The sequence below is a fragment of the Dysidea avara genome, chromosome 9 (assembly GCF_963678975.1).
Source record: "Dysidea avara chromosome 9, odDysAvar1.4, whole genome shotgun sequence".
NCBI lineage: Eukaryota > Metazoa > Porifera > Demospongiae > Dictyoceratida > Dysideidae > Dysidea > Dysidea avara.
In genome coordinates this window covers 6,819,193-6,960,106 of record NC_089280.1, presented here as the reverse complement: position 1 = coordinate 6,960,106, position 140,914 = coordinate 6,819,193, and the positions used below count along the sequence as shown (strand labels likewise).

At 37.9% G+C, this 140,914-nt stretch overlaps 10 protein-coding genes and 3 long non-coding RNA genes across 20 annotated transcripts; 8 read left to right on the top strand and 5 right to left on the bottom strand.

Moving 5' to 3' along the window:
* Positions 1–7,675: 7,675 nt before the first annotated feature.
* Positions 7,676–16,239, top strand: LOC136265682 (uncharacterized). Of its 3 annotated transcripts, XR_010705679.1 has the most exons (8): positions 7,676–7,891; positions 8,210–8,285; positions 10,412–10,482; positions 10,552–10,661; positions 11,111–11,240; positions 11,806–11,912; positions 15,823–15,870; positions 15,914–16,239. It is a non-coding gene; the product is annotated as an uncharacterized lncRNA (long non-coding RNA). The 3 variants fall into 3 exon arrangements; XR_010705681.1 differs by having other exon boundaries at positions 11,868–11,912; positions 15,823–16,239; XR_010705678.1 differs by having other exon boundaries at positions 15,823–16,239.
* A 3,085-nt stretch (positions 16,240–19,324) lies between these two features.
* Positions 19,325–22,839, bottom strand: LOC136265668 (papilin-like). The gene is made up of 14 exons (XM_066060565.1): positions 22,729–22,839; positions 22,571–22,644; positions 22,450–22,501; positions 21,956–22,153; positions 21,786–21,897; positions 21,652–21,726; positions 21,410–21,543; positions 21,219–21,360; positions 21,035–21,170; positions 20,619–20,826; positions 20,397–20,567; positions 20,122–20,301; positions 19,831–20,061; positions 19,325–19,783 (listed from the first exon to the last, which is right to left on the bottom strand). Exons 1-14 carry the CDS (start codon positions 22,783–22,785, stop codon positions 19,466–19,468), a joined length of 2,088 nt encoding a protein of 695 aa, XP_065916637.1. The 5' UTR covers positions 22,786–22,839; the 3' UTR covers positions 19,325–19,465.
* A 21,715-nt stretch (positions 22,840–44,554) lies between these two features.
* Positions 44,555–48,895, bottom strand: LOC136265670 (papilin-like). Of its 2 annotated transcripts, none has more exons than XM_066060568.1 (14): positions 48,532–48,895; positions 48,403–48,476; positions 48,281–48,335; positions 47,782–47,982; positions 47,610–47,721; positions 47,484–47,558; positions 47,265–47,398; positions 47,065–47,209; positions 46,876–47,017; positions 46,540–46,747; positions 46,318–46,488; positions 45,278–45,457; positions 45,038–45,223; positions 44,555–44,978 (listed from the first exon to the last, which is right to left on the bottom strand). In XM_066060568.1, the coding sequence occupies exons 1-14, from the start codon at positions 48,577–48,579 to the stop codon at positions 44,676–44,678; spliced, it is 2,034 nt and encodes a 677-aa protein (XP_065916640.1). In that variant the 5' UTR covers positions 48,580–48,895; the 3' UTR covers positions 44,555–44,675. The 2 variants fall into 2 exon arrangements, with proteins under 2 accessions (XP_065916640.1, XP_065916641.1); XM_066060569.1 differs by having other exon boundaries at positions 48,281–48,354; positions 48,532–48,565.
* A 1,544-nt stretch (positions 48,896–50,439) lies between these two features.
* Positions 50,440–64,597, top strand: LOC136265665 (uncharacterized). 2 transcript variants are annotated; one of them, XM_066060561.1, is made up of 18 exons: positions 50,440–50,599; positions 50,647–50,706; positions 53,487–53,569; positions 53,615–53,713; positions 53,827–53,929; positions 53,993–54,169; positions 54,229–54,332; positions 54,403–54,494; positions 55,914–55,985; positions 56,048–56,174; positions 56,229–56,375; positions 60,378–60,471; positions 61,057–61,107; positions 61,155–61,245; positions 61,292–61,403; positions 61,459–61,596; positions 61,642–61,711; positions 64,156–64,597. In XM_066060561.1, the coding sequence occupies exons 1-18, from the start codon at positions 50,449–50,451 to the stop codon at positions 64,530–64,532; spliced, it is 2,148 nt and encodes a 715-aa protein (XP_065916633.1). In that variant the 5' UTR covers positions 50,440–50,448; the 3' UTR covers positions 64,533–64,597. The 2 variants fall into 2 exon arrangements, with proteins under 2 accessions (XP_065916633.1, XP_065916634.1); XM_066060562.1 differs by lacking the exon at positions 50,647–50,706.
* On the top strand, positions 57,461–59,891 carry LOC136265683 (uncharacterized). The gene is made up of 2 exons (XR_010705682.1): positions 57,461–59,331; positions 59,379–59,891. It is a non-coding gene; the product is annotated as an uncharacterized lncRNA (long non-coding RNA).
* A 69-nt stretch (positions 64,598–64,666) lies between the features above and the next one.
* LOC136265678 (ribosomal RNA-processing protein 7 homolog A-like) lies at positions 64,667–65,630 on the top strand. The gene is made up of 2 exons (XM_066060578.1): positions 64,667–64,834; positions 64,883–65,630. The coding sequence occupies exons 1-2, from the start codon at positions 64,822–64,824 to the stop codon at positions 65,614–65,616; spliced, it is 747 nt and encodes a 248-aa protein (XP_065916650.1). The 5' UTR covers positions 64,667–64,821; the 3' UTR covers positions 65,617–65,630.
* On the top strand, positions 65,631–69,633 carry LOC136265673 (adenylate kinase 8-like). The gene is made up of 17 exons (XM_066060574.1): positions 65,631–65,771; positions 65,831–65,915; positions 65,967–66,016; positions 66,063–66,149; positions 66,198–66,224; positions 66,282–66,350; positions 66,404–66,442; positions 66,493–66,535; positions 66,585–66,656; positions 66,709–66,823; positions 67,272–67,357; positions 67,406–67,537; positions 68,234–68,323; positions 68,722–68,863; positions 68,978–69,058; positions 69,113–69,170; positions 69,387–69,633. Exons 1-17 carry the CDS (start codon positions 65,688–65,690, stop codon positions 69,576–69,578), a joined length of 1,452 nt encoding a protein of 483 aa, XP_065916646.1. The 5' UTR covers positions 65,631–65,687; the 3' UTR covers positions 69,579–69,633.
* On the top strand, positions 69,538–81,847 carry LOC136265664 (uncharacterized). Of its 2 annotated transcripts, none has more exons than XM_066060560.1 (8): positions 69,538–70,356; positions 74,946–74,982; positions 75,036–75,148; positions 76,168–76,243; positions 76,903–77,828; positions 78,682–80,382; positions 80,433–80,469; positions 81,603–81,847. In XM_066060560.1, the coding sequence occupies exons 1-8, from the start codon at positions 69,668–69,670 to the stop codon at positions 81,717–81,719; spliced, it is 3,696 nt and encodes a 1,231-aa protein (XP_065916632.1). In that variant the 5' UTR covers positions 69,538–69,667; the 3' UTR covers positions 81,720–81,847. The 2 variants fall into 2 exon arrangements, with proteins under 2 accessions (XP_065916632.1, XP_065916631.1); XM_066060559.1 differs by having other exon boundaries at positions 78,679–80,382.
* LOC136265676 (EEIG family member 2-like) lies at positions 81,731–88,145 on the bottom strand. The gene is made up of 12 exons (XM_066060576.1): positions 87,907–88,145; positions 87,727–87,847; positions 87,049–87,078; positions 86,344–86,460; positions 85,462–85,508; positions 84,510–85,010; positions 84,294–84,328; positions 83,171–83,223; positions 83,042–83,121; positions 82,489–82,514; positions 82,364–82,436; positions 81,731–82,018 (listed from the first exon to the last, which is right to left on the bottom strand). The coding sequence occupies exons 1-12, from the start codon at positions 88,047–88,049 to the stop codon at positions 81,982–81,984; spliced, it is 1,263 nt and encodes a 420-aa protein (XP_065916648.1). The 5' UTR covers positions 88,050–88,145; the 3' UTR covers positions 81,731–81,981.
* A 130-nt stretch (positions 88,146–88,275) lies between these two features.
* On the bottom strand, positions 88,276–88,767 carry LOC136267439 (protein PBDC1-like). The gene has a single exon (XM_066062602.1). It carries the CDS (start codon positions 88,765–88,767, stop codon positions 88,276–88,278), a length of 492 nt encoding a protein of 163 aa, XP_065918674.1.
* Positions 88,768–100,241: 11,474 nt separating this feature from the next.
* On the bottom strand, positions 100,242–109,029 carry LOC136265672 (uncharacterized). The gene is made up of 8 exons (XM_066060573.1): positions 108,833–109,029; positions 108,081–108,531; positions 107,826–108,032; positions 105,700–105,855; positions 104,462–104,704; positions 102,871–103,097; positions 100,630–100,756; positions 100,242–100,540 (listed from the first exon to the last, which is right to left on the bottom strand). The coding sequence occupies exons 1-7, from the start codon at positions 108,926–108,928 to the stop codon at positions 100,667–100,669; spliced, it is 1,470 nt and encodes a 489-aa protein (XP_065916645.1). The 5' UTR covers positions 108,929–109,029; the 3' UTR covers positions 100,242–100,540; positions 100,630–100,666.
* Positions 104,385–116,391, top strand: LOC136265671 (uncharacterized). Of its 3 annotated transcripts, none has more exons than XM_066060571.1 (8): positions 104,387–110,059; positions 110,170–110,375; positions 110,428–110,714; positions 110,761–111,002; positions 111,056–111,144; positions 111,909–112,043; positions 112,829–113,019; positions 113,837–113,931. In XM_066060571.1, the coding sequence occupies exons 1-8, from the start codon at positions 109,401–109,403 to the stop codon at positions 113,849–113,851; spliced, it is 1,824 nt and encodes a 607-aa protein (XP_065916643.1). In that variant the 5' UTR covers positions 104,387–109,400; the 3' UTR covers positions 113,852–113,931. The 3 variants fall into 3 exon arrangements, with proteins under 3 accessions (XP_065916644.1, XP_065916643.1, XP_065916642.1); XM_066060570.1 differs by lacking the exon at positions 113,837–113,931 and adding an exon at positions 115,812–116,389 and having other exon boundaries at positions 104,388–110,059; XM_066060572.1 differs by lacking the exons at positions 111,909–112,043; positions 113,837–113,931 and adding an exon at positions 115,812–116,391 and having other exon boundaries at positions 104,385–110,059.
* A 3,810-nt stretch (positions 116,392–120,201) lies between these two features.
* On the top strand, positions 120,202–122,857 carry LOC136265680 (uncharacterized). The gene is made up of 3 exons (XR_010705676.1): positions 120,202–120,222; positions 120,584–122,478; positions 122,533–122,857. It is a non-coding gene; the product is annotated as an uncharacterized lncRNA (long non-coding RNA).
* The last annotated feature ends 18,057 nt before the right edge of the window (positions 122,858–140,914 follow it).

Here is a 140,914-nt window from a genome sequence, read left to right as displayed (position 1 = left end):
AATGCAAGTAACGGAGAGAGTATCCAGCTTCCAATATGTGACAAAATTACAGCGTTTAGCTCAGTCAAATTTGCCTTAGATCAAATTAATACCTATTCTGGTGATAGGGAATTATTAATGTTGATCGGTGCTTATTATTGTTGATATGGTCAAGGCTTTATTCTGTGAACAGGGTGGTACTTGACTCAGTGATTTTCCTGGAAAAATTTTGATGGTGAGATTCACAGTATTTCATCATGTGTGCAACCACTAACATTGCTGTTGCTAGATAAATATTTTTTAAATCCCTTCTGTGTGTGTGTGTGTGTGTGTGTGTGTGTGTGTGTGTGTGTGTGTGTGTGTGTGTGTGTGTGTGTGTGTGTGTGTGTGTGTGTGTGTGTGTGTGTGTGTGTGTGTGTGTGTGTGCATGCATGTGTGTGTGTGTGTGCATGTGCTTGCCCCCACTCACATGCATGCATGCATGGGTGTAGCATGAGGCAGCCAATATAGCTAAGTGGCTAGAGTACCTGCCTGGTAATTGAAAGATTCCACCCGGTTATGCCATACAGCTGCTACAATTTTTTGTTGTTTCCTTGAACAAGAAACTTTACTTACAGTACTCCAGTCTATACTCAGCTGCTTATGATGACCTGAAGAAGCAACCCACCCAATGGGCACCAGGCATTAACTAGGGAAGCAAATGCCAACTGTCCATGTCTTACACAACGTGAGAAGATCCAGGTGGGACTTTCGGTACTCACACCTTCATGTTTAAGACATGGTACAGTCTCCTGTATGTTACTAGTCCTGTGGCATGGTCTTGCCTATACCCAGTAAACCAGGACTATGACACCTGTGGACTACTTAAGTGCTATGAGTCAGTGCTGGCAAATTCTCCTAGAATGGTATACCTGAAGGCTTTGCTTTTACGTGTGTGTGTGTGTGTGTGTGTGTGTGTGTGTGTGTGTGTGTGTGTGTGTGTGTGTGTGTGTGTGTGTGTGTGTGTGTTGCCCGGTTAAACAATATCTCTGTATCTTGCACAGCAGCTATGTATGAGGATTTTCCTGTTCATGTGGTGAAGCTCAAGTAATAATTATAGCTTAGGCCACACAAACTCAGTGTTAATTGTTAGTTTCTAATCCCTGCCAGCATTGCAGTTTTCCTTACCTCATCAAGGTTTTGTTGCATTACTGGTAAGTAAGGAAGGCCAATTAGCACCTTTTATAGTTTGTACCTTGCTAGAGTAGTCTAAGAAAATTACATTTTGAGTCATTTTAGCTAGCTAATTCAGCTATCTAGTTAGTAAAAAATAAAATAGAAATCCACCCTCCCGCACTGCTATTTTGAGTACAGGAGGATGAGAGACTAATAATTAAGCCTTATGTAGTACAGGCCCAGGTGTGTGTTCTACATGTACCTTGGAATGAAGTAACTAGTATATACAAGATGTTTGAGGCCAGACACATAAATACAATATATGAAGAAAAATGTTTATTCACCTAGTTATCCATATGGATATATGTGTATGGGTTCATTATACTGTTATACTAAATTCATTGGTCTGTTTGACAACATCCCACTAAGCTTGTATGCTTATAACTTTGTTAACCTTATAATCCTTTTAGTGACCAGTCAGTAGCTATACTGTAATCAAACTAGAATATTCATTACTTACTAGAGAAATTCATGGTTACTTCTTTTATAGAAATTAGTAGCCAGTATAATAAATTTATGATTGTGATGCTGAATGACCATTTGCTATTACGATTTTTCCATTTGAGAGGCCAGTGTGTAGAGGTGCTTTGGTGATAAAGCTACCATGCCAGGTCTTATATCAGAGAAAGTAAATGATTATGAGTTGTGCTCATCAAACCATGACAACGTAAGTAGCATTTTCATGTTCGTGATGTCTATGTCTCACACAGTGTGTATACTGCTTAATGGGTTGTTGTAAGAAGTCACAAGAGATTTTGCAACCAATATTGTAAACATGTGTTTTAAAGCCAATCTAGGATTTAGACCTTGTGGTACTGACATACTGAGCTACGTACATGAGACCTAGAATAGGGGACAAAAACTCCATATTAAAACTGATATTGTTCATTGTCTGCCAGCGGACCAATAACTTTCACAATTTAATCTATGTGAGGTTAAAAAGGGATACTGAATTGCTTGCTGTAAGTGTGTGTGTGTGTGTGTGCGTGTGTGTGTGCGTGCGTGCGTGCGTGTGTGCGTGCATGCGTGCATGCGTGTGTGCAATACACTGTACCCTATGAGCTTGATGGCTATCAATTGCCATCACTGATTTTATATATGCGTATATCAGTGTCTACTTATTGTGCAAAAGACAAACCTACCAACTCCTAAGCTAATTTGTATCAAGTGAACATCCTGATTGTGCTGTTTCTGAAGTACACATAAGTTCATGCGGTGTACACACCCTGGTAAAATCATTGGTGTATGTTTACACAACTGTAAACTCAATGGAGCGCTATTTCCTTGGATCATAAGAGGCACTACAATTTTTATACATGGGATTATGTAAGAATTGGTAATTACGTAGGTGTGTTATTAACATTGTCAATATTGTGTGTATAATTTGTAGCATTCAAAATGTTGTCTAGCAATGTTGCTACTTAATATTAACTTTTTAAACCATAGTTCAATTAGCCATGACCAGACCAAAGCCATTTGTGAGCCTTATTCAATCTGGTTTGGGTTTGGTCAATTGATTGCGAGCATTTAAATCTTTTTTTGTCATGCAGTATATTGTAATTGAATTACGTACATCATAGCCTGGAAGCCAAAATTTTATTTAGCTGCTGAAACTCACTTTAGTTAGCATGTCTTCAATTATTAAACATTAATTGGTGCAGATTTTGTGCTTAATTCAGCAATAACTGCTTGACTAAAACCTGCATACTTAATTTGAATGTCCCAATCTCATATCTGTACTGGATTGTGGTTATAAAAATTGTTATTAAGATGAAATGCTATGACTGTCTTATACAATCAAACAGCTTGTTTGACACAACTATTTATATTTGGGGTAATTCTCACAAAAAGCATAGCTCTCTTCAGTGTCTTTGTTAAAGTTTGCATTCCCTTAAAAAGATATTACTGACTGTGAACCTTGGCACACTATACAGATACTGGGTATAAACATACGTATAGTAAGTATGCATTTAATTGGCATTACTTGCAGGTTGATTCAGCCACACCTATCTCTTACTATCTTTGAACTTTTTCACTGGTTATACTACCCATCCAAGACAAGCAATTGTTACTGAACACTATGTTGGATATCACACGCTACAACAATGGCAGCATGTTGTCTGGTTTGATTTTATAGAATGAACTAGAGAGTTGTGTCCACTGCTTCGGCCACAGCTCATCCACTTCACCCATCACCCAACTAGTGTGTGTGTGCTTCAGTATAGTCGCTGCTCGTTTGCTTTAGTTTCAATATGTCATACAATATGTTGTAATTGGTATCTTCTCCTGAGGGTAGTGTAGTATTAATTGTGTTGGAGCACATGTTGTGCATGTGATATTCTAGTTATGATACCCCCAGGGTAGTGTTCTATCATGTAGTATCAGTTACAAGTGTGAAACCTCATCAATAAAAATACCTTCGTTAGTTAGGTAGCCTAATCAGTCACTTTATCCTATCCTTTATCCTCGTTACAACTGGATAATTAAACTAAACTTGTTTGAATGACACAGTGTAACCCGTAATACTCTTGTCATAACAGTATTATGTCTGCTGTGGTGTTTCTGCTATGCTACGTTTACACCTGTGATCAAGTTTACCGTCCTCGGAATGCATGCGGTTGCTGTGATACTAGGTGGGGGTTGCTGTGATACTAGCTGGCTTCTGCATTTTTCGGTCATATTTTCTGTACTTGTATTGATTTGTTTCTCAGAAATTAAAAACAAGATAGTCTTGTAATGTGAATCAGACTGTGCGGTTGGATGATGCAACATGTTACATTCATGAGCACACGTCAGTTTTGTCAACTTTATTTTTTTCTCTATGTCTGTGATAATATTTTATTATTCAAACTATGTATATACAATAGGGCATAAAATGATTTATTGTGTTTTCGTTGCCTATAGTAACCATTTGAGAGAGTAATTGGTGCAAGCATTATATGTTTAACATTAATAGTGATTCTTATCTATATCGGTCTGTCTGATTTGTGTTCATTTACAATAATAATGTGTAATGCGCTGTTCACAAGTTAACCATACAGCATCCTGTTCAATAAAAATATTTGTAGCATTGGTACACACTGCTGAATGCAATTGCGTAGTCATGGCAGTTGTACGGACTCCTAATTGCTTAATTGTTTACATGTTACAGATTCTTCAACATTTTGTAGTCTGTGATAGCTTCTAGTCACATGACTTCCTATTGCCTAAGGCAATTGCCTAAGGCAATCGCCTTAAGTGATATCATACATACATATGTAAACAAGTACAAACAAGTACACAGTATGTATTTAACAGTACAACAGTACAAAGTTATATTCACATTGTTACATAATATTATAGTTTCTTTGTACACCTTGATAAAATAGGGTCTGTTAATGAGAAATCACTAACTCTGACCAGAAATTTTCCTGTAGTTACAGTAGTAATTCTTAATACTTGATTAAGTACAAACAAAACATGATATGTTTTGATCAGTAACTACATTTGACATACTGTACGTATTGTACTTTGTGGGAGAGGGATTATTGGAGGGAGTTGACATGTGTATAGTATTAAAATACGTATATATAGCACATTATAAACTGAATTCCAATTCACTAAATATACAAAGGTACACAACAAATACACCCACCTTAAAGTATCTTACTGTACAAGTCCTGGTTGAACAAATTTGCTCAGTTGATGATCAAAATCATAATATATCTTTTAAACCTTACTGTTTTATAAACTGTTCAACTATGAGACTTGCTGACTGTAATCACAGCTCAACTATAGGCATTGCCAAGACTGAAGCATACTAGTCCCATGCATATTTGAGAAAACTCTTACATGTGAAGGGGGCACTCTGAATGCTACTTAATATATACAACTGTCTTACTGTTGGCATAAGTTGTGCTATTTATGTCATAAAGTACACCATGTGCTTGGCTCTATCTAAAAGCCTGTTGTATAATAATTTTGTATTCCCATATTTAAAGCTGTCTGCTGTTCTAATAATCCTGAAACTATAATTATGCGTATCCTTGAAATTGTTGTACAACTAGCCTTTGCAATCCAACTGGTGCAGTCCAAAGGTATAAGATACGTACCTACTAATCTTCTTACGTATCTCAAGTGCCAGAGAATGATGAACTTTGACTGTGTGTGCATATTATGTATATATAGAGTTATGCAAGACCATATAGTAACTAATGTGTGTTTTGTATCACCCATATATATATGGACATATTTGTATAGCTAGAGGTCAGCACTACAATGTTTTGTACCTTGTACTGTAGTGACAATAATGATGAGAGCTCATGCTCAGTCACGTAGACACATCCTTTCTTAAATAGCAGTTGGACACACAGAAGTTCATAATACATTGTGTGTCACGTTGTACAGTTGAAATAACAAGGGACTTCCTTCTGAAGTGATGCGATGACAATGGTTATTGATTGTTACAAAGGAAGTGTCTATTGTTGGTAACACAGTGTAGCAAAAGAGTTTGAATATCGTAGTGAGTATTAGTCAGGAATTGAACTATGTATGTGTATTGTCAGTAATTTCAATGTATTTATCTTTTGCCTATTACTTCATCACAGACTTCTTCACAGAACTGACCAAGTGTATGTTGTCTATGTAGTACAGTATGTATGGTATATCCTTTTCAGTGAAAGCTCTGTTTTGATCATCTATGAGTTGTTATCTTGCTTAACAGGTGACTACATTGGGTAGGTTAATGCTTTATATATGATTTGATTTTGGCAAGTGACCATATTATACAGTAAGCTGATTAGAATAGGACACAATGATATAGGTCTGCATTTCACATGTTTGGTTACATTGTTGTGTACGTATATGCAACCGAGCACATGGGACTATGTATTGATGCTACAAAACACATCTGAATTTACCATTCAGGTGTTGTTGGTAATTACACGTTGTACTTTATAATTGCTATGTAATTTGGCCTTTTAATGCCATAGCTACGAGACTTTCAAGGAATACCCAGACAGCTGGTGGAATTATGCAAGAACAGTATCAACTATATTGACATTTTTTCTATAACAGATATCATGTAGTTATTGTCACGTCAGATATAGTTACACTGGCACATTCATTGTTAAACTGTAAAGTCTTGTGTAATCAGACCCTACGTTAATGTTTGTAGGACCTTATTGATGGCATTAATTGTAGACAAGCACCTCAAAAGTAAACAGATGCTTAAGATGTGGTCAGTACACTGTAAAAATTGAAGTGTCCCCAGGACAGTCAAAATGTTCCAATATATGGACACCAATGGTGGTAATGGTGTCCAGATCGGGACATTTTGGTGTCCTGGGGATACTTCAGTTTTTATAGTGTAACTCCCTGTGTGCAAATTGAGTCAGGCTGCACAAGACCTAGGAAAAGATTGTGATCCTGTCTAATTGGCATTCCTAGTTGCAAGGATTTTATAAAGGCCATTCTAGCAATCCTAATGAACTCAGCACTTTCACTCCCAAACTGGTTATGAATTCAATGACATTGCATGATTGCAACTAATTATAAGTTTGTTCACTTCTCTGTGTTTATAATGTGTATACTTGAGTGTATTTGTGGCATTTTTAGTCATAAGATTCATTAGTCAGCTAATTATGCAAACTTCTCTTACAAAAACTTTTGAAAAGCAGAAAAATTGTACCACAGATAGCCAAATGCAAAATACATTTTCGAGGATTCTGTGTTCGCCCAAATTAAATCCCACAAGGTTCGTCTACTTTGCTGTACACTCAAATCAAAATGTCACAATGTCGAGTTTAGTATTAAAGATGATTTGCAATTAGTGAAATGTTAAAAAGCCTTAAAGACACCTATTACATGAAAGTAGTTAAGGACACAATTTTAAGGATAATTATTAGCCACATTATAGTGTAGACACTTTGTGCTTGTGTTTGATGCATCCAGAGATGTGTAATATAATATTTTCCAACTTACTGTACTTCTAGCAAATTTTTAGCGCTGATCTGCTGATTTCTTTTTTTTTTTTTTTTTTAAGGATGTTGCTCTGACAGTTACTTCCAGAGAGCCCATCAATGTTTTAATTTGTGTTTACATGCAACACCTGTTGTTGGCCTGTCGGCTACTAATTTTTGCTTAATGTACTGTCATGCCGCAACTACCATGTAGGAGTACCTTTTTCCATATTTGGGTACGTAGGTAAGGATTATCTGCCTCTGCCTGATGAATTTTTGATAGTGTTACATCAGAAACACTACATACTATTATTTAGACAACTGTTTGTTTATTATTGATAGTATCAGCTAACAGGAGGTACTATACCGCATACCCCATGCTGAGATGTCTAGTTATTGTTTTGTGCATTGTATGTTGATTAATATGGACAGCTTGAGTTTGAATGTACAGTTAGTCTAGATCATTCTCAATTAAATTAAAACATACCTTTTAGGAAAGCACCATTGCCTCTGTAATAGTAATAGTATCAGCAGTACATATCTTATAACTAAAATTGTGATATTATTGGATTTAGTTCATGTACGGTTGTAAACAACAAAGTTCTGAAGATCAGTACCATATTCCCTCAGCAGTGAGATAGATCATACAGTTGTATTATACTTTATATAGCTTGTCTTTTTACAGGAAACAGACTCTTCAACTAACAAAAGATGTCTAGGAAGTGAACATATACACCATGGACTAGATTTCTGGAAGTGTAATATGTAATATGTAGCTACGGCAACAGTCATTGTAATATGTAGTTCTGTACAACATGACTGCACCCTTACATTAGCAATTTGTTGCATGCTTCAAGTTGTACCACTACAATAAACTGTAATTGCCCAATTGTTTGCCTTAATTTAGTGATGTACTGTCTGATTAGGGCTGTAAGCTTAAGGATGTATCAGTAAGATTACACAATATTACATGCACAAGTCACATAATATTATGTATTTGATTATGTTAAGAATGTATCAGTAAGATTATGCTATAACTGCATAACCAGTCACTGTTGCTTGTATTATTTTCCAAGGTATCTGTATCATTTAAATATCTGTCCTTCACAACTTACGGCAAATAGAGCTCAGTAAACTGAAGAAGTGGTCAAGGTTTGTGCTATATTGTGTATTTGAATACTTCTGTGTCTAGGCACTACTATACTTATAATATTATGCCATTCACAGTGCAAGTCTTCTCTGTATGCCTTATTTCTACGTAGATATATGTAGAACCTTCAATTCATTACATTGTGTGATAACCTGTTTAGTTCTATGCACTTTTAAAATGAAACTTGAATTTTGTGCTAAAATGGAACTGGAACTTAAAGGATTTTCCACCTGTAATTACTTTTCTTTAATTTTTGAAACTTATGTTTATCAACTATCTTAATTGGTGTGGACAGGTTTACCAGGTTTGGTTTTCTAGTCAGTCAAATGCCAAGTCCTGAGCTAACTGACGCTTATAGTCAGGACATATAAACTTAATTAAGAAAATCATGTAGTACGTAGTTATCTGAGCTTCACAATCTAGTACTTGTCTAATATTTATGTATACAGGCTCAGCTATGTACGTATAAACATTTAAAGCTCATGATAGGCTAAGTCAAAACATTCCCCACAACATCATTCTCTTCAGTTTCCATTGCCCATGTCCTACATTTTCAGTTTTTTACTGCTCTTTTGTCACTATACCCATTGGACACAGTTTCATGGTACAGTGTAGGATAAAGAACTAAGTATTGCATCTCCATAAGGAGAGATCTCACACTAAGGACAACATCCCATCATACGTAGGAACACAATGTAAAACTTCATTGTGCTCTACATGTTTTTATTGTATAAGGAACGTATTGTATGTAATAGTGCTTTAGAGATCATTGCTTTTGCGTACCATTTCCCTTTAGGATACTTCACTCAAAGATTTTCAATTAGGCTCCTAGGCTAGTGATAAACACCTCGAACAGGCTCTGCCTTCTGTGTTCACCCTCCAGTGCCTAACTGGCTGATGATAAAAAATAAATACCACTTGTCTTTGCATCACCAGGCAAAGACAAGTGGTATGTCACCAACTCAGCACAAGGTTTGGCATCATTTCTATTATGCTGACAGCAGTGATTGTGCATACAAATGATTGTTTTTTCAACCAAGTAAGTACCAGCCAGATATCAGCCTTGTATTTCTTTCATGCATGATGCCTTGGCAGTGTTAATTGGGTACAATCAAGCCCGAACATCCTCCCATAGTATTTCCAGCAAACTTCTTCTATTTTATAAATAACCACTGACTGGAGAACACAGCCCTTCATTTTAAAGGCTATTGCTTCAGTTTTAATTTTTTTTTATTAAGGCTTTAATTACAGCGCAAGTGCTGAAGGCCTGTAGGACATCTTGTCCTACAGCCTGTTTAAAGATGTTATATTAAGTGTGTTTGAAAAGGCACAGAAAGGAGAAAAAATTCATGGCTGGACCTATATAGGCAGCCTCAATTCAATGGGAAAGATAATTACATTTGTTGAACACAATGTGGCAAGTTCTTGCTATAAAATCTCCAGAAGTGTTTGCTGCTCAAATAGTTTTATTAGTGAGTGAAAATCTTACCTATTCATTGGTTAGTCATACTGATTTCGATCCCATTTTGTCTAAAGGTTATTTAATAGCTTTATAGGCTGCACAGTCTAATATCCAGCACTATAAGATTTTGTTTTCTTATTGAAACTTCAGGTTTCCAGAATCTGGAATCTGTCATGGAACAGGACACATTTTAAACTTTTATCCTAGTTAAATAATAGTCTCTCACATGATAGCAACACTTATAGCATTGTTCTGAATTATGATTTTGGTGAAAAGATTGAGATACTCTAATAAAGCAGTCAGGAAATATAAACTATTCTAATATAACAGTCACTTAGCTGTAGTGGAAACTCCTTTTTCAAAATTCCTGCGTACGCCCCTGCCACAACAGTCACTAAACTTGCACATTTATATCTCATTTAGTCATTAACCATTCTTGTGTGCTCAACTAATTCAAGCTGTTACATGAAAGTCATAGCAACTAATTATGTCACAGTGTCCTAACAAATTGTCAAATGTCAATCCTGACATGAAATTAGTAGCAACTCAGTCATTATAATAGTGTAGTCCCTTAGTAGTTATGGTACTGTTGCCATCCCATCAGCAACAATATGGTTGTCTATGCTGCAAATGTTATGGTTTTCACAATGGTGCTTTTTTATAAAGGTGGCTAATGACATCAAGTGAAATGGGATGTACCTCAAAGACCAAATATTCCAGCACCTCATCTCCACACAGTACGTAAATCCACACTTAATCCCACATTGCAAGTATGACACTGTTAAACAGCTTGTATTTTTTATTAGGTGATGGACTATTAAAATAGCCAATCCTGCTCTATATTGTCTCACCAGTTCCTTGACAGAGTACTGCATTGTAAAATCTAATGATAAAGAAATTATGGACAATTATTAAGGTACATACTGTACAATTGTCCTAGTAAATTTAGTACATGGGATTTAGCTGTCAGTTAGGGGACTAGTTCTGTCATGAATGGAATTATGTTGACAATGCTGACTGCTGTAAATCTGTCAGCAATCTCAGCATGCCTGGCATAGACAAGACATTGTGGGGATTATTGTAGCTAGCAGGAAGCTGCTTGCATAATGAAATAATTGGCTGTTATAATTTTAATATATTGTATTATGTTAACACTGTTTACCATATCAAGAGGAATCCCTGTGTCAGACACAGTCAATTGATTTAGGGCCCCTAGCAGAATGTGCGTTATTTGCAATATTAATTATCACAAACTTAGTCGCATGTTTATTATTGTTGATCGTTTGTGCCAAATGTTCACACTGCTTCATTACAAGTGATTTACCTTTGTCATTCCATGTTGATTGCTTTAATGGATGGGTGCAGAGTGCAAAAATGTATCATTGACAAATATAGACCATACGTATAAAGAGGTTGCACAGCTATTGTAGCATATACTGTGACTGATTATTGGATAGTGTCTGAAGATCATTTTTCATCATGTATTATCAAAAAAGTAAGGATTAAGTTTCAGTATGATTAATTCTACATGAATGTTTTATTGCAATCAGTAATGCTGACATGAGTATAATCTATGTATGATAATGTCTTGTTAAAACTTTTGTTTCACTTTATTGCATGTGTTATCTGGATAATTTATAAATGTCATTTGATCATTAGTCAACATGTTAATTAGTTCATTATCTAATAAAAGGAGCCAACAGTTTAGCAATTACATGGGCATAGTAACAGAACACAAACACAGTTGGCGTCATGACTATGCTGGGAGCCAATAACCATAACACTTTCCATTTCATTGAGGTAACATATCAAAAACTGGCCACTCTAACTAATTGCTTTATTTATGCTGCGGTAGTTAGATATTTGTCTGCTTGTCACTTTCTCTTGAATGCATTTCAAGAGGTACTTTTGCATTTCAGTAAGCTGAGTGTAAGACGTACCATGAACTACGTGTCATAAAGTATCTGGACTCTGAAGCAGATAGATTTTAATGTTTTTAATGTGTGTTGTTTGTTTGTTGTACCATACGCTATAGCTCTTGTTTCTTACATCATCTTTAGTCTCTTATGGTCATACAATGTTAACAGATTTGCCCTGAGGATCACACTTACTCTTGTTATAGTTTGCAGAGTGACAACCTTATTAAGCAGGTGGCTGCAATAGACAGGTCAATTTGTACACAAATGACACATTTGGGGATTATTACTGTGGCCAGTGACCTGATTAGATGAGTTCCTTGTAATGTGAAGTACTGTAGATTCGTCTGTTAGCGTTCATTAAAATGCCACCAAATAGCTCTTTATAATGAGTCAGAAGTTCAACTTTCAATGAGGTAAAAAAATGGTTATGCAAAATTAACAACATTCAATTATGTTTATGAAAACTTCATTTGTGATCTATAACAATAGAAGATGATTGACTAATCGTTTGACAATTGTACCGATTTAAATAAAAACGGGGCAGTTGGGATGCCAATACATGGTGACTGCTTTTATAGATACGTATATTTCACCATAGTACTGTCAATAGCTATGCCACACAATCTTAATAGTTATGCCACACGATTTTGTACTTTTATAAATGAAATCTCCTGAGTTCATACATACAATCGTATTGATATGCATCCAAGCACATTAGTGCTGGAAATTTTTTCTTTCAAAAAGGATGCTAACGCGTGTTTGTATGGATATAAGTGTTCCTCACTATGGTCCCCTCTTAATTCCAATGTGATACTGTTATTCAGCTTGTGTTTCATGATGTATATGATTGTCTTCAATGACAAGCTTTCAACTTGAGGACAAGAAATTCTTGTATCTATATAGTAAGTCACTCACCTGTTCATATTATAAAGGAAGCCAAGAAATTTGGATGTTTCTTTTTGGTCACATGCGCCATTTGATGCTGAATTATAAAACCATACAAGTTTTTAAAACTTCTCTTTCCATAGTACTACTACAATAGCAATAAGCAAATTTCCAGGAAAATTAACCATTAATTAACTGTTGCCCCTAACAACCTGAATTTTATTATTTTGTAGGTGTCAATGTCTGAAGTGTGTACCTTCTCCAATTTTTAACTGGATAGCACATATAAGTCATGAGAAATGAGTTACATGACATTTAGATGTTTCCCCATACACTATCTATCTGAGGACAATTTTGAGAGTTAAGCATGCTAGTTGGAAAAAACCGGGTAGACTTGGGTTCTCAGATATCAAATAGCCATCACTATATGTATGAAGTTAGTTGTATATGTACCCTAGCAGATTTTTAAAAATTAATTGATCTGATACTGAATCTGAAAGCATTTTTAAGGTTGCATTTGTAATTCTTAACCTGGGAAAAATCTTCATATTAACCACTCTGAGATTGAATCTGAGAGCATGTTTGGTGTGCTGTTATAAAAACAAGCTTAACCTATAAGTATAGTGTAATAGTCACTCAAAATTTTAGGGGGTAAATCTGAGATTTTAGGGGGGGGAGTTCCCCCCCCTAGAATAAACACTGTGTAGCTACCCTTTTAAAAATTGGAGTATTTACTTTAGACATAGACTCCCACAAATATTGTAAAATTCAGGTTGCTAGGGGCAACAGTTAATTATGCATGACAACACCTTATTAGGATGAGTGTTTATTTAAAATTCTATAGTCATGAACCATGGTGATGGCTTATAATAGAGATTGCCTATGTTCTTTGCCAAAATCCTAATAGGATGCTCACATAAACACCACCTTAGAAAGCTCCCTAACCACAAAGGAAGCCATAGAAGTTAACTTAGAAGAAGTATAGGTCTACTAGTAGATATGAAGTCAACCTGAAAGGAACCAATAAAGATACTTTTAAAACTGAAATATGCTATATATTTTGTTCTAATAATAACAAGTACACAGAAAATTTGGAATTTTCAACTAGAGTAGGGACCATAGCACATCAATAAAAAGTACTGAAACAAGCTGGAGTAGTGCACGATATTAAATCACAGTAAAACAATACGAAGTGTTATATCTGGACAACTAGAGTAGGGACCATAGCACATCGATAAAAAGTACTGAAACAAGCTGGAGTAGTGCACGATATTAAATCACAGTAAAATAATAAGAAGTGTTATATCTTGAGCACAGTAGGGATATAACACTTCGTATTGTTTTACTGTGATTTAATATCGTGCACTACTCCAGCTTGTTTCAGTACTTTTTATTGATGTGCTATGGTCCCTACTCTAGTTGAAAATTCCAAATTTTTCTGTGTACTTGTTTGTAAACTTTTTTTGTACATAATTATTATGACTGGTGAACCCACGCATACTGCAGTCTGAAATGGCACCGTGCACCCCAATTATTGCTTGAAAAGTGATCATGAAGTATCCATTACACTTCGTTGTCAGCTATGCTCAATGCGTTATGTAGCATTTCGAATCAAGAACTGTTCGAAAAGCACCTCTGCTATGCTATCAAAATAGCCACTATGAAAAATACGGATGATTTCCATTACAAAGGGAAGCCATCATGTGCTACCGCCAAATCGACACTTTTTGCTGTAGGAAAGATGAATGGAACACAAAGGAGGACACTGGTAAGTCCATGAAGAATGCACTGTATGTACTGCGGTTTTCCAAAAGGCACCTGTCGAGCCGAAGTGATGTTGAACAGTGAAAAAATCAAGCACATAGCCTTAGCCGTTATCGAGTTACGCTTGTCTGAAGGCATTAGTCAGGTACTCAGTCAGTCAGTAGAAAATTCCGTTAAATAAATTATTTTTAAAATTCCGTAGCAACTTGTTGAAAGCATTTCGGGTCGATCTGAAAACTTGTTTGGGCCTAGTTTCACCTAACCAATACTGCCTCATCATCGTCGGGGAAAACTGAAGCTGGTTTTTGGGTGATGTTATCCCGTGGGCCATGCCTACTCCTTTGTGGTCCCTACTATACAGTACGATAGTAGCTAGCTACTGTATGATTATTTTTTCACTGGTCTACAGGAAAATCTGTTTACTTTTTGGGGAATAAAAATTACATAGCCTTCCTTCCTGTGTTGCTCTGTCCATGACCTGTTTTTAAATGCGTATTGCAATGATGACGTTCATTCTCAAGCAAAGTTGCTTCTTGTAGATTCACTTTGCCATTGATCTGACTTAGTTTCTGCAAGGGAACATAACTATATTATGCCAAAGATATAGTCCTTTTTTGATTGACTCATGCTTTATATACCTTCAGTCTTACTGAGTTTATTAATCAATTTCTTGTAACTTTAGTTGGCTGGTAACTTGGCCTCCTTTTCCCAAGACAATAACTTAAAATGTATCTAGCTATCTATAAGTGTAAAACAGAATGCAGCAAACTAACTGTAGAACTCTATGACACATCACTGTCAAATCTTTGTAAATAGCATACTGTATTAGCATTTATTATTGGCTCAACCACATGTCAATAGTTTCCTGTTGTATTTACTTTTGTAGACAGTAGACACAGTGTTTCGCACAGCCAAGCCAATTTATATCGGGTAGGATTCATATACATACGTATGTGACTGGATTTACAAAAGGGGATCTTCCACACACATCCAGTTTTATGAACTTGGAAGACCATAACTCAGTGTTTAAGAAATGTGTAAATCTAAGGTAGCGTGTAGCAAGTGCACGATCGAGATGCTCTAATAGTACAGTCACCCTAGCTATTAGTAGGCATTCCAGCCTGATTTATAAATTTGGAAAAATGGACTTTTAAACCAGGCATGTGCTCACAGCCAGCCAAAGGCCAGTTTGACACAGTCAATTCCATTATGTAGTGTAGTTGTGATCCATCCACGAATTTGGAGTGTGGGTGGGATAACAAATGTTCAAATACTGAATTCCACATTCAATAGATGATCATGAGTTTAACAAACTCATTCCTCTCTAATGTTTTGCGTGCCTTACTTATATGAATCTATATGTAACAGAACTCCCATGTGTTGAGAGAAGCATCAGCTTATATACATCATTGGTCTTCCTATTTAAATACAAATAACACTAGCATGTGTATATATATAGAATATACAATTATAATCTAGCTAGTGTGTCACTGATGTTTTTCTATGTAGACATTTTGGAGTGTTTTAAAGTGTCTGCTGTGCCATTCTTATCAAAATGTATGATTATTGGTGACCCTGCATATAACATGTGTGCTTGCAGTGTGTGGGTGTAAGTTTGTTCCTATCAAGAACTGTGATGTGTCTGTAGCTGTTGATTCTGGTACACAACTACTAATGCAGTCTTGTAACATGAGTTCTATCACAAAGGAAGAACGGAGTTTGGTGCATGACTTGTATATTGAAATCATGAAGCCAAGAGCAGCCATCTACTAATAAGATTGTGACTTCTTCACTTCAAGCATCAGAAGTGTCTAGTGCTAGGAAACATAAGAGAACACAGTCTGGTGCAAAGAGAATTTGATTTTGATAATATTTTGAAATGTGTGTTTTATTAGAGTATAAAGTTCTTTTATAAGATTTAATTGTAATGCAGATTTATAACTAGCTTTAAATTCAAGGTTGTGGTCTTGCAAATAGATTGGCTGCACGGAAAAAATACAAAGTGCTGTATCCAAGTGGCTGTATGCTGTAGAATATCATAAATGTCTATAAACTGTAAAACAGTCGCATCAGCAGTGTGGCAATCTGCATATTCCACAACTACATGTATACATCTTTCCCATGCATCCATCCTTTAAAATGTCAGCATTACTTATATACGGTTAATTATGCAGATAATTATGCAAGAATGAAAATAAAGAAAGGCAATGGAAATCAGCTGGAGTTCCATAACACAAGGAAAATCCCTAAACCTGCATGCATTACAGGGGTAAATTATTTCTCTAAAGAAGGAAAGAAAAAAATCAAGTTTACAGAAAACTGAATTTCCAGAGGTGAGATGGAAAATTGAAGACATACGGAACAGAAAGTAGCAATGAAAACAAATGATATAACAGGGAACATAAAAGTCAGTCTGAAGTAGCTACATACATATATATGTATATATGTGTGTAATAAAAAATCCCAAACTTTAAATTAAGATGATGGAGACTGTTCTGATGCAGTTAACTAATTTATCATACGGTACAGTAGTACTGTTACCATACTGTTTAATAGGGATAGTCATACACTTACCCAGGAAAATTGACTTGGAACTGCCAATGCTATTCAGTGTTTTTGTATAAAGTATGTAGTATAAGAGTAATGTGATGTGATCATGATATAGAATAACAAAACAAGTCCAATATATAATCATACAAAAAGACATAATATAATTATACAAAGTCATTTCAGAGTAAGGATAAAGGGGAGTCATGTTAGTAAAACATAGTGTCATATCCAATGTACTGATCATTATGTACAACCTGTATCCTGCCCGGGTAAGTCACCTTTACAGCAGGGACTTTCACAAAGATTGTACCAGTGCAGTGGAAGCAATGGCCATTGTTTACAATATTCACAGCATTGTTTTTGGCAAGGTGGTAATTCATCTTTGTGGCAAAACTGTGCTTCGCATATCTCAGAAACTAGACCGACACTTTGGACCACATGTTTGTGCCATACTGGGCTTTGCATTTGAGCACTTTTCATTGGCAAGTGTTACATTTCCCAGTTTGCAGTATAATGTTCTTGTTTGTGTACCACCGCAAGTTTTACTGCACTATAAGAAAGAGCAATATTTCACATTTGCTATGCTGCATGTTTACAGATACTTACGTAGCCCCAGTCTGTTGGGAACCATTCTGGATTACATCCATCAGTCATGTAACATCCTTGTGTATTTGATGGTTCTGTTGCTGGGTTACATTTAATGTGGTCATTCCCTTCAGAAGTCCTTCCGCTGTGTATGCAATGTACATTTCTGTACTGTACTCCTTCTTTGTGACATCCAAGTGCAACACACTGAGATTACAATAAATAAATACATGCATGCTGTATTGCAGCTAAAACACTTACTTCTTTTAGCCAATTTTCAACTGCCCATATTCCATTACAACAAGGTCCTTGGCAAGTTCTTTCTTCTGCTGGCTTTGCAATTGGAATGTTCTCAAGGCAAACACTGTAATCCACAGCTGTCCCATTTTCAGTACAGTTTACTTGCCTGGTCTGGACACCTTCACCACAACTCACAGAGCACTATATAGACAATTAATACAATTAGCTCTATTACTCTGCATTTTTGGTAGGTGCTAGGTTTGAGTCTATTACGTTTGCCAGTATGAGGGAATAGTAGGAAGGAAAAATCATAAATCAAAAATGCTAGCCAGAATTTTGCAGAAATTCCTCTGCAATAAAAGCTATTGACCTCTCTGAATCATTAAGAATACCATTTGAGGTAGGAGAACGGTAAGCAAAGTTCAATTCTGGAGTTTAGTAAATAATGATGGAGCATTTTTAATAGCACTTTACTGTCAGGTAGCTTAAACTACTGCTAGTGAGGTGTAGTGGATTGCCACCATCCAAAATGTTAAAGGCTGGGGAAAGTTTTATGCCTTCATGCTATTTTGATCAAATTTTTTCACAAATGGCTACCAATCTGCTAAAACTGCAAAAAAATTCCCTCCTCTAAAATAACTCACTATACAATATTCTTGTTGCAATTTATGTATACTGTAAATGACGAAAGTTAGTATAGTACTGCTTGACTCACTAAAAACATTTCAAAATCTTTTCATTCAAATGTCTGACACTTTATTTATGACCAATCAATATTTTCTGCGCGTTTCCTGTTATAATTGCATGGCCTGTTACATATACAACTTTCTCAAACTTGAAATGGGCCAAACCACACATGTCTGTTCTTCATACCTAAACTGTTATCACTGAAATGCTATTTCTTTTGAAAAACATCCAGTTTTCTGCTCAGCTCAATGTGTACATACTGTACCATTGTAGAGGTGATTGGTCACTAGGAGCAGTGTGTTGGCATCAAAGCCATTCAATTGTGCATTGTTTCACTGCCAGTAAAATTGTTAATTATATGTACAAGACTCAGGCTTGCACATCAATAGTGAGATACAGTCCAGCATGCTTTTTCAACTGCACAACAGTATATCAGATGATTAAACAGGTGCCTCATGGCTTTCACTGTGTAGCCCTCTAATGCTCAAACCATCCACCTGGTTGTGATACATCCATGGACAGAAGTTGTTGTGTAGCGTTAATTTTATACAGCTGTGTCTTGCAGCAGTAGGAGTGCAAGATTGAAGTTTTTATAAGCTTGACCCACTACTTTGTCATCCATTTAAACAATGTTGCATCATAAACTTAAACATGTTAACAATACCAACGCACTGCCCCTTTAAACCATTCATAATTACACTGTGTACAAGCCCCATCCATGTGTTTTGTATATATAGGTTGATCGGGATGTGATGATATGGAATAATAAGACATAATATGTATCCAAACCAATGTTGGTTAAAGAAGACCAGTTGATAGCAAAACACCGGCGATGGTACTCACAGTTTTTCTCAGAAAATAATCCAAGATTGTTGTTTCAGAAAGAAAACAATTCTGAGTGGTAAACACAACCTATTGCTGCTGTTACGTATGTACTAACATGTTGTCTTGTTTATTTGATAGTTTTATAAATTATTAATAAAGTACAATCATGCAAAAATGTGTTACAAAAATTATTATGGTGTCAGAATTAAGCGGAGTCATGTTAGGCAAACAATAGTGTCATCCAATGTACCATTATGTGGAGTCATCATGTACAGAAGGTGCCGTCATTTGATCCAATTATGAGTTCACCTGTACAGCACTGCTTGTCACACCGATTGTATCGTAGTAGTCCCGTCAATTGTGGAAAAGCTTCTTCACATGAATCGCAGCAATTTTGATGGCATTGTGGTAAATCATCTCTGTAGCAAAACTCTTTGAAACATATATCAGAGACTGTACAATTTGAATTACATGTACGTTTTATACTTGGCTTCTTATTTGGGCATCTTTCATTCATAAGTGTTTCATTTCCCAGTTTACATGTTATGTTTCTCTCTTGTGTACCACGACAAGGTTTACTACACTAAAAAATATGGTTCACATTTGCACTACCATTTAGTTCATACTTACCTGGGTCCAATCTGTTTCAATCCAAGCTGGTTCACATCCTTGAGTCCTGTAGCATCCTTGTGTGTTTAACGGTTCTGTTGCTGGGTTACACTTAATGTGGTCATTCCCTTCAGAAGTCTTTTCATTGTGTATGCAATGTACATTTCTGTACTGTACTCCTCTTTCATGACATTCAATTGCATCACAATTTCTGGATTGTGTACCTTCTTTGTGACATCCAGGTGCAACACACTGTGCAGAAATCAAATACACACACACATATATATGCTTTATTGCAGCTCACACACTTACTTCTGTTAGCCAGTTTGTAACAGTCCATATTCCATTACAACAAGGTCCTTGGCAACTTTTTACTTCTGTTGGCTTGGCATTTGGAATGTTCTCAAGGCAAACACTGTCATCTACAACTGTCCCATTTTCAGTACAGTTTATTTGCCTGGTCTGAACTCCTTCACCACAACTCACAGAGCACTACAACAATTAATATACAAGTGTCATTATATCACAATAACATCCTCCCAAAGAGCAAACACCTGTACAATAGTTTGTAGTGTCCAGTCCCTTACTTTGGTCCAATTAGATTTGATCCACTTGTGGATGCACATGTCTCCAGTACATGATCTCTCTATACGAGGCTTTGCCTGCAAACTGCAATTGTGTCTGCGTATCTTGTTTCCATTGGCATCTCTACATGTGACATTTCTACTTTGAATTCCTTCCCCACAATCAACAGAACACTGAATGTGAAATAATATGTAATATGAAGTAGTGATTGTTTTGTAACTTACTATACTCCAGTCTCCTGCGTGCCAATGGTTGTGACAAGGGTGTTTGTTACATTCATGTAGTGATGCTGGCTTTGTTTCACTGTCACACTTCCCTGGTGTCTGGATTGGTTGCACACCATTTCGGATCACTTGTACACATCTAACATCCCTCATCCTGTCTCCTCCACCACAACTTTGTGAACAGTGTGTCCAATCGGAGTGTGTCCATCTAAAGTGGAAATCATCGCATTTATAGATGTTATATTCTTCAGACGATGGTCATATCCCATTTGAAAAATAATAACCACAAGGAATTATATAATGATAACACTGAAAGTGATAGTGTTTATGAATAATCAACCACACATCCTATTATAGTTTTGTGAACTGCTAAGGTTTCAACTATCATGATTTCATATAGTGGAGAATATACTCACTCAGAGGGACAAGCTGGCTGATCACAAAATATTAAGTTGTATGAAAGTCCTTCCTTTGACTGATCACTGCATTCTATGTCCGGTGCCCTTATTTTAGTGCCTGCTGTTCGGCAATAAATCTCTGGCATTTGGATTCCTGGAAAAACTAAATATGACTAAATTAAATAGTTAGATTCTGTAATACCTCTTCCACAAGTTTGAGAGCAGGGAGTATAATTGTCTCCTACAGCCCATTCATAGTAACTTGAAATTTCAAGCTCATATGGAATATGGACAGACATGTGGTAAACACATTCCATCTTGTGGCTACTTTTCGGACAATGAACCTAACGAAAGTTAGTTACAATAGAACTGAATAATAGTGTAATTACATACCTCAATGGTGACTGGTGATTGAAGTGGTCCTTCTGCAGTCAACTCATTGTTAGAAATTGTAAAAACTGTCCCTGATAGAGATATGACTGATTGGTCTCTGCTAAAGTGTAGAGACTTTGTAGAATTGCTGATGGCTGTAGATTAAGGTATATCGTATTCATTTACTATTTATATGAAGGTTACAATGAATGTAATTAAGTTACAATTATGTAATTTTAGAATACAACTCTATACTATATCACCTTTGAAGCTACAGGAAGATGAACCCAAAGCAATGCTTATGTTGGTTGATTCAGATGGTAGCGTAGTGTGGTAATCTATGCAAATTAAAATTTTGGTAAATAAACGTCCATGCAAACACTATACACTAACATACCATTAGAAGCGATTTCCTTAAATTTGCATGTCAGTTGAACACACAAATCACTGCATGTTCCACACTTGTTTGTTGTTTTCTTTGATCCAAGAACATGATCACAGCCAAAGGGCTACATAATAGACAAGAGTTGATATGAGACAAGTCAGTTATATTTCCACAAAACTTACCACACATTCTCCAGCAACACAAACACCACTCGAGGAACAAGGTGTTCCATCTACAACTAAACCTTTCTGTGCAGGACTCTGTCCTGGTGCACTGCATAGCAGTTTGCAGGGATCACTTTTGTTAATGAATGGCATTGACTCCTCTCCATGTGTCTTACATTGTTGACTCCTGAAGTCAGCATTGCCATCTGGGCACCTCTAAAAAATGAATAAAGACCAAATCAGTACATCTTAAGTGTTTGTGTTAACACCAATAGGCCACATTATTGTGTTTATGTGGTTTGTGTGGGATAGGGAGTCGTGCGTCTGCAAAGTAACCCACAGCATATAAACAATTCCCTTTTTTTTATCATGCCACTCCTCCAAGAATTTGTGGCATGGCTGGGCGGTGAATTTGCAGACACCTGCCACACATGTTGCTGCAACCACAAACACTAGTTTAGATACTATTGATAACAGGCCTTTAGGCTATAACAATACAAATATTTACTTACCTTCACATTGCAAGCCTTAAATTCTTCCCTTGTTCCATCACATTCACCTTTCCTAAGAGTACAAATTTGTTGCAATAATAGAAGGCCTGGCCTATCACTAGTGCATTGCTGTTAAACTTACTGGCAAGGGATGGTCCTCTGCATGATTCCAACACCACAAGTTCTAGAGCAGGGAGTCCATTTACTACCTAAGATCTAAAAGCACATAGTGATTGTTTAATTCAGTAACCATAGTACATATATAGATTGGTGGTTTTCTTTAGCAAGAAACATCCTTACCATATTAGCAACGGAAATCAGAGCAATCAAGATAAACAGCTGTTTGCAACAATCCATATTCTTTGCATAGATCTGAATTCACAAAAGACTGCAGATCAAATGGTGGAACGGCTGAGTATTCACATATTTATACTATCTACAAACAGGAAGTCTGATAAGTGCTGGCCAGTAAGGTTCATGGAAATGCAAGCACTAAAACCACAGTACTTTTATGGTTTCCCACTTAATCTTACAAGTGCCTTACATGTAAATTTGTAGTGAACATTTTATGAATACCTTTAGTGTTTATAAAACATGTCTTCATTTGTGCACACACAAAAATGTATCTTGCATAACCACAACTAACCCACTGTAGTGACAGTTCTAACACATGAAGGAAATGGTTATTGTTTCTGGTTATTATATATATAGTGTAGCTATGATAACAGTATAATCGTGATTGTATGTGGAACCAAAATGATTGGTGTTTACACTGAGTCATAAATTGTGGTTTGTGCCACAGAAAGGTACGTATTATTATGCAGTCTTTGTATACATTTGTAAATTTGTTACTGGCAAATGGTTATGAGTGTATCCATATAACTTGTTCATATGGTGTTACCTACATAGCTACCTCCAAGCTGTTTAGCTACAAGCCAGCTTGTTGTTACCAAATAACTGTACGATGCCAATAGTAGGGAAGTACATTTCACTGTTAGTAAGTATGTCATGTTCACTAAACTAATGCACTGGTGTCTGTCATATGTGACAAAGACAAAATTGATCAAATCAGGAGCCTCTACTTGGAGTGTGTTTTTTGCATTCAATAACTAGGGTTTATCCAGGTACGTAGCTACCAAGCTCCAAGTGGCTGACACCTGGAGTGTATAGTTTACTTATCACAATTAGATTTAAATTGTGGCCTCCAAGCATAACCTGGTGATTTAATCAAATCAACAACAGCTTTAGCCTATCAAAATCTAGCTTCCGCCAACTGTTTAACATCCAATTTGTCTGTCCTCGCCCACGTCAATAGTGGTGTCTGATGGTAATAGTTTTAATTGCCGACATTCATGACGTGTTCTTTATCAACTTAAACACTTTCACTAATGCGATACTACAATATTTTGCGTGCCCACTTAATGTAGTAATTAGCTACATAACTATCTCCTAATGTATTAGTTATTTACAGTGACTGGTTACTTCATTCATTATGCATTAAAATTGAATGTGGTCGGAGGTGTTTGATGTACGTGTACGGAATAGTGTGTCTCATTTTATGGAAATAAATATTCCAAATAGACTGTAACAGCACATGACACATGTACACATTACCCTCAAGCCATCAAATGGCTCTTTGTGTTTGAGCAATTCAACAATCTCAATACATTCTGTTATAATGAGACATCGCTATCAAAATTTGTAATACCAAGAGTTCATAATGCAAGTAACGGAGAGAGTATCCAGCTTCCAATATGTGACAAAATTACAGCGTTTAGCTCAGTCAAATTTGCCTTAGATCAAATTAATACCTATTCTGGTGATAGGGAATTATTAATGTTGATCGGTGCTTATTATTGTTGATATGGTCAAGGCTTTATTCTGTGAACAGGGTGGTACTTGACTCAGTGATTTTCCTGGAAAATATTTGATGGTGAGATTCACAGTATTTCATCATGTGTGCAACCACTAACATTGCTGTTGCTAGATAAATATTTTTAAAATCCCTTCTGCGTGTGTGTGTGTGTGTGCATGCGTGTGTGTGTGTGTGTGTGCATGTGCTTGCCCCCCACTCACGTGCATGCATGCATAGGTGTAGCATGAGGCAGCCAATATAGCTAAGTGGCTAGAGTACCTGCCTGGTAATTGAAAGATTCCACCCGGTTATGCCATACAGCTGCTACAATTTTTTGTTGTTTCCTTGAACAAGAAATTTTACTTACAGTACTCCAGTCTATACTCAGCTGCTTATGATGACCTGAAGAAGCAACCCACCCAATGGGCACCAGGCATTAACTAGGGAAGCAAATGCCAACTGTCCATGTCTCACACAACGTGAGAAGATCCAGGTGGGACTTTCGGTACCCACACCTTCATGTTTAAGACATGGTACAGTCTCCTGTATGTTACTAGTCCTGTGGCATGGTCTTTCCTATGCCCAGTAAACCAGGACTATGACACCTGTGGACTACTTAAGTGCTATGAGTCAGTGCTGGCAAATTCTCATAGAATGGTATACCTGAAGGCTTTGCTTTTACGTGTGTGTGTGTGTGTGTGTGTGTGTGTGTGTGTGTGTGTGTGTGTGTGTGTGTGTGTGTGTGTGTGTGTGTGTGTGTGTGTGTGTGTGTGTGTGTGTGTGTTGCCTGGTTAAACAATATCTCTGCATCTTGCACAGCAGCTATGTATGAGGATTTTCCTGTTCATGTGGTGAAGCTTAAGTGATAATTATAGCTTAGGCCACACAAACTCAGTGTTAATTGTTAGTTTCTAATTCCTGCCAGCATTGCTGTTTTTCTTACCTCATCAGGGTTTTGTTGCATCACTGGTAAGTAAGGAAGGCCAATTAGCACCTTTTATAGTTTGTACCTTGTTAGAGTAGTCTAAGAAAATTACATTTTGAGTCATTTTAGCTAGCTAATTCAGCTATCTAGTTAGTAAAAAATAAAATAGAAATCCACCCTCCCGCACTGCTATTTTGAGTACAGGAGGATGAGAGACTAATAATTAAGCCTTATGTAGTACAGGCCCAGGTGTGTGTTCTACATGTACCTTGGAATGAAGTAACTAGCATATACAAGATGTTTGAGGCCAGACACATAAATACAATATATGAAGAAAAATGTTTATTCACCTAGTTATCCATATGGATATATGTGTATGGGTTCATTATACTGTTATACTAAATTCATTGGTCTGTTTGACAACATCCCACTAAGCTTGTATGCTTATAACTTTGTTAACCTTATAATCCTTTTAGTGACCAGTCAGTAGCTATACTGTAATCAAACTAGAATATTCATTACTTACTAGAGAAATTCATGGTTACTTCTTTTATAGAAATTAGTAGCCAGTATAATAAATTTATGATTGTGACGCTGAATGACCATTTGCTATTAGGATTTTTCCATTCGAGAGGCCAGTGTGTAGAGGTGCTTTGGTGATAAAGCTACCATGCCAGGTCTTATATCAGAGAAAGTAAATGATTATGAGTTGTGCTCATCAAACCATGACAACGTAAGTAGCATTTTTATGTTCGTGATGTCTATGTCCCACACAGTGTGTATACTGCTTAATGGGTTGTTGTAAGAAGTCACAAGAGATTTTGCAACCAATATTGTAAGCATGTGTTTTAAAGCCAATCTAGGATTTAGACCTTGTGGTACTGACATACTGAGCTACGTACATGAGACCTAGAATAGGGGACAAAAACTGTCCATATTAAAACTGATATTATTCATTGTCTGCCAGCGGACCAATAACTTTCACAATTTAATCTATGTGAGGTTAAAAAGGGATACTGAATTGCTTGCTGTAGGTGTGTGTGTGTGCGTGCGTGTGTGCGTGCGTGCGTGCGTGCGTACGTGCATGCGTGCGTGCGTGCGTGTGTGCGTGTGTGCGTGCGTGCGTGCGTGCGTGCGTGCGTGCGTGCGTGCGTGTGTGCAATACACTGTACCCTATGAGCTTGATGGCTATCAATTGCCATCACTGATTTTATATATGCGTATATCAGTGTCTACTTATTGTTCAAAAGACAAACCTACCAACTCCTAAGCTAATTTGTATCAAGTGAACATCCTGATTGTGCTGTTTCTGAAGTACACATAAGTTCATGCGGTGTACACACCCTGGTAAAATCATTGGTGTATGTTTACACAACTGTAAACTCAATGGAGTGCTATTTCCTTGGATCATAAGAGGCACTACAATTTTTATACATGGGATTATGTAAGAATTGGCAATTACGTAGGTGTGTTATTAACATTGTCAATATTGTGTGTATAATTTGTAGCATTCAAGATGTTGTCTAGCAATGTTGCTACTTAATATTAACTTTTTAAACCATAGTTCAATTAGCCATGACCAGACCAAAACCATTTGTGAGTCTTATTCAATCTGGTTTGGGTTTGGTAAATTGATTGCGAGCATTTAAATCTTTTTTTGTCATGCAGTATATTGTAATTGAATTACGTGCATCATAGCCTGGAAGCCAAAATTTTATTTAGCTGCTGAAACTCACTTTAGTTAGCATGTCTTCAATTATTAAACATTAATTGGTGCAGATTTTGTGCTTAATTCAGCAATAACTGCTTGACTAAAACCTGCGTACTTAATTTGAATGTCCCAATCTCATATCTGTACTGGATTGTGGTTATAAAAACTGTTATTAAGATGAAATGCTATGACGGTCTTATACTCAGATCAAACGGCTTGTTTGACACAACTATTTATATTTGGGGTAATTAACACAAAAAGCATAACTCTCTTCAGTGTCTTTGTTAAAGTTTGCATTCCCTTAAAAAGATATTACTGATTGTGAACCTTGGTACACTATACAGATACTGGGTATAAACATACGTATAGTAAGTATGCATTTAATTGGCATTACTTGCAGGTTGATTCAGCCACACCTATCTCTTACTATCTTTGAACTTTTTCACTGGTTATACTACCCATCCAAGACAATTAGCAATTGTTACTGAACACTATGTTGGATATCACATGCTACAACAATGGCAGCATGTCATCTGGTTTGCTTATATAGAATGACCCAGAGAGTTGTGTCCACTGCTTCAGTCACAGCTCATCCACTTCACCCATCACCCAGCCAGTGTGTGTGTGTGCTTCAGTATAGTCGTTGCTCGTTTGCTTTAGTTTCAATATGTCATACAATATGTTGTAATTGGTATCTTCCCCTGAGGGTAGTGTAGTATTAATTGTGTTGGAGCGCATGTTGTGCATGTGATATTCTAGTTATGATACCCCCAGGGTAGTGTTCTATCATGTAGTATCAGTTACAAGTGTGAAACCTCATCAATAAAAATGCCTTCGTTAATTAGGTAGCCTAATCAGTCACTTTATCCTATCCTTTATCCTCGTTACAACTGGATAATTAAACTAAACTTGTTTGAATGACACATTGTAACCCGTAATACTCTTGTCGTAACAGTATTATGTCTGCTGTGGTGTTTCTGCTATGCTACGTTTACACCTGTGATCAAGTTTACCATCCTCGGAATGCATGCGGTTGCTGTGATACTAGGTGGGGGTCGCTGTGATACTAGCTGGCTTCTGCATTTTTCGGTCATATTTTCTGTACTTGTATTGATTTGTTTCTCAGAAATAAAGACAAGATAGTGAATCAGACTGTGCGGTTGGATGATGCAACATGTTACATTCATGAGCACACGTCAGTTTTGTCAACTTTATTTTTTCTCTATGTCTGTGATAATATTTTATTATTCAAACTACGTATATACAACAGGGCATAAAATGATTTATTGTGTTTTCGTCACCTATAGTAACCATTTGAGAGAGTAATTGGTGCAAGCATTATATGTTTAACATTAATAGTGATTCTTATCTATATCGGTCTGTCTGATTTGTGTTCAGTTACAATAATAATGTGTAATGCGCTGTTCAGAAGTTAGCCATACAGCATCCTGTTCAATAAAAATATTTGTAGCGTTGGTACACACTGCTGAATGCAATTGCGTAGTCATGGCAGTTGTATGGACTCCTAATTGCTTAATTGTTTACATGTTACAGATTCTTCAACATTTTGTAGTCTGTGATAGCTTCTAGTCACATGACTTCCTATTGCCTAAGGCAATTGCCTAAGGCAATCGCCTTAAGTGATATCATGCATACATATGTAAACGAGTACAAACAAGTACACAGTATGTATTTAACAGTACAACAGTACAAAGTTATATTCACATTGTTACATAATATTATAGTTTCTTTGTACACCTTGATAAAATAGGGTCTGTCAATGAGAAATCACTAACTCTGACCAGAAATTTTCCTGTAGTTACGGTAGTAATTCTTAATACTTGATTAAGTACAAACAAAACATGATATGTTTTGATCAGTAGCTACATTTGACATACTGTATGTATTGTACTTTGTGGGAGAGGGATTATTGGGGGGAGTTGACATGTGTATAGTATTAAAATACGTATATATAGCACATTATAAACTGAATTCCAATTCACTAAATATACAAAGGTACACAACAAATACACCCACCTTAAAGTATCTTACTGTACAAGTCCTGGTTGAACAAATTTGTTCAGTTGATGATCAAAATCATAATATATATTTTAAACCTTACTGTTTTATAAACTGTTCAACTATGAAACTTGCCGACTGTTTACACAAATAATCACAGCTCAACTATAGGCATTGCCGAGACTGAAGCATACTAGTCCCATGCATATTTGAGAAAACTCTTACATGTGAAGGGGGCACTCTGAATGCTACTTAATATATACGACTGTCTTACTGTTAGCATAAGTTGTGCTATTTATGTCATAAAGTACACCGTGTGTTGTATAATAATTTTGTATTCCCATATTTAAAGCTGTCTGCTGTTCTAATAATCCTGAAACTATAATCATGCGTATCCTTGAAATTGTTGTACAACTAGCCTTTGCAATCCAACTGGTGCAGTCCAAAGGTATAAGATACGTACCTACTAATCTTCATACGTATCTCAAGTGCCAGTGAATGATGAACTTTGACTGTGTGTGCATATTATGTATATATAGAGTTATGCAAACCATGTAGTAACTAATGTGTGTTTTGTATCACCCATATATATATGGACATATGTGTATAGCTAGAGGTCAGCACTACAATGTTTTGTACCTTGTACTGTAGTGACAATAATGATGAGAGCTCATGCTCAGTCACGTAGACACGTCCTTTCTTAAATAGCAGTTGGACACACAGAAGTTCATAATACATTGTGTGTCACGTTGTACAGTTGAAATAACAAGGGACTTCCTTCTGAAGTGATGCGATGACAATGGTTATTGATTGTTACAAAGGAAGTGTCTATTGTTGGTAACAGTGTAGCAAAAGAGTTTGAATATCGTAGTGAGTATTAGTCAGGAATTGAACTATATATATGTATTGTCAGTAATTTCAATGTATTTATCTTTTGCCTGTTACTTCATCACAGACTTCTTCACAGAACTGACCAAGTGTATGTTGTCTATGTAGTACAGTATGTATGGTATATCCTTTTCAGTGAAAGCTCTGTTTTGGTCATCTATGAGTTGTTATCTTGCTTAACAGGTGACTACATTGGGTAGGTTAATGCTTTATATATGATTTGATTTTGGCAAGTGACCATATTATACAGTAAGCTGATTAGAATAGGACACAATGATATAGGTCTACATTTCACATGTTTGGTTACATTGTTGTGTACGTATATGCAACCGAGCACATGGGACTATGTATTGATGCTACAAAACACATCTGAATTTACCATTCAGGTGTTGTTGGTAATTACACGTTGTACTTTACAATTGCTATGTAATTTGGCCTTTTAATGCCATAACTATGAGACTTTCAAGGAATACCCAGACAGCTGGTGGAATTATGCAAGAACAGTATCAACTATATTGACATTTTTTCTATAACAGATATCATGTAGTTATTGTCACGTCAGATATAGTTACACTGGCACATTCATTGTTAAACTGTAAAGTCTTGTGTAATCAGACCCTACGTTAATGTTTGTAGGACCTTATTGATGGCATTAATTGTAGACAAACACCTCAAAAGTATCCAGGTGCTTAAGATGTGGTCAATACACTGTAAAAATTGAAGTACCCCCAGGACAGTCAAAATGTTCCAATATATGGACACCAATGGTGGTAATGGTGTCCAGATCGGGACATTTTGGTGTCCTGGGGATACTTCAGTTTTTATAGTGTAACTCGCTGTGTGCAAATTGAGTCAGGCTGCACAAGACCTAGGAAAAGATTGTGATCCTGTCTAATTGGCATTCCTAGTTGCAAGGATTTTATAAAGGCCATTCTAGCAATCCTAATGAACTCAGCACTTTCACTCCCAAACTGGTTATGAATTTAATGACAGCGCATGATTGCATCTAATTATAAGTTTGTTCACTTCTCTGTGTTTATAATGTGTATACTTGAGTGTATTTGTAGTCATAAGATTCATTAGCCAGCTAATTATGCAAATTTCTCTTACAAAAGCTTTTGAAGAGCAGAAAAATTGTACCACAGATAGCCAAATGCAAAATACATTTTCGAGGATTCTGTGTTCGCCCAAATTAAATCCCACAAGGTTCGTCTACTTTGCTGTACACTCAAATCAAAATGTCACAATGTCGAGTTTAGTATTAAAGATGATTTGCAATTAGTGAAATGTTAAAAAGCCTTAAAGACACCTATTACATGAAAGTAGTAAGGACACAATTTTAGGGATAATTATTAGCCACATTATAGTGTAGACACTTTGTGCTTGTGTTTGATGCATCCAGAGATGTGTAATATAATATTTTCCAACTTACTGTACTTCTAGCAAATTTTTAGCACTGATCTGCTGGGTTTTTTTTTGTTTTTTTTTGTTTTTTGAGGATGTTGCTCTGACAGTTACTTCCAGAGAGCCCATCAATGTTTTAATTTATGTTTACATGCAACACCTGTTGTTGGCCTGTCGGCTACTAATTTTTGCTTAATGTACTGTCACGCCGCAACTACCATGTAGGAGTACCTTTTTCCATATTTGGGTACGTAGGTAAGGATTATCTGCCTCTGCCTGATGAATTTTTGATAGTGTTACATCAGAAACACTACATACTATTATTTAGACAACTGTTTGTTTATTATTGATAGTATCAGCTAACAGGAGGTACTATACCGCATACCCCATGCTGAGATGTCTAGTTATTGTTTTGTGCATTGTATGTTGATTAATATGGACAGCTTGAGTTTGAGTTTGAATGTACAGTTAGTCTAGATCATTCTCAATTAAATTAAAACATACCTTTTTAGTAAAGCACCATTGCCTCTGTAATAGTAATAGTATCAGCAGTACATATCTTATAACTAAAATTGTGATATTATTGGATTTAGTTCATGTACGGTTGTAAACAACAAGGTGCTGAAGATCGGTACCATATTCCCTCAGCAGTGAGATAGATCATACAGTTGTATTATACTTTATATAGCTTGTCTTTTTACAGGAAACAGACTCTTCAACTAACAAAAGATGTCTAGGAAGTGAACATATACACCATGGACTAGATTTCTGGAAGTGTAATATGTAATATGTAGCTACGGCAACAGTCATTGTAATATGTAGTTCTGTACAACATGACTGCACCCTTACATTAGCAATTTGTTGCATGCTTCAAGTTGTATCACTACAATAAACTGTACGTGCCCAATTGTTTGCCTTAATTTAGTGATGTACTGTCTGATTACGGCTGTAAGCTTAAGAATGTATCAGTAAGATTACACAATATTACATGCAAGTCACATAATATTATGTATTTTATTATGTTAAGAATGTATCAATAAGATTATGCCATAACTGTATAACCAGTCACTGTTGCTTGTATTGTTTGCCAAGGTATCCGTATCATTTATATATCTATCCATCACAACTTACGGCAAGTAGAGCTCAATAAACTGAAGAAGTGGTCAAGGTTTGTGTTATATTGTGTACATGCATACTTCTGTGTCTAGGCACTACTATACTTACAATATTATGCCATTCACAGTGCAAGTCTTCTCTGTATGCATTGTTTCTACATAGATATATGTAGAACCTTCAATTCATTACATTGTGTGATAACCTGTTTAGTTCTATGCACTTTTAAAATGAATCTTGAATTTTGTACTAAAATGGAACTGGAACTTAAAGGATTTTCCACCTGTAATAACTTTTCTTTAATTTTTGAGACTTATGTTTATCAACTATCTTAATTGGTGTGGACAGGTTTACCAGGTTTGTTGTTCTAGTCAGTCAAATGGCAAGTCCTGAGCTAACTGACGCTTTTAGTCAGGACACAACATAAACTATAAATGCTAGCATTTAATCTTAATTAAGAAAATCATGTAGTACATAGTTACCTGAGCTTCACAATCTAGTACTTGTCTAATATTTATGTATACAGGTTCAGCTACGTACGTATAAACATTTAAAGCTCATGATAGGCTAAGTCAAAACATTCCCCACAGCATCATTCTCTTCAGTTTCCATTGCCCATGTCCTACATTTTCAGTTTATTACTGCTCTTTTGTCACTATACCCATTGGACACACTTTCATGGTACAGTGTAGGATAAAGAACTAAGTATTGCATCTCCATAAGGAGAGATCTCACACTAAGAACAACATCCCATCATACGTAGGAACACAATATAAAACTTCATTGTGCTCTACATGTTTTTTATTGCATAAGGAACGTATTGTACGTAATAGTGCTTTAGAGAGCATTGCTTTTGCGTACCATTTCACTTTAGGATACTTCACTCAAAGATTTTCACTTAGGCTCCTAGGTTAGTAGTAAACACCTCATACAGGCTCTGCCTTCTGTGTTCACCCTCCAGTGCCTAACTGGTAAAGCTGATAATAAAAAATAAATACCACTTGTCTTTGCATCACCAGGCAAAGACAAGTGGTATGTCACCAACTCAGCACAGGTTTTGGCATCATTTATATTATGCTGATAGCAGTGATTGCACATGCAAATGATTGTGTTTTCAACCAAGTAAGTACCAGCCAGATATCAGCCTTATATTTCTTTCACGCATGATGCCTTGGCAGTATTAATTGGGTACAATCAAGCCCGAACATCCTTTCAAAGCAGCCCATAGCATTTCCAACAATCTTCTTCTATTTTATAAATAACAACTGACTAGAGAACACAGCCCTTCATTTTAAAGGCTATTGCTTCAGTTTTAATTTTTTTTTAATAAGGCTTTAATTACAGCATAAGTGCTGAAGGTCTGTAGGACACCTGGTCCTACTGCCTGTTTAAAGTTGTTACACAAAGTGTGTTTGAAAAGGTACAGAAAGGAGAAAAAATTCATGACTGTACCTATGTATATAGGCAGCCTCAAATCAATGGGCAAAATAATTACATATGTCGACAGAGGTGTTTGCTGTTCAAATAGTTTCATAAGTGAGTGAAAATCATACCTATATATTCATTGGCTAGCCATACTGATTTCAATCCCATTTTGTCTAAAGGTAATAGCTTTAAAGGCTGCACAGTATTCCCTCTCTAACTAAATTGATATCCAGCACTATACGATTTTGTTTTCAACTTTTTATGTTTGAAGGTGTTTTGTAGTATAGCAACGTATTGACAAGGCAACAGTCGCTAAACTTGCACAATTTGTGTGATTCTTGTTATATCTCATTCAGCCATTAGCCATTCTTGTGTGCTCAACTGTTACATAGCAACTAATTATGTCACAGTATCATAACAAACTGTCAAATGTCAATCCTGACATGAAATTAGTAGCAACTCAGTCATTATAATACAAGTCTGTCACCTGTCACGTACAATGCAATCGGATTAAATACTAAGCCAAAATTATGGACGACTATTTATTAAGGTGCTGTACATGTGTCCTCGTAAATTCTGTACATGGTATTTAGCTGTTAGTTAGGGGACTAGTACTGCCATGAATGGAATTATGTTGACAATGCTGACTGCTGTAAATCTGTCAGCAACCTCAGCATGCCTGGCATAGACAAGACATTGTGGGGATTATGATAGGAGGAAGCTGCTTTACTAAAACAGGTAATTATTATCTATTATACTTTTAATGATATTGTATTATGTTAACACTGTCCGCCATATGAAGAGAATCTCTGTGTGGGATACAATCAATTGATTTAGGACCCCTAGCAGAATGTTAGTTATTTGTAACTTAGTTGCATGTTTATTTTATTGATTGTTCATGCTAAATGTTAACGCTACCTCATTACAAGTGATTTACCTTTGTCATCCCTTGTTCATTGTGTTAATTGATGGGTGCTTAGTGCAAAAATGTGCACTTGGTGTGTATATGCACACATGCTGACACTGACAAATGTCAAGCATTGAAAGAGGTTATACAGCTATTGTAACACGTGCTATGACTATTGGATATAGTGTCTGTAGATGATTTCTCTATTATAGGGCTCAAACGAATAGTGGTTTTTACTATTTGAATATTCTTTATTCACAACTACCGAATATTCGAGTATTCTTTTTCAGCATTGGTATGGATGAGATATCAATAATCCTGCGGTTGTACAAGATGTCTCTTTAATGCAATTCAGAATGAACATTATTTGATCACTTATGTCATAGATATGCTTATGTAGGATCAAGAATTTCCATGTACTCTACCATTGATGTTATATATTTCCTTTGAAACGAATATTCGAATAATAGAACTCATATTCGTTTGAGCCCTACTCTATTATCATCAAGTTTCAGTTAACTGTTGATTTTATGTGAATGTTTTGTTGCAATCATCAAGGCTGGCATGAATATAATCTGTCAAATGACTGATAATTTATGAATGGAATTTGATCATTAGTCAACATGTTAATTAGTTCATTATCTAATAAAGGAGCCGATAGTGAAGCAATCACATGGGCATAGTAACAGAGCACAAACACAGTTGGCATCATGACTATGCTGGGAGCCAATTATGTACCATAACAACAGACTAACTCATGTAAGACAGTCTATTTCATTGAGGAAACGCATAAAAAACTAGCCACTCTGACCAATTATTTTATTTATCCTGCGGTAGTTAGATATTTGTCTGCTTGTCACTTTCTCTTGAATGCATTTCAGGAGGTATGTAATTCACAACACTGTGGTCATAAACAGCATGCTGTTTTATAGTAGGGAATTTAGGTGTTACCTACATGGGGAATCATATGGTTGTGTTACAGCGGTACTGTTTCAGCTGTAGCCCACAGTGTATTACATATAATATTGTTACACCAATATACTATTAGTTTTAGTGTTCCACTATGTGTCATGCGACCCTCTTGTCATGTGACCCTACAAATTGATAAGCATTTTATCTTATAAGGATATATTGTGAAGTATACGTATGTCTGATCAAAGTGTCTGAAGTGGATAGATCTGGCTTTGTCCAAATATTTGTAGATAGGTTTTTGTTCATTGTATATACACTAGAATCATTATATGTAGCTCCATTAATTAGTTCCTCACAGTCACACAATGTTGACAGATTTGTGTTGTGAATTACACTTTCTCTTGTTATTTTATAGTAACACTGTACTGTCCACCTTTACTTTCAAAATTTCCAGACCTTATTAAGCTGGTGGCTGTATTTGGCAGGTCAATTTGTATTGTAGATTGGCCTGTGAGCCTTCGTTATGATGTCACTTAATATAAGCAGATCTGCTTAAAGTGGCTCTTAATGAGTCGGAAGTTCAACTTTCAATGTGGTGGAAAGCAGTTACACAAAATTAACAGCATTCAATTATGTGAATGTAAACTTCATTTGGGAGCTATGACAATAGTGAATGGTTGAATAATCGTTTGACAATTGTACCGATTTTACATAAAAACAGGACAATCAGGATGCCAACTAATGGTGACTGCTTTTGTAAATCTATTTTTGTCAATAGATATATATGATCTCTGTAGTTTTATGAATGAAATCTCCTAAACCCATTGCATTTGATACGTATCTGATACCTTTATGTTGGTAATGTTGTGGTTCAACACAAAGGATGCTAACATGTGTTTGTATTAGTGGCTACCTCAACTGGAATGGGATATGAATGTTTCAGCACCTTGTCTCACTATAGATCCACACCTTAATTCCACATTATAAAATGTAATACTATTATTCAGCTTACGTTTTATTATGTAATTGTCCTCAACAACAAGCTTTCAACTTGATATTAGGAACAAACAATAATTATTGTATCCATACTAGACTAGGTCACTCATCTATGTATAGATAGTGCCGAGAATTTTTTGTAACACATACCTTAATTGCAAAATTTAGTGCGGAATTATGAGGCCATACAATTTCAGTTTACAACTTCTCTTACCATGTTACTGCAATCACAATTAGTGTTTTGCTTGTACTGAAAAACCAACTTCTCAATTATTGCTAATACTGTATTACAGTTTTATAAATATTAGTATAAGTTGTACCTGAAACTTTGTCAGATCCTATGTCAAGTTGCCAACTAGCATGGAACTCCTACCACAAACAAAAACTTTGAAAGAATTTGCTGGACGCAATTCACTTCATATAAACAAACTGTAAAATTTTTAAGTAAAATTTGATTTGGAGAATATAATACCATGCACAAAGTCTATTAAACCTGTGGGCACTATACTCAAATTAAATGGAGATTATTTACTTGCTGTGGTTATAGTTTGTAGTTAAGTATAGATTAAACAGTATAGTGGTAAAGCCTAGATGGTAGATGCTTCATAGCATGCATGAATTGATCAAAGCCAACAAAACATTATGTGCCATCAGATCTTGCTGATGTGGGCACACAACTACTTCTCTTGTCTTGAGCTTGGTATGTTCCACTCTGTGTGTGCTTTGTAAAAGTATTTTTAGTAAAATCTGTAGAAACAAAGTATAGTGGGACCTTGATTGCGTAAGCACTTGTGTGATAGTGTTCAATCACAAAACAGTTCATTTGCTTGGATAAATGAAGTTTATGAGGCTCTGTTAAAATTATTCTAATAGAGCAAACACTACCTCAGGCACTGTCATGGGACAATTTACCTTTATCGATCTGAAATGGATATAATCTCATGCAAAATACATATACAGCTAGCTTGGCTGTGCAAACAGTACACATTCACAAAAGTAAGAGTACTTGGCTACCAAAAGAGCTGCTTTTAACAATGAATATCAACATAACTACCGAGCAAAGATTAACATCAGTCCTTATTCATTGACTTTATGTCCTACATTCAGTCTTACTGGGTTTACTCTCTTTCCCCAAGACACTTACTACTGTGGATACATATACATGAAATTGACAAAGATAAAACATCCTGACCGCCTGGCAGACTCCTGTAAGCATTCGAGTGTTAATGGGATGGCTGCAGGTTTGAGGCTGCCAAGGTCCAAGTCATGGATTTTTTCCATCTTTTCAAACACACTTCTTTAAACAGGCTGTAGGATCAGGTGTCCAACAGACCTTCAGCACTTGTGCTGTAAAGCCTTAATTAATAAACACTGGAAATATTAGCCAACGTAAGTTTAAATTAGAGTGCAGCAAAATGGAATGTAGAACGATAACAGGCCAGTGTTATTAATTGTAAATTGTACACAACTGTATTAGCATTCAATATTGGCTCTGCCAGATGTCAGCTCTTTCATATAGTTTGTATGTTACATTTACTTTTGTGGACATGATGTTTTGTATAGCCAAGTAATTTTTAGGATTCATGCATGCAAATACAATAATATTACACAGAATGTTCCATTCACTGTGTTGTTCCATAAACTGTCACAGTTAACTGACAACCTCATGCAGACTTCCATTTAATTGATATAAGCAGTCACATCAGTGGTGTGTTAATCTTTTCCACAACTGGAAATAAATTACTAATAAATAAACTAGTGTCCAATTGGTTCTACTTGGGGTACTTAGAAATAATGAGTTACTCTCTAGAATTCCTATGGATATAATTACATGAAAATACCAAGGAGACAACCTGGTAGACTCCTGTAAGCATTCGAGCGTAAATCGGATGGCTGCAGGTTCGAGGCTACCTAGGTCCAGTCATGGATTTTTTCTCCTTTCTCCAACTTTTCAAACACACCTTAAGTAGCTAAAGCCTAGTAGCTAAAGTCTTTGAACAGGCTGTAGGACCAGGTGTCCTACAGACCTTCAGCACTTGTGCTGTAAAGCATTAATAAATAAAAAATAAATAAATAAATTGCAACAGCCACGTATGTAGCATCATAAACAGTTTCTCCTTATTCATGTCATGTTATACGGAGTCAGAAAGAACAATGGGACATGTTATGATAAATTCCAGTCCTCCCATAGGTTAAGAGTATTTACCCCTGGAATTAAATTCTAGGTCTGCATTTGACAATCAAAAAACTCTTGAGGAATTGCAATTTGTGTAATCCAGTACTTGCATTGGGCTTCAGAAAATTGTTTGTAAATGTTTCAGCTTCTAGAGTTCTATTGCAGTATCTTAATTCATGCATGCAGTGACTGCTCTATTAGAATATCTAACTTTCTTTAGAATACAATGGCTTGGCTAATAAAAGTCATACAATTAATGGGTTACAATTGTTACTGGACTTTGGAAAATCAGTTTTAATGTCACACATGATACTGACCTAAAGCCCATTGATAGCTTGAAATGGCCTATTTTGGTCATGAGTATTTAAGCTATTATTAAATGCGACATTAAAATTGATTTCCAAAATCAGAGTCATGATTTATGTGGGTGTTGTATCTATTGTCCCACTCATATAGTGATCAAATTATGTAATAGACAGTTGAAAGGCAGAAACATAGCTTGAGTGCAGCCGTATTTGCTTTGTGAAAGTTTATAATGCAAGATAAAAGAAAGGACAATGAGAACCAGTTGGAGTACCATAGAACAAGGAAAATCCCTAAACCTGCATGCACTACAGGGGTAAATTTGGCCAAAGAAGGAAAGAAGAAACTCAAGTTTCAATTACAGGAAACTGAAATGACAGAGGTGAGAGAAGACAAACAGAAAGTAGCAAATGAAAACATGATATTTCAGACTATGTCAATGACTATGTGACAGATCCTGCTAAGGAACATAACACTCACCAAATTTTCATAATTCTTATGCCATGGGCACACATTTTAATCCCTTCTCTATTTGACGTTATATTATAATATGCAAGTTACAAAATGCAGGCATTCCTGAACTATGATCTGTTATGTGATAGGGTTTAGTTTGTACCCGCATGACCTGTTTTTTGAAGTTCTGGTCACATATTGTTGTTTCAATTGTGGGGATAAACCAGGCAGCTGCTAAGTAAACAATGTAATGAAAAACGTTTGCAAATATCTCTAGGTTTTGCAAGATAGGAGAAACAATTTTGAACCATTATGTGCACCTTGGCTGCTTCTAAAAGTCAATAGCATGTAAACGTTGCAAGAACTGGAGTTTATATAAACCAGAGAATATTCTTTCATCCATTCTATAATATTCTTCAAGAAATCTAGACATAGTCTCCCTTGTACAATAACTTATCATATTGCAGTGCCAGCTTCTGACAAACGAACCATAGTAAGGATGAAAGAATTGATTTAAATATTGTTATTAATTAATAATTACAAAAGCCAGTGAGCCTCATGTGCTCTCGTCAGCATGGGTCAGATAATTAAAGATCATGACACAGCTATATACAAGTGTTGAAGAAGTATTCAGAGTTGTTGTTTGTTTAATGGTGTTGACAACTAAATCTGTAGTAAGCTGGTATATAGCAGGGGCGGATCTAGGATTTATAAAAGGGGGGGGGGGCTAACTCAAGGTACTAATCTCTTGGGTAGAGGTAGCGAAGCACACTTCCCAGCATGCGAAGCATGCTGGAACTAGGGGGGTCTGGGGGCATGCCCCCCCCCCCCCAGGAAACTTTTGAAAAATAGATGCTAAATCACTGCAATTTGGAGACATTTCCACATAAAATTCATAATGTTTTCTGCCTGTAGATATTTTATATACTGCCTTTAGATTATAGGTATGGCTCTCTGAAGGATTTTGCTAATGGAAAAGTTTGGGTAGGTACAGACAACCAAGTACATGATGCACCCCTCTCACAATTGCACAACACTGAATAGGTGCATGTTAGAATAATAATGTTGAAAGTGGAAAATTTTGAAATTTGAACAATACAAGATTGAATCTGAGAGCATTTTCAATGGAAATTGTGAACCTGCATTAAGTATTGTCATACATATTAACTACACAAGTAGATGAATGAAGCCCTTTAAACAGACCAATTCATTTCATTGCATGTATAGGTGCTGGCAGATTTGGAAAAATTCCATAACAGAACCATGCAACTACATGTTTCCAGTGAATGTCTATTAGAGTAGTTAGCTGACTGCTCTATTAGAGTATCTCGATCTTGTAAACCTCCAATGCTGATTCGGGTCCTTGTTGCATAAATTTTAGTATAAATCTACTGATAATACCTTGGAAAGACGTTTATAAGGTGGTTTTATGAGTATTTGTATTATTAGTGATCATATAATTATGCTAAGACAAAATTTCATTATAATACTCAGCATATTGATCAAGTAAAGCCTAAATATGAAGGGGGGGGGGGGGGCTTCAGCCCCCAAAGCCCCCCCCCCCCCCCCCCCCTGGATCCGCCCCTGTATAGCTGAACACAGTAGAATCATTGGTTGTGTAAGCATGCATGTCTGCTGTATATTAAATGATGAAAGGGTTTCAAAATACCAGAGAAAAGTATACATCAAAGAACATGAAGCACTCTGAGGACTTTATATCATCAATGTATGTCTTAGGTTACATGTATATAAACTAATATATATGCATGTGCAAGCATCATTGTATTACAAAAATGTCAAACAAACACTGCTAACTTACATATAAATGTACTGGCGGAATGCACAATTGTAGCATTAATTTCAACACTAGTAGCTATTGAAGTAGCTACGTACGTATGCTTCAAAAGATCCCAAACTTTTACATGGGTGATGGAGACTGCTTATTAATACAGTACAGTAGCACTGTTACTGTACTGTCTAGTAGGGATCGTTATATGTATACCTACCCAGGAAAACTGGCTTGCATTTGTTGGAACTGCCAATTAGTTATGGGCGGTATTGAGAATTTTTAAGAATCAATACGGTATTAATGAAATAATTGAAGTTATTCAATAATTTTTGCAACTGGCATTTGTGATAATGTACATCTAATGGACATTAAACTGAAGCAAGGAAGTATGTAAAAACTAGGATATCAATATTAACTGAAATATTGTAGTATTTTGAAGTTACAAATCAGTCTAACATTAATAAAATGCTTTTTGTGGAATGGCTCACATTTTATGTTTATGCCAACAGTATATCCTGCAATTACTCTCGGTATTTGCAATATACTACGGTATTTCAATTATCACGATACCAAAAATACCATTTGGTGTGTATTAATCGTATTGAAATATTGATTTATTGCCCAACTCTACTGCCAATGCTATTTAATATTAATTTTGTTTAATATCATTATAGTACGATGTGATCATGATCTATCTATCTATCTATCTATCTATCTATCTATCTATCTATCTATCTATCTATCTATCTATCTATCTATCTATCTATCTATCTATCTATCTATATATATAAAGCTGAAAAGCTGTCTGTCCGTCTGATCATCTGTCCGTCACGCCGCTTACTCACCAGACTTGGCACGAATCAACATAATCTGTGCTGATAATGAAGCACTCATCATCCGCCTACTCTAAGATTGTTATCACGAGTTCACGCGTGCTTCCGTTCGTTCTCTACAGCGCGTAGAAGGCCAAGGTGCAGAGAAAACTTGAGCAACATTCCTTTGAAAACCACAGCACATAGTGTTCAAGTGGTAGAACGCCTGACTAGCGTGTAAGAGGTCGTGGGTTCGAATCCACGTGTTGAAAGGTTTTTTTCTTTCTACTCAGTACCTTTTTGTGAACACCTTTTTAAAACACGACTTTTAGCTCAGGCATGCAAAGCACGTATCGACGCGGGACTTTAGCAAAATTAAACCCCCATCACCTGGCAACTTGAGTGTTGTTGTAGGCACTGGTGTAGGGAAGGATCACTGAAAAGTTGAGCTACATTCCTGTCAAAACCACAGATAAACAACTGTGGCGATTTGTGCACCTCCCTTAACCTCAAGTTATTATAACCAACCTGGGTTCAATCCCCGCCTAGGCATAACTTTTTTTTTCACTTTTGGGACCTTTTTGATGCACCTTTTTGTTCTATCTGTTCCATGCAAGTCTTCATCTACAAACTCTTATGCTCAGTTTTTCAGCACTGGCACTTTAATGCCTCACATCACAGGGACTCTTATAGCGATTTTTGGATAGGGCAGGCAAATTGCCAACATATTTGTCCATCTGTGTGTTGGTCCAGTGTGTTGTATTAGAGTAGGTAAAAGCTTCTTTCACCAGTATCCAGAATATCTACACCTGCATATAGGTGTGCACTGGCATGCAAAACTGTTTGTTCAGACTTACCTCATTACTGCTGTAGTAAATAGGCAGCTTGCATGATTGGACAGATACTACTGTGCATCTGAAAAATGATAGTACTGGAACCATGCAGATCCATAGTTTACACCGAGGGACTGCATCTGACCTGGCACAACTGTTTCACTATAATCCTGCTTACATGCTTTCACTCTATAGATTCGTACATTGCCTTAATGGTCAATTACACTGCAGGTGTTTCAAAACTGGGTTTTTGTATGGCAAGAGGTGAATGTGTCACTGCAACATCAGAACTGAAAGTGCATAGCATAGGACAAATTCTGAACCTTTGCTTGTCATGCAGTAACTATAATTGCAAATTGTGTTGGCTTTAAATTATGCCCAAGTTCATTTCTCTTTGTGACAGTCAGCAAGGTAAACATCATAATGTAGAAACTGAAACTGTACCATGTGTACACAACCTGTATGTAATGCAGGGTATACTGTATACAATTGCCTTAGCTCACATGCAGTTTAACTAATTAGCCTTACATGCTCATTATTTCACTATAAATTATTATGTACTGCCATGACAACTAATGCAACAATAATTAATATATTGGGAACCAAGCATAAATATTAGCGCTGTGTAGCATGCATGTTGATATTGCTTTAAAGTACATGATCCTTATTAAAGCAGCAAAGGTTTCGTTTGTTCTATACAGCATGTTGAAGTCACCGGTAGGGAAATAATTGAACTGTCAAAACCGCAAACAATAAACTTTAGTGTTTTGCATCATTAATTTCAGCAGGATATATGGCATAAGGAAACCTCATGCTCTTTAAAAATGTGACATCACCATGTACCCTACATAGCTACATTAGCAGTGCTGGTGTTTAATGCTTGGTCCCTCTTCCTGGCATTAAAATGTTTAATGTGGAGATGGTCCTGTACGTAGGGCAGCTACCAAAGTGCATAGCATAGGACAAGTTCTGAACCTTTGCCTGCCATGCAGTAACTATATAATTGCAAATTGTTAAATTATGCCCAAGTTTGTTTCTCTTTGTGACAGTCGGTAAGGTAAACATCATGTAGAAACCGAACTATACCATGTGTACACCTCCGGTATACTGTATATACAATTGCCTTAGCTTGCATGCAGTTTAACTAATTAGCTTACATGCTCATTATTTCACTATATGTACTGCATAAAGATCATGTACTTTAAAGCACTATCAACATGCATGCTATACAGCAAATATAGGACACTAATATTTATGCTTCATTCCCAATACATTAATTATTATTGCATCAGTTGTCCTACATGTAAAGCAACAAAGGTTTTGTTTGTTCTTTACACCATGTTGAAGTCACTGGTAGGGAAGACACACTGAATAATTGAACTACATTCCTGTAAAAACCACAAACAATAAACTTTAGTGTTTTGCATCATTAATGACATAAGGAAGCCTCATGACATGTACTTAGCTACATTAGCAGTGCTGGTGTTTAATGCTTGGTCCCTCTTCCTGGCATTAAAATGTTTAATGTGGAGATGGTCCTGCACGTAGGGCAGGTACCAATGCTAGTATAGAATAATGACAAGTCCAATATAATATATATATATATATAGTCAATAGTCATTAGTCATACAAAAAGATGTAATACAATTATAAAAAGTCATTTCAGCGTAAGGATAAAGGGGAGTCATGTTAGTAAAACATAGTGTCATATCCAATGTACTGATCATTAGTTACAACCTGTATCCTGCCCGGGTAAGTTACCTTTACAGCAGGGTCTTTCACAAAAATTGTACCGGAGCAGTGGTAGCAACTGCCATTGTTTACAATATTCACAGCATTGTTTTTGGCAAGGTGGTAATTCATCTTTGTGGCAAAACTGCGCTTCGCATATCTCAGAAACTAGACACTTTGGACCACATGTTTGTACCATACTGGGCTTTGCATATGAGCACTTTTCATCAGCAAGTGTTACATTTCCCAGTTTGCAGTATAATGTTCTTGTTTGTGTACCACTGCAAGTTTTACTGCACTATTATAAGAAAGAGTAATACTTCACATTTGCTATACTGCATGTTTACAGATACTCACGTAGCCCCAGTCTGTTGGGAACCATTCTGGATTACATCCATCAGTCATGTAACATCCTTGTGTATTTGACGGTTCTGTTGCTGGGTTACATTTAATGTGGTCATTCCCTTCAGAAGTCCTTCCATTGTGTATGCAATGTACATTTCTGTACTGTACTCCTTCTTTGTGACATCCAAGTGCAACACACTGAGATTACAATAAATAAATACATGCATGCTGTATTGCAGCTAAAACACTTACTTCTTTTAGCCAATTTTCAACTGCCCATATTCCATTACAACAAGGTCCTTGGCAAGTTCTTTCTTTTGCTGGCTTTGCAATTGGAATGTTCTCAAGGCAAACACTGTCATCCACAGCTGTCCCATTTTTAGTACAGTTTACTTGCCTGGTCTGGACACCTTCACCACAACTCACAGAGCACTATATAGACAATTAATACAATTAGCTCTATTACTCTGCATTTTTGGTAGGTGCTAGGTTTGAGTCTATTACGTTTGCCAGTATGAGGGAATAGTAGGAAGGCAAAATCATAAATCAAAAATGCTAGCCAGAATTTTGCAGAAATTCCTCTGCAATAAAAGCTATTGACCTCTCTGAATCATTAAGAATACCGTTTGAGGTAGGAGAACGGTAAGCAAAGTTCAATTCTGGAGTTTAGTAAAATAATGATGGAGCATTTTTAATAGCACTTTACTGTCAGATAGCTTAAACTACTGCTAGTGAGGTGTATAGTTGTGGATTGCCACCATCCTAAATGTTAAGGCTGGGGAAAGTTTTATGCCTTCATGCTATTTTGATCAAGTTATGAATTTCAAGGGGGGAAATTTTCACAAATGGCTACCAATCTGCTCAAACTACAAAAGAATTCCCTCTTCTAAAATAACTCACTATACGATATTCTTGTAGCAATTTTTGTATGTACTGTACATGACAATAGTTAGTGGTGTGACTTAAGTTTGGTGAATCAGCATGCAAAAAAGGTTAGCAGATAAAAGATCGGCAAATTTGCCAAACAGCCATCATTAAACAACATAAAATATGTAGCTAATAGACGAATATAGTTTATCAAATTTCCTTTGACCTGCCAGATTTGCCAAAGTTTAGTCACGCCACATTTTTGTGGCAGTTTTTTCATAGATTGAGCATAATGTGAAATGGAAGATAAGATGGTAATTTTGCTGACAATTCTACAATCTGCAATGAGCATGATAAGCTCAAGCCTACTATCCCATTGAGCTAACAGTGTACAATAATTTGCCTAGTTCTCATCAGTAACGTACATTGGTCCAATTAGATTTGATCCACTTGTGGATGCACATATCTCCAGTACACAATTTCTTTTTATAAGGCTTTGCCTGCAAACTGCAATTGTGGTTGTGTATCTTGTTTCCATTGGCATCCCTACATGTGACATTTCTACCTTGAATTCCTTCCCCACAATCAACGGAACACTGAATGTGAGATAATATGTAATATGAAGTAGTGATTGTTTTATAACTTACCATACTCCAGTCTCCTGTGTGCCAATGGTTGTGACAAGGGTGTTTGTTACATTCATGTAGTGATGCTGGCTTTGTTTCACTGTCACACTTCCCTGGTGTCTGGATTGGTTGCACACCATCTCGGATCACTTGTATGCAAGAAACATCCCTCATCCTGTCTCCTCCTCCACAACTCTTTGAGCAGTGCGTCCAATCGGAGTGTGTCCATCTAAATTGGAAATGATCACATTAACAATGTCCATATTATAGTGTATATGCTATGAAGATTACAAAACTGTTAAAGTTTTAATAACTACATTATTATGGATGACATCATATAACGCAAATCACACTCACTCAGAAGGACAAGCTGGCTGATCACAGAATTGAGTTGCAGGGAAAAGCCCATTCTTTGAAAGATCATTGTTTGTGCATTCAAAATCTGGAACTCTTTCGTGGGTATTATAAGTTCGACAATATATCTCTTGTGTTTGGATTCCTAGAGAAATTCAGGTATCACTGCTTTCACAAAATGACTTTGTATACCTCTTCCACAAGTCTGAGAACAAGGAGTGAAGCTCTCTCCTACTGCCCATTCATAAAAATTTGCTATTTCAACCTCATCATATGGAATATAAACTGACATGTGGTAGTTGCATTGTATCTTGTGGCTACTTTTCAGACAATGAACCTAACAAAAGTTTCAATTACAATAGAATAATTGTGTAATTAATCACTTTGCATACCTCAATGGTGACTGGTGATTGAAGTGGTCCTTCTGTAGTCAACTCATTGTTAGAAATCGTAAAAACTGTCCCTGATAGAGATATGACTGATTGGTCACTGCTAAAGTGTAGAGACTTTGTAGAATCATTGATATCTACATATTGAAGAAAACAGTATGCAGTTGGATATTATAATACAAAAGTTACAATTTACGTAGAAGGTAGCTATGATTTTGTTACCTTTGAAGCTACAGGAAGATGAACCCAAAGCAATGCTAATGTTGGTTGATTCAGATGGTAATGTAGTGTAGTAATCTGTCAATTGGATAAATGTACTTCCATACAAACACCATAGATCTCACATACCATTAGAAGAGGAATTCTTAAATTTGCATGTCAGTTGAACACACAAATCACTGCATGTTCCACACTTGTTTATTGTTCTCTTTGATCCAAGAACACGATCACAGCCAAAGGGCTACATAATAGACAAGAGTTGATATGAGACAAGTTAGTTTTATTTTTCCACAAAACTTACCACACATTCTCCAACAACACACACACCACTGGAGGAACTGCAACGTGTCCCATCTACAACTAAACCTTTCTGTGCAGGACTCTGTCCTGGTGCACTGCATAGCAGTTTGCAGGGATCACTTTTGTTAATGAATGGCATTAACTCCTCTCCATATGTCTTACATTGTTGACTCCTGAAGTCAGCATTGCCATCTGGGCACCTCTAAAAGATTTGTTATGGATAAACAATATATTATATCAGCAAAGGACTGATGCTACAGTATGCACTTGTATAACTGTATAAGTTAGGAACTGGGATTAGCAGTCATGAAAACCAACAGCATAATTATAAACAATTCCTTTTCTTAATCACACCTCTCCTTTTCAGTCAAGAATATTTGTGGAATTGTGGAATGGCCGGTTGGCAAAGTTGTACACAAATTGTCACATTTACTACAACCACAAACACCACTTGAGATATTGCTTTAGGCTATATATCCTGTATATAAATATTCATATACCTTCACATTGCAAGCCCGGAATTCTTTCCTTGTTTCATTACACTCATCATTTATTCTAAGAGTACAAAATATCACTAAAGCAACTATAATCTGTAAAACTATTCTACTGCTGTTTAACTTACTGGCAGGGGATGGTCCTCTGCATGATTCCTACACCACAAGTTCTAGAACAACTACTCCATTCACCACCTAATACCTAAGAAAACACATATAGATTATTTAAATAACCATAGCACATATACCCTTCTTACCATATTGGCAAAAGAAACCAAGATTAGTAGTTTTATGCAACAATCCATTTGACTCCCTGAGGATAGAACTCAAAATGGTGGAATAGCTGGTCATTTGCCTTTTTATACTCTCACAATAGGAAGTCTTGTAAGTGCATGTCAATCAAGATTTTTGTACATGTGAGCACTAGGATAATCTTACAAGTGACTTACATGACAATTTGTAGTATATGTTTTATGAATACTTTTGTGCTTGTAAAGTATGTCTTTAGGTGTATACTTGCTGTACCTGTATAGCCAACTAGTTTCATTGACAATAGCTAGTTATTACTACAATATGGCAGCTGTCCTTTAATGTATGTATTATACTATTGCTAGTTACTAAATACTTGATACCAGGGGCTGATCCAGGAGTTGGTAAGGGGAGGGGCACAAACAGGCTAAGTTGTAAGTGGTTGGGAGAGCCAGATTCTCTAGTTCAGTGCTGCATTTTTGAAGCAGCAAATAATCACCTCTTAGTAGTGTATCACTGTTGATTTTTGCCATTTTGGCCTTAGAGACGCTTAGTATGTACGAAGGTGCTGGGTGACAATTTCACAGTTAGTTTGACTTTGGTTTCAGGTGAATTTGTAATAAATGCTAGTAAAATGTGTATAGTTTCATGAGTTTCTTGGCCTGACATAAAGTTTAGTAGCTATTTTAATCAGAAGTATGGCTGGCCCCAAATTCCCCATCCTGGATCTGCCATTGGATACTGACATGATCATGTGGGGTGCAGACTGGTTGCCTTCACTGACAATTGTGCTGCCTAGTGCAAACAGGTAAGCAAATAGGTAATACAAAGATGCAGTCTTAATAGCTTAAGCCAAGAGTTCATAATAATATATATGAACTCTTGCTTAAGCCAACAAGTAAAAGCTCTGTTAACCGATTATTCCTACTGGGCTTCTTGGAGGCTGAAGGTTAATGAGGAGCATGCATGGTTTCTGGAAAAACTACGACAGAGTTTCTAACATTGGAAAACATACAAAGTGAATCCAGGCAAGACTGATAACACCATTCAAGCAATAATACACTAACCAAGCATGACTAGCACTGAAATACTACTTTCTATTCTACTTGATAGAGGCCACCTAAGAGAAAAATTTTAACAGTGTTGTTTACCATATGTCACCCCACTCTAGGATAGACTCTATAGGGCTTCAAAACATTGACATCAAAACCGTGTTGAATGAAGAATATAAATTCCAGACCAGCACTACCATTACTTGTGCAATTGCTAATTGGTACTAATGGGACCTGTTCACGTAAAATGTTAGCTACTGTTATCATCAAAATTTGCAACATAATTACAACATGGGATGCTATTCAGCTATGTGCATTTCAAATACTACAGCCATGTGAGCAGGTGAAGGCTATGGGCCAGGTATCTGAAAAAATTAAAATCAAACTACCTGTCGTTGTATGTATATATATATATATATATACTCTATCATAGCTGTCGTGCACACAAACAAGGCTTTTTTTGCAGTGGACAAAAGTGTGCATGTTGGTAGGATGATGTAGCTATCTGTAATGACAGTCTATATGCACTGCTAATATGTTCTATGTAAACTGTCAATTTGCTATATACCAATATCAGTCATTTTATTAATTATTTTGATTGATGAAAAGAATTATTAGCAAAGTGGAGCAGTGCTGCACCACCGTACCGCAATTTAAGGAAGCCGGACCGTGTGAACCGTTATTTTTACACAAGCTCTACTTCGATTTCTAAACTGCAAGTGTGGCTAATCATTGCCATTGACATTGGTCCACAATGCATTTGTAGAAATTTTGTACCGGTGTCAAATTCTAAAGCAGTTGCTGGTTGCACACTTATGTTCTACTATCAAATACAGCGATTCAATGCTACAGTAGACTCTTACACGAGTACGCATGCGTAAATCTTCACGTGCTGAAGTCCCAATGGAGCGGTATTGTTTTGATTATCCTCGTGAATTGTTTCCAGTTCAGCAACAGTCAGGACTCAAGGAAGGCTACGGAAAACTGTCAGGATGGCTCTCTGATGGATCACTCAAACGCTCAGGTGCCAATATGCACTTACGTTTAAAGCGCGCATTAAAATATTTTCAGGACGCCATCATGTTTACAATCCACTCACTTCGTGCTTTCCTTTGCAAAGACCAAACTTCTGTAAGTAGTTTTGTAGCACTTTTTTATTTGAATATTTACCCTGCGATATAGCATACAAGCCTAACATTGTAGAATGATACCATGCAGCCAGTTTCACGCATTTGTGTAGAGTCTCTAGAGTTGTGGTGCGGTAGTTATGTATATGTTGCAGCTGTAAAAATGCTAGCTTGTTTAAATCATGGACACAAGTTGATTGATTGGAAGTCACCATTTGGGTCTGTGTCTGAGAGAAAACTTTTGTCAAATTTACAGGGTAATACACAGGCACTCACCGTAGGTAGATCTGTGACCGTGGTCAAACTCAAAGGTCAGGCCACCAAATTCGTGCCAAATCAACGGTCAAGGGTAAAAATATCCAACCCACAATCGCAAATTTCTGAACTATTGTCACCAAGTCACAGGTCAAAGATTGAAAAAAGGCACTTAGCAAAATTTCAGCGTGTCAAGACTTAGACCGTGATTGCAGATACAGTGCATATCTATGTGGCACCCCCTTGAATTACAAATTACACGTTTTGTACACAAAACACAGTACAGCATTCATAATATCCTTAATTATACATTGGAGTTTTCTGCTTAGCATGGATGGAATTGTCGTCATCTAACCTTCAAGTTTCTTTTCTTCAGATACACTTTTATCACACAATTCAACTGGTACTTGCTTTTATACACCAACGTCCGGCGATTGGGAATAACTCCCACACATTTCATATTGACTGTTGCAAACAACTTGATTATTGTGACTACTCTAAGTCACACATGGGGAAATCTCAGGATTATTTAGGAGCTTCAAGTTGTGAAATTTAATACGATTGTGCCAAAATTTTCCATGCTTGGTGAGTCAAGCATTTGTATTTATATTTCAATGTACATATATGAAATACCAACTTCCCAGAGAGCTGCTTTTTCACTGCTACTGCCATGCTGGGTTTTAGCAGACTGAATTGTGTAGTAATGCATTTTATATCGCACAGGTAAACAAATTCTACTAGTAACTCGTGGTCAAATTTTTGTTTGCATAAAACTGCTTTATTTGACAAAACATGTTACCGTATGACAGGAAATTTTGATGAAAGAAAACTTTGATGAATCTGTTACATTTGTCAAATTTTAATTCATAAAATGTCAATAAGCACCTCAAAAGTCAGTGTCTAGACTTGTGACTCCTTGTTCTTTTTTTGTTGTCAAATTTGTCAAAGCTGATTAGTTATGAATTTTGTCAAATTTTCCTTTTGTCAATATTTCCTGTTGGGGTTTTGTCATAGTCTTGCTTCAGCTTTGTATTGGGTTAGGAAAAAAAAGGGTCTAGTGAATGCAGTATAGCAGTTTTGTTCTGGCACCCCCCCCCAGAGTTTTGGAATTCTATGGCACGGCTTCAGATGTTGTGAAAGGCTCTTTGATTGGTGAGAGCCGCACACGATAGCTTTGCAATGAGTTTTAAGTAGTGGGAACCACCATTTATGTGTCTCACAAATCAATGCCAATCAACAACCCCCAAACTTTGGGGGGTGCCAGAACAATAGACCCTTACAACTACATTTGAATTGTTGCCTCCAAGCATTGCCTGGTGGTTTAATCAAATCAATAATGGCTTCTGCTTGTCAGAAATCCAATCACTCCCAGTTCCACCAACAAAGTTGAATTGTCGTTAAAATTTTAATTGTGTAATTCATGGTCCACCTCATCACTAGCATATTAAGGCAACAGTGTTGCCTGCCAATGTCTTCTTTATCAATTTAAGTACTTTATTAATCTCATACTACAACACCATACATGCCCACTTATTGTGGTAGTTGCAAAACTATTATCTTAATATAGACTTTGATTTAGTAACTAATGGTGAATTGCTACTTTAATTTCGTGTTTGTAATTGAATGTAGCTATGGGTGTTTGATGTATGGAGTGGTAATGGTTGTGTAAAAAATGATGTAGTATAGTTACGCCTTACCAGTACACTTTTTTTTTGTAATTCAATTCTGCGTTATTGTTTTGATGAGGTTAACAGTATTGAATTGTTGAATCACCTCCCAGTGACAGCTGTCACATACGCACACACATGATGACCAGCATTCATGTTTGGTAATGTGTTAATTGATTTTTGGATTTTATTTATGTGCTGGCCTAGGTTTATATTTTAGATAATAGCAGCATAGATACGTTTGTGTGAGCTACTGCTGAAACAAATAGCTATTTTTTACTATTTGAAGGGTTGTGAACAAAGCAATCGATTATTCTTTAGCACTGAAATCTTTTCTCACACAGCAGGTAAAGGTTCAGGTGGGACTTCAGGCATCTATACCTTCATATGTGAGCAGATACTAGTCCTGCCCCCAGGTGGATTTGCCTGTACTGATTCATAGCACCTGAGTAGCACACAGGTGTCCCAGTGTTGGTTCACTAGGCACATGTGACTGTGCCAGCATGGTAGCCATAGGATTTTGCTTTTTGAGTGTGCGTGCGTGCGTGCGTGCGTGTGTGCGTGCATGCGTGTGTGTGTGTGTGTTAGCTCATGCATGTATGAACACATTATAATATTAAATGAAGATGTTTATTCATAGTTATCCATTAAGTGTGTTAGTCTGTCTGGTCTGTTTGGTAACATCCCACTATTTTAGGAGTCAGTGTGGTCACTCATGTGTCATAACTTCATAATTTTGAACATTTAAATCCCTTTGGTAACTAGGGATGACTAGGCAGCACTTTAGTATATTCATTGTTTACTGGTGAAATTCATGATCATAAATATTCAATGGTGACCATGGCTGCATATTCACTATTAGGTTTTTTCCCATATGAGAAGCCACTATGTGGAGGTGTTTCTGGTGATAAAGCTAGCTGGATTGCCAGGTCTACTAGAGAACAAGTAAACAATTATGAGCTGTTTATGAAGTTGACACTGTCACTATAGATAAATTTCTTTCATTCAACATACCATGATGTTTATGTCCCACAAAATGTGCTTAATGAATTATGTGAAGAAGCTGCAAGAGACTTTGTGACCAACAATGTGAGTGCTTAATCAATGGTAGACTTCATTACTTTTGTATAATGTATGTGATTAGCCTTATCAATTAGGCGAGGTCAAAATCTTGTCAATTAGCAAGTGTTTTTGTACTGTAGGGAAGCCAAGTACCCAATGGCTGTTTAGGGTTTAGACCATGTGGTCTTGATTCAGTGCTGGGTGCAGTGTATCATCCATCTGGTGCTGACATGCAACAATTCAGTATCCTTTTATCCCCACATGGTTAACATATGCTTTTGTGTTTTCTTTCCTTAACTGTTGAAGCTGTTGGTCTGCTGGTTGACAACAAGGTGTTGTGTACAAGGTCAGATTCAAGTGGTCTAGACAACAGTTTTGTAAACTATTCTAAGAATTGTGCAACTCACTGTGTCCATGAAATTGATTGCTATCAAATGCCATCACCGATTAAAGAAATATCAGTAACCACTTGTCATGCAAAAGGTAAGCATAATTATGTAATTTCTACTTTTCCCCTATCATTTGTGCGTTGTGATCTGTAGAGGTGATGGGTGTTCGAAGTGATTACCATTGTGCCTTCTTCACTGATTGTACTGTCAATAAATCTTCTGAATTAGTTAAACACTATGAGAGTTGTTTATTGCAGGTGGGAAGTAATACATTGCTGCTTGAATATCGTGTGTGTTGATTCCTCCTTATTTCAATCTTCTTATCAGAATTCTGAAGATGGTGATCTTCCACAGTTTCAATGCATTGAACATCTTGGGGTAGCAAAATGCAGCAAACCTACTAGTGCATTTTGTATCAAGTGAGCATCTTGCCTGGAGCAACCAAGCATCCATGACACTGCACACACCCTGATAAAATCATTGGTGTTTACACAACTCAATTTGCTAGACTGCTGTTCCCCCAGACCATAAGGGCTATGTATATTTATACATGGGACTGTGTAAAAATTGGTAATTTCAGTCTAGGTGTGTTGATGATCTTGTTACCATTGCCAAATCATGTGTGTAATTTGTAGCATTCAAGATGTTGCCTAGAAATGCTGGCACATTTGTTTTTTTTTTCATCGCAGTACGAATCACTTCATTGTACACTAAACCACTTTACTGAACCTCTAGTTGCTATGGACTTTTGTACAATCTGTCATCATTGGCTGCCTTACCCTATCTAAAACCAATTTTCCATGTTCAAAACGCTTTACTGTGTAAGAAAAGCTTTGCTGTGTTATATAATAAGCCTGTAATAGTGTACAAAGGAATTGGTTATCCTAGAAACAGGACTTCTGTGTGTGTGATATAAGTGCATTGTACTAGATAGAAGTGCTATATGACAAAGTGGACAAAAAAGCCAAATATTATATGAAGACAAAGATTTAAATCAAGGCTGTTTGCAATAATGATTGTTCTCTCTCAAATTGCCATTATTGTGGCTTCTCATCTCATTTTACTGATGGCTATAAATTAATGCTCTCAATTTACACTTGTTGTCTGTCAATTTGGAGTTTAATCTGTACATGTTTTCTCTCAATTTGGGGTTTTTGTACATGACATCAAAATTGAGAGATAACATGTACACAACTCAGACAACATGCACAAAACTTCAAATCGAGAGACGACATGTGTAAACCGAGAGCATTATAATCATCAGTAAAAATAAAAATGAGAAGCCATAATAATGGAATTTTGAGAGAACAGTCTTTGCAGACAGCCTTGAATTAAAAATTGTCTTCATAAATTATAAATTTGGGTTTTTGTCCACTTTGACACTGCATAGTGCTGGTGAGTTGGAATTGTACTCAGTGAGTGTTTCATTATGGAAAAATATGGTTACTACCATGGAAGGAATAAAATTAAATTAAGCGTCCAGACCTTGTGATTTTCCGGTTTGGGATTGGTCAATTTATTGTGAGTGTTTAATTTTTTTTTTTTTGTCAGTGCAATGTAATTGAATTATGTACATAGCCTGGGGCCCAGATATGAGGCCAGTACATTTAATTTTGTTGAAACATACTTTTGGTTACCACATCTTAAACTTTCAGACATTTCAAATGTTGTGATTAAATTATAGTCTTCTCTAACTCTGATTATTGAATGGTTTTTATCCAACTTGCTTGATGTACAGTCAGTCAAGTCAATACATATATAGTTTCTTTCCACGGCTTTCTTTTATTTGCCAACACAATAGAATAGAAAGAGTACTAGGTGTCTTGTCTTCACTATAGCTCACATTCTCTGGAAGAGGTGTTGCTGATTGTAAACAATGGCACACTACACCTCTGGAATTTGGAGACAGGGTATGGACATACAGTTTGTATATGTACTTGTATTATGATGATGCAAATTCCCTTGTTTGCAGGGTAGTTCAACCACACCTATCTCTTACTGTCTCTGAGCTCTCTCACTGGTGGGACTGCTGTTATGCTGCCCACCCAAGACAAGCAATCATTGCTGACTGTACTTCAATCAGTTTGCTGGATTTCAGGGTATTTAATATTCCTACAATCAATTACAACATGTCATCTGGTTTGTTTTTGTAGAACTCAGCCAGAGAGTTGTGTCCACTACTTAAAACTCACCACAATCCTGTCACAGCTCTCTCCTCTCATCCACTTCATCCTTATCATACAATAGTTGCCACTGTGGAATCCTTATTAGTTCTAGATCTACGTCAGCCATACCAACCAGTATGTATGTAGCTACCATTAATTTATATGCTGTAATTGGTATCTTCCCCTGAGGGTAGTGTTACACATGTGACTTAGTAGTTTTGATGCCTCAGGGTTGTGTTCTTTCATGTAGTATCAGCTACAACTATGAAACCGCAAAAATAAAAATGTCTCTAGAACCAAAGCATTGTCTCATGTAGCCTTACTAATAAGCATACTAGTACCTTATCCTCCTAGTTGATCCAGCCATTATAACAAAGTGGTCTGGATTAACTAAGTGAGAGATGTATCGATTACCCTTGAAATGGTAATATTACCATGGCTGCATTAAAAGTTGTGCTCTTGCTATGATGCTATATGAGCTGTATAGCATAAATGTTTTGAGGAGAAATTTCTTTGCTGATGTCTCTGTTTTTGGAGGTTACCAAGGAAAATTTCATCCTTGGCCTCCATTAGTAGAGCGACATAGTGCACATTTCATGCACTTTGTGATACAATTATGAAACTTTCCATATAAATAATAATCCTTGTGACATTTATTTTTTGACATAGTGCCACTGCATATTTGGCCTTGGGAAACCTTTATAGCCATTTTTGCATTGAAAATTATCATTTTTGTCTTCATCTCCCTGAAGCATTATTTTATACTGTTAAAACAGGGTTTCAAATCAAAGGTGTTGATCTAAGAAACAATATGACTTTTGTTTGAAGTGAATAGCTCATTCCACCACAAAGTTATGATTATTTTAAAATTTGTTGCCTTGGGATGTAAATTATACCAATGGGCAGTAAACTTCATAGAATTTCATGGCTAATATAAATCATCATAACTTTGGGATGAAATCACCTATTGAAAATCAAGTAGTTTCTGTCAGCAAGACCTTTAATTTGTAACCATATTTAAATGGTGTAAAATAATGCCTCAGGGAGATAAAGACAAAAACTTTAATGATGACTTCTCAATGAAAAAATGGCTGTAAAAGGTCACCAGAGGTCAAATCTGTGATAGCTCTATATCAAAAAATATTTATCACAAGGAGTACTCTTTGTGTGGAAAATTTCATAATTGTATCACAAAGTGCACAAAAACACTCTCTTTTTTGTGCTATGCCGCTCCACAACATATAGATACATAATACATTTTGGGAGTGTTTGCAAATCCGTGAAAACTTTACTTTTAGCAACATTGTCCGACCTCGACAATTTGATCTCTTGAAATATTTAGGCTATACGGTAGTCCGGACTGACGTCTTTGGACATAATTTTTGTACTGGCAATTATTAATTAATATTAACTGTGACACAGTTGCATGATGCAACTGTGTTATTGGATGATGCAACTGTTTATATTCATGATTCCATGTCAATTGTATATATCATATTATTTCTTTCGTTGTGATGATTTTCACTCAAAACTACAATGGGTAATTTTTTCTATTGCCAAAAGGTGTTTGTTTAGTGAGATTAATGGTTGCAGGCTATGTGTTAATTTGGCAAAGTGGTTGCTGTGAGGATTATTATCTATGATGGCTTCTAGTCACACGATTTCCTATTGCCTAAGGCAATTGTGGTCCTGGTGCTTAAACAGTTTGCAACTTTTACTTCATTAATTCAAAGTTGTACGTAGCACACTTACGTTGTTACATGTATATGTTCTCTGTACAATTTAATAAAATAATTATATAAATGATGTCACTTTAGTAACTTTAATAGTTATTTGATACTGAAACTTATCCTTTAAAATAGGGAAGAATGATTAAATTGTTCTGTCGTACAAGTTTTGTAAGTCAAATAGCTATGTGTGTTAGTACATTAACATATTGTAGTTTGTGGAAGGGGAATTATTATAAAAGAGTTGACATGATTAGTATTGAAATACTTGGAATTTATACACTGTAACCTAACTGCACAACAAATACTGTTCCAAATTGTAGTGCTCACTGCATTGATGATTAAGTCAGCTGTAGATGTACTTTTATTCTTTTTAAAAGCTACACACCTTAGTAACTTACAGACTGTTTGTAATATAATTATGTTGGTTACAGACATGCTTACTGTAGTAATAATCATACATTGATAAGTTAGCACTGAGTACCCAATTGTTGTGCACGCCATTGAATGCTGAACTTTGACCATGCACGCATATCGTGTTTAGAGTTATGTAAATGCTTGCACTGACTGTGGTATGTATTGTAGGAACTACTTTATGCATGCACATACGTTCATGAGTCATTTTAAGTTTTTATGTATGAAATTACACTTCAGGAGAGCATTTGGTCATTACATATTCGTTGTCTATAATTACTGTTATAGGTAATTTTCTCTTCAAGATGTAAATTTTATGGGGTGGATGTTTGTGGCAAATAGTGTAGCACCTTTGTGTGGATGTTTTGGCCATTAAATATTTTATGTCTAAATACTACTTTATAATCGGTCTCATAGATTTACACATTATTTTTTGAATCTGTGTTCTAAATTATCTACCACATATATTCATTGTACAGTACTGTAACTCTGCATGGTTGTTGATGAATTTCTTAACAGAGGGAGTATTTGATTAATTTATGCATATAACATCTGTTATCAGCCTGTCGTACCAATTACTGCTTGTTATGCTTTTGAAATACTGTACTATTTTGCTTTCTTTACAACATGCTTGTATAGGTATATTTGTGATACTTATTCTAGCATTATCTGCCATCAAATGTTGGCAGTTTGATAGTGCTACAGCCAAAACCATTAATTAGATGGCTATTGCTCTTATTTAGGGTTAGGCTAAGCCTAAGCTCTTATTTAATCAAGAGATACTTTTCCATACCCCATGCTAAGTGTTTTATTAGTTTGGTACATTTTGAGATAATTAAGTAGATGGAAGCTCCAATTTAATTGTAAAGAAGTGCAGATCACTAGATGAGATTACTTAGCTGTTCAAAGATCTTCACACTGTTGCTGGGCGACAGTCTTTCCTCAAAGAAGTAGGAAGCCAATGCTAGTAATTTGAAATTTATCTTCTTCTTGATAGGTAAATTGTGTCTGCAGTGCATAGAGGTACTGTAATAGAGCTGAAAGTTGGTGCCACTTTCCTCAAAGAAATAATCTTTAAAGGGATGGTCTAGAAACTAAATTTAAACTATCATAGATTTGATGTATAGAAGTGTAATAATGCATATATGGCTGCTATGGCAATAGTCATGAGCTGTGCTATGACAACAGCCAAGGTTCTGTACAGTGTAACTGCACTTGTACGTTAGTAATTTGTTGCAAGCTCCAAGTTGTATTAATATAATTATTCACCATAGGAAAGTGTACTTGTTCAATTGTGTGTTTAATTTAGTGGTCATGTTGTGTGGTACGTCAATATCATGCAGGCTGCATAGCATGCTTTTTGTAACCTTGGATTGTGTGAAATTACATATTACTTTTGTGTAAGCATTCGCTTCTTGAGTTATTTGACTAATATTTGTGTGTGTGTGTGTGTGTGTGTGTGTGTGTGTGTGTGTGTGTGTGTGTGTGTGTGTGTGTGTGTGTGTGTGTGTGTGTGTGCGTGTGACAATGGTAATAGAATTAAAAGTAGTGATTACGTTAATGATACGTGAGAGACATTATCTGTGTACATATATCTTGGTAACTGAGATCAGGTATAATTATACAATGTAATATACCCCTTCACTTTATGCATTTACACACACACACATGCACGCACGCACGCACGCACGCACGCACGCACGCACGCACACACACACACATACTATACTAAAATATATGAAATGTTTCTGACAAAGTATAATCTTCACAGTCCTGTTAAATCTTAAAATCACTTTTTGATGACAATCATCACACGAGCTGGTTCATGTGGTCTTAATGAGTGCTTGAGTATCAGTTTACTGTCCAGGTACCGAAATCTGTAACTAGTACCCGCAGTATATAAATTTGTTTTAAATCTTTTAATATATTTTTGTTGTGTCACATAGCCATAATAAAGAAGGTACGAAATTTGTAAATTTTATTATTGCTCATCCAGCTGTTAACTATTCACCTTGGCGATTATGACAGCACTCCGATTTCAGTCAACTCAAGCTGTTACATGGAAGTCACAGCCACAGATTCTTCAGACAGTATCCTTACAAATTGTTGAATTGTTTCTTAAGTGCTCTATAATGAAAGGCATATGTGCTTGCTAGGGCTGTGCAATAATAACGATAACATGATTACCGTGATACCTATGTCATTATTGTGATAAATATAATAAATTTTCAATCATCGATATTCCAAGATAATAGTAAATCTCTGTAGACTATTGTATATTAAAAGCAGGCAGATGTAAGGTCACAATCAGCTGTGGTAATGCTGAAAAAGGTGACTTTCCAAGAGATGCTATCGTTATACAATTATTATTACACAAAACTGTGATTATAAAAGTACTCTATGACAATACTTCATTATTGAGATAATATTGTTTATCGTGATAAAATGTTTTTTTTGTTATCAAACTTATCGAGATATAGGTTTTTTTCATTATCGCACAGCCCTAGTACTTGTAATTAAAGTAATACTTCTGATCATGACATGGAATTAGTAATGACTCTGTCATTATAATACATGTGTCGGCCACCTGTTACGTGCAGTGCAATTAGAATAAACTTTGTAGCACTAGCCAAATAAGGCATTGTCAAGTGTAGCTCCTTAATTTGTCACTCTAGCTACTGTACTTTTGTCATCCCATCAGCAACAATTGTTGATTAATTACGCTGGTAACATAAAAGTTTTTTACAAAACGTTTTAATGCATGCAAGTACAGGTGGCTACGTCAAGTGGAATGGGATATCTCAAAGGCCAAATGTTCCAGCACCTCGTCTCACTATGAATCCACACTTAATCCCACATTACAAGTATGGTACTGTCATACAGCTTGTGTCTTATACTATTTCAATGTAGTTCATTATTAAATGATGGTCCAGACAATGCTGCTTCATATCGTCTCACCAGTCCCTTGATAGGATCATGTATTGTAAAATCTAATGATACTGAAGTACAGGGAATTATTGAGGTGCTTTTTACTCATTTTAACCGTGATGAATTTAAATGGGATTTTGTGTATTTAGCTGTCTCAGTTAGGGGACTTATTCTATCATGAATGGAACTATGTGGACAATACAGACTGCTGTAAGTCTGTCAGCTTACCAGCCATAGATGAGACATTGTGGGGATTATGGCAGCAGGAAGCTGCTGTACAAGAACAGGTACACAGAGAAATAATTGGGCTATTGTGTAATCATTTTATGTAGCACTGTCTACCGTATCAAGAGGAATCTCTGTGTGGGATACAGTCAATTGATTTAGGGCCCCTAGCAGAATGTTAGTTATTCACATGTTAATATTTGTTGATTGTTTGTGCCTAATGTTAACAGTACCTCATTACAAGTGATTTGCCTTTGTCATTCCATGTTGATTGCTTTAATTGATGGGCGTTTAGTGCAAAAATGTGTAGTTGATGTGTAGGATGCATCTATAAACGCTGCTAACATCACCAACAATATAGGGTTCTCATAAAAGTGCTCATACTATGATTGCTTGATAGTGTCTGTAAACAAATTTAGTGTGACCATTCTTTGTGAATGTTTTGTAGTAGTCATCAAGGCTGGTCTGGATTGTCTGCTATTAGGACATGTTGAAAAAAGTATTTTTGCATCAATGTTTTAATGATCTTGTGAATTGGCTCTTTAAAATGGTATTTGATCATTAATCGGCATGTTAATTATTTCATTATCTAATTAATGGACCCAATAGTTCAGTAATTACATGGGCATAGCAACGTAACAGAATACAAACACATTTAGCGTCATGCTGGGAGGATTAATGAGACTGGCTATTTCATTGAGGGAGCATTCAAGGACCAGCCAATCTGACTGTATTTGTTTTGCAGTGATAAAATATTTGTTGCTATCTCTTGAATGCGTTTCTATTAGTAGAGCATGTAGAAATAATGTTGCTAAAAATGATGTCATGGCAGGGAATTATATACTGTTATCTTGTGATAGGTGCATATGTTACCCTACAACAGACTAGCATGCAGTTTACCTTGTTAGGTTATTTGCCATATGCACAATCGAGCCACTTTTATATTGTTGTGGAGCATTTTATCAAGTTATTTGAAGCAGTTAGGAGTGAGTCTGTTACATATATATTTTTAAAAATACGTGGATCCTTTTTAGAGATTCTACAACTCTTGTCTTGTGCTTTCAAGCAATTGTTTAGTTTCTCACAATCATAATAGTGTACTTTTGTTCTTGCTGTTGTTGTAGTATAAAAAAAGTATTGCTAATTGGTCTACGTAAGTCTTCATCGAAAACCCCTAATACTTAATGGTGGCTCTTAATGAGTCGGAAGTTCAACTTTTAGTATGGCGGAAAGCAGTTACGCAGATTAAGCAGTAGTCAATTACATAAATGTAAACTTAGCTGTAGCCTATAATAATAATTATTAGTTGATTAATCGTCTGATAATCGTACCAATTTTAAACAATAACAGAACGATTAAGCTTCGTTACCATTGGTGATTGCTTTGGCTGTAACTTGAACTTTCTATTTTCACTTTGTTACTGTCGTTAGATAAACCACATACCTTTGCATGATACTAATGGATACACTTTTATTGAGTACATGGGAGGTGGTCTCCATTTGATGTGTGTTGTTCTTCAACACTTATCTGCACTCAGAAATATCCTTGAGTTATTTCTACAGGTTAGCTTCTAGTCAATGCACTATCAGTTATATATGCATACATGTAGCACTAAATATAACCATCTATTTTGTTGTTCTATTAGTGGCCACAGATATCTAGTTAATGATGGGCTTTTGGAGGAGATCTGATTATCATTATACTTTGTGCTTTAGTGCAGGGGTGGTGGGGGGCCAACTTATGGCAATGAGAGTTAAACAGTAAACTTTGAAACTTACGATAAATATGGATGCCATTCTGGGGTCTAGGGGTGTTTCCTCTCATCAGATTTTATAAGCTCTGAGGTGGTATTTTACACTAGTGGTAAATTATTTGAATGTGACTGTTCTATTAGAGTAGTTGACTGCTCTATTGGAGCATCGTGAGCGTCATAGCCCCCTGGCTCCCAGTTTTCAACATCTATGCTTTTTTAGTGCCTTATGTAGTACATGCAGCAGAACTAGGCTCTTTGGATTAGAACCTTCCAAAACAGGATTACCTCACCCCCATAAAAATGGGTCAATTTTTGGTCCCAATAGAGCAAACCATATGTAAGGTGATAAGATTGCCATGCACTATAAAGTTTTAAAGACGGATAGCTTCACACCTAAAAAGTTCAATTAAGCTTTGGGATCAACAGTTTTCAGCTACTGATAACAGTGTTGATGAGCTGTATTCTCTGATGTAAAACATTATCATCAACTAAGTGTAACAGATTGTTGCTGTTAAAATCATTCGTCCCAAAGTGTATAGCTGATAATTTTAAAAATAGACATTTTTCTTTCTCTTGTCAAACCACAGATTTTGATAGAAGCTGTTTAGTACACTGTACAGAGCATACACAGCTACGGCATTTTTAGCTAGAGGACCCCAATTTTAATAAATAAGGGAAAGGGGAAAGGAGCATTTGAATGTAAGATTTCATAAAATATTTTCAATTGTTTGATATGTGACCTATTGTGTGTAATGTGGTGACTGTGTGCCCCATACCTATCATATTAAGCATATACAAAAAAAAACAAAAAAACAATTGCTACTTTATTCATGCGTTTATAATATCTTTGACATTTATACCTATGTAGATATTGTTGACACGGACGGTGTTCTGAAGTGTCTACTGTGCCATTCTTATCAGAGTGCCATCAATAATTCCAGCACTGGAGACCCTGCAGGGAACTTGTGTGCAGTGTGTGGGTGTAAACTTGTTCCTACCAAGAACTGTGATGTGTCTGTATCTGCTGATTCCGGACCACAACTATTAATGCAGTCTTGTGACTTGAGTTCTATTGCAACAGATGAACAGAGTTTGGTGTTTGACCTCTGGAAGTCATGGAACCAAGAGCAACCAGCTGTCAATAAGACAGAGGTATCTTTGCCTCAGACGTCAGAAGTGCCTATTTTATCTAGTGCTAGAGGACGTAAGAGAACACGATCTGGTGCTAAGAGAATCGGATTTTAATGTTTATTAATATAAATGAAATGTGATAAAATCCAAGATAAGATCCTTTAATTTCCTGCTGAGAAGTCAATGTTGTTTAGGTTGGTGCATGCATGCCTAGACCATACCTACATATTGCATGGACGGTCTGGGACGGCAGTATCTGAGTCCCTAGCTTTAGCTTTCTTACGGGTTCCTAGTGAGATACGATGATGTGCGTTGTGTTAGAGTATTATACCGTAAACCCGTATTTTAATTTACGAATTTTCTTTGGATTGTAAATGCAGGGAAATACGGACTTAAATATTTAATGATGGCAGAAGGTGAGCATTGCATGTACACAACTGTTAGTAGTGTTATACGTTACGCAGGTACACATGGCGGGTTTACTCCCATCAAGGTCAAGTTTGAAACGGTGAATAGCGTGCGTTCGGTTCACACGATTTTTTGTAAAGTACACGTGATCCGGCAAGAACACTCCAAGGTGCCTAACCATAGAACACTATTCACATTGGGATGGCCAGCCTATTGTGACAGTGACTGCATTAAGAACTTATTTTCACGTGCTGGTGAGGTTGAATTTGTTCAATTGCAAAATAAAGTAGGATTTGATGAAGATGCAGAAGTTCCAGCAACAGGATTCAAAGTGGCTTATGTTGTATTTGACAGCACTGAGTCTGCTAGTGAAGCTCTGCAATTAGGTGGTCGTAAAAAATCAGTTTTATGTAAAGTTGGACACACTGGTTTAGCCAAATGGTGTTCAAATTATGCAGAAAATCGTAAGGCTGTAAAGTTAATTGAGAGCACAGCAGCTGACTTTATGGCCGACTACGATACTAGAAAATTGGAGGATGAGCAGATGAAGAAAGAACTACAAGAACCAGATGATGATGGTTGGATTACTGTGACAAAGAAAAACCCTAAACTTGCAACACAGGGTAAACGGTATCGGCAGAAAAGGAAAAAGAAAGAACTACTCAATTTCTACCAGTTTCAATTACGGGAAACTAAGCGTCAGCAAATAGCAGAGCTGAGGCGGAAGTTTGAAGAAGACAAACAGAAAGTAGCAGAAATGAAAAGCAAACGAAAATTTAAACCATATTAGCACATGTAATTATAGTTGTGTAGTTTCGATTGTGGGAATAATCTACCGTTTCTATGGTACCTTAAATAAACATGGATGCAACGAAAAAACCCTTGCGAATACCACCAGAGTTCGCGAGATATGCCGAAGAGAAACAGATTTTTCAGTTACTAGAGGTATGCACCGCGAAGTAAATCATACCACGCGTGCTATGGATGTTTCTAAAACTCGCTAGCAAATGTTGCAAGAACTGTTAGTGGCAAGGCCGAGCGACCCGCTGGAGTTTATGGCCAACTTCTTAAAGAAACCAGGCATTAACAGTGAGACTTATAAGTTAATGCGTTACTATTTATAGCGTTTACATCTTTCAGTTCCAAAAGTCATTGTATATGGGCCACCAGCTTCTGGAAAACGGACCATAGTAAGGAGACAGAACGAATTAATTTAGTTTTATAAACAAATTACAGAGCAAATTGGCAGCCAGTAAGCTTCACAGTGTGCATGTCAGCATGACTCAGATAATTGATTATGATACAACTGCAAGTGGTGAAGAAGTAAGGCAACAGTAAATATTCAGAGTTACTGTTTGAGTATCTTTACAGGCAAGGACATGCATTAAACAAGGAAAGGTACTGTTGGTTACTGAAGCTTTACTATGTACACACGTGTAATTCCATTTTCAATAGCCACTGCCAGCACAGCTTGCTACAGACTTGGTTGTCAACAGATTAAAACAGGAAGACTGTCAAACAAAGGTGTGAAGTGTGTGTGTAAATAAATTAATTGTGTATACATGTCACTACTAAAGGGATGGGTGATGGAAGGGTTCCCTAACACCAGAGAACAGGTGTGTCTTATACTTAGTGAGTCTGGCTATTAATATTTTTATTTTAATAGGCATTGGTGTTACAGTCTGCTGGAGTACTTGCCAAGCATTTTGGTTTGTGCTTAGCTATTGCTATAATAAAATCATGTTTTGTTTTCTGCAGTTCACTTGGAAGCTCCTGATTCTGTACTGGTTGAGCGATATTCTGGGAAGAGGGTGGACCCTGTTACTGGAGGTAAGTAGCTTGCAGTTAAAGAATGTACATAATACAATTATGATGTGAGTAGATGTTTACCATCTAACGTTTGCTCCACCGAATAATACGGAGGTGGCAAATCGTCTGAAGGAAGAAGATGGTGGAATTGAAGTGAACATGCATGCCAAGTTACAGCATTATCATGAGTGAGTAAAACGTGTGACTTAGTTAGAATCCATATCATATATACACACTGCATGCATGCAGTCTATACGCGAGCATGCACAAGCATGAGCACACTGCACTATGACCACAATGTACATGAATGTGCGCACGCACACACACACACACACACACACACACACACACACACACACACACACACACACACACACACACACAGCCACACCCACACACGTACGCACTCATGCATGCAGTAAAAGCAAAGCCTTCAGCTACCGTGCAATAAAATACTGGGACACCTGTACACTACTTAGGTGTATATGAGTCAGTGCAGCCCACATTGTATCCTCACACATGTGCTTTGCTGCTTTACACTACGTTCTACCTTACATACTAAATACATGTGCTGGTATACACTCAAATATATACTACACAATAGTACAAACCAGATTCATATTCTTCATTTTCCAGACACTACAGGGATTTGTTACAATGTTACAAAGAGACAACATGTGCAGTCAATGCTGATCAGCCAATCACAGATGTGTTCTCCCAAGGTAATTCCCCTAATTTTCTACCACCTAAACTATTACACAATTCCATAGTGTTCACATTCCTACACACAAGGTTACGATCAGCTGCTCCTATTACACCTCATGTGGTGCTACTGGGACCTACTGGAGCTGGAAAGAGTGTACAAGCTGCTATTTTAGCTGAGAAGTACCAAATAATGGATGGTATTGAGAAAATATGTGTGTGTTTAGTCACATTGTGTTTGTGTGTGTGTGTGTGTGTGTGTGTGTGTGTGTGTGTGTGTGTGTGTGTGTGTGTGTGTGTGTGTGTGTGTGTGTGTGTGTGTGTGTGTGTGTGTGTACGTGTACGTGTACGTGTGTGTGTGTTGGCCTCCTTGTGGCAGACATGGTACTATATCACTTGTAGGTGACATGTCTATTGGCAACACCCCTGACTCTGCCGTGTGGAGGCCAGGCAGGGTTAGGGGACTCCCTTGCATTGGCCTTGCTAGCCAACAAGATTATGCATGAGGCAGACCAAGTCTCTGACTCGGGTCCCTACAATTGTCTATGGCCTATCCATCCTAGGCCTCCTGCCTGGAATAAATTTCAGTAGCTTGAAAAATAGGTCACTTTACGTCCCCTGGCTAGGTGAGTAGCCTAAAATTCAATGGCTTGTAAATAACCTGTGTGAGTGTACGAGGATTAGATTGGGGGTGGGGGGATGATGATGATATCAAAAGAGATGATGGTCTTGATCCAGAAGCAGAAGAAATGTGCATGTCCTCTATGTGTACGCGCGCACACGCATGTTGTGTATGTGTGTGTGTGTGTGTGTGTGTGTGTGTGTGTATGTGTCATTGTATTAATTGTCTTAGTAGAACATTTTTTATTTTTTTTATTGTGTATATATATTTACAGTGGATTTTAATCAGCTGGTTCAGCAGACGCTAGCCTCTGACAGTAAACTAGCCTCTGTGATGAGACCATTCAATGATAGTAATGTTGCCAGTAAGTACCACCATACCAGTGTACTGTATCATAGCTGTTTGGTCACAGTTAACATATGTTTTGTTGTAGCACATACACGTAGAATTGGTCAATGGTGCAAGCTCTTCACTTAAACACTTTAGCTTGGTATACATCTTTATTAGGTACCGTTAAGTTTTATACTGGCAGTTTTAAGCATAGACATGCACATTATAAAGGTAGAATTTACTGCAGTCTATGTCCATCCATATGTACATACTGGCAGTGTAAGTGCCTCTTCATGTATAGGCTAGTCCCTAAGACTGTCTAAACCACAATATTTGTGGTGGTTAGGATAATAGTTAGTAACAAAAACAATTAATTGTGGGTATATTATTATTGCTCAGCTCTACTTCGCTCTGGTATATTTTATCTCACAGTTCCAGATGACATGTTGTTGGAGGTTCTGACTAACAGGCTAAACCAGTTAGACTGTGCTACCAGGGGTTGGGTGTTGCATGGCTTCCCATTGAACAGGGACCAGGCTGAGGGTTTGTTTAAAGCTGGCCATCATCCCAATAGGTCAGTTTGTATGTACGTATGGTGTGTCTGTATGTGTGTGTTTGTAGTGTGTCTATGCATGTATGTGCGAGTAGTATGCACATATTTACATTGTACCTATACTACACCTCATAGAGTCTATTTCTTGAACATACCACCAGACTCTGTACTGGAACGGCTCACACTACAAGGCCTGGATCCCTTAACTGGTGAAAGGTGACTACACTTCATACAACAATCACATTACTCTCACATATATTCCCTGAACAGGTACCACAGTCTCTACAAGCCTCCTCCAAACCAAGAAGTGAAGAGTCGTCTAATAACAGTAAGTTTGTAAATAGCATATAGCAAGACGTTTAGAGAGGCAAGATTTTCAACTTTTGGATACAATGAAATTTAGCAAAATTACACTCTATCAGGAATTCAGTACATGCTAAAAATCTTATGTGGTTTATAAAAAATATATATGATAATTTTGCGTACAAATTACATTCTATACAATCCTAGGTGCAGTATTGTTATTAACTTGTTTATTCTACAGCACCCTAGTAACAGAGAGGAGGCAGTGAAGGAACGTCTCACCCAGTATCATGCCAACGTTGATGATTTGACCAACTATTACACTTCTGGTCAACATATCAATGCTGATCTTGATCCAAGAACTGTCTCCGAGTGTATTGAAACTATACTAGTCAACCCTCTACCCAAACCACAACCATTTGAACTGAAATAACCAGTCAAACTTCATGTATACATTATATTATTCTAATATAACGCACATTAATTCATGGGTGCTGGATTTTTAATTTATTCGGCGCGTTTATGGAGTGTTTTGAACTGAAGGGGATGTCCGCAGAGTTGTCTACTACTGAGCGAAGGCGTAAAAAGAGTCGACGCAGTGGCAATAGTAGTAAAAGAGATTCCCTTAGCTCACTGAATGATGGCAGGTCGGATATTCGTTCAGGCGATCTGGTGCGCCATTTGGAAGACCAAGTGAGGCGTGAATTTGTCACCCGTCAACACCAAGCTGAGCTGAATGCCAAGCTACAAGACGAGTACGACCAGTTGAGAAAGAGATTAGCAGAGGCAGAGACTTACATCGACCAACTAAGGCTTGGAGCAAGTGTAAAGTTTGACAAAAAGTTTGTATTCACTTACGACCGTGACGCCACTGAAAACACGACTAGTGCTCAGCAAACGGAAGGGACACAAACGAACAGTAGACGTCGGTGCTTAAAAAATGACACGGAGAACGACACATCTACCCTATCCTCCAGCGCTTTGGCAAAGAGGGCGGGGACGGAGAGCATGGTAATGGCGCATTTGTTTGAAGTGAGAGACCTGGAGGAGCAAATTATGGCGCTAAAACAACAACTAGAGGCTACCACAGCTTCAAGCCATGATGAAGACAAACTGAAGGAGTTATACAGTCTTGTGAAGACGTTACAAGACCATCAACAACAACTGAGTGAAGCAATGACAGTCAATAATCAGGAACAACCATTAGATCAGTGAGTTACACCTGTAATAACTTGGTGTTAACTGGAGTGATAAATGAATTATATTAGCGACTGTTATAGGCTTATGTGCTAAACTATTGTGTTTAATTTGTTTATTTCCTAGACTCCTAGTTGCCCCTGAAGAAGACACATTTTTGTAGTGTGTTTATCTTGACTGTTTATGGGTAATCATTACTTCCAGCTTTGAAAATTTCCTGAACTGCACTTTAAGTTGTCAATAGATTGTTCTATTAGAGAACTTAAACCAGTTAAGGTAGGTTGCGGTGATAAACCGTAATAATTATTTTACAACTGTCGGTAAGTTGTAGAAGTGAAACATACCATTTAGCAGCCAGGAGACCATCTTACCGTATAGTAAAAAAACTTTGACAGTAAAAAGTTTGGTGAATTTGGCGAATAGCGTTTCAATCGCCAAAGTTTTTTTCCACCAATTATTTTAGCAATCACATGAGCAGACATAGCGAGACCACATTGTGTGTCATTGAAATCGGTCCTGCAATATTTCAAATCACTACCAAGAGATAAGAAAGAATGCGCAGTTCATCACCCTTTGAGGGAATGCTTTGGTAGCAATGTTTAGTGGTTGATACAGTGAATTCAGGTAGGCTATTGTGGTATCAAATGACCCTTGCACGTGGTGCGTTTATATATAGATAGATTAGATTAGATTATCCATTTTTGTCAAAAAAAAACATTGGTACACAAAAGGCATATAGGCTGTTAACGTGCCCCCCACACAAGTACATACACACATACACATGGGAACAAGTGTACAATTACAATGGATAATAAGACGCATACAAAAATAACAAACAGTTAAATTGTACAAGAAAACGATGAAGTGCAGAGTGAAATGCAAGACAATAGCACACTTGTGTACCACTCAAGTGACTCAACAGTCTACAGTATCGTGTACATTTGATCAGATAATGTGTGGAGTCCCCATTCGCCAAAGTTTTTTCTGCCAATTTTTCTGTAGCAGGTTTTCGCCAAACTTTTTTACCACCAAAGGTTTTGTTATTCAGTTTCTTTGCCAGCTCAGCCTATTATTTGATTAGATTAGTAAAACTTTGAAACATTTGAGTGTCATCTCTGAGTCATAATGACCTAAGTGTTAAAAGCAATCCACACAAAAACAGCCAAGCTGTGAAAAAATGGTGCGGTCTTAAAAGCCTGGGTGAAAAAAGTTGTGAAATCAAAGATGGCGGCCAAGAAATGGCTGCAATGATGTTGATGCTAAAAATTTTAATAATGGCTGTGTGCAGTGTTAAAATTTATTAGCATTAACATCATTGCAGCCATTTCTTGGTGCCACTTTTCTTTTTTCACCCAGGCTTATAAGGCCGCACCATTTTTTCACAGCTTGGTTGTTTTTGTGTGGATTTTACTTCTTTTTGTACTTTATAAGGCCCCTAAACCAGCCTATGGCTGACTTTGAGGTTTGTTTTTACTTAAATTTCTTTTCTATACCGACACAGTGATGATTACTAAAGGCAGACTTATAAATGTACCAGTATATTAAAAATTATAAGTTTAAAAATGAAGTAGGAATCGAAGCGATAAAAAGTAGTGAAGCAATAGATGAACGATGGTAGTTATTACAGCATAGCTCAGTGGGAAATCCCTACTTTGGCATGGTATATTATAGCAATTATTTTGTGTTCAATGCCAAAGTAGGGATTTCCCACCAAGCTATGCTGTAATAGCTACCATTGTTCATCTCTTGTTTCACTACTTTTTATCGCTTGGATTCCTGCTTCATTAAGTTTTAATATACTAGTTTGTGAGTATCTCGAGTCAGCCTTCCAACTTGAATGTGTGTGGTCACTGAAATACAACTAGCGTAAAAGGGTGTGTCATCGTGGTTTTAATTAGAGCGATAGATTGATAATGCGTAGAGTGAAGAATGGGCGTGATCTTGTGACCTATCGTGAAAGCTATCTAGTACCGGTACCTCCGTACAGTAGCGTAGTCTAAGTGCTTTAAATAATCTTGGGAATTAGTAAAACGCGGAATACGGAATTGCGGAATAATGAAATAAGCAAAATTAATCTTTTGCAGATTGCACAAATATTATATGCTCTAGTAATTATGCTTTATTTACCTTGTAACAGCTCTGCATGGCGCACCACAGTGATGGATAGAACAGCAGCCGGCGAGCATTAAATGGGACGAGCACACAACCAATCACCCTAGCACGATCTACCTTCGCTAACTTTACTTAGCTACACTCTTGATTCAAACCTGAAGAGTTTTGAAATCCATTTAAAGACACACACAACCACTGGACTTCCCTACTGAACTCTAGTGTGACTCTAATAAATCCGGTAGTATGCACGTGAAGGGCAGCTAGTTTAACCTAAGAATAGAACTAGGTCTTGGCGTTTTGTAGCTATATCAACTAAGGAGTGTAGATTAGTAAGTTTAGCGAAGGTAGATCGTTCTAGGGTGATTGGTTGTGTGCTCGCTCGTCCCATTTAATGCTCGCCCAGCTACTGTTTAGCTATCCATCGCCGTGGCGTGCCATGCAGAGCTGTTGCAAGGTGTAAATAAAGTATGATTGCTATAGAGCATGTAACTATTTGTACAATCTGCAAATGATAAGTTTTGCTTATTTCTTTATTCCGTTATTCCATATTCCGCATTTTACTAATTCCCAATAATCTTGTGGCATCTAATATGCTGCTTAAAGAAAGTGTCAATACGGAAAATTTACACATTGATATGGCTTCGTTGGATGAAGAAGACAAGCAGCTTGATTGAAGATAAAAGAAAAGACAAGGCACAGAGGGCACACTTGTCAGAACCCCAAAAGGCACATCCCACTGGTGAGTTTGTTATCATGGCGTAAAATGGTGGCCTGCACTGCTTCGTTTGGCCTCTAGGCTTGCAACTGTGGTCAGTCAGGTAGTCAGGCAGCCAGTCTAAAATTCAAGTTTTTGGTGATTTTTAAAATTCTGTATCAGGCCACCTGTAAGCATTTTGTTGTATTTAATGTTGTTTTATGTATTATATGGACTAGTATTATTCTGTAAAGGTGATTTTCGTCTCGTAAGATATCTCTAGGGTGATTTTTAAAGGCGGAATTTTGGGCAGCGTGTGAACATTTCACCTGTATTCCTACTTAAATGGTACGACTGTACCGTTTGATTATATTGCATGATTTAATTCAATAGTTGGTAATATTAGTGTAATACTCTAATAGAGTGCACATTTTTTTGAAGACTTCTAATAGAAGAATGTTCTAGAACAATCTATTGGTAGATCTATGTAATTACAAACGCTTGATTATAAGCAGATGTAAACTAGAAATTCATTTATAAAGCAGAAATTAAGTGAGGTGATCAGTCAAGGTAGCAGTGGTTCAGTGGTTAATGTTGCAGGTGTTAGGTATGGAGGTCCCTGGCTCAAACTCTGGTAAGATTTTTTTTTCAACATTTTTGTACATCTTTTTACCCCTTGGTGACTGCTCTATTAGAGTATCTTGATCCTGCAATTTTACACTTGTTTGGTTTTTGCTTTATAACTTTGTCGCTGTAACTCTATTGCTATTCACATTATCAAAAGGCACTGCTACGATGATCAGCCTATCTACACACCGATTTTCAAGTTATTCCTATACTTGCTTTACCCTGTATCCTTGACAGAAGTTTGATTATTTTTTACGTGAATAAACGCTCATAACTCCTTGGATATGTCTCAGATTCACAGCAAACTTGGTACATGAATCCACCGTTACACGCTTTTCGTTTGTGCCAATGATCGAAGCAATTGAGGTACATGTTTGCATTTTATAGCAATTTTTGTAAAGTGTGCAAAAATAAATGCCCCCATAGCCCCCTCCCGTACAGCATAAGAAAAATGAAGAAATTAAAAACGAAACTTTGAACACCCATATCTTGCAAATGGCTGTTGCAAATTTAACCAAATTTGCTGTGTGGTGTACCCTACCTGGTGGATAGCTATAATGCAAAAATGGTGTGTTTTTTAGAAGGGGCCATGAAGCTATGCACACGTGAAAAAGCTGTTTTCTTTCTTCCTATCAATATACTCACCGTGCGGTGCACCGGCTTTCTTGGCACACGACACGCTACTGTGTGGCTTGATCTAGAATTTTGCTCCCACTATTAATTCAGTAGACCTTTATGAGAGGAATGTGAATTGACCTATGGGTTTAACTTTTATAGTGACATGGTATTATTAATGAGGTTATGGAGTACACCTTGTGACCTGCTTGACTTGGTCACTATAAATAAACAAGTTTAATGAGGCTATGAAATATTTAACTAATCTACTTGACATAGTCACTGTAATGAGGTGATCTGACCTACTTGTATAGCCTAAATATTTTGAGGGAGACAATTTCCACTGATTTTGAGGTTTGGGGAGTTCTTTATCCTTGAAGTATTTAGACTTCCTTAAATACATTTTGGGATTATTTGTAGATCTACGAAATATTTATTTTTAGCAACCTCGAAAATACTGCCTTTAGGCTATGCAAATTGACTTTATTAAAGAGGTGGCGGCTAAGTGAGGTTGCTACCCCATATCAATTACCTGTGTTGTCCTCTGTTCTTTAGCAAGCAGGCACAGGAACAATCTGTAGTAGTGGATGAAGTAAGAATTATCATACTGTGTTTTTGTTGTTATTATTGTTATCGTGTGTGTAGTTGTCAAGGGTTACTGGTGAACTGCAGCAGCTGCAGCAACTCATTGCACAATACTCCAGTCCCTCCTCCAACAACCAACAGCAAGTGCATTCACTGAATGAAATAAAGCAAGAGTGAGTTTACAATAATTGTCCATTGAGTATCTATACAATGCAACTAAGATACTCTATAATAGAACAGCCTATGAATTTTGGATCATTTTTGCTGTAATATGGAAAATTTAAAGACAGTAATGTATGGGGCCATACTTGTTGGGACCAATATTTCTGTTTTGTCTTGGAGTTTGTTAAGAGATGTAACACTGTATAATTATGGTCAATCACTCTAATACAACAGTCCTTGTAATACAAATGGTCATGTCTTTTTAGATTGTATATATATGCTTGCAATTATAAAGAGCTTCTTAATATTCGAATTGACTATGCCCCCTTAAAGCCATCAAGAAGGCTGGTGCAGTCTTGTTGTGTGATTAGCATGAATTAACCCCCTTAGTCTGATCTGACACTAAATACATTATATAGATCACTGTAAGTGACCTGCCTATTGTAGCCACCTAGTTTATAATGATGTTGACCGAAAGGTGACCAGGTTTCACTGGATGTACTATTGTATGGCTAGACTAACCTAACAGCATATATCCAGGATTTCTGCATTAGATCTATGATCTACAAATCTGATACGGTACATTTAAAATGTCTGCCTCTACAATAGCAGAATTAGGGCTTTTTGTGATGTATGAGTGAACACCTTGCGTACCCCTTGAAATTGTTTTTGCATGAATTTTTTACGAGATCAATTTGGATAAATATTGTGCTATAATAGTTTCTAGAGTTGATAATTAAAGCTTTTTTCTTTTAGTACTGCACTTTTATAAAGTCAGTGTCAACAAATTCTACAGAAAGTGTTTTTCTGTGTTTTACTGTATAGCAGGAAAGTTTAGCGGGAAGAGGTTTTGGTAAACTTTTGCTACAATTAGATGTTAGCAAAACAGTTCGCTGAATTTTTTACTAGTGAAACAGATTTGCATGATGAAAGAATTTAGTATTGGCAAAATTCTGTTCATCTTTCAAGCTCAAACTCTCTTGCCTGTTTGTGCTACTGTGTGGTCACCATTGTGTATGTTGTGTGTTAGGTCATCACCGTCAAGTGACAGTGTACACATGACATCATCTACCAGCAGTGTAGCCAATCATGTACAGGCGTCAGAGGTGGGTAGTGTGTTATGGAATGTGTTAACGTCCTTCATAATTAAGTAGTTCTCACTAACCTGTTCTCCTATTCTACATACTGACAGTGAATAACTGCTAGCTTTTTCATTAAGTATATTTTTACGTTGTGCCCATTGTGTGGCCAGACTATTGACTCAATTATATTAATTCCTTCTTGTTTTTTTTAATGGTGATATATTCATGTTTGTGCCCATGAGATTCTAGTGGTTGAGCAATCTGGCCATATTCTTGCAATACCACTAATATTTGCAGGAAATGTGAATTTAGTGACAGCATGAGTTCATATCTTATGGGATAATCATTTATATCTATGCTTCCTCTGAGTTCATAGTAACTAAGTGGTAAATGAGAGTTTTCAAACATTACCAACATCTTTGCTATCTCATGACTTCATAACTTGTGTGTCAGTACAACATGGGTATCAACATAATGCACATCACCATCTCCCCGTTAGGGTATGACTATGACATGTGTACTATGGTCATACCCAAACTCCCAACTTGTCTGTGTATCAAGTCACTACCTAGACTAGGATTTGAGTTTCAAACTCAAGACTCTGATGGTAGAGTGTTTGTAGTGTACATCATGGTCACCCTGTTATGGTATGACTTATTAAGGTATGACTCCTTTACATACAGATGGTTGCTGATACATTACAGTCAAGTGTTCCTGAGGAGTATCTGGTACAGACAGGTACTGTGATGAGTACTCGGCCACAAGAAATTGACGAGGATACTACTACGACAGTCTCTAATACTCTATCCAACCTCTCTCTTGACAATCACTCAACTGAGCAGCAAAACTTGTTGTCTACAAATAACCCCACCCTTCAGGCTAGTAGAGTAACCAATGAGGAAGAAGAACAAGATGCCACACCCACTGAAGATTTTGCAGGTGGTAGTGAATGGTCGGATACATCCAGTCAATCATCATCTTCTATACTGCCTTACTCAGAGCAGACTCCTCTAGCTGAACAACGTAAACTAGTATCCTCACCAACTGATGATGACAATGGTACAGTGTTGCAGCCCCTCCCTCCTGCAGAGAATGAACCACACTCATCTCTGCTGGACAGCCATCCCGCCAAAACACCCGCCAGTGGTCACCGACCATCTCGCATACCTGTGCTGGCTAATCATAAGAAGAAGCATGTGTCAAATGATAGCACACCAATTAACGATGATCACTTTGATTTATCAACATTGCCACGCTATCAGAGTACAAGACAGCCAGCTAAGTTGGACGATATTATGCTTAACAATGCTCACCATCAACCACAATTGTCACGAATACCAATATTAAACCCATCCATGTCTCCTCCTAGTTCTTATTATCGCCCACCATCACCTTATGATAGTGTACGACCCAGAGGAGGTGGAGTGGGTGGGCGTTATCCTTCCTCTCCACATACTGGTGCCACCAGATACCGCCAGTTTGTTGCTAACGAGTCAGATGCTCCATCGCCAGGGAAAGCTGGTAGAGAAACACTACCAAGACACAAGAAGGACAGCAGTAGCAGCAACAGCTCGGGAAGTGAGAGAGAGGACAACCATCAACCTCAAACGTGAGCTATGTTTTTTAATGTACACCTTAGAATTTAGTAGAGGTAGAGTTTGTTAGAATATTTAGTGTATTCTAGATTTAGTCCAGCTATATCTATGTATTAGAGATTGAATTAACACGTGACAGAAGGCTGTCAAATTGGTGTTGAGTGGGTCATGTTGTTTGAATGTGTATATAGTGGTGAGATCATAATGCTTTGGTATAGCAACAAAGACAGTAATGTCATTTTGAGCTAGACCTTCGAGAGTCTGCCATTGTTCTTCATAGCTTAGTATGTTGTTTGTAAAAGTACAAGATGGTCCCAAGACTTTGACTGGCCACAAAAAAAAATAGTCAGATTTACTTATTTTAAGAAACGATTATAACGTGTAATACATGGCCTGAACAATGTGTGGAAATATGTTGACAATAAATTCTAATAAGGTTGTTAGGTGAGTGACTGAGTAGTACTCTGTACTCACAGTTGGAAGCCTTCCTGGTATGGTTCAAAGGTCCTCAAACAAGGCTGGAAATTTTAGCAGTTTGGAGGGATGGTTTGTATAATGAAACGGCTAAGAATTTTACATGTCTACACCAAAGATGTGCTGTGTAATGCATCTCATTATGAGTTCAATATTATGGACTCGTAATCCCAATAGGCATCCTGGCTTCCTGGGACCAACCAATAGTACCCTGTTACCAAGATGCGTACAGTATCTGGTTTTTTGGACATCCTAAAAAGCTAATTTGAGACCTTATATACTTAGTGTACACATTTACAGGTTCCACTGAACAACTATGGTGTACAATTACATGTACACTATATTGTGTAGTGTTTGTTCTGTATTGTTACATGTTGTTCTCCCATATAGCAGCAATACTGGTGATAATGGAGAGATGAAGGCACTACAACAAGAACTGAGAGGATTACGAGAACTTCTAGAACAACAGCAGCAGCAACAACAGCAGAAGCCTCCTTTTGATTTATCCACGTTACAGCATCCATTTTGGCAACATCCAGGTCCATTCCCATTCTCCAATTCCATGCAAAACTCCAATCCTGTTCCCCCCACACACGGGGGATTGGATGAGCACACAACAGCACCAGATAATGCTGCAAAGTCTGATAGTGAAAAACGACGTACACCATCGGAAAGAAAACATCCTGTAGAACAATCACACCCACTAACATCAAAGGTTAATATGGACCACAGTACACAACAAGAACATGTGCAATATCCCGAGCATGTTTTAGCCAATGGGAGGAAAGATGGTGCCTCAAACAAGCCTAGTAAAACAACCAAGAAGATTATACCGCAAAAGAAACAAAGACATCATCACAGCAATATGCAGTATTCCAGCACATCACAAACTAACCAATCAGATAGCAGTATTTCTTCGCTGACAAGTTCCTCTTCACCTAGCAACAGGTCACCTGTACTGAACAAGTCACTGGTATCTGATGACAAGTCATCGGTGCTATCAGAATTAGGTTCTTCACGATTGTCACCGTTAAGAGCTAGTAGCCCTCGGGGTGCCAGTCCTGTTACTACAGAAACCATTAGGGTTCCTAGCAATGCTAACCTCAGTACATGGGTGTGTCCATTATGTGGCGGACGATCCATAATCATTGATAATAGTGGAACTAGGCAACATCAACATCAGCAACCAGATGAAATCAAAACAAAATCAAGATCAACACAATACGATGCAACCTCTCATCGTCATGGCAACAGGAATAAAAGGAATAAAGGTGCTTCTACAAGGAATAAAAGTGCTTCTACTGACCCTATTAGTGGTGGCTTATATTCAGGCCTTTATAGTCCTAACAATGGCTTACATCATGACAGTGATTCACCTAGTGTAAGAAGTGACCATGGATATGATCCTAATAATAAGAGCAGTGGCTTACATTACAACACAGATGTGCCTGGTATTAGAAGCAGGAGCTTATATTATGATGACAATATACCTACTGTTAGGAGCAGCAGCTTACATCGTGATACTGCACCTAATATTAGGACAAGTGGTTTAGACCATTCTACACCTGGTATTAAGAGCAGGAGGTTACATTATGATGATGATATACCTAATGTTAGGAGAAGTGGCTTACATTATAATGCTACTACACCTCACATAAGGAGCAGTAGCTTACATTTTGACACCAATACACCTCACTTAAGGAGCAGTGGCTTACGTTATGACCCTAATACACTTCATACAAGGAACAGTGGCTTACATCATGGCAAGCGAACTAAACCTTACAAGAGATCAAGAAGGAAGTATCAGCACAAGCCTTCTCATAGTGCAAGTGTCACATTCTCTCATCCTAAAGCAACCTCCACCCCTGCCTACCTCTACACCACCACAACACATGGCTACACCAGTGACTCATCAGATGTTAGCAGCAGTGTAGTTGGTAGGAATGACTATGTTGTGTTAGAGTCTGCTGCTCCTCTACCTCGCTACATGACGCATCATCGTGTCACATCACCTGGGCGACGACGACGTTACTATGGCAGCAGATACACAGTAACCAGTAGTGATGATGAAATAGTGTACCAACCTGTAACCAGGTGAGTGGATCATTTGCGTGTGTCAGTAGTGAATGTTAATATGATCACAGGTCTCGTCCATTGTATACGCGTTCTGCTACATCATTGGTAAGTGGCTTAGTAGTCTGTGTGTATGTGTAGTACTCAAACAGGACACCTTTGGAACTAGATTGGTCCTGATTTCAGGGGTCTATGTATGTGTACACTGACCATGAACAGGTGTCCTGATTGTCAAGGTCTTTGTTTTAGGGCTTCCACCACATTATACAGTACGACGTACATGTACTGTAATGTGTGCATATTACAGTAAACCGTTTTCAAAATGTATGTGATGATATCCCATAAACTGTAGCTTGTTATAAACACGTTTGGTTGTTTAAAAAACATTAAACATAGCAGCTATAAAACAAATTGCAATAAGAATGACTGTTATCATAGAAGAAGTTTGCCATATTACTATACAATGATCTTCTGAAGGTCAAACTTTTTTAATATTCACAAAGGCTGTCTTTAAAAGCAGCTTTATGTATGGAATCCTAAAACCTCTAAATAGTTCTGTCTTCCAGACACTGAACCTTGGTACTATAATGTTGTCACACTTTCAGTACAAAATTCTTTGCATTTGTGACCTGCAGAGTGAAATCCCAACTTGTTTGTTTTTCCTTGAACTGACTTTTTTTGTTGTCTAGAGGGAAAACCAATGGGCTGTTCAGGTGCTTTCAGAGTTATAGCGATAGACAACAAGAAGAGTAAAACAATCGATTTGTGCAGTGCCTATACGGGAAAAACTACAGGCGCTTGTTTGATCAATCATAATTTATGTCTATAGTGCAACAGGCTAGAGTTGGGACTTGTGTCATTCTATTCACCACGAACGGAGGCATTCATGAAGGTATAGTTTTTGGCCTAAATACTCCCATGCTATTAAGCAAAATAAAGGTTGTTCAAGCTTAGAAACAGCAATGATAAAATTACGTTTTATCATAATGTAACCAAACACATGTTTGCTTCATGGTACAGAATTGAAACCAAAATGTTCTTACTCTCTGTGAAGAGGTGAATCCATTGGTATATTAGATATTTCAATTCAAGCCTTCTTCACTGTTAAAAACATGTATAAAATTAATTATGTAATACGCATTTTTTACCCAATAATTATGCAAACAAGTCGGGGTTTTGCTCAGCGGGTAACATTTATGTTACCTTGTGTCTTGTACTGTCAGTTTTTTGTTTTTTTTTAGGAAAGAAGCCGTGTAGCTCATGTCAGTCTTGATGAAGCGTGCCGTCTAGCTCGGAAACTTAAACAACGTTCTGAACAGATGCATACAAATCTGTCACTAGAACTAAGTGCACACTAATAAACAATGACTCCAATAAACTTCTCTATAATAAAAACACCATACAATTTTACATACATACAACAATATACATCGATATCTTTTGTACTAAAAAAATGAATGAATGTCATTGTACTATCCATGGTAGTCTGAATAACTTAAGAGGTATACAAAATTGTAAGCTGACACGTGTTGAAAAGTGATATAACAATACTATTAAGGTGAGGATAACGAAGGGACAGCATTAAACTGCTGTAAGTATGGTGGATGTGGTCCAGAAATGTCAGCTGAAGTCCACTCGGTGCAGTCGGGACAGTTTTCTAAAACAAGAGAAGGGCAAACAGAATCACAAACACACAAAGGTATGAAGGAAACATGTGATGGATTCTATTGGGAAGAACTACACATGTCAGCATTAACATACATCAAGTAGTTTGGTGAATGCAGACAGGGAAACCTTGCCCATCACCATTACATACTTAGGAGGCCTTGCAATTGGTAGGTCTGTTGTATTATATGTTAAACTAGGCTTCATTGAGAACTCTGTAGTGGGGCCCACTTAACTTGATATACAACATTATTTGAGACTAAAACAATAAAATTTACCACAATTGGGAACAAGTGTTCTAATTATCAACGTGTACCCTATTTCCATGGAGACTTACGGATCAACGCTGTGTCCAGTTAACATAACTTGTCCACTGCGGTCCACATATAACTGTAGGTTCTCTGAGTGATCTGCAATAGTATTCTGATAAATGTATACAATACCATGTACACAATAATCTACCTCCTTCTGTCTGTGACAAATCATGCCTGATGTAAAGAAAGAAAAATAACATCTGTAAATTGTATTGACGTTTTCATTTAAAGTGCATATGAATAAATAAAACTACCAGCTACTTGAAACATTGAAAGCTACTTGTTATGCTGAACTGAAAACCATAAGGCACTGAAAAGGTTTCTGTGTCGGTAATAATTTGCATATTTGAAGTGCATGAATTTACATCCTACACTAACACAAGTGTCAGTTTTAGTAGCAGACAATGTTGAGTGGCTTCAGTGAAGACATACAACTGATACATGTGACTATATATAGTGTCTGCTTTATGAGCTTTTATGAAAACTGCTGAATGTATTTTGTTGAGTTATTTGCAACTCTTGTAACTACACATTATACTACACTGAAGTGTGTGGGTATGGACTGTAAATGTCACAATATGAAATACTCTAGTGCATTTTTCTGCCTGACATGTAGCATCTACATCTTAGTTGGGTTGGTAGTGGCACCACAAAGGCAGCTAAATATTTTGTGTGTATGTAGTACGCTTAGAGACACGTACCCTTCTACTAAATTAGCTACAACCTCTGCAGGGTCTCTTCTAGTACGTTCTACTCTACTGGTGGTGGACGTCATGGTAACCTGTGGAGGAGAAACTGCATGATGTAATATCACTACTGACCATACCCACCGAACTAATCCTAGTCTTGTTGCTAGCTAGTGACTCTGAGTCTGGATCAAAGGCTAATTACAATCAGTCAAGGATAACAAAATTAAGTAACAAATACATGTCTATATATACTTCTTTTTTTTTTAAATCATGAGCTTAAACATCATGCTGCGTTGACTTTAGTATTAACTGCTGTGGCATTTAACCAAGTAAACATGGTATTGTACAAGCCTGTATATGAAAAATGTGACTGTCTCAGTAAAAACCTGATTTGTTCACACAAGCATGCGTATTGAGAAAAACAAAATTTAAAAATGATTTGTAAACATGCTACAAAGAAAAAATATGCAAGTTTTTATTGGGTCAGTACTCGAAGAAGGAAGACTCAAATCGAGTAAAACTATATACCATCTTATTTGCCTGCTCATGAAGAGTTTGAAAATCTTTGTTTCATTTTTTGTAGCCCCAACGGTATATGTGTCATGTGCGTTTGTTTACGATGCGGATATAAACAAGATCATCATTTCTTCTACCAAATCACCTTCATACCCTTATGCGCAAGTGACTACAGGGCTAACACTATACCTTGGCTGATATGCTAATCCATGGTGAACATTTTAAGCCGAATCGCAATGTTTTAGACTAATCCAAACAGAAGTTATGGCTGTGAATGTAAGTGCCTGTGGTTTATTTTCAGTATAGTCACTGTACATATCGATTATCTTGCTCTTCCTATGTCTAGGGCTATAATTTCAAAACTACTGAAGACAGAAACTTTGGTGATCCATTCCTTGCACACTACAGATAATGCTGAGAAAAAAAATTAAATAGTACAAACAAGTTGGGTTTTTGCTGAGACAGTCACAAATACCCTGCAGGCAGTAAGTCTTGTCCACAACATGATGTACTGCAGGCAGGCTGTAAACTAATTCACTAACAACTCTGTGGTACACACATAACACCTGGCACATGCTACATAAATGATCAGTGTTCAGTCAAAATTGCTAAACAAAAATCTACTGTGGATTACAGGGGGAAATCCATTACTACTACACAAACACATCACACAGCTGAGGTCGCAATAATGCAATGTGACATTTATACTGTGTCATATATTATAATTTATATTACAGTGAAAGGATACATTTTGTTGATATTGATGATACAGGCCGAGGAGAGCTGTGGAAATAAAGTCAGTTACTACATATTCAGAACAGAAATCAACATTCAGTGTTAGGGGGTAACGCGTTACTTATGTACTTTTAAAAAAGTAATTGTCCAACACTGTCAACATTACATGCACAAAACTTACACACACACATGTACAATGCACACACACACATGTACAATGCACACTCACTATTGTGCAGGATGGCTTCCCATCCTTTTATGTCCTTTCTGTGACCACAATGGGGAATTTCCAACGCTACTGGCTCTACTGTGACCACGAACTGAATGTGTGAGTACCTCAGAGGAAGACATTATTGGTTCAGAAGCCTTTGAAGTGATTCCTGTTGTTGAATTACCATTTCTTGGTCTAAATTTCTCAGTTTGAGGGGTAGATGGTCTCTCAATAGAAAGTGAGTCCAAATCAAAAGTACTTGAATTACTTGGCTCTTCAATAGGAGGGCTAACACTGCAGTAGCTGCTGCTTGGTGAGTTACTTCGTTCATGTTCGACACTGAGGTGTTTTGTTATGCCACTATCGACGCTGCCACGCCTATGCCGCGGCATCAAAGGTACTGACACCTGTGAGGATTGGTCGCCGGGTAATAATACTGGGTGGCCATTTGGTTGAGGATCGTGCTCTTGGCTTGAGTGTGCACTAACGTCTTCTGTACTACGTGACACCGGTGTAGCCCTACAGTAGTAATAGTACATGACCCAATACAGGTTACACACAAGAACATGTGGACACCTTGAGGTCCCAAAGTATAAATAATGTACTGTTGAGTCGTAACAACTAGTCTCATAATCTGTATAAGAACTGTACTAATAATATATGTACAAAAATAGTCATTTCTCTTTGTACCCCTGGGCAAAACCCTGAAAGCAAACAAACTCCAATTCAATAGTGCTACAAGTTAATATGAAAGAAAACAAGTCAAACACCAGTGAATTGCTACTATTATATTGAAACACAAGCCAACAACAGTCTTCACTTGGTCAACAACAGTCTTCACTTGGTCAACAACAGTCTTCACTTGGTCAACAACACAAGTACAGGTTACAAAACATACGATACACATATTAAATATCAACCCAATTAACTTCATAAAAAACTACATAGCAGTTACATATCTCACACTTACGCTTTGAACAGCACATCTCCAGATATCAACTTCATGCTGATGGTAACCTGGGCAACAAAACACCATGGTAACAACACATTCAATAACAACATGGTAACTAAGCACAGTGTTCCAGCAAAGTTTAAAAGTTGTGTAAAACAAGACTACACTTTTGTACCACTTAATATCACATCACCTCTAGTGTCACAAACATATTATAGAAGTAGTTAAACATGATATCAAGAGGTCAGGTAATCAAAGGTGATCTCAACTGGAAGGTAAACTTGATACGTAGCAATCGGTCCAGTAGGCTGGGCATTGTGAAATTGAAACAGCACGTACTAAGGGAATTCCAAAGCAATACTACTCTATGTGGATGCATTATATGGACTCTTCAATATACAGCTAAAATCAGTGGAAACGTATGACAAGGACAAGTACAGTGTATTCATGACTTATAACCCCCTCCATTCTGGATACCTCTGGACACTGAAGTGTCCCTTTAGTGGTACTCTAGGATCTACATATACACCATGTATATGAGACCATATCAAGTGTTCTGATTATCAAGGTGTTCATGGTGCCTGCTTTCCCAATAATATAACAGTGCAATTACAAGTGCTCAAGTAGTCTGTATAGCATCAATAGATGTTTACAACTAACACACATTGTTAATATATATGTAGACATACACTTGTCTTGTTAATGCACCATTGAAGCATTCAAGGGTGTATATCTTTCTGTGAATTAGCAGTTACACTTGAAACCACTAACCACTAAAAACACTACATGTTTCCCTAACCACTAACCAACCAAGCTAATTTAATTCATAGTTCAAAGTAATGCAAATACTGGCATACCAATTACATGCTGGATAATTTACAGATGCTTCACTTCACTCACTTTCAAAATGGAGTTGTCTGGTTTTCGTTTCTTCTCATTGTAGCTTTGGAGGAGGTAGTTACGACAAGTGGCTCCTGAGCCTGCAAACTCTGCTAAGTTAACATCCACATAGCCAAGCTGAAACACAAAGCATATACGTGATATATGGCTCATTAAATAACCTCACTACCCCAGCATACACAGTTACACGTCAGCACACACACACACACACACACACACACACACACACACACACACACACACACACACACACACACACACACACACACACACACACACACACACACACAAAGTAAATTCTTTACATGAGCATGGTCAAGCCATCCATTGGAACTGGACACCTATGCAAATAGGAATCAGGAGCTGTGTGGACAAATCTGCTTGGAGGCAGGACATACACACATGCTACAGAGCATTATACTACCTAGCCTTGTAACATAATATTCTACGCTATCATATCAACTGAAATAAAACAACCATCAGGGTCAGTGACCACTGGAACACATATAAAGTAACACTTCCACTATGACAGTGCAGTAATTATGACATCACCAATTGAATAGTATCAGGTAAGCTGAGGCCACACAACCACACAGAGAAGTGTTGATTATTAAATTGTACTGTTAATGAAGCTAACAATGACAATCACCAGTGATATAAATATATTGATTGGCAAGACATGTGGTTGGTTATAAGTGTACTTACTTTAGCATAAGACTTGCCACCATCTTGTTCCTGTGAAGGAAATAAGAGACATTTATAGTAAAGATAAAATATGTCATTGTGGAATATAGTGCATGCGACATTAATGTGCTGTATCGTGTAGTGAAGTACGTCCTACAAAAAGAGAACAGTTGTGTTTCTGTTAAATTTACGAGTTTACACAACATATTTGTACAGCAATAAACTTAGGGAAACTCTCTAATAAACGTGTGTGTGTTTATATAAACTGGATCGACAAAGCTCCATAGTTACAGTGATATACACATGATCACATCTTAACTAACCAGCTAAGCAATAATATAGCATAGCTACCACAAAAACTAAACGTAATACATGCTTCACTGTGCTACATTCTACCATACAATACAAATACAAAACACTCGATAGGAGACAATGCTTCATTTGGCCATGTATGAAATTGGAGAGGTGTTACTAGGCCATAACAAAGCTGTATTTACAAAACTTATCACAATAACATAATGTGCTTACGAAAAGTGATAAGGTGAACAACTATAGACAAAGTGAAGCAGTAAATTGAAAGATTTTCATCTATTTGGTAATTTGAATGTTGGCAGCCTCTCAAGACAGGTGCAATATGTAAGGATAATTCAATACACTTTGAGCAGCAGCCACACACACACACACAAAGGAACTACTAACCTTTCTCACAGACACTCTACACAAACAAGTGTCCAGTATTCCACTGCTTGCATTGGCTGACAGCTTACACGAGAAAGAGAATGGACAATTCCAGTGTACGCGGTGACTGTCTATCTCAACCCTGTTAAAATACAGGTGTTTAAATGTCTCGTAAAAGACGCGCCTGCCTTGCATTCGTACCTCGTTGACTGACTCGTGAATTGTCCTCCGTCTATCAGCCGAACTTTGGCGTACAACACTCCCGATACGAATGGGACACTGGATAACTCTTGTAAGTTAAACTTTACTTCAAACTGGAACTTCTTTTTCTTCATACTAAGCATGTTCTATTAGTAACGAATGTCTACATCACGTTGTTTCCGCTTCTTCGGTCAACACAACACCGTCCAACAAGTTTGGGTGTATCCTTTTTACTTGATTTGACGCGCAGCGCATTATTTATGCAACAGTTAAGGCGCTTAATTAGTGCACATTATTTTCGCGCCAACAAAACTTATTTTATGTGCAAGAGAAATTATCCTTTTAAATTTAACACTAAATATGTTAACATCAACTAGTGACATGATGCATTGTGTTCATGTGGCGTCGATTTCTAGCTATCTCAATAGCCAGGAACTGCACACGTGGGACTATTATCGTGTTCTCTTCCGTGTACTCCTTGGTTACATCCAGCCTGAGTAATGTTGCAAAATTAAAATCCTCCACTTTTCCTTCAAAATAATTGCAGTATTCTCTCCATGCAGTTTTGGCAGCTTCTGATTTCAAATCATCAGGTGTTAGTAGCTCCAATTTCAGATTATTAAACTTTTCCATAAACATTGAATAGATCTCATCATCGCTGGCAGTCAGTCTGAGGGTAGTTGCATCATAACTCTGCAGCAGTTTGAAGTGAGTCTCAGCGTATTTCATTGTCATGATGGCCCAGGATTGTTCAAGGTGTTGGTCGTTGACATAGTCTTCTGCTCGAGACGATAGCGCCTTCCCCACGGAAGAGATGCCCTGCACGCCTAACTCCTTGAGGTCATGCTCGAAACCTGCCATTTTTATACTCTGTGTGATTCAAGTATTTCGTACAGATTTCTAATTACAAAATCTGTGTAGAATTACTTTTCCATGTGCAGTTTATTTTTATTTAGGCTTTATGGTGTAAAAACACCAAAGGTCTGTTGGTAGCAACCAACAGCCATGAAATACGTACAATTAATACTAACTTATAATACAAGCCTGCTTGTGGCTTCTGCAGATTTATAGCAGGAACAGGGTTGATAACAGTAACACAATGTATTTGAAATACAACATACAGTACGTAGCAAACTAAGCAAAGAGAACACATTTGATATACAAAAGGTACAAGTAGTATAAGTGATAAAAATGTGCATTCCACACGATTTGCCATAAACAAATTTAGCACTCAGTTATACCATAGATATACTAGGTTAGTGGTGGAGCTCTGGGAATGACAATAAGATGTTCTTGGGGCTGGCCACCGATGGGAGTCATTCTTTCATATGATGGTGGAGCTGGGTTACTACTAGAGCATTGCTTTGGTTCAACTACCTCACCCTCAACATAGCCAGTATTATCAATGGTAAGATTAGCAGCTATCAAACCGGATGGTGCAGGTTGAATAGCGTTAGCCTGAATACTAGGGTTCTGATTAATTGTAGGAACAGAGCGTTGCACGTTATTTTCTTCAATACGTTCATCAGGCACTTCCAGTGTTTTTGGATCACCATTGCTATCTGAAGAAGAGGTAGAGCTGTTATCAGGGATCTTTACATATAGTGACTTTTTGCTGCTACGGTACAGCACTAGAGACACAATAATTACTGAGCCAACCAACAACACAATACAAGATAATACCAGGATCACCAAAGCTGTTGTAGGGAAACGACCATCTCGTTCTGTGCTTTGTACACTGTCACATGTGACATCACCTGTACTACTCATTATTCTTAGATTGTCACTGTGTACTGTGAACCTTCCAAGATGCACTAAATCTGAACCCAGTGCATAAAACAACATCTCCTGTTGTATGTTCAACAAATAGAAAGTATTTTTAGTAAGTTTTCCAATTCTGGCCACCGGTAGGTCACCAACTGAGATGATTTTACTGGTACCATTATTAACATTGATCAATAAGGGGCTAAGACCTTTATCAGCAAGACAAATCAGAGAATGAACTGATCCAACCATATTTTCACATAGGATGGGGTCATCTAAGGTAGAGGATAGTTTATATTGTCTTGTTGTACCATCTTCTGATATAACAATCATAGTTTTGTGGTTAGCAGTGAATGACACAAGGTAGTTAAGGGTGTTTGAGTCAAACGCAACTGTTTCTGTTTGAATAACTTTTTGTGAAAAGCTTTGAGCAGTAGATGAGAACAATACATGATAAACATTATCAGAGTTATCAGTGGATGACTCCAGTCGTAGTCCAGTAAATGATCCATCAGTAGCTATTGCAGGCACAAGACGAGTAACCTTCAACTGGTGTTGCCCATAGTCAGGGACATCATAGGAATTTGTCTCTTGTTCACCCAGGTCTATCTCATGTAACCTGTTAGTCCCCTGTTCAGCAAAGTACAGCTTCACTGCATACCCATACTGACTCTCATATTGCATGATAACTGGATTGGTAAGATTGGTGGTAGACAACCTGTAGCTACATAGGCCGGACCCTGATACATCCACCCAGCTATCATCATCTTGTTTAGCTAGTCTGAAGTATGGCACACAATTAAAGGTTGTGTTAACAGCACAGAACCCGACTATCTCATAAGGTGATCGTTCAGCCAGCCCAACTGGCTCACAATTCACGTCAATGTTAGTCCACCTTTCAGTGGTACCATCAAACAAGGCTACAATCCTTTTACCAGCATTTCCCAAAGGTAGAAAGTATGTGTAGTGTTTTCCATTGTACAGAACACCATTCTCTCCTGCTTGACTGTCCGTTATAGCTGGTGGTAGGTCTATTGAAGAAGAAGAAGTAGCCACTGGGAAGGCAGTGAACAAGTTGATTCCTTCCACTTGTACGCGTTCGATTTGTGAGTCGCCGTACAAAATACTGACGTTGAGTCTACCGCTACACTGTTGTGACGTAGTTATGCTAGCAACGATGATCAGTAGAACAAGAAGGCGAGTTTCCATTGTGTTGTGATTACGGGGAACTCCCAGGCCTCTAGTGACCTAGCAACGAGTCTGCAGGGACAATGTAGGCGTTCTCCCAACATTTATTTTCCTTCGTCTATAGCTGGTTGCTTCAATGCTTATGATATGCTCGTCTTCTCGAACTAGAAATTTGTTAAGTTACGTGTTGGCGACTTTTCTAGAGGTGAGCATTATTTAGAATACTGAATACTACATTGCAGGGGAGAATTGGCAAGGTTGAGGGGTGGTAGGTGTATGGTCTGTGGGAGAGCTACAGCTGTTTCAGGACTGAAAATTTTGATGTAGAGTGGTTTTATGTATAAATATTTAAATTATATTGCTTTTTACATTGATCAAGAGATGTATAGGGGTTAACAAATGAGTAGTTCAGCTAGCTATATATGGGCCTAAAGAATGGCATGCAAAGGATGCTGCCTGGTCTTTTGTAATAAGGAAGGGTCTGGTGAAGTACAGATACTAAATCATTTCTACCACTCAAATTTGGCAGTAGCCAATTAGTGTGTGCCAATGATGCTCACACATATTGGCAATGCAATGCTTTTGTTCAAGTTGAAGGACAATAGTATGATGTAACCAGCAGTTATGTATGCTGTCTAATTGAATTCTTTATGGTATCTGTATTTTGCCAGATCCTTACTTTTTGCAAAAGGGCAGGCGGTGCCAGACTAACAAAGAACCATGTGGATTTCATTTGCAAAATATTCTTAGCAGGCTTAGTGTGCCCAGTAGATACTAGTTTTCATACTCATCCAGTGTGGAGAATTCTCAACAGTGTTATGTATGGTGACTGTTCTATTAAAGTATTTGATTGACTGCTCTATTAAAATATCTCAAAAAAATTTTTGTTTGGGGGGGGGGGGGGGGGGCTTGGATCCTCCACTGCATTGATTTGATTGACTTGGTGCTGGCTTCAGCTGATATTATCTCAGGGAGCTGAAGCATCACAGCTCAATGTACAATATTATACATACACACCAAATTTATGGTTTGGCAGTGCCTGGTCCTTCGCGTAGAGTGGAAGAGTCTGATCACTCTAGCATCACTGAGTTGTAACAATGGAATGTAATTAAAGCAATAATGGCAGCAAGAATAGTTGTCTGACAATCATACAAAGTAAGTGATCCTTGAAATAGGTTATCAAAATAGGTTATTTACTACCACCATCTTTTGATCTTGTAAAGAACACCAGTTGGGGACTACAAACAGTCTCAATCAATTATATCACATCTTCACAAAAGTTCATGATAAACATATTACATATTTACGGTAACTCTAAAAAATTTACCAATGCAAACTGGGTGGTGTTACCTGTTTTCTGTAACACGCTTCAAATTTTGAATACTGGAGCGACCAGACCCTTACTTTATGGGTCTCACCATAATTATAAATTGGTAAAATAGTAATTGTTGGTCCAGCCATGCCAACTGAAGATGATGTAACAATCTTTTCAATTAATTGAGTCTCACTGGGTGAATTGTTTATGGCTTTGGGGAGGATGACCATGGTACCATATATAGTGGAGTGGGTCAGTATTTCACTTCCATTTATTACTTTGCAGTCCTTTAGTATTGATCCAGTAAAATATGTATTCTGACTGTTTTATTAGAGTATTTGTGCTGTTGTTATATGCTATGTAACTAAGTGATCGTTCTATAAGCTCCTGGGATAGTTAGTAGATGGTGTTAGTAGGTAAAAAGTGCTTATGTATTTAAAGTTTCAGAGCCCAACTTAGTGTAGCTGTGTTTTGTACAGTATAGTATGGGTTCTAAAAGTTCATTGGTGTACTGTTGTCAGCAGGTCAATCTGTATTTTGGACACTGTGTCTCCCTCTCTGTGTGGTCTGTTTGGAAATTAGAGAATGGTCAGTTATTGTGACTACCATCTTTGAACACACTACTAAGATGTTTGATGACTACAACTCAAGCCACCCCTGTGTGTATTAAGCTGTGAGGTGTCCACTGACTATCAGTTTTTAGTTTTGACATCATCTCAAGGCAAGTTGAAAAAAACAAAAACACCCTCAACAGTGGTTACAGTAGCTACTACAAGCCAGCACTTCTGTAAAGTATACCACAATCTGAATTTTACAAACTGTATAAATTGATTTACGTAAACAAACTAGATAGTTTAAGAGGGAGAATATGGATTGTTGAAAAGGGCCATGAAACAAGAAGGGATTGTTGGAGCGGTAATGTAAATTACAAATCCTATTTTAGTGGACAGAATGATTTACTCGAAAAATGTTTAACAAGAAGAGATTTGTGTCAGTTACATTGTCACCCCGGCAATCCCTTCTTGTTCCGTTGCTTTATTCAGTGGTCTCTACTTCCCCCTTTAAATTTCATGTTTTATTTATCTAGTATACATTGTATTCACCAGCCATATGTTTATGAATTGGTACCATAATGTTATACTTTGCTTTGACAGTTAATAGGATTTTGCCAACTGTTTTGTAAATGTGGGGTATTTAAATCCTCCCAGTATATACATGCACTGTTTACTTGTAGTGATTATCATGTACATCTTGATACCTATTGTATTGTTTTGACCATAGCACAAATACAAAGTTCAAGATTTATTCTTGTTGACATTATGGAATGTCACAGGATATGGACTGAGGTGCAACAGTCCCTGAAGTAATTCACCAACCAGATTTTCTGTGTGGGGGTACTAGATCCGCCACTGTGTATATAGTTCTAAACAGAGTGTCCACATGTGTCCATATTACCAGGAGCTCATCAAATCCTATTTGATGAGCTCCTGATATTACACACAATTGTATCTGTAAACCTGATCACAGCTGTGTAGTAAATGAGCCCATAGGCACCAGGGATGGTGTGTGTTGTGTGTGTGTGTGTGAGGAAGCATAGCCAAGTGGCTAGAGCATCAGCCTGGTAATTGAAAAGTTTCAGGATTGATGCCTGGTTATGCCAAATTAATGCTGTTGTTTTCCTTGAGCAAGAAACTTTACTTAACATTGCTCCAGTCTACCCAGCTGTGTAATGGGGACCTGGTGTCAACTGGGAAAGCAATCCACCCAGCTGTATCATCAATGGGTACCTGGTGTAGCAAATGTCCAACTGTCCTAGTAGTGTTGTGGTTGTTGTGAAACTTTGGGTTCTGTGACTTCTCTCCTTGAGACCTGGACTGGGTTACTAGTTCTGCCCCAGGAGGATTTGTAAGTGCCTCAGTGGTGCACAGGTATCCCAGTGCTGGTTCGCTAGGCAGCAACTTTTAAATCCAATTTTCTCCAACATGTCTAAGGTTCCCAGATGTGTTTACATATTTGACTGTGTGCTAGGAGCTGCAACTATAAAGTAACCAGCATTTTCTTCCTATGCACAGAACATACATGTGCTTTTATTTTAGAATGACTATTTGGGACTAACAACTGTTGTTGCTGTTGGAAACATCTTGCCAACAAAATTTCACCAGTATGGCAGGGCTTATTGAAAATCATTATTTTTAATGATAACAAAGGATTGATCGTGAAAGTGTAAAACCACAGGTATGTCAACATTGTGCCCTTTAAAATTAACACATTGGTGATATTTACAGTGAAGTCTGTTAACGTGGGCAATAAAAGAGTATAGCTGCACAATCAATTCAGATATTTATCCATTGAAAACAAGACACTGAATTCCTGTTACAAGGGTGTCACAATTTGATGTTCACAGATGCTGTCAACCAATTTGCTGTTATTCAGCTTTATTTATGATGTTCATAAAATGTTAAAAAATCAAATACGGTCAAATCGTTACATAAATAAATTACTAAACACATTACATAGTGGCTAATACAATAATATAGAAACATTACAAACATGATAAAATACACTATTAGTATAATATAAGGTGGGAGAGGAGAGGCTAGTTTTGTTCATGGATTTAAATCAGTTCCATCTGGACTGAACCTCAAGTCCGGTGAAGGAGCAGGAGAGGAATTTTCATCGCTGCATGGATGTGGTGATTTAATGGAATTAGCCTCCACAAATGGTACAAAGTGCTCTGATCTGTTGTCACCACAACTTCCACCAGTAAAGGATAAGCTTTTTACAAATGAGGTAGGTTTACTTTCAGGGATGTCATCAGGAGTTGGTTGTTGTTTGCCTACCGGGTTAGGTATAAGTTTGTCAATGTCTTTCTGAGACCTAGTTCCGTCTTCTGCTGTGACTCTCTGTGAAAGTATCAACTTATGGTGCTTAGAGGTAAGTTGCCTAATCATGACGACTAAAATGACTATGATAGGAACTACCAGCACAACAACTACAATACCTAAAATGCAAATAACAATCCATTCTCCAGTTTTGTTATTCGAATTGTCAGAATCTTCTGTTTGCTTGTTACTATCAGGACCATCTGCTTCTGTGTTATTAGCTTCACTTGTATCATCTGTGTTGCTTGGGTGGCTAGTTACATTTGTTTCTTTGGGTTTATCAGTACTCACATTTGTGCTATCAGTTATACCAGTTGTGACGGTAGCATTGGTAGGACCAGTCTCATTGATTGGCGTATTAGTAGGCATGTCACCTGGCTCATCACTAGTGTGGTTAGTTGTAATTGTCTGATTGTTTGGCTCATCAGTTTGATTAATCAAGTCAATATTGTTACTTTCATTAGCAACATCAACACTGCAGCTTATATTACTGGTGAAATCCATCAGTTTAAAATTGCTATTGCTGCGTACTGTGTACGTCCCAATATGCACTATGCTTGAGCTGTTAACCACATACAGTGACAGTTTTTGGTGTGAATTCACTAAATAGAACATGTTCTCGTTTAGTGTTCCCAACTTAGTAACTGGAGAATCTCTAATCGGAATAGTTTGGCTGGTACCATTAGCAATGTTAATCAATAGGGGGATAAGACCATTGTCAGCGAGACATACCAGGTAATGGCTGTTGGGTCCAACCAAATTCTCACAACGGACAGGGTCGTCTAAGGTAACAGGTAGTGTATACTGTCTTGTGCCATTTCTGAAAGAGACAATCATTGTTCTGAGGTTAGCAGCAAATGATACAAAATAGTTGAGGTTGTATGAGTCATAGACAATTGTTTCAGTCTGAATGCTAGTTTGTGTAAACCGACCAGATGAAAACAATACATGATGGACACTACCAGAACTTTCAACAGATAACTCTATTCTAATACCAGCAAACGATCCATCCTTAGCAACAGCAGGCACAATACGAATTATCTTCAACGCATGGTCTCCTACACGTGGTATGTTATAGCATTCAGATTGCGGATTACTCAGGTCTAAAACATGTAAGATGCCAGTCTCTTGTTCTGCAACGTACAGTTCCACAGAATAGCCATACTGACTGGGATAAGATAAGATGACTGGGTTGGTAAGGTTGGTGGACGCCAAACTGTAACTACACAAACCACGTCCTGATATGTCTGTCCATTGCCCACCTCTCAACTGCACTTTGAAGTATGGCAAACAGGGGGTTGGGCTACTGTTCACTTCACAAAATCCAACAATGTCATATCCAAAAGCATGTACACCAACTGGCTTACAGTACACATCAATATCACTCCACTGTAAAGTGTCTGTACCGAACATGTACAAACTGTTTGGTCCACGTGTTCCTGCTGGGAACCAAAAATTATTAGCCGGGTAACCTGCAATTCCATTTTCTCCCGCGTATGATTCTTTGTCAGTTTCTAGTGACAACCTTGTTGCTGTAAATGGCGTTCCAACAGCAAAGGACGACACCTGGTTTACTCCATTCCACACAACGCGTCTTATCTGAGTGTCTTCGTACACTACAGTCACACTTGCGGTCCCATCGCACTGTGGATTTGCACATGTTGTTGCTAAAATCACTCCGACTAACGCCAAGCAGGCAATAAAACGTCTGCACAACTTGCACATTTTACAGGTATGATTTCTACTGAACTCTGACACTTGCCCTTTTCTTTTATGCCCATCGGATGTTGCATCAGATGCACAAAGTTCAAGACAAATTGCATCATCCGAGGCATCATCACAACAGTAGACCTTGTACTCTGAGATAACAAAACGCTATCTGGAAAGAACTTGTCATACGGGACGGTTAAAGTAGTGATAACGTTGAAGGTAACATCTGACACAGCAGGAATTACGGCGGGCATTATATGGATCGAGATATGGATCAGCCTGAATTTCAGACACCTTATCTAGTAGGAAGTACAGCCTTTTGACTAAAATTTACTTTGACCATGTTTGTGGGTCAAGCTTTCAAACCCCTGGAACCTGTTGATCAGGACACTTGAAAATGAGGACAACTGCATAATCTGGACACTTGGTAATGGTCCCAAAGTATCCCTTAACATGTAAACCGACCTGGAAAATCAGGACACCTTGATAATCAGGACACAGGTTTGACTGTAGATTAATTATATGTGCTCTAGCTCTATATTGCCAAATAATGGAATATTTTGTTTACTGTACCTAGCATACAGCAAGAAAGCAAGCTGTTGGCACAGTTAGTAGGTCAGGAATTTACACTGCACAGACATACTAAACTTCCAAGAGCCCAGTGTTATCTGCCTTTTCATGTAGCTGCACACATGATATAGCATCAAGAATGATGATAGCAAAGAAATTGTGTGGGTGTGCAACAATGTTGTAATGTGTTGCTGTAGACAACTGGCATAACATTCCAATTGTAAATGATATAACTGATTGTAATATAAGGTCACTTCCAACTAGCAATCAAGGAAGTATGATGTCACATTACATGTAAATACATCATCATTATCAAAGTAAATAATGAAGAGCCTGCTTCTTTGAAATGAATATAGGTTATACAGGGACAATTAGTAATATAGACTTACTGTAACAGGCTCATTTTTGGTGGTAATTAAATATACTCTCTTTTCTATTATTTACTTTTATCATTATGAGATAACTATTTTTTTTGCGTACTATAACATAGCCAACTATTCTCAAAACAAAATATGTGTGGACACACATGCAGACAGCAGGGTATTTAATAAGACAATATATGACGCTCCATTGGCCCAGTGTGCACACAAAACAACCCGCACACCCCATGACATCTGCTCCAATTTTCTCAGCACTAATGGTATACTACTAGTGGAGCAGTGGATAACTGAGGTGGGCCAGCTTGGCTCTGAGCATGAATACTTATTAAAAACCTGGATGGACGTCTATTTTTATTTTTTTTTTGCATTATAGGCATAACTTGATGCATGAACTTTACAGTACTTGGTGAGTAAGGAAGTACTGTAGGTAGTGACTTTGTACTCGGTGATCTTTCACTGTGGGAAACGGTTTTTGATCCACTAAATTAATTTAGCCAAAGCTGCTACTCTGGAATTGAAGAATTAATACTAGAAGAATAATTTGACACATGTATATACGTATGGTCTTTTACAGGAGAACTATGGGTTGCATAAATTAGAAGTTCAGGATAATGGCTGTAGAATCTCCAAAGATGAATATTGCCAAGTGTCACTCCTAATTAGTGCTCAAAATGTTGTAGCAAAAGATGCCATAGCAAAAAGAAGGGGAAAAAAATGAAAAGGATTTGAGCTCAGTACCTCGTGCTAGCCTTCAGGTATGCTTTTTGCTTGTTCTTTTTTTCCATGTGGCCACCAGTAAAACATCCAACTGCTTTAAAAAATTGTGATTACAAGCAAAGATATAAGACACATGTATATTCTCATAGTATTGGTGATACCTGATAAGACTGTTCAAAGTGTAAATGTACTATAGTGTATACTGCCAATTATCGCCATATGTACTGTAACATGTGAGCCATATGAATTACAGAGATCCTGTTTTCACCCATCACAACTTTCATGATCAGTCTGTCATTTGCTAAAGATTTGAAAGAATCATAATAGCAGTGGCAAAGACATAGGCGGATCTGAGGGCACAATTGTCCAATGATGCCGCTGAATGTCCAGTGGAACTTTTACCTATCCCAATGTACCATTTGGTACAGGTGGGACATCATGGGATAGTCCCATTGTACTACCAGGAGGGATTTAATCCCAAGCGTCCATCCCGTACCATTGTACCATTTGGTACAGGTGGTACATCCCAGGATAATCCCATTGTACTAAAGTGTCCATCCTGTACCATTGAACCATTTGGTACAGGTGGGACATCCAGGATAATCCCATTGTACCAACAAGTAGGGTTTAATCCCAAGTGTCCATCCCGTACCATTGTACTATTGGTACAGGTGGGACATCCCGGGATAATCCCATTGTACCACCAAGAGTGGCTCAAGCCCAAGTGTCCATCCCATACCATTGTACCATTTGGTACAGGTGGGACATCCCGGGATAATCCCATTGTACCACTAAGTGGGGTTTAATCCCAAGTGTCCATCCTGTACCACTGTACCATTTGGTACAGGTGGGACATCCCGGGATAATCCCATTGTACCACTACGTGGGGGTTTAATCCCAAGTGTCCATCTCGTACCATTGTACCATTTAGTACAGGTGGGACATCCAGGATAATCTCATTGTACCAACACGTAGGGTTTAATCCCAAGTGTCCATCCCATACCATTGTACCATATGGTACAGGTGGGACATCCAGGATAATCCCATTGTACCAACCAGAGGGGTTCAATCCCAAGTGTCCATCCCGTACCATTGTACCATTTGGTACAGGTGGGACATCCTGGGATAATCCCATTGTACCACCAAGAGGGGCTCAAGCCCAAGTGTCCATCCCATACCATTGTGCCATTTGGTACAGGTGGGACATCCCAGGATAATCCCATTGTACCACTGAGTGGGGTTTAATCCCAAATGTCCATCTCATACCATTGTACCATTTGGTACAGGTGGGACATCCCGGGATAATCCCATTGTACCACTAAGTGGGGTTTAATTCCAAATGTCCATCTCGTACCATTGTACCATTTGGTACAGGTGGGATATCCTGGGATAATCCCATTGTACCACCAAGTGGGGTTTAATCCCAAGTGTCCATCCCGTACCATTGTACCATTTGGTACAGGTGGGACATCCTGGGATAATCCAATTGTAATATCAACCTGAAGTATTCATCCTGTACCATTGTACCAAGTCAGATATATGTGACCAGATTTGCAAAGAGGGGTTTTCCACACACATATGACATACAATTTACCAATTTAGACAATTCATAACTTAAGATTGGTAAGAGCTATGTACTGATGGTCAGTATAGCGAGTACCAATATAGGTTAATGGATGGAGAAAATTTCAGGTCTTTGTGATTTTTGAACGTGGCCTTCTATGGAAATGGATGTGTGTGGAAAAACCTTTTTCACAAATCTGGATCCTATAGTATCACAAAACCAAGAGAGGTCTGTCAGCCCTGCTTTTACCATTTAAATGATCTACCATTTCGTGTCATGTACGTTTAACTGCTCACATATTTAATCAAAATGTGCACAGTATAAAACAATCCTGTCATTCTAAGTATTAAGCCAATAACATGTCAGTGTGTAACTCGAGACCTACGCTGTGATATAATTGTATAAAGTAATCATTCCTAGTGATTAGAAGAGTTTTAAAGCTTAACATGATACTTTCCTAGGGCTCTTTCTTCTTGGTGTGCTTGGACACTCATTATTATCATCATCATCAGCATTTCTTTTCTTCTTCTTGAACCTTGGTGGTCTGTAATTCAACTTTTATAATTACAGTCTGCTATTATGCTGTTCAAGTATTTTTATTAATTGTACATTTATGCTACAATAATGGCTTACTGTAGTTCATTCGCCTCCATGGCCTCTCTGTATTCCCTCAATGAAACTTTGTATTTTGTAATTTTGCACTTAACTCGATTTTTCCTTCGCTATCTTCAGGAATTGCTTCCTTCACAAAGATGTAATTCTACAATCCATACAGTGTTACATAAATAATGTGTGACAGAAAAGAAATTATACATTCACTATACTGTGTACATTGTGATACCATATTTTCTGGAATCAGTCTTATATATAGTGAATAATCTAATAATGAAGTGGATCAATATCCATGAACATAGCTGGAAATGAAGCAAAATGAGCGATCTACGTTTCACTAATTGATAGTTGGGGCATGCATTCAGATAAAAAAAACATTTAGTCTGGTGTCCCTTTCTTTTGATGTGGTATTTGCAGGTTCACCAGTCACAATCTTGTTATAAAAAGAAGCAAACAAGGAGAAAGAAAAATAAAAGGAATTTTAAGTTTGATTAGAATAAAAAGTAAGGAAACAAAGGAGGTCATCTACACCTGCAGATATACAGGGGTGAACTAATGGATATTTAATCCCTAATTCAGCCATGACAATGTCCACTAGTATATCTGCCAGGCATAGGGCAAAAGGTAACTGACATATCGTATTAAATTTGCATTTGAATGAGCACTCCAACCATATAATTTCTAAAGAACTAAGTTCTATTACGTTTCATTTTCAGCCATGTTCAACCCATTAGGCAGTGTAACATATGAAGATGACTACAAGAAACACCTCTTTAAATACTATAGAAAAGTGGGACGATATTTGTGACACTCAATTGTAATAGTCAGCAGAGAGGAAGTCATATGCATCACTTCAAATCAATACCTTACACTGTTAGTGAAAAGAAATGGGGCACAATTAGGAGGACAATGGTTGGTCCATAATGGATGCATTGTATGTAAACAACAACAAAAAATCAAGCCCGTAGCCCTTGAGGTTGTCGAGTTATGGTTGTCTGAAGGCATCAAGCAGGCAGTTCGTCATCCATCAGAGAATTTTGCTAAATTTAACATCTGAAGCATTTTTGGCTATTGTGAAATTTTGAGTTTGTTTATACCTCACCAGTACTGCCAAGACACTATGAAGACATTGTGAAGCTGGTTTTGGGGTGATATTTTTTTGGCCAGAAAAGCCCAAACCTTCATGATCCCTAATATTGTGCTGTATGATATGTTTCAGAAAAAATTCCATGAAACGATGCCTATCACATGTACAGGTGATGTGTACAGCAAGCTATTAGACAACATAGTGAAACTATATAAACGTTTACAATATTAAATCTAGGTGAACCTACGTATTGTAAGTACAAAAGGTGTAAAGCTTGTTGGTGTTGCATGATCACAGACAAAAGGTGACATGAAAAGTTTCACAGTAAGATAACTCGTAACAGAAAAAAAATTGTACCAAAAAGTTTTGTAAAAAAAGGTGTGGGAAAGTTGAATAGCATATTATGTTTACTTGTGGTCATTACGCGGTTTACACCAAAATTTTTCGCTAGTTTTGCTCTTACCTCTGCATTTAATGCATCCTGAAACCAAACATCTTTTTAACAAACTTGGAGAATTCAGACAAGTGCACACAAACTGCTCCAATACATACAGTGGTTAGTGAAATAGCTGGCTGACCCCAAGAAATGTAACTAGATGAACTGACAGATGGCTTTACACCCTTTTATATGCATACTGTTTCCTTCCTTTTCTTGTGCAGAATCTTCATTATGAAGTTGCACAGGATCAGTACATATTATTATACGGATGTTGCATGGATGTTGTTATACGGATGTTATTAACGTGTTCTTTAGCTTTACCCTAGTTTGATTTGTAAGAAGCAAAGTATTCATGCTCTATACATACCCCATATGAAGCAGCTTTTACTTTGAGGTTATGACGACAATACAATATGGTAGGTTTATCTCAAGTAGAAGTTTGAAACACAGACATAAGCACCATGCACATAGATGTGAGCAAGTAACTGTTTATGTAGCAAGGTTGCTAAGTTTATAGTGAAAGCCTGTAAGTGTCAGCTATTTACCAAATCATACAGGTGTTGTAATTTTGAAGAGGTGTGTATGTATGTACGTATGCATGCATGTATGCAGATGTTTTAGGCGCTTGTTACTCTTGTTCTTGTGCTAGTTCTGTATTAAAGTCTTTTTATTATTACCATGATGTACTTGTTTGCTTAGCAAAGCTTATATAGCAAGCATCCACAGTAAATCTTACCACTGTTTTGGCTTTTGCCTTGACTTCTTCAAGGACACCCAATCCCTCTGCTTCTAGTTCCTTGAATGCATCCACAGCTCCACTCTTGTACCCATAAGCCCTAAACTTCTTGGCATAAAGCAAGGCTGATAGGTTCAGCTGTTTTCCAGGCAATTTCAAGCAGTACCCGGGTGTATTCAACTCTGCTCCCGAGCTGCTGCAATCCAGAAGGCTACTGTCCTGTAGACCTATAATAACAAGAGAGCATAAACATTGTAAACAGCAGTATTTACCATACCCTTCGTTGCAGATCGATGACAGATTATAAATTAAACTATGTCATGATGCATTGTGTTTTTTGAAGTTTAGCTTTTATTGAGGTTATTTTCCTCAAATACCCTTTGGTCTCAACTAGTTAGATACCATTAACAATTTTTTTCCACGCAAGTCACATGCTTAGGCGAATTTCAGTCACAATAGTGATCACTGCTAGCGTGTAGAGACATTGTTACAAAGCATCACTAAGTCGTTAAGATAATTATATTCATCAAAGAAGAATTATTTTAGCACTAAGTGCAGCAAGTGAGCACTGTTTTGATTAGGAAGCCACCAGCACACAAACATAGTTGTTACACGTACATGAGTATTAATTTAAATATGTTATTTGAAAACCTTTGTTTACATGTTTATATTATCTAAAGACCTTTGGAATGGTACAACTATCACCTCAAGTTTCAAGTGAATATTGTACTATTCCTCAAGTCTCTAAAGTGGTGTAGATGTGCAACAACGGATATATACTGTAACCTTGATGCATACAAGCACTTTAGCAGTTGATACTAGCATACCGTATTGCATGGCCAGTCTCGTATAAAATCCTGGTTTCGTCTAGTCATCAGGATTGATAACATCATAACCACCATGAATGCCCATTCATAGCTTTAATAGGTATCATTGAAACCTTTTACATGTATAGCTGATTAACATCCGATTAGTGTTGATTTTGGGAGTGATAAGAGTTAAAAGAAATAAGCACCTGGGCCATAATTCAAGACAGTATGGTAATAAATTCAATAGCTTGCCTGAATACCAGTGCAATTTCTACCTGTATGCAATGGATGTAAGAAACATTTACTCTACAATGAAAGAATTTATCACTTTCATAAACATGAATAGTATGTGTGCATTGAGTTGAGCCTTGAGAAAAAAGCTAAAGAAGGAAAACTGGATTGTTTTCCAAGAGAAACGGACCTTCAGGTAACCAAAATACCAAATGCTTAGTGGTGACAGCGTAGGAATCAACAACAGACATGTACAGTTTGACTCCATTACATGTTCAGAACAAAACCATAACAGATCAAATATGGCTGCAATGGGAATGTATGGTGAAAATTTTGATTGGTCATATGTAATGTGTTGGATGTCAATGAAACTATTTTGAACTATTTTTAGTAGGTCAAGCAGTAGCTACTACAAATGAGCCAAATTTCAAGCGTGGGTGTGATTCCATTATTAAATATCTGGTTCAGTTCTATGTTTACACATACTATGGCATGCACCACCTGTCATTGTATATACTTGCTTATGTAAATTAAATACAGGTATAGCATACTTGTCTTTAGCATTTCTACTTCTTCCTTGATGTTGCCACGTCCAGTCATATAGGCTGTTTGCTGGCAACACAAGCTCACAAAATTCACGGCAGCTTTTATTGCTGATTCGGATATTACGGATGCTATTTCATCACTTTGCTGGGTCTCTACAGCTGAATCATCATTTTGCACTTTGATGTAGGATAACACATGTAAAACTACTGCAACCCTTAAGACCTGTCCTTTAGATTTGCTGAGCATTCCTACATGTGTAACAAGTCTCATTGAAAACTGTACACCAATCATGCTCACAAATATGTGGGTATGCAATAGCTATAGCAAAATAAGCAGAATTTCCAATGCCATTAAAGCAAAGTACACCTGTTTACTGTAAAAATAAAAAAAACTTCTCCAACAATCAGTGAAACCATATTAATCATTTTGACAGACTTGTACACTATTATGGTAAAAACAAAGGTTTATTTTTATTTGTGAGCTGGTCTGAAAAAAATCAGTCTTATCACCTATTTACAAGCATGAAGGTTTTATCTCACCAATGGTTGAAGCTATGTGTACAAAATTTTCTCCCATTTTGTATCCTTTCCTAACCTTTAATATCATCCACTGAACAAGTAGCCAACAGGTAAGTTTCCATTGTAGATAGTTTTTTACATAGGTTGACCCTGGCTCAGCTGTATCAGCTGAACTCTACAATGCATGGTGGCAGTGGCAGTGGCAGTGGGAGGGCAAATGGAAGAGAAAGGCTAAATAAGGAATGAATTATACCAAGAATGGACCATTAGGGGCTCAAAAGAAACACCACAGAGTTGTACAGCCATACACAGCCATTTCCTTGTTACCAAGAACTCCATCAAGGTCCCAGACAGCTTGTACTGCTTGCCACTGGGCTTGGAAAAGCAGCCAGCAGAAAACAGACTACTTGACACAGGCTAGTTGTCACTGTAAAATATGATAGTGTATTCTATAGCTTTGTATTTGTGACTAAAAAAGTCAGTTTTGCTGTTGATGGCGAAACAACCGATTTTGTCAGATCCACTCACATTTGTGTTCAATATATGTTTAGGAGACCACACAGGATAACTATTACAATGTTAACACTTCAAGTGTCTAACAGGAAATTACTATACTAATATTTGCATAATAGAATAATGTTACTGGTACAGTGGCAAACGTCACCACAACAATGATTCTTAGGACTCAATGCACTGCTGATATTACAATATGATTATATACGTACCTGATAGCAGATCATCCATACATGCCAAGGCTTCCAACTGCTCCAGCACTTCATCAAAATATGCAACAAATACTTCTGACTTTTCCTTGATGGTGAAAACCCTATCCTTAGGGATTCCAGTTTTCCCAGGTATCCAGACTTTATGTAGAACCTCAACTACATAGCAAAATAGCAAATGTGTGCTAAACCAAAATGTACACAATATACGTACATCATAATTTGTTGGTTTTTTTTATTGCAAGCAAATCTACATTAATGTATTCTGGGTAAGCTGTACTTAGGGATAAGAAATACTTCAACAATACCAATAAACACAATATTTTACTGACATCAACATTCTAACGGGCAAGGAATTGAATAACCCAGTAGGGATCAAAGTAATGACAACCATCTGCTGGTGTGCAAATTCAACCATTAAATACTTAGCAAAACCAACAACAACAAGGCTACAGTAGAGAAGTAGGATTTTCATCACTTTTATTGTTATGACTCCTATAGCATACTATTCTGATTTCCTCTGCAGTTAATCAGCTCACCCAACATAGTACAAAAATTATCTCATTTGATTCTTGCATGAGCTAGCACACAAAGCTATTGATGCACTACCCACAAATCGATACCTATGTGCTAGCATAAAAAGAAGGACACAAAGGAGGACAAAGGTAAGTCTACGACCTATGCTTTTAGGTCTCATGGTAGTTTAAAAGGCATATCTTGAGTCGATAAAGATATCAGTTTCACCAAGAGTAAACAATACAATGTTAGATATAGATAAAAAGCAGAAAAAGGTACATTATCACTGTTACGGTTGACTTCATAGTGCTGTTGCCAGTGCATAAGCAATGGAGCATACCCTTCCATGATAGCCAATAGTTCAAATCCAGGACTATGGGTTTCTTTGCCTTTTACCTGAAATTCTTTATTGCAAAATCTTTTTAAACCATCTTTTTTACCATACATTTATTGTAGTGTTCATAAAGCCAGCCGGTATCAGAATCAATAATTCTGTGGCCAATACAGGGTGTATACTGGTTATTGGAACAAGCATAAGAAAAATTATATAAGGATTTTAGACTCCATTTAGCCTGTTTTGGGTGGGTAATAAATCTCATATACTCTACCTTGTTTTCTAATATACTTCATACCTTCAGGCGCAACATAACATATATTTAATATTTTAAGTTTATCCAATGAGATAACCAAGTGCCCCCCTTCTTTGCAAAAAGGGTGGGCAACGCCAAACTACCAATGAATATGCATTCCTAGAATGTGGTGATGTAATGAGAACCGCTAAATAGTGTCACATGGTTGTCATGGCACTAGCATTGTTGTGAGAAGACCAGCCGCTTTTGCCAATGGTACGGTAGAAACTACCATGGAAGAGGTACATGTAACTAATTTGAATGTAGTATAAAATAGAGTCTAAAACAATTATATGGGTACGATTTAGAATCTGTGAAATTTATAAACCCCTCAGGCCCTTAGTAGCACCCTAACTTTGCTTGTGCTCTACAGATCGGGCTTTCGTGGTTTGTAAATTCCATAGACCCACATCATGTCGGTATAACTATTATTTAAATTAGAGTATATGTAGTACTACAATAAAAAGTACTGAAACAAGCTGGATTGGAGTAGTACTGTATGTAACGTCCAGATATATGAAGTGTGAATAAAACATCCCTACTGCGCAATGGAGATTCTAATCATAGAAATTCACTTCTTATCGTTCTACAGTATCTGGACATAATTACGTACTACTCAAATCCAGCATGTTTCAGTAATTTTTATTGCAGCAGTACTATACATTGTCCCTACTCTAATTTAAACTTCCTCAGTATACTGGTTGCTGTACAGCAAACTACTTCACAATATATCAGCATCCTTAAAATTAGACATTTAAACACTGGACAAGCAGCACATCATCCAAGACGCATATACACTGTGTTGATTAGTGTAAAGTTTGTTCCATTGCACTAAGTTACAAGGGGGGAATTGTGTGACCTTCTTTCAAACTTCCTTTTTGGAGATAGTGACCACCCCAACAGTACCCACAGCCATAGTAAAACGGTTATTGCGACTTACAAGTACACTAGTTATCTACTTATAGTTTAATTATTGGTACTCACTGAGACTCTCTGTGAATTCCTTTTTCACTGGTTGCAGTGTTTCAAATCGAGAATATGCAGGTTGAGGGAATAGCCACAAAAATCGTTGTGCAAGCCCTATTTCAGCACTGCCACATTGCTCAATAACAGACCTTGCAATGCTGGGTTGGCTAAACCCTCCAACTGTGAGACTGGTACTTTCCATTGTGAAATTTGCATCACCTGTTACTGAGATTAAACATGTATGAGGTAGAAATAGTAAATTATTCTTTTTACCTGTGTTACGAGCCCATGAGCTTCCATTATAGAGCTGTAAGAATAGAGCAAGTTCGTGAGAGAGCTGTATGTTCTTGCCTCGATACAGGTTAAGTTGGGAGAGAAAAGTTGACAACTCATCATATAGACCAAGCAGCCGATTATTGTTAGATGCCATCAAGTCTCCCATCTTTTCACATGTTGAATCCCCTAAAAGCCAAACCGGATCACGAGCGGAGCAGTTACATTTTTTCCTGGTACACTGTAGCAGATTCAGAAGGTAGTGGTACAGACCAGACTTTGTACTGCCTGTCGGCATATTAATGGACTCCCAAACAAGAACTCTTTCAGACCACTCAGTCCCTGGGACTTGTACAATTGCAGGGGAGATCATGAAGCTCGTTAAACTAATGAGTCCTCCAAGCACAGATATGGGAGGTATACACAAAGCTTTACCTATTTGAAAGCAGCCCTACAGTGGTAGATAAAATGTATTCATTAATTGAACAACAGTGTGCAAAAAGCTTTAATGCCATACATTACACTGTAATGTGCCTTCACGTCCACATCTATTTAGTGGAGTTTCCTATTAGCTAGCAGACTGGTTGAATTGTATGCAATACATGTAGCTTGTTATTAGTTACTAAGATTTTGCTTAAACCAACAGATGTAATTTTATTAAGCATACATGCACTATTTTGAACTTGTATATGTGTGTACACAACTACTGTCCACTGGTTGTATTCATAATTTACAAATCCATGCATACATACCTCTTTCAGTTCTGGAAATAAACTCCAGTCCAGTTCTAGGGCCCAACACTTTTCTAGCCGTTGTCTAGTTTCTCTGCTTCTTGGATCGACAGCCATTGATACAATCTAATAACGCACTTTCCAATACTATTAGAGTGAGTACAGCATTAACAAAATATTCTCTACTTATATGGATGGCCTAAACTCCTTACAAGGAAACCAGCAAATGCACCCCATGACAATGGTACATTAGCCAATCAAATAACAGAATTTATTTTGAGTAGACCATAGTTTTAGGTGTAGAAGGCAATCATGCAGTGTTAAGATTCTTCAGTGGATAAACAACCCTCACCAATGGTACTGTATCATCAGGGAGGGTTGTTTATCCATGTGATTGATATCTATGAGGTGTGCAAGATATTTGTCAAGAATTGTACAATGCTGTTCTACTGGTAAGAATTCTACTTACATTGAGACATTCTCTGCATACCACCAACTTTGCACTCCACTGTTTCTACTTTATTCACACTGTTTATCCAGTTTGATTGGAGTGTAATACACTGTACTGCAGGATAGTACTTGCTTGACAATGTTACAATCACTGTCAAATCCCTGCATCAAGACTTCAGTGCTGAGGAGGGCTGCTTTTGGTGTAAGATACTTACCTAAAGATTTTCCCAATTACTGGCAGACTTTGATGGACTTTAGTTACAAGGAACATCATAGCAGTGCTATTGCAATTGGAGACTTCCGGATGTGTGTGGAAAATTTACAAGAGATGGATGCTGCTGTTTTTCAAACAGATGATCATTTACTTCAAGAATTAATAGCGTGTAAAGATCAAAAGGGTAGACCTTTAGGTCTTATCTTAATTAGCCACAATAACACTTGCCTTTTGTGCAATTCGAAATTGCTGGTGAGAAAGGATCGGCCTTCTCCAGTTATTGTTTATGATGATAATTTGGGATCATTGCATGGTAGCCATTACCATAAATATTGTCAGAACAGGTCTTGTAGTTTTACCCAGTATTATGGCTACTACACTTTGCAAAGGAATGGCTCTACTACTGTCCTTTACAACAGTGACTGGGATTCCTTAGACTATTTTGTGTCATCTAGAGAGACTGTTTTTTCAATGACAGTGCTACTTAAATGTAAAGCTGAAATTTTAATTGGTCAACTTAGTTTTAAGCAATGTGCAGACTTGTACAACTACATTCACAAGTATGGTACTGGTGACAATGCAAGGTATGTAAATATGAAAACATAATCATTTATGGATGCATACATGCAATCATTCCACCTACAACTATTATCACTGTACTGGCCTAACATTGTGATCCATTTACACCATACAGCAACAGTGCAGCTATTCTCATTGAAAGACAAATGCTTGATCGCAGACGAATAGAAGATGCATTTTTCCAGTTTGCTGTTCTGGAAGTAGTGCAATGGTACCCAGGAGAGTTTGACACATCAAAATTGCAGTTACACTACAATGCTACAAGTACTATTTATAATGTTACTGCCATTTATCATGGCCTTTTTATGAAAAAGTGGGCAGGTACAGTGGTATGATGCATATGTATAGATATGCATTAATTATCAAATTGTAGGACATCGTTGTGCACGACCAGGATGTGGCAAAGCTTTGGTCATAGATGGCAATATGAAGAATCATAGAAGTGTCTGTCGTGCAACAGCTGCTGGATACACTGAGTACAAAGGGCTTCCTGGTAGAGTACAGATAGGCTGTACCAATACACCTGCCTACAAATCATTGTATTGTGATTCACATAAACCTACGATTGCCAGTGCAGCTGAGTCAGATAAGATTGTAGGTGAAAGTCCTGTCGGCTTGATTATAGCAAAACGAGAAACAAGATCGTCGATTTTGTACAAAGTATGTATAAACAGAAAGTGGGTGTCATGTACACCCCATTTTGCAGGTAGTTTGGTTAGGCTATTCAGAAGCAGACAGTACTTGGGAGCCAGCCTCAAGTCTACCAGTAGGAATGGTTAGGGAGTATGAAGAAGGTGTAAAACGTGATTTGGTCACAGATAATTACACTTCTGGTGGCCAAACAGTTTGTACCATGACTTCTGTTGTGTCAAATTCTTCAGTCACACCTGCTTCAGAAGCAAAGAAGTTGCGCTTAGAGTGTACTCCAATTGAGTCAGCTAGTATGGGGTATGTTAACTTGAATTTGTGTTTACATTAATATATATATATATATATATCAGAGTATTTATTGATCAAGAATCTGGCACTTCAGTAGCACTGAAATGTAATACAGAGAAAGACAAACATCGTAAACATCACTACACTGCAGGTACAGTTTATGTATATATGGTGTTTGTAATATTTAACTTTGTAGTTTATGTACATTATGAATGTGCATTTATGGTTGTTAAATTATTGGTATGTTTTAAAGTAGTGAAACATTTACCATTCTACTTTGTTTTCAGCTTTGTTTCACCTGTTATAAATGACAATACAAGAAGTGCCTCTCTCTGCAATAAATCCAGTCATGCAATTAAACTAGCACCCCCACTATCAATTACTGGGAAAGCCATTCAGCCTTGTTTATTACCCATTATACAGTGTTATAATCAGGAACAGCATGAGAAGTACCTCCAATCACAATGGAAATTATGGACAATCCTAGTGACAGCCAGTTGCAGTGGAGCCACACATGTTGCTGCAAATCATCATCTATGTGGTTGAAGAAAGAAATAGGCCACAAAAGTAGGACGCAGGCACATAAGTCCACGGTGCATGAACTCTAGTTGTTGTGGTTGATGAAAAAGCATGTCTTGGACCAAAGCAATGTCAAACAGTAAAGAAATCAAGGCTGTAGTGCGGTTGAATTATGCTTGGCTTAAGGCATCAGTTAGTTAGTTGGCTAGTAACTATATAACTTGTTGGAAGGGTTTAGTGCCGCAAACATATCAGTGTAGGCTAGGTTTAATGCACAGGCACTACATCCTTCCTACGTTAATTCAGGAAATATTTAGTGTAACGATCCTAGGCAAAATTTTCATTTAGAAATATTTTATCCTGAAGCCTTTAACCAAGGTACATGCATGTTTGTAGGGATAGCTGCTGGTGCCTGGCCATGTGGAACAATAACAATGCTAGGAGAGCTTTTTGGAGCAGAGTCAAAGACCCAGATATATGGATTTGTACACACATTTCTTCAAGAGAATGAAAGAGAAACTAGCAGTCTAGGTAATAAATTTTAACTGCATATGCATATAGTTCACCACTAGACCAATTTCATAAAATTTGAGTATATCCAGAATAAAGGTGATATACAAGTATTTGGCCACTACAAAATACATGCATAATGCATGTATTTGTAGTGGCCATGCAATGTCTCTACTGCACCCTAGTCTAAGTATGGTATGGATTAGTAGTGATGCACTGATATTGATACTAGGTATCAACCCTATTTTGGCATTATCAGACTTGTATTGGCTATAAATGCCCGATACTAACTGACACTTTGTATGATGTCGTTTAATTGCTTTTCAATACAGTAGCGTGCATAGCAAATTGAATGCAGTTGAGCAAGAGCTGATATAAGTGCTGGATTCCTTGAAAGAAGCCAGCTACTGGCACTATTAGTACAGTGGAAAGGGCAGTAAGCCACTAAATAAGATTTATTGACGTCATAAACAATCCTTACATTCGTGATTGATGGCCACAAAACCAGCAAACTCAGCTGGTTTATTTAATTAGCTGGTTTTTACTTAGGTATTTTTTGTAAATATAAAGTCTGTCTGGCAAAGTATTGGTATCGGATCGGTATTGGCCATTTCCACCTAAAATGTAGTTGGTATCAGATCGGTAGTGAAAAAGTGGTATAGGTGCATCACTATGGATTAGGGTATGTTTTCTGCTCCTATATAAAGTGATTGCTGCTTCTTAAGTTCATTAATAAGTTTTTTAGAGACTTCGTACTATGTATGTTTTCTTTAATTGCATAAATTTGTTGCTCCCATACTTGTTAGAGTTTGTGATCTATGATGATGGATGCCACCTGAAAAGATTTGCTACAAGCAATAAAAGAAATGAATTAACGCCTACAGCAGAACGTCTAGCATCTCTAAACTTTGTAGTGGATAGATTCCACTTTTCAGGACACACAGATCCTTGGTGTAAGAAGAACTGTAATCCAGATTCATTTGAGGCTTTAAAAAAGGTATACATAAAGTATGTAGTGACATGCCATGGTAGTTTAATATAGCACACATATAAAATATAGTCTATATACCGTATATATATATGCAAAACATTACAACTGGTAAATTGTATAGGGGGCATCATTTGTAAGAGCATACATACTGTCATGTAGTTTACAAAATAGGTTAGTTACAGTCATGATTTATACAGTACAAAATTATTGTGTTAACAATTATGGTAACATCTCGTACAGTGTGATGGTATTGTACATACACATTAGGGATCATGGAAAAAAATAAAAAAACTATACTTTCATGACTCCTTGGTAGTATTGTTGAGGTATGTATATCCAAACATAGGTGCCTTTAATTAAAATGCTTCTAATAGATTGTTATGAAAGTTTAAAATAAAAGATCTACTTATTGGGATAAAAATTTCTCTGACAGACTGGCTGAAATAACAGACCAACTTTGCTATGGTTAAGAATAGTGTAACTCGACTAAGGTAATGGCCTTGGTTTTTTCACTGCTAGATATCACTTCAGCCCCGGTATGTACTCATTAGTATACTTCCGTACATACAATGCACATATTTTTCAAAGCAACCGGATTGATTGCAGAGATGTTTCTCATACATACCAATGTTGTGTAAAAGACGGACCATAGCTAAACCGAAGCTTATTAGCTAATTCACTTTCTTAGTATGGCTGGGCACACATTCAGATGCACAAATTTTGACTGAAGTATAGGGATTAGAAGTCCACTAGTACATTTAGCTATGTATTTCTTTGATCTCTAATCCATCTTAAAATTCATAACTTTATATTTATACCATAGGACAATGTCTTTTAAATACAACTATACAAGGTGCTGAAAGCTTAAAAGTTTGCAGTGAAGTAATAAGTACATTATTACTTGCAAACCTTTCAGGTATTCGATAATATTAGGGAAATGTAGATTTTATGTCAGCACTAGTTTGTGAATATATATTTAATTGTGTATTATATACTGTAGTTATGGGCACAAGTGCTCTGCCTGATATAAACGCACGAGCCTGAGTGCCATCAGGTCCAAAGGCAAGTGTGTTTATACAGGCAGAGCATGCACAAGTGCATGTTCTATAACTGTTATATAACTAATAGGTGGGGAGAATCTCACAAGACAGCTGTAGTATTTATAAAAGCCAGGTTTCTAACATTGATTGTGGGTAACCAAGCCAAACGCGTTGCGATAACGTTCCCTCTACAGTAATGTAGCCACCTGAGATATTGAAAGCTAGTACACTATGGGATAATTATATCATTAACCTGCATTCACTGTTCTACTCTCATCATGTAGTGCTCAGCATGCCAGCATGATCACTCAATCGCTTTATAGACTAAGCACCGGACTAATCAACTTAGTGATTCTTTCGAGCGAAAAAAAAGCAGCCAATAGACGGCTTAAGTAAACAAAACCTAACTACTAAACAATACTAGTCTAATTCGTACTATTCACACTGGCTAAACTCAAATCTGGTGGCATGACAGAAACTGTTTACCACAATCGAACATAAAGGTGAGTATTATGTAGAATAAAATAGTTTTATTGAGTTATTGTTGTAGTGAACTACAGTTTAATCTGGGCTCAGATAGCACCAGATTAGTAAGGTGTATAAGTATGTTTATATATGTGTAGGCTAGAGTTGTGGCCACTGTGTTGGCTTTTTCAATTGCTATTGGCTGCTTGGTAAACATTACACGTATTGATGACGTTATGGCCCACAATTGACCTTTACATGTCAGGCTATGAAAGAATTCAAGTGATCTGTGAGGTGTCTTTCCACCTATTAGGTGAGGTGTTATAGTGATCTCGGCTGCCGGCACTTGTGCATTGCTGTACAAAACTGCAGCCAGTGCAATATCTGTATATTGCACTGTGTTCAGTGTATTATAACTTATAATGCACTCGTTGCAGTCTGCAAAACGCAACTAGTGCGTTATAAGTTATAATGCACTCGCTGCGATCAGCAACAGTGCCATATACAAATTATGGCACTGGTGGGGCCTTTTGAACTGCCCACGCAGAGTGGTACATATGTATATACTTACTGTGTGCAAGAATTCACATAGTACAAAATTCAGACATGGGGCCAAGTACATTTAAAAGTACTTAAGTAAAGTACAAGTACTTTTGAATTTTCCAAGTACAAGTACAAGTACTCCAGCAGCAATCAAGAGAGTACTTAAGTAAAGTACAAGTACATACTGGAAGTGCTTAAGTAAAGTACAAGTACATTTGCTGTAGCAAAATATATACATACTGTATTCAGTGTATTGTAGTATGTAAGTGTGCCTAGGGGCATGGTACTTTCAGGCTTTTGTCAACCATTCTCTCTCTTAAACCCTTAAAATAGATAGCAGCATTGCTTTTGTTTGCTGGAATGCTATGACATCATTAATCATGGCTACACGATACATAGTAAGGTTGAGGAAGGCACTAAAATAATTGCAAGAAGTTGCTTCATACAATTTTGTTGTTCTCATTGTACACCCATTGTGTACAAACTACGTATAATGTGTGCAGTACTTACAAGTACTTAAAAGTACTTTAAGTACTCAAGTACTTACGTACAAGTACTTGAGTATAAGTACAAGTACATTGGAGAAATTAAGAAAGTATTTAAGTTAAGTACAAGTACTTTCAAATTTGTACTTAAGTATACTTAAGTATAAGTACTCATGTACTTGGGCCCATGTCTGGTGCACATACGTATAAGATAAAATGTACGTGTATATATATATATGATTTTTGAATGTATACATTACTTTAGGTTGACACTGAAATATGTGAGCAGTTATTTTCATGGCTTTCAAGGTATTCCAGAATAACTCAACATATGTGCAAGGAACGATTTATGTTTTATCTTTTGTACCTTTGTGATCTGCATAATAGAAACACATGTTAGCTAACACATACAGTACTATCTTAATTAATGGTAGCTTTTATTTCAACTGAAAAGAGTGTGACTATGTAAATGCGCATGTGATCATTAATTGGTTGTTTGCACTTTAGAGTGTGATATAATCATGATAGTAACACTACATTATAGTGTTGGTCTTCCTGTTTGCCTGGACTTAATTAGCCAACTCCTGAAAATATCACTTCTTATACTATGTGCCTATAAAACTCCTTTATTATTTAAAACTCAACATTGTGAAAGCAACATTGTTACTTGTAATCATGTAATTATGCAAATAATATTTGACAACAAAATGAAATAATCATCAATTGGAAATTGAGAAAAAAAACCCATTCAATCTAAAAGGAAGTTTAATCAATAAAATGGCATGGAATGGAGACGTGGAGATTATCCCGGGATGTCCCACCGGTACAATGGTACGAGATGGACACTTGGGATTAAAACCCTCTTGTTGGTACAATGGGATTATCCCGGGATGTCCCACCGGTACAATGGGATTATCCCAGGATGTCCCACCCGTACCAAATGGTACAATGGTACGGGATGGACACTTGGGATTCAACCCCTCTGGTTGGTACAATGGAATTATCCCGGGATGTCCCACCTGTACCAAATGGTACAATGGTACGGGATGGACACTTGGGATTGAACCCCTCTGGTTGGTACAATGGGATTATCCCGGGATGTCCCACCTGCACCAAATGGTACAATGGTATGGGATGGACACTTGGGATTGAACCCCTCTGGTTAGTACAATGGGATTATCCCGGGATGTCCCACCTGCACCAAATGGTACAATGGTACGGGATGGACACTTGGGATTGAACCCCTCTGGTTGGTACAATGGGATTATCCTGGGATGTCCCACCTGTACCAAATGGTACAATGGTACGGGATGGACACTTGGGATTGAACCCCTCTGGTTAGTACAATGGGATTATCCCGGGATGTCCCACCCGTACCAAATGGTACAATGGTACGGGATGGACACTTGGGATTGAACCCCTCTGGTTTGTACAATGGGATTATCCGGGGATGTCCCACCTGTACCAAATGGTACAATGGTATGGGATGGACACTTGGGATCCAACCCCTCTGGTTGGTACAATGGGATTATCCCGGGATGTTCCACCCTGTACCAAATGGTACAATGGTACGGGATGGACACTTGGGATTCAACCCCTCTGGTTGGTACAATGGGATTATCCCGGGATGTTCCACCTGTACCAAATGGTACAATGGTACGGGATGGACACTTGGGATTCAACCCCCCTGGTTGGTACAATGGGATTATCCCGGGATGTCCCACCTGCACCAAATGGTACAATGGTACGGGATGGACACTTGGGATTCAACCCCCCTGGTTAGTACAATGGGATTATCCCGGGATGTCCCACCTGCACCAAATGGTACAATGGTACGGGATGGACACTTGGGATTCAACCCCCCTGGTTAGTACAATGGGATTATCCCGGGATGTCCCACCTGCACCAAATGGTACAATGGTACGGTATGGACACTTGGGATTGAACCCCTCTGGTTGGTACAATGGGATTATCCTGGGATGTCCCACCCGTACCAAATGGTACAATGGTACGGGATGGACACTTGGGATTGAACCCCTCTGGTTGGTACAATGGGATTATCCTGGGATGTCCCACCCGTACCAAATGGTACAATGGTACGGGATGGACACTTGGGATTGAACCCCTCTGGTTGGTACAATGGGATTATCCCGGGATGTTCCACCTGTACCAAATGGTACAATGGTACGGGATGGACACTTGGGATTGAACCTCTCTGGTTAGTACAATGGGATTATCCCGGGATGTCCCACCTGCACCAAATGGTACAATGGTACGGGATGGACACTTGGGATTGAACCCCTCTGGTTGGTACAATGGGATTATCCTGGGATGTCCCACCTGTACCAAATGGTACAATGGTACGGGATGGACACTTGGGATTGAACCCCTCTGGTTGGTACAATGGGATTATCCTGGGATGTCCCACCTGTACCAAATGGTACAATGGTACGGGATGGACACTTGGGATTGAACCCCTCTGGTTGGTACAATGGGATTATCCCGGGATGTTCCACCTGTACCAAATGGTACGGGATGGACACTTGGGATTGAGCCCCTCTGGTTGGTACAATGGGATTATCCCAGGATACCTTACCTGTACCAACGGTACATTGGGATAACCAAACTTCCCATTGGACATTCAATGGCATCGTTGGACAACCCTCTCTGAGGGGGTGCCAAGGGGTGCTGTGCCCCCCCTGGCCCTTCTCTTGCCCCCCTTGGACCTACAGTACTATATTGATACCAGAAACTAGAATCATGCATTCACAGTGTATTCAGAAGTATAGAAAGCCAATGGGCAAATAGAAGACAACAGTTATAAATGTACTTTACAGTTATAGCTAAACTGTACACTATAAAGAAAGCGAGACAAATAGATTTGAATTTTTGTGGAAAGATTGAGATACTCTAATAGAGCAGTCACTACTCTAATAGAACAGTCGCAGTTCTAATGTCATATATAACAATGCTAGCTACTCCTTATTTTGTTTTGGTATGCACTTTACCATCAAACAGGTTTATCTCAGATAGGCCAACCAATCTTTGTATGCATTGCAAAGCATACACTAGTTTGTTAGCTAAGTGCTATCAAAAATGCTCTCAAATTCAAACCTAGGAGGTCAAATTTTTAAAATTTTCTCCAACTACAGTCTTAAAAACTGTATGTCCATCATTCATCCAGCTATATGCTAAATAAAGTTATACAAATGAATATAACTTGTGTACTAGAATTCCGCCATTCTTATCCTCACAGTGATATGGATGCGGCGATTATGCCAGCATAATTTCGAGCATAATAGGTATGTGCGGGAATCAGGAATTATGCTAGCATTTTGAGATGATTATAAAGCTTTAACAATAGGAAAATCTACAGATTGAACAATTTCATTTTAAAAGAAAATCTACAGATTGAACAATTTCGTTTTAAAAGATCGAGATACTCTAATAGAGCAGTCGCTGATTATTATTTACTCCAATAAAGCAGTCACATTGAAATGAAATACTCTAATACAGCAACCAGCTAAAGAATCCAAGACTATTTGAAGCTTAGACATCAACGAAAATGGTGTGATACAGCAATAAATTGGCATTATTAGCCAATTATGGTGGCATAATTTGGGAATTATGGGCAATTCTCAAAAGCATAATAGGTGATTTTTTGAGCACTGCTCAAAAGTATAATGCTCAATTTTTGGAGCATAATAGCCTCATGCCTACACAGTGAAATAAACACTGTTGTGCACTAAAACTTCTTGCTCCCCCTTGGCCCCCCCTGACAGTGTCTCCTAGATCCGCCTATGGGCAAAGATATAACATTTAAAACATGTATCTTCAATTGCCATTCAGCACAATATATCGCTAATGCCAAAGCATACATTCACTATACCACATAATAACTGTTGTGCTCATTTTGCTTCCATGATTACCATTTCAACTTACACACCTATCATCCACTCAACCACGAAAGCCAAAGTTAGTTTTAAAAATTTCCCACATCACTAAACCTTGCTACAATCAGTGTTTCATACCCACTACACAGTCAACAATTGCACAACACAGTTAGAGCAACATCTGACTGTATACCATTCACATCAGTAGGAGCATTTTTCAGACATTCCCATGTATCCATTGTCTACAACCATCTATTCTGTGCATGTCAACGTCTTCCTGATATGTTCCTAAATATACTCACAACACTCACAATCCAAGTTCTAAAGCATGTCTGAGTGGGTGGTGTCATCTGTATCAGTCAATGGCAGCAAAACAGTTGCAGGGGCTACTGTTGTTGCACTAGTATCGTGAGAGGTGGAAGGTTCTTTGGAAAGCTTACATTTTGGTCTCTTCTGCCTTTTACCACCTGCTTTAGTAGCCTTATCTTTCTGCTGTCTTTTTGGCCAGCTCTTACTTCTCCTTTCATTTGCCTAACCTCTCCTTCTTTCTCTTCTGTTTTTTTTTTTCTTCTTTTGCTTTTAATGGGGCAAGTCCCTCAGCACTAGTTAACACTCATGAACCAGTGACTCAAGTTGATGAACTCTTATACTTTCTAGTAGCTATATCTATGGTAATACTTAGGCCACTTTAACTTGATTAGTTGTCACTTTCACAGGTGATAATCTCCAGAGTATAGACAAAAACCTTAACAGAAATCAGGACAAAAGGAGTACAAAATACAAGTAAGGAGACACTGTCTCTGACAAAACAACAGCTTGTTTGTAGCCATAGTATGTTTTTGAGTCAGGTTTTGAAGAGATATTTGTAGATAAACTGCATATTATGAGGAATGTAAAGCTTGTGCTCTCAGTATGTGTATTATATTTTATTCATTTTCATCCTAATAAAAAATTTTCAATCAATGAAAAGGTGTATCAGTTGCACTCATGAAACAACTAATCAAGTTAACATGGCTTTGTTCCAGATAGGTAACAAACAAAGTTTATAATCATTTATTTACGTGTACTGAACAGTTAATATGTGTAGTTACAACTATTGCTTGTGAACCCAATAAGTTTCATATTGGTCAATTTCTTGTTATAGATCTGCAGTGGATCATCTGACTTAATTAGCCGGTCACTACAACACAAAACATGACATTATTAAATACCAAGGGAAGAATTTGCCATTGGTATTCAATGGTGTTAAATTGGCATAGAAATCAGGTAGTGCTTAATGTGTAAATTCTTGTAAATCAGATGAGGTTGGAAGTAGAGGTGGGTAATATACCGATTTTTAGTTGTTGTGCAATATATTTTAAACTGAATCACTAAATATTTAACTTTAAATACTGGGAGAATACCAGAAGTTACCAGCTTCCAGATTGTCCAAACAGTACGTAGCAAGAGTGGAGCAAAGAGCGTAGCATGGGACTACTAGAAAGGTACTAATGGGAGACCAGTCAAATATGGGAGTGCTATTTGTCACTCAGTCTGAAAAGTTGACCTCCAATTTGTTTTCCCACTTGAAGAGTAAGTACTGCCTAGTCTACAATGAGGTTGTTGATACAATGGAAGCTTGTACATATTTAGTGGGCATTTAACACTGCAATATTTATTGGTATGATGTTGATTAATACCACCCACCCCTAGTTGGAAGTGTAATAAGTACCACAAATTTTTTCATGTTAAGATGGGGTATAGCGTTGGAGGAGGGTAGCAACATTGAATGGTGGCCATGATACTCATTTATAATTTTCTTCATAATGGCCATCATTTGTCTAGAGGCTTTTTTCATCTTTCTAGTCTCATGTGATCCCTGACTAGCGTAGGATGACTTTTTGGGTGTTTATTCATACTATTTTCTTGAGTGGGACTCCTCTTTCTGTCTTCTAGCTTGTCAACAAAGACATTTATTGCATCTATTGGCCTGGTGCAAGATCTCATGTGATTCAAAGACTAAACTTATTCAGTGGGACTTAAAGTACCGTTGTCATGTACTCGTATTTCATCAGTCGAAAGGCATTTTAGCACCTAAGGAAGTCCAGTTTTTTTTTCCAATTCAAATCCACATGCATGCTTCAAACCTCCTCTGCTTGTGAATGGTACATTCCAAATTAAACTACACCAGTTTTTTGGTGTCGGTTACCAAATATGTATTGCACTGTGCTGTATAAATGCCAAAACCCTTTTCATCGATCTAGATCCAGTCTTGTTAATGCACTTTATTTGTACAAAACATGTGTCATATGCACTTTTACCATTGAGAAATGAATCAACAGCTATGTAGTATGTAGTATTATTGTTTGCTGACAGCGATCATTTTATAGTTGATTTTTTTTCACCTAAACATTCTTGTTAAAACATTCTTTCTATATTACAATATGGGATTATGTAACTAGTGCTAGGCATGATTAGCCCGTTGTGATAATTGATGAGTGTGTGTTTGTTTACTTTCTTTGGTGGAACCTGTCTGTAATGGTCACCTCTATCCTTTAGAATGGTGGCCTTTCAAGACAGACACCTCAGGCATTGTATTCACTACATAGATTATTTATTAGTAGAAAGGTGGCCACATGTAGGTGGCCATCAACTGGAGAGGCAGATCGGGTTCCATGCTATTTTGATGAGCCTTACTCACAGCTAGTATTCACTTTTTATGGGATTACCTTTTAAGCAGCCAATCACTAAAGGTAGCACTTACTTTTTGGTGGCTAAAACCATTCATTTACCTCCTCTTCCAACACCTCCACATGTGTTAAAAACATTTATTGTGCTGATGGCTGTAGGATTACAAATCCTCCCAGGATTCAACATGCAGTGAAATATTGCATTGTTTACTCACAGTACTAGTACTAATGCCTCAAAGTGGAACCAAAAGTCTGCATCCATCCCTGCACTATACGTCAGGTCAGCACATGCACATACAAATACTACGTGCACATGTTAATGGACTCATAGTGTAGACCAGCAAAGCAGATTTGTGAACACTATGGCTAAGTAAGTACATGGTTGTTATTACATATTGTGTGTAGTTATTTGCTTATCTTGCAGCAAGTGTTGACTAACTGATAATGAGTGTACTCACAACTCTCTAACTGGTAGAAAAAATAGTCATTATGCATTTTCAATGAACTATTAATGACCAGTTGTAGTGAAACAAATGCAGTGGTATGTGTATGCATACTAACTTTGGTTGTTGACTGTCTTCAAAGTTTTTTGTTCTCCTATGATACAGTCGTAAAGTAACCTTTATTTGCAAAACTTGTGTACATATTACAGGTAATTTTGTGTTCATCAAGTAGCCAAATTTGCAATATGTGTACATCCTGTATAGTTATATTAGTGTGTATGAAAATGCAAGGATTAGTCACTTTCACTCTGCTAGTTGATACACTTGTGACTGGGATAAAGAATTTTGATTTTCAAAATTCACCTTGATCACCTATTAACAGCCTTGATTCTTGATTGTCAACTGTAAAATTATCATGTTGCTAAAAGTTGGCCTTCGAAAGTGTTTGTTACTTCTGAGTACAGCTTGAGTCACTGCAACAAAGCCCCTCCTATGATTGGATCTTGATCCCAGTCATAAGTATTTCAGCAGCCAGTATAGAAGTGACCATCCCCTGAAATGGCTAAATCTGAGTATTTGTTATCCATAATTCATGCCTATATCTTATTCAGTAGACTCGAGGTTGTGAAGGATGGTTCTTTCACTGACGAATACGTAACATATGTGCTAACAGCTCCGTTAGTAGGTTTTGCTGTTAAATATGATGTGTTGCCAAACAATTTACCACCTCAGGTCTACTGATACGGGCATGAATGACTGTGAATCAGATAGACTGACTGCAACTTAATTTAAACTCAGTCTATAATGGCTTTCGATTGGTTACTTTTCATGTGATATAATTGACCTTAAAAGATTATTGACAACGGTCACGTAATCCCAAATTACAAACCAATGCAGGAGTGGGGATTAATATGAACACTCATGGATGGATAACTTCAGTAGTTAAGTAAGCGAAACAGTCTTTGAATAGTGGTTCAAGAATCTAATGAATAGTTGTATGTTCAAACTATATTTGTCCCTGCCCTAGCGAACACACACCTGTGCACATACATGCATATGGCACGTGTGCACACACACATGCACGTTTGAATATAATGAGCTACGTATTTGTCGCCCAGTGAAGTATGATAACTATATGCACTGCTCATGATCAGGTACTCAAGTCTTGTGCACTCTGGGGCAGGACTAGTAATCTGCAAGAGGACTGATTGTCCAGGTCTCCTGGAGAGAGGTCACAAAACCCAAAGTTTCACAGTGACCCCAACACAAGGACAGCTAGGCAATTGCTTCCCCAGGTGCCAATTGACATTACAGATGGGTGGGCAACTGCTTTCTCACGTATGTTAAAATTAATAGCATTATCTGTCCTGTACTTGTCATACACCTGTGAATTGTAATGATTGGCCGCTCTGATTATAGAAACCACACACTTGACTATATAAGGTATGTAGATCCAAAGCACAACTACTATACAAGGTCTCAGTGAAACATGTTCACACCTTCATAGCTTTGTTATTTGATATGTATTAAATTACCCACAAGGTTCTTTCCCATTTACAATTATCATAACAGTTCAAAAAAGAATCATGCATGTGTTTTACAAAATTAAACCACTAGGTTTAGTCCAGCTGTAGTGTTTAAAAGGGATGAAACTTGTATCACAAACATTCCTTGTTTCAATTTAATGAACAGGTTCCAGTTAGAAAAAAAGGATGAACAGTTTATAACCCATGCATAAATCCATAAATTAGAGCACAAAATACCAGCCTGCAAGACTAGTCCTTTCTGTGCAATGATGTTTGAGCCAGTAACAAATAGCCATTAGTATACCAGAACAGTACGTTTGTGATAAGAGTGTATAATGAGTTTGTAACCACTCTTAATAGGATGAATTTGAAGGCTTAAAGTTAGGGAAACACCACTACCAAATTTATTATACACCCATAGTAGAGACAAATTATGTGTAATTACTGACACATATTATTCATTCACAAGATTGACACAATTGCACATAGGAGACTTAACTGTTGCAGTCTAAAGTATAGTATTTAAACTGTTAGTAGCTACGTATAGTCACTTTCCCTCAGGAGCAAGTCTCGATACATTCCTTTTCAGAACACGATACTGCTGATTGCACAGTATCTGCTTCAACAAATCGTGAAGTGGTTGGAGAACCAATCCTTCTTGGGGGAGACTCCAATTCTGGGATGGCATCAAAGGATGGACGAACAAACATTTTTCCAGCGCCATGTGGAGCAGTATCTTTAAGTGGTTCTTGACAGTATGGTGGACTGTCATGCATACCAATCAAAACAGGTACAGACCCACCTCGTTGCTCATCTAAAATGCTTTCTTGCTTCGGTATGTCCAATTCAATGCTATCACTTAACAATGGTGGGATTTTCATAACTTTTTCCTTGTGGAGAAGTCCTAGTTGATGTCTAAATGATGGTATATTCCACAAACCAAATGCAGCACCTACACCGCACACAAAAATGGCAAAGATAACACCAATGGAAATGCTTATGGCAAAAACATCAATTTCATTGTTACTGTTGCTTTTATTATTGACTGTTCTGTGATCACTGCAACTTAGCGTGCCACTATTGTATTCCAGAAGTCTAAGATTGGCACCAGGAGGGATTGTGTAAGTTCCAATACACAAAGCACTTGACTTGTCAATCAGGTAAAATGACAACTCTTGCTGCATGTTTAAAAAGTAGAAAGTTTTCTCGTCAAGTGTCCCGAATTTGTAAATCAGTGAATCACCAAGCAGAATAATTTGACTGGTACCATTGGTGACGTTAACCAATATGGCACTAAGACCATTACCAGCAAGACATATTAGGTAATGGCTATCTGGTCCAGCCAAATTCTTGCATTGGATGGGATCATCTAAGGCAGACACCAGTTGATATTGTTTTGAAGTACCATTCTCCGATATAACCATCTTGTCATGGTTAGCAGTGAATGACACAAGGCGACTGAGGTTATTTGAGTCAAAAGCAGTTGTGTCAGTTTTTGTGATTTCACCCACAAAACGGTGTTCAGAAGATGAAAAAAGTCTGTGATACACAACATTGGGGGTATTATCATTAGTTAACTCTATCCTAATTCCAATGAAGGTCCCACTTCTTACAGGTACAATACGATCAATCATCAAAACAAGACCTTGATAGTTGGGGGCCGTGTAGTCGTAAGTCTCCTGTGTACCTAGTTTTATCTCGTGTAACTTGTTGGTCCCTCTTTCCCCAAAATATAGCACCTGTGCTAAACCATATGGCTCATCAAACTGCAGAATGACTGAACTTGTCAAGTTAGTTGTGGATAGCATATAACTGCATAAACCATACTTCGAATCATCAGACCAGTCTCCATTGTCGTTTAGTTTCAGCGTGAAGTATTGTACGCAAAGTGGCACACGGGTGGAGTTCAGCTCGCAATATCCAACTATTTCGTAGGGTGATCGGTGGACAATCCCGGCCGGTTGGCAATGCACTTCTATACTCTTCCATTCTTTGTCACCAACACTTAACATCTCCACAGTATTTGGTCCAGAAAATAAGTGAACGTTACTATCGCTAGCGTGATCGTCAAAATGAGTATCTTCATTTGCATCTAATCGCCTTTGAGACAATTCAGCCGCTGAACTAGCAGTGGAAGCTGTTACTGCCGCCGAGTATTCACTGTATGCGCTTGCTTCTATGTGCAACCGCACAAACTGCTTGTTAACATTGTCGTACACGGCATCCAACACTGCACTCCCGTTGCACTGTGTATCTGTCGATGCATCTAACGCTAGCGTTACCTCGGATGTCACAAATACTAAGACGATTAATAATTTGCCGAAGCCTGACAAAGTCATCATCGAGGTCATCATCTAGGGGTTTCGTTATGCGATCACTTGACCACAAAAAATATTAATGACCTTATACAGTACACAGGAAACGCTGTAAACGCCTATAGGCGTTTTTTGCGTTCTTATTACTGCGCACTGTTTAAAGAATAAGAGGCATTTGAAACCTGTCTGACACGTGAAATGGTTGATTAAGGCAAGGATGAAGACATATGACTATCAACTGCCAGGTATTAAATGTGTGCACTCACACACCAACAAGGGGTAGTCACTTCAGTACCGTCTGTTGAAACACTTATGCACCTATCAATGTTAAGCCCCACTACCCCCCTCCCGGGCTTACTAGGGGATTAGTGGGGGATTTTGATCTGAAACTCTGCCCCACTAGTGGGGAATTTGACCGCTCGAAATTTTAGGCGTTTGTTTTAACTTGCAAGCTAAAGGAATTGACCTGTTTCCTAAAGTACCTTACAGCCATACTACATGGAGATTTGACCACTAGTCGTTCCCCAACGGGTGGAGAATTTGATTTTTCAAAAAATCAAATCCCCACCATTTCCCCCACTACGCCCGGGAGGGGGTAGGTAGGGGATAACATTGATAGGTGCATTATGACCGGGATCAAGGTTTAATCAAGCGATCAAAGGGCTTTTTTACAATGAATCAAGCGATCAATACATCCGCAAAAGTGACGATCAAGCACCTTTCAAAGCTAACTTTAGCAACACGATAATTTACTAGTATTTTACGGTAGACTATCAAGAATCAAGGCACTTTTACAAGTGTAATCAAGCGATCAAGGCAAAATTTCGACGATCAAAATTCTTGATCCCGGTCGCAAGTGTATCAACTGGCGGTATGGAAGTGACTACCCCTTGACCAACTAGATACATACACCACTGCAATTTCTACACCTTTGAACAGAGCATGTTCAGCCTTGACATCTTGGTGGTCAACACTGAGGCTTAGCAACTATGCCATGTAATACAGAGCGTGCATTGATTTTGGGGTTGGTAATACAGAGCGTGCAGCACTGGTACACCTGTTAAGGAGATTTTAATCCACTTACAGTACAACTTCATTTTGTGGTAAAGTATTTACATACTGCAGGAAATAGCCATCAGCCTAAACAATAACGCGTCATTCAGGAATGGCATTTATCACAGGAAGATAATATGAATATCCATGCTAAAAGTCCAGAGAGATTATATAAATACTTTACCTGAAAAGGACCTGAAATGATCTCATTACTACACCAATAGACACTTAGAAGGAAAGCTTGTGGTCAGATGTAGACATTGTTGAAAACAGGATGTGGGTAGCGATTAAAAATGTGAGAGAAAACAATGGCCTTATCCAAGATAGATTTGCACAGACATAACAACACACACATGTACACATACTAGCTCTTTGTGTGTTCCAAGTTAGAAGAAGCGTCGTGTTAGTGCAGACACGCATGTAAACAGATACGTGGTTCGATGGTCACTATAACTTTTATGTGACGACAACCCAATTACTAGCAGACATTCTAACTTACCAACTAAAGTTCAACCGAACCCTTTAACCTTCTCAAATGTCAGCTTTAAGAGATGCTTTCTTTGTACGTGTACAACTGTACATGTATTGTGTGAAAAACAAGTTTGACAGGCACATCTTGTTGAGACAATATGGCTGCCATCCACTAAAATACACCAGTATTTGAATATTATATAGCCTCATACTGATGAGGAATGTGGACACTTGAGGACGCATACACAATCCAGACACATAGTTAAGGTCCTAAAGTATCCCTCTGCACATTTGCGTCCATATTAAGCAGGTTCCACTGTACAGTGTACACATCATGACATATTTTTCTCAAGCTGATATTTTCTGTCTTTCCAATAAACACACGTCTCTTTTCAATTCACAGTTACCAACTAAACACAACATTTCTCTGAATTCACAGTTACCATCCTAACACAACATTTCTCTGGGGCTTACATGTGTAGTAGGTTGAGTTCATTTGAGAAGTTGTGTGATTTTGCATGACCACTTAATGATAAGGTGATCTTTAATTGCAATCAGCTAGTCTAACAGTTCATTATAATTCAGAAGGCTCAGTCTCACATATCAACGGTGTTTGGCCAGTTCTCTCAGTTGAACAGCTTTTCGCAGTAAAAAAATATCCTCCGGATAAAATAAAAACCCACAATCGAACCACCCACTTTGACCTTTTTCTTAGCTGAAACACGTGTTCGCAGTTAATTTCGAACGGTCATGTCTGAACTAGAGTCTCTAGTCAAAAACCTTTCAGACAAGTTCGACGGCTTACAGAATGACTTGAATAAGCTGAAGCATCGCTCGGAGAAGTGGAAGAAGCATGGCAAGTGGCAGTCTCGCCGGCGCCATAGACGTCACTCACCCTCGAGGTCACGATCTTGGAGTAGTTCGGACCACAGAGGTGGGTCACACTCTCGGAGAGAGAACCCCAGCTCCTTACCTGAGCGATCTCGGAGTAGATCGGCATCGCCACCTCGGGGAGAAACACGTGGCCGCCATGACAGAAACTCAAGGAGTCCCACTCGTGAGAGGACCCGATCCTGGGAGGACATTCCTGATACACCTCAATACAGTGAGGTAGTTGAGTGGGAGTACAACTCCGACATTGAGCCCATGGGACCGGGTAGGCACCAAGCTCCCCCCACCAACGTAGCCGTAGTGTCTGAGGAGACGGGGTCTATTATCTCACAAGCCTGTACCAGTAGGCTGGAGTATGCAGACCACCTGAAAGTAAGGAATGTGTACTCTCTTCCTAAAGTGACAGCATCCCGGACACCTCAGCTGGATAGCTACCTCAAGACTGAGATACCACCAGCAACCAAGGCTGTGGACAAGGAGTTGGCTACAATTCAATCCCACGTGCTTGATGCCCTTGCCCCACTTAGTGCCATCCTGGAAACAAAGCAGGACGTCCCAAAGGAAACTGTTAGTGCTGCCACAGATGCAGTTAAGCTACTGGGCAATGCCAGTGCTCGAATCAGTCACCTCCGACGCACAAAGGTCATCTCACAGATGAATAAGGCACTGCTCCCACTGGTCGAGGAGGACTCAAACTTTGGAGAAGCGTCGCCCTCTTTATTTGGACCGGAGTTTGCCCAAAAGTCGAAGCAGCATGTGGATCAAGTGAAGGCAATGAGGTCCACCCTTGGCACGTCCAAGCCGTTTTTTTTGACCAGGCCCCCCCCCAACAACCGGGGGGGTTACTCTCGCAAGCCGACACAAGGAGGGGGAGGAGCCCAGAGAGGACGGCCAAGCCAAGGAAAATTATTCCAGAAGAACACTTGGAACAAGTGACTTCTGGAATAATTCAGCGCTCACGCCCACGCTACTTCAGTTGGCGGCCAGCGCCCACGCTACTTCGCGGCCAGCGCCCACGCTTCATCCCAGCGCCCACGCTACTTCAGTTGGCGGCCAGATCCATCTGCAGAAGCAACAGACGCATTTCTCCAAGTGTGGACCCACATCAAGAGGTATGCCAACCCATCATGGAATCTGATAGGCCGGACACTTTCTCAGGTCCAGACTCAACAAGCCAACATAGTGCTGGTAGCACCAGTGTGGAGATGGTATCCCACACTCCTATACATGTTGGTGGATTATCCCAAACTAATAACAACAGAAACTGAGATAATAGTCAACAGGGACATCTCGCTGATACTCCCACAACTAGCCGTATGGCATATCTCAGGGAGAGGTACAGAGGTCAACAACTTTCGGAGGAAGCTACAGAACTTATGCTTAGTTCCTGGAGGATTAAAACAAACAAGTCCCATGACTCACTATTCACTAAGTGGCACTGCTGGTGTTCTGAACGGGGTTCAGATCCTTTTCGTAGCCCTATAGCCCAGGTGGCAAACTTCCTGGCATACCTCTACAAGGAGGGATACCAATACAGCTCTGTAAATGCCTATCGGTTGGCAATTTCCTCAGTTCATGAGAAGATCGATGGCTACACAGTTGGCCAACACTCCCTGGTCTGCAGGCTTGTAAAGGGAGTCTTCCATGCCAGACCTCCACTGCCACGTTATTCACAGACCTGGGATGTTCAGAAAGTGCTAAACTACATTGACACACTAGGGGACAATCAGATGTTGTCCTTGAAACGCCTGTGACAATGCTGCTTGCATTGTCTCGCCCATCAAGATCAGCTGATTTGTCAAAACTGGATATATCCAAACGGGTGTACAAGCCAGACGGAGTCTGTTTTTATCTAAGCACCTTGGCCAAGCAGTCAAGGTCCACATCACAGATTACAAATTCTTTTTTCCCTCTCTTACTGGAGGGAGTAGATTGTGTCCAGTGTCAACCTTGAAGGAATATGAGAGTAGAACACAACCCCTTCGGGAAAGGGAAACCAAACTGTTGGTAGCAATCATCAAGCCACATAAGGCGGTGTCTTCAAGTACTGTGGCTAGATGGCTCAAGTCCTTACTGGAAGTTTCAGGCATTAATACTTCAATATTTGGTGCTCACTCTGTCAGAGGAGCCTCCTCGTCTGCAGCGGCATCAGCAGGGATTTCCACCTCAGATTGGAGTTCTGAGTCAACTTTTCAACGATTTTACTATAGACCGACAGACAACCCATCATTCAGCAGAGTGGTGCTCAGTCAACCAGCTACAAACAACACCATTGATATGTGAGACTGAGCCTTCTGAATTATAATTCATAAATGGCTCAGACCACGGAGTGGTTGCCAGCTATTTGGAATTATATGAAGAAGGTGAAGTTGAGCATGTCAACGGTCCCACCCACCCATCCCGTGGGGAATGGTTGCAGCTATTCAAAAGGCTGAAGTGGGTGGTTCGATTGTGGGTTTTTATTTTATCCGGAGGATAATTTTTACTGTGAAAAGCTGTTCAACTGAGAGAACTGGCCAAACACCGTTGATATGCTCAACTTCACCTTCTTCATATAATTCCAAATAGCTGGCAACCACTCCGTGGTCTGAGCCATTTATGAAATACTGATCCAAATGTCAGTTGATCAGTTCACCCACAACAAGCCAATTGTCACTTTAGAGAATTAACAAATGGCCAAGTTAATTTGAATATGCACTCAGCACCTGTACACTCTATTTGTAAAGTCTACGTGCTGAGTGGCTGGACTATATATTTTTTGCATAATCTGGGTATTGGATATGCAGGAGGTAGGACATGACGTCATGATAATTGCGTGATGTGGGCTGTACTGTACATTTTGTCAATAGAATGTAGTTCTAGTTCACCTTAAAGTTTAGTATTGTAATTGTCAAAAATGATAATTCACTAATGTAGAAATTGTTTTATCTACTGAGCTTTATCAAGCTCCAGTGATCTTATGGTGAGTTTTGCAATAGCACATCATTCAGACTTGTGTAATTGCTCATTATACTAGTTACCGTTAAGAGTTAATGTAATCGACCTCAGCGTCTACAATGATGCTAGAAGCTTGGTACATTAGTTTTCCGTTATATAATTATCATCAGAATTCAATTAAATTATGTAACTTTTCACTGAAATCACATACGTTATGACATCATGTCCTACCCCCTGTTAGACATGTGTGTGGGAGTTCCACTGTGGGTGTGGCAAACTTTTCCATTGCAAGGTATCTCGTCCTGCACCACTGATGTTGTGTCAGGTTATGGTTGTGCCAGGTCCAGTTCTTCAGATCCATTACACAGCTATTGTCAACTGACAGGCCATTCAGGGTGTGCGCGCATGCATGCATGCGCGCGTGCATGCGTGTAATCAAAAGGTTGCAGGTTCATTGCTTGGTTATGCCCAGTTTCTGTTGTTGTTTCCTTAAGCAAGAAAGTTAACTCACATTGCTCCAGTATATCCAACTGTATAACAGGGGACCTGGTGTCAACTGGAGAAGTAGCTTACCCAGCTGTAACATCAATGGGTACCTGGGGAAACAAATACCAACTGTTCATGCCTCACATACAGGTGAAGGCCAAGGTGGGACTTCATGTACACACCTTCACTTGTGAGACATGGCATAGCCTCCTGCAATCCCCTGGAGGATATGCCAGCATTGACTACTAGTGCCTGAGTAATTCACTCTGGGTAGGCATGACCATGCCAGCATGGCAGCCAACTTTGCTTTGTGTAGTGTGGTGTGCGTGTGCGTGTGCGTGGTGTGGTGGGTGGGTGTGTGTGTGTGGGGGGGGGGGGGGGGTGGGGTGGGTGTGGGTGGGTGGGTGGGTGCATGTGTGTGAGATAGAGGCAGCATAGACCAGTGGTTAAATATCGAAAGGTTTCTGCAATTTCCAATTTGTTGCTTCCTTAAACAAGAAACTTATCACATTGCTGTGGTTTACTCAACTGTTAAATGGGGCCTAGTGTGCTTTGTTCATTATAATTACAAGTACCACTGCCTCTATATCTATGACTCTTAGACAGCCCCAAGTACTGTTCCAGAAGGATTTACGTGTACAGGCTCAACGCACGGGTAGTAGAATTTAAATGTATAGGGTAGTAGTATTGTGATCCTATTGTAATATTTATTAAGATCCTGGTGAAGATAAGTTGTATTAGGGCTTTTTTTGGAAGTGCACTACCAGCCACTCCATAGGCCTTTCACTGGAATCACCCTTGGCTTGGTTACCGTAGCACAGATTAAGGGGGGGGGGGGGGGGGGGGGAGAGGGGGCTGGAAAGCTCTGAACATAGTGGTCCTTTCATCGAAATGTGGATTGGTTGCTATGAAACCTTTTGTGACCTTTGTAAGTATTTTAGCTTGTGTTCATTGTTAACATTTCTCTGATATGGACGCCTTTGAATTATGTTCCAATGGAGTTCCACTGGTCATCGTATTTCCAAGTATTTGAAGATATGTCCCAAATTATTTTGGATATATACCGGTGTTTAGAAGTTCACAATTAATAATTATTAGTTATGAATTTAGCAAATAATTGTGCGGACATTAGGTATTACATTACAGTGAAAATTAATTGTACAAATACATTATGATAGTGCAAAATGTTGATGGCCTTCCTCATCCGGCCTGTGCTTTTTGGGGGGTGGGGTGCCACCTGTTGTTCTGTTCGACTGTAGTTACCTCTTTTTTATGTCTCTATTTTACTTTAGTCTTTTCTCATTGGCCATAGTCAGTGTCTCCCTGAAGTGGGTGATGGCATGGCTGGATCAAGTCTCTTCATTGTGGCCAGGGATTCACTGGTGAGCTTCCTGATGTGACTATCACATTTTTGATTAGTTTGGTTAGATGCTCCATAATAGTTGCGGCTAGTTCTTGTTCAGCCGTAGTCAGTTTTTGTATCCACTTGGGGGTGAATTCCCTGTCGTCTTTGTACATGATATTTGGCTCAATTTTTCCAGGTGGTACACTGCCAGGGGCCAGTGCCATCCTGATTGCCTCACTACTGTATGTCTCCTAGGCTTGTTGACCTGGCTAGTTGAAATCTAATTTTCACTAGTTCTTTCTCCAGCTGGAGCTGGTTCTCTTGTTCAGTAGATGTTGAGTTGGTTGTTGGCTGCTCATCAGCAATGAGTTGTGTTAATAATAGATCATGATCATGATCATGATCATCTCTGCCATTCTCACAACTGCTGCTGCCGTTTGATGATGTTGTAGGAGTGGCTGTATCCAATGTGGGGCTGGTGACAGCAGTAGCAATGGCTGCTGCTGATGAAGAGGCTCCACCATTATGTATCAGTGACCTTCTCCCTCCAAGGGATGATGACATCAGGTCGTTAGTGGCAGCTGGCGTGCCAGTTGTAACAGGCTGGACCTCTATGTCGTTGTCAGAGACATCCTCATCCTGGCTGTTGGTCTTGATCTGACTCTGTCCATTACAATCTTTCACTCAGTTAAAACAAGTTAAATCAGTTTGTATTTTTTTGTACATGCACATTAGTGAATTTGTAAGTTTTTTCTTCTGCATTATTCAGGAATGTATCAGTTGTGGCTTTAAAAAATTATGGTCTGATCCTATGGTGTCTATACACTGTAGCTACTTGAATGGAATGTACGTACGTAAGTGTGTGTGTGTGTGTGTGTGTGTGTGTGTGTCAGTGTCACATGTTGTAATTTGTATGCCTCCAATAGTTGTTATTCTTGTGCTTAAGGTTGAATAGTTAGCTAGTTGGTTGGATAACTAGCTCAATGTTATTGTTCCTCTTTTTCTCTACTTATGCATGTCAATGCTGGCGTCAACCACTGGGGTGAGATTACTACAGCTCGCTTGTCATCCGTGGAGTGGTGTTGGATTTTTCATGGAATATTTGAGGATCAGGTGGGCCCGTGTGTAATTACAGTTCTGTTATTATCATTCCGTGGTGATGAGGGGTTACTGTTATCAGTGCTGTTTTCTTCACGCGGCGCTTATCGATTGATAATTATAAGCGCCTAGCTGTGAGAGGCCGAGACTCTGGGCCGAGACATAGTAGTCATCATAAAATATGCCGCAACCGTCTGGCATATGCACGTGAGACAGTAAATAACTCATAATGAATCTCGTTATGTGCAGACTTTAACATGGACACGCCCCTACTCACGTGAGTTGAGTACTTCATGCTTAACCGTGCTTCTCTGCGTAACAAAATAATATAATAACGAATAACCTTTTGGTGATTATGTTTTAACCATGGCCAGGACAGGTATCTAGATCACAAGATGGTATATATCTGTTTACCAGCAGTGTTGGGCAAGTTACTTTGTAAAAGTAACTAGTTACATATTACTTGCAACAGAACTATTTAGTTACAGTTACATATTACCCATAAAGTAAAGTAACTGTAATAATATTACATATTATATTACTTTGTGTCCACAGCCTTAAGCTGTCACGTGTGAAACTACCACCTTATCACGTGACATGATTGTGTTGTTGGACAATGTGCAAATCTTGGTTATAAGTAAGAAGCTAGTGAATAAGCTTCATTCAGTAGGCCGCGTTACTTCGTTGTGGTTAGGCGTTACTCAGCGGATTACTAACGAGATTAGTAACTTCGTTACTTGTAGTAATAATGTTACGTAATATTAGATTCGTTACAGTAACTATATTACTTAGGTAACGCGTTACATTTGTAAGTAAAGTATCTTGCGTTATATTACCTGTTTTTATAGCGTATTTCGTTATATTACTTTGTTACCACAAAAGTAATAATATTACGTAACGCGTTACTCCCAACACTGTTTACCAGATAGCGCTGAGCTGGCTTGATAGCTTCAATATGGAAGGTACATAACTGGTTCATGTCACTGGCACAGTATATGTGTACACTAAGCATAGTCTCATATATGTGTAGGGCTGAGGCAATCATTTTCTGAGTTGTTTAACTCCAATGTAGTGTTAGCAGCAATTCTGTCCCCTAAGAGTAAATTAAAATAATGTCCTAAGTAATGCAGTGTCACACTCAACCTACCCAGGTCAGGCAGTGGTGGGGAATTGCAATAGTCATTAGAGCCAGTCAGTGTGTGTTGTGATGATGGTAAGAGGCCAGATGGTATGTCATTGATTCCTTGGTCACAGAGCTTACCCTGTCTCTGGGACTTTACCTGTGCAGACACCCTGGCTCCATCTAATTTATCTACTTCTGCTAGTGGTGCCAGCTGGCTGGCAAACTCTGCAGAGTCAGATAAGTTCAGAAAGTATTCTTCTCTGACTCCATCATTTCACTTCTCCCCTCTATGTGTTGAGACCCTGGGTGCTTGGGGATTATGTACATGCTCATTAGTGAAGTGGATAGGTTCCCCGGGTAATGGAACAGTCTGGTGATAATAGGGCCACCCAATTTTTGGTTCAGAAGGTTGCCACTGATGTACAACTTGGCAACGCTACTTCTGTAGTGGCAACAATTCCTTCATCTTAGGATTGGGCAGAGTTTGCCTCTCTGTCCACTGTTTGAGCCGAGGTTTGAGTGTTTATTATTGATTTATATTATTATTATCTTTTCTTGACATTATTGTATTGTTATTAGACAATTCTGCTTACGTCCATGTACCTCTATGTTGAGGATGACTTAGGTAGAAATAAGTTGAATGTCCACGGCCCAATCAGAAGAAGTATGTGGGGTGTGACAATGTGTGTCCACTTTCTACACATGTAAAATCAATCATACACCTTACACTATTATAACCTAATTGAGTACACTTGATCGTTTCTTTGTATTGTACTATACACACTGCACATATTCAACTATGGCGATCAAAGAATTACTGGTATTGCCTTTTAAAAATTTCCTTGATTCACATGATTGTATGTGTACAGGCTTCATCACTTCAACTGTCAGTATGAATGTCTGACCGTTCCACAAAGTTTATATATCAAACATGGAAAGCCTCACACCTCCATGATGCTGTTTAGCATCTGTCTAGTTAATAGTGTTTGTGTGTGTGCGTGCGTGTGTGTGTGTGCATGTGTGTGTGTATGTGCGTGCGTGCGTGTTCAAGTTCGGGGTGACTGCTATGTTTATGTGGGTCCACAGAGTTCAAATGACAGTTGGCAGTCTGCAGTTTCCGTTCAAATCCCTCCTACAGCTGACCAATATTTGCTATGGTCGATAGTTACTGCCTAGCATGTGAAATAATATTCATGTGTCATAGTATTGGCAATCAAATGTTAACAGTTTTCAGCTGAAATCACTTTTTGATTCAATTTCAGAGGATCTAATTTTCATGGCAGCATGCTTTTAGACACCCTAGTATGGCATCTATCTACACACTGGTGTATGCCAACCTGGCTGCATCCCTCAATATGTATGTTGTAGCACTGCAGATCAATAGTCAGCAACTGCAGGGATTTTTATTATTTTTAATTTTATTTGCAATCACTGCAGTGCATAACTTTTTCGTTATTTTGAGTTCTGATGCAAGGGTTGAAACTAGGTCGGGTACTACAAATGTTGGTTTTGGTGTTTGCCATAATACGAGTTGTTGTCTATCTAATGTTATAGCATGTTGTTGCCTGTCAATGTTGACTTGTTTCTTTGCTAAGGAAATATGGAAAGTTAGCACCTTTATGGTTTCCTGAACACATTGACCTTATTAAACAGGTGGTATTTGGTTGGTCACATTCAAGTTGGCTGGTGACTTTGTTGCCAATAGGTCATAGAGATCATCTTCCAAATTTTACCTACTGACATACACACAACACACACACACAACACACACTACACTGCTCTACACTACACACACAACACACTGCTCTACACTACACACACGAGAACCAACTCACGTACGCGTACATGCATATTTGAGCAGGTTTCACTGTCAACAGATTGCTGAGTCTTGTCTTGGAGTTTTTGTGGTTGATGGCATTATGAGACCAATCCAATTACCCTCGGGCTACAAGAAATGACTGCAGACAATAAAGTAAGTGTTTTTTCAGTTACTTAGTAGAAATATTTTATTGAATAGTATACAACTTCATAATGTAGAGATATACTAGTTCATAACCTGGCCCAAAATACACTATTGGTGGTTGGTCCTAAAGTGTCTATGTTACATTGCAATTACTGCATACTAGCAAATTCACCAACCATACAAGGTGGTTGAAAACTTTGTTTGCTCTTCTCTTTGCAAAGAAGGAGACCAGCATGGATTGTGAGGTGGTGAACTGATGTTAAATTGTTAATAATCAAATGTTTACCTGTGGTATTTGCTATCAAATGTTAGTGTCTGTTGTTACCTACTATATGACACATTTTTAGTAAGTTTACTGTCTATCAAATGGTAACAAGTGTTGTTGTTAAGCTAAAGATAAGGTGTGTAGTGAATTATGAAATGCTTACCAGAAGCTTTATCTATCGAATGTCAGTGTGTGTTGTTACCTGACATATATTTAATTATGACATTACCTATCAATGGTTAGACAAAGTCACTGACTATCAAATGGTAACCAATGTATTAATTTGTAAAGCTAATGCTAAGCTAATGCTAATGTGTGGCATTCAATACCAAATGTATTATTTTGCTGTCAAATGTTAGTGTGTGAACAGTCAAAAAAAGTAACAGTAAAAATTTTTGGCAGCCAACTGGGTATCATACATTGTCGATGGCATGCGCATTGGGTACCTCCTAACAAGTGATAACAAAGGTCATCTGTGTCATCCGGGTATGGTAAGGGTCTTGTCATAGATAGTATAGCACCATCTATTGCCTTGTTGTCGTGTCATATGTAGTATGTTAAGTATGCTTATGTGACATACGTTTTATTATTATTATTTGTATTTTATTTCAATAATGGTTCCTCTCTCTCTTTTACAGTCAGGGAGTACCATTAACCACCAAATAAGAGGTGGTAACCTCCTATTATCTGGTATTAGAGGATTAAAACATTGGTACAATACATTCTGTCAATTCCGTACCACTGGGAACCTCAATCCTGGTTTCTATGCTTGATCCAGGCAGCAAGTTTTGCCTCGGACACTTTGGAGATTGTCTCGCATAGTGAGCATCACAACAAGGGATTGGTAAGTATTGAAATGTGTGTATGTGCATGCATTAAATTTGACAAAAAATTTCAGAATAATGACAAAGCTGTAAAAACTAGAAAGTTACTGTGAGTGATGTATAATCTATAATAGGAGAGGATATGCAGAGTGTGTGTGTGTATGTGTGTGGGTGTGTGTGTGGGTGTGTGTGTGTGTGTGTGTGTGGGTGGGTGTGTGTGTGTGTGTGTGATGTTTTAGTGAACTGTGTGCATGTGAAGCATATTCTTAGTGTATTGAACTGTGTGCATATGCAAGATACTGTATGATTTGAATCGTATATTTAGATTAAAGTAAGTTACTTTGAGTCTTCCTTATTTTTCCTAGGAATATATTGGGAAATACTTGTGTTATATTGCCTTCTTTCTCTAATAATTGGACAGGCCCTTCCAACATGTTGGAAAGAAACTAAGGTGGTATGGAAATACTTTTGGAGAGGAACTAAATGTTACTATGGTAATGTAAACTTGACTTGTAGGTTGTATGTACACAGACAAAAGTTCTATAATTCCATAATGTGATTTGTTATGGTGTTAGTTTTTGTACTGGTGATACTCCTGATGTTGGTGAGGAAGGTTGGAATTATGTTGAAGATTGTAGTTTTTGTTCTATTTCTATATATGTAGGAGGTCAACACATCCACCAGGGGTCTCTGGATTGACTCGAGGATTGGGTGGTCTGTCAAGTCCCAGTTGCTATCCAACTGTTGGAGTAGGCTGACTTAGTTCTTGAGTATGTTCATTTGTTTCAGGTTTAAAGTGGTTACCAGCTGACGAGTCCCGCCACTTAAAATAATAGGGACGAAAAGTCTTTTAGTAAGACTTCCTGGTTAACATTACAGTATATTCAATTAATCACTTGACCAACTAATGAATAATCAATCCTGTCCTCAACCAAGGTTACTGTCCTATACTGAGGGATACCGTCTGTTTGTTTTGGACCTACTTGACATGGTCATTATTAGTGAGTTCAACTTACAGTATAAATATGTCACTTTATTTACAACCTGAAGCTTCACGTTGGCATCATGAGAATGCAACGTTGCGTCTAAGCCAACTTTTCAAACACTACAATGGATATTATTTCACATCTGATCCAAACAAGCCAGCATATAGCAACTCTGTAACATTCGTGTAAAGCATGCATGGTAGGGCTGTGCGATAATAGTAAAACCTGTATCTCGATAAGTGACAACCATTTTATCTCAATAATCGATATTATCTCGATAATAATGTAATATTAGCACAGTTTTACATATTTGTTGACATAAAGTCCTTGTCAAGTCAGAAAATTACCTGTTCCTATTAATTCGATACCTTGCCAAAGGTTTTTCATCTGACTGTGGTTGATATACATTAGATTATGGAGATTTACTATTATCTTGATAATGAAAATCATTATCTAATTTACAATAGGTGATTTAGGTATCCAGATATCTTTTTATCTAAATTATCTCCCAGCCCTAATGCATGCGCATGAAGTTCTATTTGTATCATAGAAGAAAAAATTATTTTATTTCGCAACCATTTAAACTATAACACGTAACAACTACAACTGTTGATTTACGTACAATTGATACAGCAATGGTGTCTTCGCCATGATGACAGTTATCTTTCTTGGGAGCTTCATTTCTGGCACCAGTTGCTATTATTGGCTAGAGAAAAACATAACACTCTTAACACAATAAAGTATTTCTACTACATCACTAAGTAACTGAGACAACAGTTACTTACTCACTTTATTGTGTGCAGTCATTTCTTGTAGCCTGAGGGTAATTGGATTGGTCTCATAATGTCATCAACCACAAAAACTCCAAGACAAGACTCAGCAATTTGTTAACAGTGAAACAAGAGTAAAACTTGTTTGTATGTGTGTGTGTCGTGTGTCGGTAGGTAAAATTTGGAAGATGATCTCTATGACCTATTGACACTTTATGCAACAAAGTCACCAGCCAACTTGAATGTGACCAACCTAATACCACCTGTTTAATAGGGTCAATGTGTTCATATATTATCAGGAAACCATAAA

Coding starts and splice junctions, on each gene's coding strand:
- LOC136265668 (XM_066060565.1), bottom strand. CDS start 22,785: ATGGATTGTTGCAAACAGCTGTTTATCTTGATTGCTCTGATTTCCGTT. Junction 20,827..21,034: donor CAGCCAGCTTGTCCCTCTGA/GTGAGTATATTC, acceptor TTTCCACTTTAG/ATGGACACACTCCGATTGGA. Junction 19,784..19,830: donor TTGAAACAGATTGGACCCAG/GTAAGTATGAAC, acceptor CATATTTTTTAG/TGTAGTAAACCTTGTCGTGG.
- LOC136265670 (XM_066060568.1), bottom strand. CDS start 48,579: ATGGATTGTTGCATAAAACTACTAATCTTGGTTTCTTTTGCCAATATG. Junction 47,559..47,609: donor TAAGAATTCCTCTTCTAATG/GTATGTGAGATC, acceptor TCCAATTGACAG/ATTACTACACTACATTACCA. Junction 45,224..45,277: donor TTGAAAATTGGCTAAAAGAA/GTAAGTGTTTTA, acceptor TTGTAATCTCAG/TGTGTTGCACTTGGATGTCA.
- LOC136265665 (XM_066060561.1), top strand. CDS start 50,449: ATGCGTAAATCTTCACGTGCTGAAGTCCCAATGGAGCGGTATTGTTTT. Junction 50,707..53,486: donor TTTGCAAAGACCAAACTTCT/GTAAGTAGTTTT, acceptor ATTCACTATTAG/GTTTTTTCCCATATGAGAAG. Junction 61,246..61,291: donor CACTTAATCCCACATTACAA/GTATGGTACTGT, acceptor ATTTCAATGTAG/TTCATTATTAAATGATGGTC.
- LOC136265673 (XM_066060574.1), top strand. CDS start 65,688: ATGGATGCAACGAAAAAACCCTTGCGAATACCACCAGAGTTCGCGAGA. Junction 65,916..65,966: donor AAAGAAACCAGGCATTAACA/GTGAGACTTATA, acceptor TACATCTTTCAG/TTCCAAAAGTCATTGTATAT. Junction 68,864..68,977: donor GCTGGCCATCATCCCAATAG/GTCAGTTTGTAT, acceptor TACACCTCATAG/AGTCTATTTCTTGAACATAC.
- LOC136265664 (XM_066060559.1), top strand. CDS start 69,668: ATGGAGTGTTTTGAACTGAAGGGGATGTCCGCAGAGTTGTCTACTACT. Junction 77,829..78,678: donor GACAACCATCAACCTCAAAC/GTGAGCTATGTT, acceptor TCTCCCATATAG/CAGCAATACTGGTGATAATG. Junction 80,470..81,602: donor CGCGTTCTGCTACATCATTG/GTAAGTGGCTTA, acceptor GTTTTTTTTTAG/GAAAGAAGCCGTGTAGCTCA.
- LOC136265676 (XM_066060576.1), bottom strand. CDS start 88,049: ATGCTTAGTATGAAGAAAAAGAAGTTCCAGTTTGAAGTAAAGTTTAAC. Junction 87,848..87,906: donor TTCACGAGTCAGTCAACGAG/GTACGAATGCAA, acceptor GTATTTTAACAG/GGTTGAGATAGACAGTCACC. Junction 84,329..84,509: donor GGAAGCCATCCTGCACAATA/GTGAGTGTGCAT, acceptor TTATTTCCACAG/CTCTCCTCGGCCTGTATCAT.
- LOC136267439 (XM_066062602.1), bottom strand. CDS start 88,767: ATGGCAGGTTTCGAGCATGACCTCAAGGAGTTAGGCGTGCAGGGCATC.
- LOC136265672 (XM_066060573.1), bottom strand. CDS start 108,928: ATGGCTGTCGATCCAAGAAGCAGAGAAACTAGACAACGGCTAGAAAAG. Junction 108,532..108,832: donor TATTTCCAGAACTGAAAGAG/GTATGTATGCAT, acceptor CTACCACTGTAG/GGCTGCTTTCAAATAGGTAA. Junction 108,033..108,080: donor CTCATGGGCTCGTAACACAG/GTAAAAAGAATA, acceptor GTTTAATCTCAG/TAACAGGTGATGCAAATTTC.
- LOC136265671 (XM_066060570.1), top strand. CDS start 109,401: ATGTTACAATCACTGTCAAATCCCTGCATCAAGACTTCAGTGCTGAGG. Junction 112,044..112,828: donor AAGAGAAACTAGCAGTCTAG/GTAATAAATTTT, acceptor CATACTTGTTAG/AGTTTGTGATCTATGATGAT. Junction 113,020..115,811: donor CATTTGAGGCTTTAAAAAAG/GTATACATAAAG, acceptor ACATTACTTTAG/GTTGACACTGAAATATGTGA.